At 42.8% G+C, this 144,179-nt stretch overlaps 4 protein-coding genes across 10 annotated transcripts in view; 3 read left to right on the forward strand and 1 right to left on the reverse strand.

The window, feature by feature from the left end:
* LOC134353936 (uncharacterized) overlaps nt 1-15,552 on the reverse strand; it is a 431,517-nt gene extending 415,965 nt beyond the window's left edge. For all 6 annotated transcript variants that reach the window (XM_063062506.1, XM_063062507.1, XM_063062505.1 and 3 more), the window contains exon 1: nt 15,432-15,552. In XM_063062506.1, coding sequence (XP_062918576.1) covers nt 15,432-15,447 — 16 coding nt within the window. In that variant the 5' untranslated portion in view covers nt 15,448-15,552. The remainder of the gene's footprint in view (nt 1-15,431) is intronic.
* The window catches only part of tnnt1 (troponin T type 1 (skeletal, slow)), a 43,538-nt gene extending 27,782 nt beyond the window's left edge, over nt 1-15,756 (forward strand). Inside the window, exons 9-11 of the mRNA XM_063062510.1 lie at nt 5,274-5,364; nt 6,618-6,658; nt 15,512-15,756. Of these exons, the coding sequence (XP_062918580.1) occupies nt 5,274-5,364; nt 6,618-6,658; nt 15,512-15,557 (178 nt within the window). The 3' untranslated portion in view covers nt 15,558-15,756. The remainder of the gene's footprint in view (nt 1-5,273; nt 5,365-6,617; nt 6,659-15,511) is intronic.
* An 18,401-nt stretch (nt 15,757-34,157) lies between these two features.
* On the forward strand, nt 34,158-111,489 carry LOC134353938 (protein phosphatase 1 regulatory subunit 12C-like). 2 transcript variants are annotated; one of them, XM_063062511.1, is made up of 22 exons: nt 34,158-34,487; nt 44,174-44,304; nt 55,964-56,082; nt 56,592-56,751; nt 57,746-57,890; nt 59,507-59,581; nt 62,971-63,056; nt 66,229-66,398; nt 67,149-67,252; nt 71,307-71,483; nt 77,466-77,563; nt 80,187-80,303; nt 84,012-84,102; nt 84,563-84,706; nt 85,703-85,817; nt 88,944-89,077; nt 93,389-93,435; nt 97,510-97,621; nt 99,510-99,614; nt 102,407-102,457; nt 103,430-103,480; nt 105,530-111,489. In XM_063062511.1, the coding sequence occupies exons 1-22, from the start codon at nt 34,161-34,163 to the stop codon at nt 105,614-105,616; spliced, it is 2,646 nt and encodes an 881-aa protein (XP_062918581.1). In that variant the 5' UTR covers nt 34,158-34,160; the 3' UTR covers nt 105,617-111,489. The 2 variants fall into 2 exon arrangements, with proteins under 2 accessions (XP_062918581.1, XP_062918582.1); XM_063062512.1 differs by lacking the exon at nt 80,187-80,303.
* Nucleotides 111,490-140,509: 29,020 nt separating this feature from the next.
* Nucleotides 140,510-144,179, forward strand: part of snrnp70 (small nuclear ribonucleoprotein 70 (U1)) — a 24,127-nt gene continuing 20,457 nt past the window's right edge. Inside the window, exons 1-3 of the mRNA XM_063062513.1 lie at nt 140,510-140,779; nt 142,291-142,353; nt 142,834-142,888. Of these exons, the coding sequence (XP_062918583.1) occupies nt 140,633-140,779; nt 142,291-142,353; nt 142,834-142,888 (265 nt within the window). The 5' untranslated portion in view covers nt 140,510-140,632. The remainder of the gene's footprint in view (nt 140,780-142,290; nt 142,354-142,833; nt 142,889-144,179) is intronic.

Here is a 144,179-nt window from a genome sequence, read left to right on the forward strand (position 1 = left end):
ATGTGTGAAAGTTTGTAGATACAGCAAATAATTAGACAAACTAAAAGTACGCCAATGTTATTTTTTTGGACAATTAAGTAGAGATGTGTTGTTTTGGTAATTGAAGGCACGTCTGGATGGTGTACGGTACTGGGCTCCTCACTAACCAAGACTTGGAATCATTTCAGAGCTCAGCTACAGGCATGGAAAGGTTGGGCAGATTGGGTAAGATGTGCTTGTCAGGATTTTGGGTTCGTTTGGAAATACCTATCCATTCTTGTAATCACAGGCACCATTCTTTAGCACCTCAGTTTTAGCAGTCTGTGTTGTCTCATCGCATTCACCACCCAGTCCACTGACAAGTGGGACTACCAGTACTTTATCATAAGACCATAAGACTATAAGATATAGGAGCAGAATTAGGCCATTTGGCCCATCGCGTCTTCTCCACCATTTCATCATGGCCGATCCATTTTCCCTCTTAGCCCCAATCTCCTTTCTTCTCCCCATATCGCTTCATGCCCTGACTAATCAAGAGTCTATCAACCTCTGCCTTAAATATACCCAATGACTTGGCCTCCACAGCCACCTGTGGCAACAAATTCCACAGATTCACCACTCACTAGCTAAAGAAGTTGCTCCTCACCTCTGTTCTAAAAGGATGACCCTCTATTCTGAGGCTATGTCCTCTGGTGTTAGGATCCCCCACCATAGGAAACATCCTCTCAATATCCGCTTTATTGAGGCTTTCAACATTCGATAGGTTTCATTGAGGTCATCTGAATTCCAGTGATGAAAGGCCTAGAACGATTAAATGGTCTTCCTATGACAAGCCTTTCATTCCCAGAATCATTTTCAAGAACCTCCTTTGAACCCTCTCCAATGTCAGGACATCCTTTCTTACATACGAGGCCAAAGTGAGGCTTCACCAGTGCCTTATAAAGCCTCAACATTACATCCTTGCTTTAATATTCTGGTCCTCTTAAAATGAATGCTAACATTGCATTTGCCTTCCTCACCACAGACTTGACCTGCAAATTAACCTACAGGGAATCAAGCACAAGGACTTCCAAGACCCTTTGCACCTCAGATTTTTGAATTTTCTCTCCATTTAGAAATAGTCCAAACTTTTATTTCTTTTACCAAAATGCATTACCATACATTTCCCAACATCTTATTCCATCTGCCACTTCTTTGCTAATTCTTCTACTGTCTAAGTCCTTCTGCCACTTCCTCAAAATTACCTGCCCCTCCACCTATCTTCATATCATCCACTAACTTTGCCACAAGGCCATCAATTCTGTCATCTAAGTCATTGACATATAACTTATTTTACTGCGGCATTTCAGCATCCTTCTAACAAAATGTGTGGAAGTGTAAAGTCGATATGGCTGGCATCCTTGCTGGCACTGAGTAATATCTGATCCTCTTCCAAATACACCAAGACGGTGTATCTTACAATTCTTTTTTATTTTATTTAAAGTTCAAACTTCAAAGTACCTACCAACCTGTACGTCTTTGCATTGTGCAAGGAAACTAGGGCAAGCGAAGGAAACTCACGCAGTCATGGGGAGAATGTACAGGCACTGGCAGGAAGTGAAACCTGATCTTACAGTAAAACATTGCCACTAACCACTACGCTACTGTGCAGCCCATGAAATTTGTTAATTGAAACTGCAAAGGGGTGTGGTGGAGAATTGGTAGGAGGAAAATTGATTCAGATTCAGATTTATTTATCACATGTACATTGAAACAAACAATGAAATGTGTTGTTTGTGTGAGCAAACAGTTGTGTTTCCTCTGGAGACAGGCATAGAGTCTATAGAAGTGAGGCAAAGCAGCAGTGAGGGCTTGGATCGTATACAAATTTCAGAGTTGGAGCTATCTTAAGGCAAATACATTCATTTATTATGCACTGTGTCATATGGCGTGGGTGATCACGGGCTTTCCATGACCATGACTGCTCTTGACAAATGTTTCTACAGAAGTGGTTTGCCATTGCCTTCTTCTGGACGGTGTCTTTACAAGAGGGGTGACCCCAGCCATGATCAATACTCTTCAGAGATTGTCAGTGGTCGCATAACCAGGACTTGCGATATGCACCAGCTGCTCATACGACCATCCACCGCCTGCCCTCATGGCTTCACGTGACCCTGATTGGGGAAGGAGCGTTACACCTCCCTTGTAAAGACGTACCTCCACCCCACCACCCATAAACCCCCAGGGCCTGACAAGGTGTTCCCTTAGACCCTGTGGGAGGCTTGTACAGAAATTGCAGGAACCCAAGCAGAGGTATTTAAAATATCCTTAGCCACAAGTGAGGTGTCAAAGGATTAGATTAGATTCAACTTTATTGTCATTGTGCTGAGTACAGATACAAAGCCAATGAAATGCAGTTAGCATCTAACCAGAAATGCAAAGAATAGTGTTATTTCCAAAATAACTGCAAATAAAAAGTAAGTGCTACAGCACACAAATATAAAAGTACTGAGACAGTACAGTATGGGTGCAATACTGCTTAGCGCTGTGATGTGAGGTTCAGCAGGGTCACAGCCTCAGGGAAGAAGCTCTTCCTGTGCCTGCTGGTGCGGGAGAGGAGCCTCCTGTAGCGTCTACCGGATGGGAGGAGAGTAAAAAGTCCATGGTTAGGGTGAGATGCATCCTGGATAATGCTTTTCGCCCTGCCCAGGCAGCGTTTATGGTAGACGTTCTCAATGTGGGCAATTGGGTGCTGATAATCCGCTAGGCAGTTTTCACCACACGCTGGATAAGGATTGGAGGATAACTAATGTTGCTCCTATTGTTTAAGAAAGTTTCTAAGAATAATCCTGGAAATTAAAGGCTGGTGAGCCCAATATTGGGAGTGGGTAAATTATTGTAAGGTATTCTGAGGGATAGGATACATAATTATTTCGTTAGGGATAATCAGCATGGCCTTATGTGTAGTACATCATGTCTAACCAATATTTTTCGAGGAGGTCTAATGAAAGCAAGGCAGTGAATGCTGTTACGTGGATTGTCAGCAAGGCTTTCGACTAGGTGCCGCGTAGGAGGTCAGTCAAAAAAGTTCAGTCGTTTGACATTCAGGATGAGGTAGTAAATTGGATGAGATATTGGTCTTGTGAGGGAAGCCAGAGAGTGGTAGTAATTAGTTCAAAATTCAGAGTACATTTATTCTCAAAGTACTACATACAACCTTGAGATTTGTCTCCTTACAGGCAGCCACAAAACAAAGTAACCCAGTAGAACCCACCAAAAAAAGACTGTCAAACACCCGGTGTGCAGAAAAAAAAATAATTCATCCAAACGATAAAAGTTGGCAAATAACATTCAGAACTGAGGTTCATGAAAGCGAGACCACAGCCATGAAGCTGGTCGCAGACAATCCTGGAGCCCATTAGTTCAGCACAGAGACGAGTAAACCTTGCGAGCAGTGAGCTGAACACCATCCCTCGCCTACAGCCTCAACACCCTGACCTTTTCGATCTGCTGAACATCAGGTCATTCCTTCCTCTCGAACCCGGGCCCTGCACACTTCAATACACTCTCAGGCTTGGGACCTGCTGCCTCGATTGTCCCATACCCAGCCTTTCCAATCTGGCCCAGTGCTTAAATCTGTCGAACCTCAAATTGTTATTCACTCTCAGGCCTGGGCCCTGCAACCCAACTCATCCTCACCTCAGTTCTGTCACTTTGAATAGCCTCCGTCTGCTCCAGCAATGGCCAAACATTAGCTCGTTCTTCACTCTCACCACCTCAATTCGACCTGTACACATCACGCCACAACTATCCTGCATCTTCAAGACTTCAACTCACTCTGCAAAAAATGCCAAGGCGGTTCAAAGCTCAACTCCAAAAGGGAAGTTACAGGCTATTAATTGTAGTGATCATTTCTGAGCAAGAGTGTGATCAATAAAGTAGTTGGTAGTTTTGTATACGGCCAGCAAGTCATCATTGTACGTCACCAGTGCCATCTTAAGCCTCCCTGACTGGAGGCTTGTGACTAGTGGAATGCTGCAGGGGTCAGTATGGGTCAGTTGTTGTTTGTCATCTATATCAATGATCTGGATGAGAATATAGTAAAGTGGATCGGCAAATTCATGGGTGACACCGGGATTGGGAGCATTGTGGACAGCAAGAAAACTATCAAAGCTTTCAGCGAGATCTGTATCAGATGGAAAAATGGGCTGGGGAATGGCAGATGGAATTAAACGAGGTTAAGTGTGAGGTGTTGCACTTTAGGAGGACAACCTACCAGCATGAGCGGTAGGGCACTGAGGGCAGAAGAACAGAGGGATCTGAGAATACAGGTCCCTAATTCTTTGAAAGAGACATCAGAGGAAGATAAGGTTGTAAAGAAAGTGTTTGGCACATTGGCCTTCATAAATCAAAGTATTGAGTACAGGTGTTGTGATGATATGTTGAAGTTGTATAAGACACTGGTGAGGCCTAATTTGGAGTATTGTGTGCAGTTTTGGTCACCTACCTACAGGAAAGATGTCAATAAGATTGAAAGAGTGCAGAGAAAATTCACAAGGAGGTTTCCAGGACTTGAGGATCCAAGACTTTATTCCCTGGAGCAGAGGAGATTAAGGGGACATTTGATAGAGATATACGAAATTATGAGGGTTATAGATAGGGAAAACACAGTAGGCTTTTTCTACTCTGATCATAAATTCTGCAGATGCCGGAAATCCAAAGCCACACACACAAAATGCTGGAGGCAGAAGCATTGAAGATGCTTTCGGACCCTCCTGAAAAAGAGTCTTGGCCCGAAACATCGACTGTTTATTCATTTCCACAGCTGCTGCCTGACCTGCCGAGTTCCTCTGGCGTTTTGTGTATGTTGTTTTTTCCACTGAGGTTGGGTTAGACTAGGACTAGAGGTCACGGGTTAAGAGTAAAAGATGAAATGTTTGAGGAAATCTGAGGAGTAACCTCTTCACTCAGAGAGTGGTGGAAGTGTGCAACGAGCTGCCAGTGCAAGTGCTGGATGTGGGAACAATTTCAACATTTAAGAGAAATTTGGATAGACGGATGGATGAATGGGGTATGGAGGGCTTTAATCCAGATGCAGGTCGCTGATTATTAGTTCAGCTGGGACTAGATGAGCTGAAGGGCCTTTTTCTGAACTGTAATGTTCTATGACTCTAACCAATGCGTCATATATGGGATTAGTATTAGATTATATGTAATGAACTCTGGTGGTCAGCATGGATGCAATGGGCTGAAGGACCTGTTTTGTGCTGACTGACCCTTACATCTGAATGAAAGGACTTTGTGTTCTTGTGCAGAGAGAAGGCCAAGGAGCTGTGGGAATGGATGTACCAGCTGGAGTCAGAGAAGTTTGATTTGATGGACAAACTGAAACGACAGAAGTACGAGGTATCTGTGTGTGTGTGTGGGAGGGCGGTGTGTGGGGGGAAGAGAGGGGTGAAACATTCTGGAGCAGAATGGGATACAACTACCTCTGGGAGGTGTGGTCCATGGGATAATGACTCAATTCATCCACAGGAACCAAATCCTCCCTGAAAGCTGGAGGATGGAATAATTTGCAATGGTGAGCATGAAATAAAACCACATAATCTCTAAAAAGTCATTGTCTAGAACACAGAACATTACAAGCCCTTTGGCCCACAATGTTATGCCAACTCTTTAACCTACTCTAAGATCAATCTAACCCTTCACTCCTACATAGCCCTCCATTTTCCTTTCATCCATTTAGCTGTAAGATTGTCATTTCCTCACTGGGAAATAGTCTCTGGCTACGCCTCTTATCATCTTATACACCTCTATCAGGTCACTGCTCATCCTCCGTCACTCTAAAGAGAAGAGCCCTAGCTTGCTCAGTCTCTCCGCCTAGGACATGCTCTTCAATCCAGACAGCACTCCTCTACACTCTCTCTAAAGCCTCCACATCCTTCCAAAAATGAGGCAACCAGAGCTGAACACAACACCCCAAGTGTGGTATAACCAAGGCTGCAACAGTACCTCATGGCTCTTGAATTCAATTCCCCAACTAACGAAGGCCAACACACGAGACGCATTCTTACAACCTTATCAACTTGCACGGTAACTTTGAGGAGTCTATGGACATGGACCCCAAGATCCCCCTGTTCCTCCACACTGCTAAGAATCTTGCCATTAACCCTGTACTCTGGTTTGAAATTCGAACTTCCAAAGTGAATCTATCTATCCATCTACTTAGAGATAAAATGTGGAGCAGGCCCTTCCAACCCAACAAGCTTCACCACCCAGCAACTAATCACAGGACAATTTACAATGATCAATTAACTTACTACCTGGTACATCTTTGGACTGTGGGAGGAAACCAGAGCACCCAGAGGAATCCCACATGGTTCATGGGGAGAACGTATAAACCCCTTATAGATATGATGATAGAATCGAACTCCGAACTATGGAACTTCTCAAGGTGTAATAATGCCACGCTACCCACTACACTACTGTGGGGAAGAAACACTTCACACTTTTTTGGACTGAACTCCATCCATCACTGCTCAACTCTGCACCCTATCAATGCCCCGCTCGTCCTAGAACCAGACGGAGGATAAATGAAAGGAGAACATAGGGGCTCCTTCTGACACACTCCTTTCCTGAAATGTTATTTTCTTTTGCAGATCAACGTCCTGCACAATCGTATCAACGAGCACCAGAAATTGTGAGTATCTCTGGAGAAACTTTGTTTGCTCGGTCCATCCCCCTAACCCCCATTTGTGTTCCCTCCTGATGCAAGTCGTCCTGTATGCCTCTGCTTCAGAAACTGGAGCCCCCGGAGGTAACCCACGCTGTCACGGGGGGGGAATGTACAAACACCCTACAGCCAGTGGCTGGATTTGAACCCGGGTCGCCGATGCGGTAAAGCGTTGTGCTAACCACTACACTACCATGCCGCCCTGGGAATGTGATACACAGGGATTGGTGGTGCATCTCCAGGTCTCGGCAGGGATACTCGGGAAAGCCTCCTGTAGGGGGTTGATGTTGCCTCTGGTTTTGGAAGGTCGCATTCCTACCTCTGAGCTCGAGGGGTTCAAGTTCCAAACTGGAGATTTCAGCACCAAGGCCTGGGCTCCTATGGTTCTCTGAGGGTGAGATTCTGTCAGTGGGTGCCTTCCGAATGATGTTAAACCCAGCTCACCCAGGTGGCTGCAAGAGATCCCAGGGCTCTCTATTGAAGAGCACGGTTACTCTCCCTGGGCAACCTTTTTTTTTTGCTGGATCAACACCGGATAGGCTGACCAGCTCACTACCACGTTGCCGTGTGTGGATCAGCCAGTGCATCTCCTGCTTTGCAAGAGACTAGACAAGAGTTTTAGTCACGGTCAAATGCTTTGGAGTTTACTGAATGATTTCTGTGTAACGTACTGTAAATTAGCTCAGCTTAAGCCCATCACCCCTATTGGGGAATAGGCCACCGGCAGCTGCTCACCAGATTCCTCTGTCCCGGGCCAGTCTTTCAAGTGTAGCCCATCTTCTCCTTCCTCTCCCAGGGATGAGGTCTTTAGAGCTCTTGTTGGCGTTTCTGTAGCGCTGGGTTTTTACGGGATGGGACCGCTAGCCCCATGCCCAGCCCTCCTCCTTTTGTAGTCAAAGCCGGAGCTGTGTCACATAAGTTTATTGCTTATTTCCACCCTTTCCTGAAGACGTAACACCACCTGAGACACTGATTCTGGAGCCCCTAAATGTCAGGCCAACACACAGAGTGCTGGAGGGTCTCAGCTGGAAATGGACAGCCAACGTTTCGGGTCAGGACCCTTCATCGTCTGCACCGGAAATGTTGTCTGTTCGTTTCTCTCTGTAGACATTACTCAGATTCAGATTTATTTATCATATCTACATCGAAACATAGAGTGAAACAACCGGCACACCTAAGGATAAGCTAGAGGCAGCCCGCAAGTGTCGCCGTATGCTCCAGCAGGAACATAACATATCCACAAAGCTCGGCAGAACAACACAGGACACAACAAGCAACAAAACAACAACAGCAAAACAAACCCCTTTCCTCCCTTCCACCCACACACATGGATAGTCCTCCAACTCCAGGAAGGGCCTCTAGGTCTCCACAGGGGTGCAGTGCTAGCCGGAGCGCACCGGAGTGCGTCCGGCACGTCTGTAAGAAAAAAGCCGAAATAAACAAGCTAATTAATTAGGTGACGCCCAGGGTGATTTGAGTATCTCAGAAACTGCTGATCTTCTGGGATTTTTACGCACAACAGACTCTGGAGCCGAAAACAAAAAAAAAACATCCAGCGTTCTGTGAGCCAAAGCATCTTGTTAAATCCACTCACTAGATGACTTTTTGTTTTTGGCATCATTCTTTGTAAACTCTAGAGTCTGTTGTGCGTAAAAATCCCAGGAGATCAGCAGTTTCTGAGATATTCAAATCACCCTGGGTGGCACCTAATTAATTAGCTTGTTTATTTCGGCTTTTTTCTTAAAGATGTGCCAGACGTGCTCCAGTGTGCTCCGGCTAGCACTGCACCACTGGGTCCAGTCTCCAGGCTTTGGCCATCGTTTTTGACTTCCATACTTCTGATTGACCATCAGGCTTTGATTTACAGTATTGATCCCCAGCCTAACTGACAACAGGAACCCGAACTCCAGTCTCAAACGCCAGGCCCACTGACTGACAAGTCCTTGTGCATCCTCATGCCTCCTGCTCGCACGAACATCCGATCCGGACCCCACTGACCTAGAACATTCACACAAGTCCTTTGTCACCCGTCTACATCGCTGGCCATCGACTATGGATCCGAGGCCCGGACTCTGGATGTCCTTCGTCACCTGTCAACATAGCTGCTCTTCGAACACCAAGTGCAGAGCAGGGGGCTGACCTCTGAGCCGTTCACATCCCTGTCTCTAAAACCTAACCCTCCTCTCTGTCCCCGGAACTTAAAAAAAAAACTAAATCTAAGCCGCAACGGAGTCTTGCCAGCCGGCCGGCGATGTAGTGGCATCTGCACTGGACTTCAAGGTGAGTACTCCTGGGTTCGAATCCGGCCATCTCCCTGCACGCTTTCCATCGGTGCTGGGGAGGAGCACCGAGCTAGCAACTCAGCCTCGTAAAAAAACAGACAAATGCTGAAGAAATGGCAAGGTTGCCACCCAATGTGCCACAAGGCACAGAGAAGAGCAACAACAATGGAGACTGTAGCCTGGCGCCATCTTGACTAGGCTCAACCTGCTGAGTTCCTCCACCCTCCCTGTGTCTTGCTCCAGATTCCAACATCCAGAGTCTCCTGTGTCTCCAAGTACTGTAGCCATTATTTTACCTTCACCCTCACAAAGAATGTGACTGATCTCATCGTCTGTGGAAGGCATCACACTGTGTCTGAGTTTGCTGTTGACCATCAACACCCAAAACCCAGACCCGTTGTGTCATGCATAATTGAGGGATATGATGTCCCTGCAGCTGACACAACAAGTAACCCAGGTCAAGGTGTGCCTAGCTGCACTGGATCTGTGACCAAATGAGTCATGTTTGACCATAAACAAGGGAGATATTGCCTGGCCTGCTGAGTTCCTCCAGCATTTTATGTGTGTTGTATGTGTTTAACCATCTGTCATCATCATCATTCTGTGCCGTGTCTTATGACATAGGCAATCATGCTTTTTCCATGATTGTGACTGTTCTTGTCAAATGTTTCAACACAAGTGGTTCGCCATTGTCTTCTTCTGGGCTGTGTCTTTACAAGATGGGTGACCGCCAGCCATTATCAATACTCTTCGGAGATTGTCTGCCTGGTGTCAGTGGTCACATAACCAGGACTTGTGATATGCTCATGCAACCATCCACCACCTGATCCCATGGCTTCACGTGACACTGGTCAGGGGCTAAGCAGGGGCTACACTTTGCCCAAGAGTGACCTGCAGGCTAACGGAGGGAAGGAGCGCCTTACACCTCCTTTGGTAGAGACGTATCACCACCTCACCACCCAATTAACCATATATACCCACAAGAAAATGAATCTAAGGGTTGTCTATGGTGACATATATGTACTTTGATAATAAATGCACTTTAAACTTAATGAGGGAACCAGGAATCTCCTCTCACACTCATTCGCTCCACAGTAATACCATGAAAGTAGTCTATCTGGTTGCTGAAGTAACAACATTTCAGGAAACATACCAAAACACGAATAACCAAGGGATGCCAAATGCTGATGAATTGACTGCCATTAATTTTTAACTTGTTCTGCAGTGATCCAACCTCAGGATTTGTAATCTTCTCCAATGACCCACTTTGGATTTCTCTTCTTTCCGGCCACTCTTTGAAGTTCATTGTTGTACTGTGGAAATTAGCTTCTTGCAGCATAGGCGAGGACAAACCTATATTCAGTGGCAACTTAATTAGGTACTGGAGGTTTGTAATAAAGTGGCCACTGAATATATTTTTGTGTGTTCCTGGTCTTCTGTTGCTGTAGCCCATCCACTTCAGGGTTCGACATATTGTGCATTCGGAGTTGCTCTTCCATACACCACCGTTGTAACACATGGATATGTGAGTTGCCGTCACCTTCCTGTCAGCTAGAACATGTCTGGCCATTTTTCTCTGATCTCTCTCATTAACGAGGTGTTTTTGCCCACAAAACTGCTGCTCACTCGATGTTTTTTTTTTGTTTTTCGCATCATTCTCTGTAACTTTTGAGACCGGTGTGCATGAAAATCCCAGGAGATCAGCAGTTTCTGAGAGACTCAAACCACCCCATCTGGCACCTACAATCATTCCACAGTCCAAGTCACTGAGATCACATTTCTTCCCCATTCTGATGTGTGGTCTGAACAACAACTGAACCTCTTGACCATGTCTGCATGCTTTTATGCATTGAGTTGCTGCCACATGATTGGCTGATTAGATATTTCCATTAACGCGCAGGTGTACAGGTGTACCTAATAAAGTGGCCACTAAGTGCAATTACCATAAACTTAAATTAACATAGGTCTTACATAACTTAAACATGTACAAAGTAAACAACAAAAGAAACATAGCAACTCTCACTGGTGCCCAAAGATTTGAAAGCGGAACTTAATCCAAAACTGGATTGGGATGCAAATTCAGCAAACAAATTTCTACAGTTCTATGGAGGAAGAACAGGACCCTGGTTATGAAAAAGAAGGAGGTGCATAGCAGATCTATACCTGCTATACGGGAAGGAGCAAATGCAAGAGAACATTTAAAAAGGGAATCAGGAGGGCTAAGAGAAGACATGACGTTGCTCTAGCAGACAAGGTGAAGGAGAATCCTAATGGCTTCTACAGGTATATTAAGAGCAAAAGGATTGCAAAGGACAAAATTGGTCCCCTTGAACAATGCTGTCTATGCATGGAGCCGAAAGAGGTGGGGAAGATCTTAAATGGATTTTTTGCACCTGTATTTACTCAGGAGACGGAAACAGAGTCTAGATAAGTGAGAAAAAGCAGCAGTGGGATCTTGGACTGTATACAGATTACAGAGGAGGAGATGTTTGCCGTCTTGAGGAAAATTAGGGGTGGATAAGTCCCCAGGGCTTGACAAGGTGTTTCCTCAGACCCTGTGGAGGCTAGTGCAGAAACTGCAGGGGCCCTAGCAGAGATCACCACAAGTGAGGTGCCAGAGGACTGAAGGATAGCTAATGTTGCTCGGTTGTTTCAGAAAGGGTCTAAGAATAAGCCAGGAAATTATAGGCTGGTGAGCTAGACATGATAGCGTGTATGTTATAGGAAGGTATTCTGAAGGACTTTATATATAAGTATTTGGATAGACAGAGACCGATTAGGGATAGTCAGCATGGCTTTGGTCATGTCTAACCAACCTTACAGGGTTTTTCAAGGATGTTACCAGGAAAGTGGATGAAAGGAAGGCAGTGGATGTTGTCTACATGGAGTTTAGTAAGGCTTTTTGCAAGGTTAGTCAAGAAGATTTAGTCGCTTGGCATTCAGGATGAGGTAGTAAACTGGATTAGACATTGCCCTCGTGGGGGAAGCCAGAAAATGGTAGTAGATGGTTGCTTCTCTGACTGGAGACCTTTGACTAGTGGTGTGCCGCAGGGATCGGTGCTGTGTCTATTGTTGTTTGTCATCTATATCAATGATCTGGATGATAATGCGGTAAACTGGACCAGCAAGTTTGCAGATAACACCAAGACTGGGGGCGTAATGGACAGCGGGGACAAATATTAAGTCTTGCAGCAGACAAGTGTGAGGTGTTGCACTCTGAGAGGACAAACCAGGGTAGGACCTACGCAGTGAACGATAAGGCACTGAGGAGTGTAGTAGAACAGAGAGCTCTGGGAAGACGGGTACATAGTTCCCTGAAAGTGATGTCACAGGTGGATAAGGTCATACAGAAAGCTTTTGGCTCATTGGCCTTTGTAAATAAAAGATGTTCTGTTGAATTTGTGTAAGACACTGCTGACACCTAATTTGGAGTATTGTGTGCAGTTTTGGTCACCTGCCTAAGAAAGATGTCAGTAAGATTGAAAGGGTACAGAGTAAATGTACAAGGATGTTATGGGAAAAGATTGAATAGGTTAGGACTTTATCCCCTAGAGTGTAGAAGTATGAGGGGAGATTTGAGCGAGGTATACAAAATTATGAGGGGTATAGATTGGGTAAATGTAAGCAGGTTTTTTCCACTGAGGTTCGGTGAGACCAGAACTAGAGGTCATGGGTTAAGGGTGAAAGGTGAAATGTTTAAGGGAAACATGAGGGGGAATTTCTTCACTCAGAAGGTGGTGAGATTGTAGAACGAGCTGCCTGCAGAAGTGTAGATGCAGGTTCGATTTCAACATTTTAGAGAAATTTGGATAGGTAAATGGACAAGAGGGGTATAGAGAGCTATGGTCCTGGTGCAGGTTGACGGGACTCGACAGATAAATAGATTGGAATGGGATGGATTGGCAGAAGTGCCTATTTCTGTGCTGTAGTGTTCTGTTATTCTATAACAGGGGATAAGATTCATTAAAGAGCTCTTCCAAAGAGCCAGCAGTTTCATAATGCGACAAATGATCTCAGTGCTATGGGATCACGTACTATTTGGAGGACCGCTGCTTGGGCCTCAGAGCAATTGCGGAGCAAATTTCTACGTTGTTCTCTCATCATACAGAATTGGAGTCACGGACTCCAAAGTCAGCCCATTGTGCTGTGCTGGTTCCTTGAGTCACCATTTTGTCATTGCCTCTCTGCTATAAACCAGCATCCAAAATGTACCTTCCCCAGGACTTCCCTCTTGGCCCCAGGTTTGAGAAGTCAGTAGCCGCTCACCCGATTCCCATCCAGGGTGGTGAGTAGGTGGGGATTGGAGGCTGGTGACTGGCACTTGTGAAGGGGGTTAAGGGGGAAAAGAAAGACACCAGTAAAGGGGTAAAACTCTGAGGAGCAGTTGGTGGGGTCAGTACTTTGTTCTGGGGTATTGGGTGCCTGAACAGTGTTGAACATCAGCACAGTGAGTTGGGACTGGATGCTGGAGAGGTGGTGGAAATCACCACAAAGGTTGTTCACTAAAGAGGCGAATGGGCTCCGAGAATGAAGGTGTGTAATAAACTACTTGGATCTGTGCTAGCAAGGACAAGTGTGACCTGACAATGCCAAGTGATAGGGCTTCCCAGGACAGTGAGGTCCAAGTTACTCTGCAATGTTCCAAGAGAAATCACATCACGTTGCAAGAATCGGGAAGTATCAGATTTCTGAAATGAGCTGGCAATGGAGCATACTGAGTTTCACTTAGGAAGAAATGAAGCTTAACTCAATAACACCAAAAAACTACTATGCTATTGAATTTCAAAGTAATATTGGAATTTCAAAGGCGCATGAAACGGCACCTGCCACTCTGTATTGACTTAAGCCTGATTTATACTTCTGCATTAACTGGACGCCGTAACCTACGCAAGTGGCCTACGCGCATTGTGAGCATTTATACTTGTGCATTGGTGTGTCTGCGTCTCCCTGCAATTTGCACACATCACGCATGCGCACTCACCTGCCCATGCAAGGCTTCATGGTCATGGTAGTCTTTCTCGGGGTAAACAAGAAGCGAGCGTCTTTTTTCGTAAAAGCAAAATGTGTCCTCCATAATTTTGGAGGTCTGTAAAGCTTTATGGAAAGCATTGCAGCCAGAGTTCCTTCCCTGCCCTTCAGTCACCCAATGGGAAGCTATTGCAGCGTAGGAGGAGATGCGATGCTTTCAAGCGGACCAATCACAGCTGTTGCGTTCTGCGTTGCCGCGACGTGCGGTTACATTTTGGGAGAGGTGCGTGTCGCAGCAACGCAGGCTCTCGCGTACGGTTCCGCGTCAGCTTTGCGTAGGGTTTGCGGTGACACAGTACTTACGGCGACGCGTTGACGCAGAAGTATAAATCAGGCTTTAGACGTGCAGGTCGTGGGCAGTGTTTGGTGTAGATGGCATTTGGATCACAACAGGAAGTGTGTGGCAAAGTGAAATGGAACCGGCATCAAACACACAACAGAATGGGGTGGGTAAGTCCCATGTGGTACAATTCACTGATGTCCGTGGCCTGTTTTCAATCATTAGATCCATATCATTTGTCAATCAAATGCAAATGACATAGATGACAATATAGGCCATTTCGCCCACAATGTTGTGCTGTCCTTTCAACCAACTCTAAGATCAATCTAATCCTTCCCTCCCACATAACCCTCCATTTTTCTATCATCCATGTGCCTATCTAAGAGTCTCTTAAACGTCTCCAATGTATCTGCCTCCACTGCCCCGGAAGCACCGACCACTCTCTGTGTAAAATAACTTACCGCTGACATCCCCCTCATACTTTCCTTCAATCACCTTAAAATTATGTCACCTCATATTAGCTGTTTCCATCCTGGGAAAATGTCTCTGGCTGTCCACTCTATCTGTGCCTCTTATCAAGTTGCAAACCTCTATCAAATCACCCCTCCGCTCTTCTTCATTCCAAAGAGAAAAGTCCAAGCTCATTAAAAATATGTGTGCTTTGAAAGAACAGATGGAACTAAAATCCAATCCTCTGACATCTTTGTGCTTGGACCTCACAGAGATAAAGTTATCTGCAGCTGTTAGGAAGGTGACCTGTTTTAAGGCCAGGCATGCCCCTTCTTTGATTAGCTAAATCCTGACTTGAAGGATTCAACAGTAGCTGAAAATGATCTGGAATTACTGCAATATTGTGGGTCTTACCCTTTTTAAAGGAAAAAAAAATAGTTTTGTTAACTTTGCTCAACCTACAGGGGCAGTATAATTAATTGACCTTGTTCCTCTTCCTCAGAAGTCATATGTTCCTACCTTAATCACAAGGCACCAGCTAAAAACTACCAGTTTGCCATCTCTAGATATCCATTTCAGTAAAGGGCCAGGATCAGCTCAATAGACCAAATGTCCTCCTCCTAGCCTCAATCAACACCTGCCGGCACAGGCTTGCTCCTTCCCGCCCAGTTGATAGGGGGTGAGCATAATGGTCACTTACCTGGCTCGGGCTTCATTTAGACCATTCTCTGCTCACTCTGCACCGTTCTCAGCAGATCTCTACGTGTCTCTCTTCCACAGCAAGAAGGCAGCGGGCAAGGGCAAGGTTGGAGGTCGCTGGAAATAAACGACAGGGCATATTGGAACGGCGTTCAGAGATTAGAGGGCATGAAGCGAACGACAAAGAGGTGCTTCCTGACTCTGCTCTTGAGATTTGTCTATGGCTACCTGACAGACCTGTGTGTTTCTTTTGTCTGATAAAATGGAATTTCCTCAACCTTTCCCTTTCCCTTCAAAGCTTCAATAAATAAATTACTAAATTACAATTATGTGCTTAACAGTATCTTTCTGTTTAGGATTGTCGTACTCAGGGATAATCTTGAGCTCTGGACCTCCCTCTCTAAATCTCCCCACCACTCCCTTCTCCCTTAAGGCAATCTGTACAACTAGTCACTTCTACCTCACATCTAGGAAAATGCAAGAGAGGTGAAGACAGCCAAGTTTCTTCTATCAAGTGGATCAATAAATTCCTGGTGGGCAAAGTGAGGAGAATACATTGTCCTGAAGAAGTCTGCTGTGACCTCGAGCAGCTAACTGATGAGAAGTTTCTGGTTTCTAATCCCATCTGGAGTTTTGACAGTCTAGGCAGATGTTCCAATGTAGGTACGGAGGGACTACTGCAATGTGAAAGCAATACTTTTTGGATGAAATGTCACAAGCAGCACACACAGGATGCAGGAGGAACTCAGCAGGTTACACAGTATCTATGGAGGGGAATAAACAGTCAACATTTCGAGCCGAGACCCTTTATCAGGACTGGAAAGGAAGGGGGAAGAAGGCAGAATAAGAAGGTGGGGGGACGGAGAGGAGTACAAGCTGGCAGGTGATAGGTGAGACCAGGCGAGGGGGGGAAAGCGGGTGGGTGGGAGAGCTGGGATAAGATTCAGTTAGATGCTGGAAGGTGATAAGCAGAAGACATAAAGGGCAGAAAAAGAAAATTGCTGATAGGATAGGTGGGTGAACCATGGAAGAAATGAAAGGTGTAGGGAACAAGAGGGATAGGCAGTTGAGGATAAGAGAGGGGTGAATGGGTAACCAGAATGGGGAATGGAAAAAGGGAGAAAGGGGAGGAGTGAGAAATTTCCAGAAATGAGAGAAATTGATGTTCATGCCAACGTTTTGTATGGGTTGCTCAAGATCTCCTGCATTTTAAGAACCTCTTGTGTTGGGTGAAATGTCATGTCTCAGCCTTGGTCTGCACTCTCAGGTGATTCCAGTGTATGACTCAAAGGGTAGCAGAGGCCACTCCTGTTTACCTCTCCACAATACTGAAACACGGTTACCCAGCCATTGTTACACGTGGTCTGCCACACCCCCCTTACCTCAGTGACCAACAAGTGGAGCGGTGGGTAGAGCCTCTGCCCACAGTTCCAGAGGCCTAGGCACTGTCCGTGTGGAGTTTGCAAGTTCTCCCTGTGACCATGTGAGTTTCTCCCAGGTGCTCCAGTTTCTTCTCTCTCCCCAAAGATGTGTGGGTCAATAATTATCGCCATTATAATTGACCCTAATGTGCAGGTGGGTGGTAGAAGGGAAGGGCGGATGGGAAGGTAGAAAGAATAATTTGAAGAATAAAAAGTCCATCCCGAGCCTTATAGGCTCATCAGGCCGGTGCTTATGCCAGTTTCCGTGGCGTGAAGTGACTGAGAGTACGAGACACCCTAACCCCGCTCCCGGGATAGGACGCCGGTCTATTGCGAGGTTAACCCCCAGCATTTGCTGGTACCCATTTTCAGCTGGGTGGACTGGAGCAGTGTGTGGTTAAGTGCCTTGCTCAAGGACACAACACGCTTCCTCAGCTGGGGCTCGAACATGCGACCTTCAGATCGCCAGTCCAATGCCTTAACCACTTGGCCGCGCGCCACACTAATTTAAAGAATAAGGATGAACATAACTGGGTGCTGATGTTCGGCACAGACTTTTGACCAAAGGGCCTGTTTCTGTGCTGTGCGTGTCTGTGACTCTGCGTTGTCTCATTACGTGTTAGCACAACGTTTTACAGTACCAGCAGCCTGGGTTCAATTCCCGCCTCTGTCTGCAAGGAGTTTGTACGCTCTCCCCGAGACTGCCTGGGTGTCCTTTGGATGCTCTGGTTTTCTCCCACCGTCCAAGGACATATCGGTTGATAGGTTTCAGAATCAGAATCAGGTTTAATATCACCAGCATATGTCATGAAAGTAGTGCAAAAAAAAACTTTAAAAGTAGTGTGGTCATGTTCATGGGTTCAATGTCCACTCAGAAATCGGATGGCTGAGGGGAAGAAGCTGTCATTGTAAGTGGTCTGTGATTGGGCTGGGATTAAATCAGGGGTTGCTGGGCCACACGGCTTGAAGGGCTGGAAAGGCTTATTCCGTGCAGTATGGCAATAAATTAATAAGGTACGATAGAAATCAACGTCTGTACTTGTCTGTTAATTAATTTATTTATTTATTCAGAGATACAGCACGGTAACCAGCCCTTCCAGCACAGTCATCCCACACCATCCATTTACCCCCGTGTGACCAATTAACCTACTGACCCGTACGTCTTTGGAATGTGGGAGAAAACCAGAGTGCCAGGATACCACACGGTCATGGGGAGAATGTGCAAACTCCTTACGGAGGCAGGAATTGACCCCGAGTCGCTGGTGTCATACTAACGTTGCACTAACCGCAACGCTAACCTGCTGACCCACAGCTGGAAGGCAATTAATTTTTAGGGTGATGTGGAGAAGGTCGGAATGTGTCAAATCTGGCATGTTTTAAGATCAGTCGGGAAAATAATTATCAGGATTTTGGGGAATCACTGAGGTAGTGGTACCGAGTGGCGGCTCTAAAAAGAGCTAGCAGCAGCTCGATGGACTGAGTAGACTTCTGATTCTACAGTTCTGCTCCTTTCGCCAAGTCAGAGTAAAATTTATTATCAAAGTATGCATGTGTTACCATATATATTCCTTTGAGATTTATTTCCTTGAGGGCATTTATAATATATAAATACAATAGAATTCATGAAAAACCACACATAAACAAAGACTGACAAACAACCAATGTGTAAAAGAAGACAAATTGTGCAAATAAAAAATATAAATAACACCGAGAAAATGAGTTGTAGAGTCCTTGAAAGAGGTTGTGGAATCAATTTAGAGTTGTGGTGATTGAAACATACACGCTGGTTCAGGAGCCTGTTGGTTGTAGGTCAATGTGTTCCTGAACTTGGTGGTGTGGGATCTAAGTTTCCTGAACCTTCTTCCCAATGGCTGCAGTAAAAAGAGAGCCTGGCCTGGATGGTGGGGGTCTTGATAATGGATGCTGCTTTCTTGAGGCAGTGCTAAATAGTGGGGAGGACATTACCTTTGATGGACTGGCAAATCAGGCTTCCTCTGATACCAAAGACACCAATAGTTTGCACTGTCCCTCACCTTTAATGTAAATAAGCCCATAAGACATAAGAGCAGAATTAGGCCACTTGGCCCCTCGTATCTGCTCCGCCATTCCATCATGGCTGATTTATCCCTCCCAACCCCATTCTTGCCTTTCTCTCCATAACCTTTGACAACCTGCCCGATCAAGATCCTATCAACCTCCGTTTTAAATACATTCAATAACTTGGCCTCCATGGCCGTCTGTGGCAAGGAATTCCACAGATTCACCAGCTTCTGGCTAAAGGATTTCCTCCTTGTCTTTGTTCTGTTCTGAAGTTGTGCCCTTTGGTCCTAGACTCACCCATGAAAGAAACATCCCCCCCGCCCACATCCACTCTCTCTTGGTCTTTCAATATTCAATCGGTTTCAATGAGATCCCCCCCACCCCCCAAACATTCTTCTAAACTCCAGCGAGTACAGTCATCAAACACTCCTCATACATTAACACTTACATTCCTGGAATCATTTTTGTGAACCTCCTCTGGATGCTCTCCAATGTCAGCACATCCTTTCATAGACAAGAGGCCCAAAACTACTCACAATACTCCAAGTGCGGTCTGACCAATGCCTTATAAAGCCTCAGCATCACATCCTTGTTCTTATATTTTAGTCCTCTCTAAATGAATGCTAACATTGTATTTACGTTCCTTACCACCAACTCAACCAGTAAGCTAACCTTTACGGAATCCTGCGCGAGGACTCCCAAGTCCCTTTGCACCTCTGATTTTTGAATTTTCTCCTAATTTAGAAAAATCTCTCCATTTATTCCTTCCACCAAAGTGCATGAACATACACTTTCCTACACTATCTTCCATTTGCTACTTCTTTGCCCATTCTCCTAATCTGTCTAAGTCCTTCTGTAGACTCCTGCTTCCCCAACACTACCTACTCATCTACCTATTTTTGCATTGTCTGCTATCTTGGCCACAAAGCCATCAATCTTGTCATCCAAATCGTTGACATTTAACTGAAACCTGTGGAGCAACCCTAGTTACTGGCAGCCATCCAGAGTAAACTCTCTTTCTTCCCACTCTTTGCCTTCTGCCTGTCAGCAAACCTTCTATCCATGCTAGCATCTTTCCTGTAATGTTATGGGCTCTTATCTTGTTAACCAGTCTTATTTGTACACCTTGTCAAAAGCCTTCTGAAAATACAAGTACACAACATCCACTGACACTCCTTTGTCTGTTCTGCCTGTTACTTCATCAAAGAATTCCAACAGATTTGTCAGGCAAGATTTCTCCTTAAGAAAACCATTCTGACTTTGGCCTACTTTATCACATGCCCTCAAGTAGCCCAAAATCTTATCCTTAACAATGGACTGCAACATCTTCCCAATCACAGAGTTAGGCTAACTGGCCTATAATTTCCTTTCTTCTGCCTCCCTCCCTTCTTAAAGAGTGGAGTGACATTTGCAATTTTCCAGTCACCCAGAACCATACCAGAGTCAAGAGATTCTTGAAAGATCATTACTAATGCCTCCACCATCTCACCAGCCACCTCCTTCAAAACCCTGGGGTGTAGTCCGTCTGGTCCAGGTGACTTATCTACCTTTAGACTTTTTAGCTTTCCAAGCACCTATTCCTTAGTGATATCAATTACACTCACTTCTGCCCCGACACTTCCGAATTTCTGGCATACTGCAAGCGTCTTCCACAGTAAAGACTGTTGCAAAACACTTACTAAGTTTGTCCACCACTTCTTTGTCCTCTATTACTATCTCTCCAGTGTCATTTTCCAATATCCACTTTCACCACTCTTTTACTCTTTATACAATACATCTGAAAAATCATTTGGTATCCTCTTTGATATTTTGGCTAGCTTACCTTAATATTTTATCTTTTCTTTCCTTTTATTTTTCTTTTTGAGTTGCCTTATGTTGGTTTTTAAAATCTACTGAATAAAATGCACTTTCCTACTGCTGGCTACACCCACTGTCAATACTCACTGAACGTGCACGTTCTCTTTCATTTTCATTCCCAAATCAAAGATTGTCTCCATCTCTGTTGTTTTCAAGGTTAACTTCCCAACCTTTGCACCCTACAAGAAAGAAAATATTTTTGCTAACCTCTTTTATATTATCCTTTTTTATATTATAGAACAATGTACAGATTCTGAGAAAGGAATAAATGAAACATGTTATTAAAGGAATAATTGCCCATCAAGAAGCCATTTTGATACACGGACAGATAAAGGTGACAATTTCCTACCTGAACCTGAGGGGTTTTTACACCAATATGGCAGTTTTTGTGGTCAGGATTACTGAGAGTAGTTATTACAAGATCCAGGATATTAACTGAACTTAGATTCCATGTTACTGTGATTGGATTTGAACCATTTTACTGGGTGATTTGTATCCAAGCTTCCACATTACTCTTTGGATAATTAAATCACTGCACCGCCACCATGCCATGGAAAGCCAGGGGAGGAAAAACTGTAGGAATCAACTAATTTATTTCTGGTTAGTGCAGAAAATATTGTTTGGCAGATGCAGTGGTAGGTGACCTGGAAGCAGGAAAGTTCCTTTACAGTTTTCTCAATAAACACCACATTTCCCATGTGACTGCTGCAAGTAAAAGGGTGTGGTGCAGAATTAAGTTGCATTGCATTGTATTCCAAAGAGTCATCACATGTGTAGAATAGTTCCATGTCTATCCTATGTGTAGAATAGATCCACGTCTATCCCATGTGTAGAATAGATCCATGTCTATCCCATGTGTAGAATAGATTCATGTCTATCCTATGGGTAGAATAGATCCATGTCTATCCCATGTGTAGAATAGATCTGTGTCCACCCCATGTGTAGAATAGCTCCGTGTTTATCCCATGTGTAGAATAGATCCACATTTATCCCATATGTAGAATAGATTCGTGTCTATCCTATATGTAGAATAGATCCATGTCTATCCCATGTGTAGAATAAATTCGTGTCTATCCTATGTGTAGAATAGTTCTATGTCTATCCCATGTGTAGAATATTTCCGTGTCTATCCCATGTGTAGAATAGATCATTGCCTACCCCATGTGTAGAATAGTTCATTGTCTACCCCATGTGTAGAATAGTTCATTGTCTATCCCATGTGTAGAATAGTTCCATGTCTATCCTATGTGTAGAATAGTTCCATGTCCATCCCATGTGTAGAATAGTTCCATGTCTATCCCATGTGCAGAATAGATCCATGTCTATCCTATGTGTAGAATAGATCCATGTCTATCCCATGTGTAGAATAGTTTTGTGTTTATTCCATGTGTAGAATAGTTCCATGTCTATCCTATGTATAGAATACTTCCATGTCCATCCCATGTGTAGAATAGTTCCATGTGTAGAATAGTTCCGTGTCTATTCTATGCGTAGAATACTTCCACGTCCATCCCATGTGTAGAATAGTTCCATGTTTTCCCATGTGTAGAATAGATCCATGTCCATCCCGTGTGTAGAATAGTTCCATGTCTATCCCATGTGTAGAATAGTTCATTGTCCAGTTTTTAAGGTAACAAGGTCTAATTGAGGTCTAATTTTTCCAAAGTAAATACTGGTTTCAAACACAGATTGAGGCAGCTAGACAAATGGTGTTTGTACAAATATACAACTCCAACAATTCTGAATTTGATTTGTCAGAGTATTTTTGTTTCCGTTACTGCGCCTTTCCTCCAAGAGGATTTGTCATGGTTTGGAGGTTTGCATGCATCAATGACCCGGAGGGCTACATTGGCTGGAGTCAAGGCTTTATGCTTTGGCTCTTGGTAGGGTCATCCATGCCAAACAGGTCAAAGGGTAGAGGGCAGACCAAGAGTGGACCACCAGTCCTCCAGGTTCAGCGGTTCAGCTCAGGGCTAACAATCCTGACTGGAAACATTCATGAAAAATCCTTCTACATCTGAGCGCGACAGTTTTCCTGAGTCTCCAAAGTTCAAAATAAAATCCATTATCAGAGTACATACATGTTACCACATACAACCCTAAGATTCTTTTTTCATGAAGAAGGAAGCCCTGAATAGCATCAGAGATGGAGGACCTACATTGCTGCCCTAAACACCAGCAGCCTAACGGGCAGTAGAGAGAGACTATGCCTTTATCGATGATCATGTGTTATAATTTGATGCAATGTTAGCCATACAATATACAGTAATAAATTGCCCTGTGCCATGTCCAGATGTAGGGTCTCATCCATTTCCATTTCCCTCCATAGATGCTGCCTGACTTACTGAGTTCCTCCAGTGTTTTGTGTGTTGTTCTGTGACGGGGTTGAGATTTATTGCGAAGCATAAATGTCTACAGAATGTGATGAGAGTTTGAGAACCATGTGAAACCAATATTGCGGATACTGAAATTCTGAATGTAATTTAAAGAAAGCTAGAAATCCTTCAGTAGGTCAGGCAGCATCTAAACACCTAACGAAAGGGAGCAGCAGAAAGCTTTATGGCTTCACAAGGCAGTCACCATTCAGTGAGATTGTGGCTGTTCTGATTTCAGCCTCCATTTTAGTTTCTTGTCTTCCTGTACCCCTGCCATCCATAAAAGCCAAATCTCTTGTTGACTTGACCTTGAATATATTCAATAAATATGCCTGTCCAGTTTTGGATCCCAGCAACTTATGCATCATAAGAGAAGAAATACCTTCCCATCTTCACCTTAAATGGGCGATTCCTTTTTTTGGTTTTAGATTCCTCCATAGAGGAAAACATCATTTCAACATCAATCCAGTTCAAAACTTCATGTGATTCAATAAGATCACCTTGCCCTTTTCCAAACTCTTAGAAGTCAGTCTGTGCAAACTTCCCTTCCAAACTCCTTCATCTCAAAAATCAGTGCAGTGAATTGTCCTCATCCACCCAGTGAACATAGTCAACCTCCTCTGAAGTGCCCTCAGTCCATTCAGTGACAGTAGTGAGTGCAGTGCACCTCTGAACTGTCCTCATCCACTTGGTCAACGTAGTCAACATGGTGAACCTCCTCTGGGCTGTCCTCAATTACTTGGTCAATACAGTCAACATAGTGAATTTCCTCTGAACTGTTCTCAACCAATTAGTGAGGGATATATTTAACGGAGAGATCAAAATTGCACATAGCACCCCACATGTGGTCTAACAAATGCCCTCTTGTTATGGAAATGGAAGTGAGGTTAACGTTTCAGGTTGAAGATCTTCCATCAGAATTACAGAAGGATTTAGCAATTAGTTCTACAGTGCCACCACTGAGAATGTTCTACAGTGGCAATATTACAAGTGATTGTTCACGTAAGGTGTCAATACTTTCAGGGTAAATACTGAGCTAGAAGATTTGAGGACACTGCATGACATTAATACAATGCCAGTAACCCAGGTTCAACTCCTGCCACTGTCTCTAAGGAGTTTGTACTTTCTTGCCGTGACCCCGTATATTTCCTCTGGGTGCTCCGGTTTCCTCCCACATTCCAAAGACATACAGGTTAGCCTTTATTGAACATGAATCAGTTCCCACTTTAAACACAAGAGATTTTGCAGATGCTGGACATCCAGAGCAACCTACACAAAATGCTGGAGGAACTCAGCAGGTCAGGTGGCACCTACGGAAATGAATAAACAGTCAATGTTTCAGGGTGTGTCCCCTCATCAGGACTGGAAAGGAAAGGGGAAGAAGCCAGAATAAGAAGGTGGGGGAGGGGAAAGAGTACAAGCTAGAAGGTGATAGATGAAGCCACATGGCTGGAGGAGGGATGAGATGAGGTAAGAAGCTGAGAGGTGATAGGAAGAAAATGTAAAGGGCTGGAAAAGAAGGAATCTGATAGGAGAGAAGAGTGGACCCTGGGAGAAAGGGAAGAAGGGGCACCAGGGGAGGATGATAGGCAGGTGAGAAGAAGAGGTAAATGGGGGAGGCAGACTGGGGAATTAGAAAGAGGGAAAGGGGAGGAGGAAAATTACTGGAAGTTGGAGAAATTGGGCCACCATCTTCAACTGGATCCTAGTGCCAAACACATCTTTACCTTCCCCCAGCTCACTTTGCGCAGAGATCACTCCCTCCGTGATTCCCTTGTCCATTCATCTTCCTCCTGGCACCGTATCTCTGCAAGAGGAAGAAGTGCTACACTTGTCCATTCGCCTCCTCCTTCACCTCCATTCATGGCCCCAATCAGTCCTTCCAGGTGAGGCAACACTTCACCTGCGGATCTGTTGGGGTCATCTATTGTATCCAATGCTTCCGATGCAGCCTCCTCCACATTGAAGGGACCCACCATAGACTGGGGGGAGGGTGGTCACTTCATCCACCAAAAGGAAGGTTTCCCGTGGCCAACCATTTTAGTTCAAATCTCCATTCTCACTCCGATACATCGGTCCATTGCCTCTTTTACTAGGGAGGAAGTCACCCCTAGGTTGTAGGAGGCAAGTAACTGGGTGACTGTCAGAAGAAGGAAGGGAAATTGACAGCCAATGCAGAGTACCTCTGTGGCCATTCTCCTCAATAATAACTGTACCACTTTGGATATTGTTGAAGAGGACAGCCTACCAGGAGAGAGCTACAGTGACCAGGTCTTTGGCATTGAATCTGGTGCTGTGGCATAGAAGAGGAGAGAGGTGAACAGGATTGCAGTGGTGATAGGAGACTCCATAGTCTGAGGAACAGAGATGAGATTCTGTGGGTGCTATGGAGACATCCGGATGGTGTGTTGCCTCCCAGGTGCCAAGGTCAGGGATGTCTCAGATCAGGTCCACAGCATTCTAAAGGAGGAGAACGAGATGCCAGAAGTTTTGGTACATATTGGCACCAATGATATAAGTAGGAAAGATGAGGAAGTCCTGAAGAGAGATTTTAGGGAGTTAGATGGAAAGCTGAAAAACAGGACCTACAGGGTAGTAGTGTCTGAACTACGGCCTGTGCCACGTACCAGTGAGGGTAAGAATAGAATGATTTGACAGATGAATGTGTGGTTGAGGAACTGGTGCAGAGGGCAGGGGTTCTTAGTTATGGGTCATTGGGATCTCTTCTGGGGAAGGTACAACCTGTATAAAAGGGACAGGTTACACCCGAACCCAAGTGGGACCAATATCCTTGCAGGCAGATTTGCTAGAGCTGTTCGGGAGGGTTAAAACTAATTTGGCAGGGGGATGGGAACCGAGGGTGATAGTGCTAAGGTTGAGAAAGTTGGCTCACAAAGGCAGAGTGTAGTGAGCCAGCTAGCAAGGAGAGGCTGATGATTGGACAAAATTGTAGTTGACAGGATGAAATGCAACGTAAAAGGCAGACAAGATAGAAAAGAGTGAATACAGGACTGAAGGTGTCATATTTGAATGCACACAGTATACAGAATAATGTAGCTGAACTTGTAGCAGTTACAGATTGATATATACGACATTGTAGGCATCACTGAATCGTAGCTGAAAAATTATTATAACTGGGAGCTTAACATCCAAGGACACATATTATATCAAAAGGACAGGCAGGAAGGAAGAGGGAGCAAGATTGCTGTGTTGGAAAAATGTTAAATCAAATCATTAGAGGATCAGAAGTTGTTCAATCGTTATGGATAGATCTAAGGAACTGCAAGGGTAAAAAGACCCTGATGGGAGTTACGCACAGACCCCCAAACAATAGTAAAGATAATCTATAAATTACAACAGGAGATAGAAAGTGCATCCCAAAAGGACAATGCTATAATAGACATGGAAGATTTCAATATGCAGGAAGATTGGGAAAATCATATTGGTGCTGGATCCCAAGAGAGGGAATTTCTTTCATGCCTATGAGTTGGCTGTTTAGAGCAGCTTGAGGTTGAGCCCAAGAGGGGATCAGCAATTCTGGATTGGGCATTGTGCAATGAACTGGAATTGATTAGAGAGCTTAAGGTAAAGGAACCCTTAATGGCAAGTGGTCATAATATGGTAGAATTCAACACGTAATTTGAGAAGAAGAAGCTAAAGTCAGATGTATCAGTATTACAGTGGAGTAAAGGCAATTACAGAGGCATGAGAAAGCAGCTGGCCGAAATTGATTGGAAAGGAACACTGGCAGGGGTGACAGCAGAACAGCAATGCCTGGAATTTCTGGGAACAAATCGGAAGATGCAGGGTATATATATCCCAAAGAGGAAGAAGTACTCTAACAGCAGGATGACACAACCATAGCTGACAAGAGAAGTCAAGGCCAACATCAAAGCCAAAGAGAGGGCATATAATAGAACAAAAATTAGTGGGAAATTAGAGGATTGGGAAGCTTTTAAAAACCAACAGAAGGCAACTAAAAAAGTCATAAAGGAGGAAAAGATGGAATACAAAGGTAAGCTAACCAATAATACTAAAAAGAATACCAAAAGTTTCTTCAGATATATAAAGCATAAGAGAGAGGTGAGAGTAGATATCGGATTATCGGAAAATTATACTGGTGAGATAGTAGTGGGGGACAAGGAAATAGCAGATGAATTGAATAAGTATTTTGCAACAGTCATCACTGTGGAAGACACTTGTAGTATGCCATAAGTTCAAAAGTGTCAGGGGACAGAAGTGTGTGAAGGCTCTTGGGAAACTGAAAGATCTGAAGGTAAATAAGTCACCTGGACCAGACTGTATACACCCCAGGGTTCTGAAAGAGATGGTTGAAGATATTGTGGAGGAATTAGCAATGACCTTTCAAGAATCAATTGATTCTGGCATGGATCCAGAGGACCGGAAAATTGCAAATGTCACTCCACTCTTCAAGAAGGGAGAGAGGCAGAAGAAAAGAAATGATAGGCCAGTTAGCCTGACTTTATGGTTGGGACAATGTTGGAGTCGATAGGTAAGGATGTTGTTTCAGAGTACTGGGAGGCTCATGATAAAATGGGCCGTATTCAGCATTGTTTCCTTAAGGGAAAATCTTGCTTGACAAATCTGTTGGAATTCTTTGAAGAAATAACAAGCAGGATAGTCAAAGGAGAATCGGTGGATGTTATGTACTTGGACTTTCAGAAGGCCTTTGACAAGGTGCCTCACATGTGGCTACTTAACAAATTAAAAACCCATGGTATTATATTACAGGAAAGATACTAGCATGGATAGAATACTGGCCAATTAGCAGGAGGCAAAGAGTGGGAATAAAGGAGCCACTGGTGTTCCACAGGGGGTCTGTGCAGGGATTGCTTCTTTGAATCTGTTAATTATTTGGATGATGGAATTGATGGTATTGTAGCCAAGTCTGCAGATGATATGAAGATAGGTGGAGGGGCAGGGAGTTTTGGGGAAGTGTGGAGGCTACAGAAGGTCTTTGACAGACTAGGTGAATGGGCAAAGAAATGGAAAACAGTGGCAGGAAGTGTATGGTCATGCGCTTTGGTAGAAGAAATAAAAGCACAGATATTTTCTAAAGGGAGAGAACATTCAAAAATCTGAGGTGCAAAGGGACTTGGGAGTCATCATGCAGGATTCTCTAAGAGTTAATTTGCAGGTTGAGTCAATGGTTAGGACGGCAAATGCAACATTAGCATTCATTTCAAGAGGATTAGAATATAAAGACAAGATGTAATGCTGAGGCTTTCTCAAGCACTGGTGAGGCCTTATAGAGTATTGTGAGCAGTTTTGGGCCCCTTATTTAAGGAAGGATGTGCTGACATTGGAGAGGGCTCAGAGGAGGTTCATGAAAATGATTCTGGGATTGAAAGGCTTGTCATATGAGGAGCATTTGATGGCTCTGGGTCTCTACGTACTGGAATTCAGATGAATGAGGGGCTTCCTTAACAAAACCTTTCAAACATTGAAAGTCCTTGATGGAGCGGCTGTTTCCTATGGGGATGAGTCTAAGACCAGAGGACACAGCCTCAGAATAGAGGAGCGTCCTTTTAGAATAGAGATGAGGAGTAATTTCTTCAGCAAAAGAGTGTTGAATCTGTGGAATTTGTTGTTACAGGCAGCTGTGGAGGCCAACGGTATAGTTAAAGCAGAGTTTGATAGATTCTTGAGTAGTCAAGGCATGAAAGGATACAGGGAGAAAGCAGGAGGTTGGGGCTGAGAGGGAAAACGGAACAACCACGATGAAATGGCAGAGCTAACTCAATGGGCCAAAAAGCTCCTATATCTTATGGTCTTATGAGGCCACTCTCAGAGCTGGAGGAGCAACGACTCATATTCCGTCTGGATATCCTCCAACCAAGATGGCATGAACATCAATTTCTCCACCTATCTCCTTCTAGCTTGTACTTCTTTCCTCTCCCTCCCCTTCCCCCTCCCCCCACACTCTTATTCTGGCTTCTTCCCCCTTCCTTTCCAGTCTTGAAGGTCTTTTTGTTTATAGAGTCTTGGCCCAGAACATCAACCATTTATTCATTTCCATAGATGCTGCCTGACTTATCAAGTTCATTCAGCATTTTGAGTGTATACCACTTTAAACTTGTATTTTTTTCCTTTTTATATACAATGGATTCTGGTTAATTGAGGACCAGTGCATTTTGCCTCAATTTAGTGGCTGCCCCAATTAGTTGAAGTCTTATGGAAATAGTTAAGAAATGTATAAAAAAGACAAACTACCATTTAACTTAGTGACAAATTATGTATTTAAATGAAATGCAGAATAAATTAGAACACTAGTAATGCACTACTATAAAACTGTAGTTCATAATAGTACTTGACGAAAGATTTCTATTGATTGACTGTGAATGAGGAAATCAGTGCAGACTCCTCCTGCCGATACTGGGCTGCCTTCATATAATACTTCTGATGATTGTATCCTCCAAATCTTCATTTTCATTGTAACATTCAAAATTATTGCCAATACCTTCTGGTTTAAGATGGTGCTGCTGAAGGCTGGTGACAACTTACTAGTGGTTCTCAAAGCAAGAAATACAACTAAATACTTCATTAATAACACTTTTCCTGTAAAAAAAAATTATGATAAACAATCATCGTAAACAATGAAGAGGTGAGCAAAGGTGAGGCTGACTTGAGGGTCGAGGAGTACGGATGCAAGCGAGGTCAAGGCACATTTGAGAATTGGTCAGAGCGAGGGCGAGGCATGTTTGAGATGGAGTTGGAGCAAGCGAAGCAGAGAAAGGTCGAAGTGGAGGGGTTTTGCAGCCCGTCCACTTAAACCGAGAGCAAGGTTTGATCAATATAAGCATCCAGACCGATTTGGAAAGATCAAGTGTGGACCGGAACGTGGCGGAGGAGTCCAGGCCCAGAGTGTATCGACGTGATAGGGCCTGTGTCCTAGTGTGAGGAACGACTCAGTGTCTGGACAATTTAAACACTGGGCAGGATGGATTGAAAAGGCTGGGTGTCGAGACTGGAGGTGAGGGTCGAGTCGGTTCTGCTCGCTGCTTCACAACGTCTGCTCCGCCCTTCACTGCACTGAGGCTTAGGCTGTGGGTCTGCTCCAGGCTTTCTGTCTGTGGGCTCCATGACATTTACTCTGCTACTTGCTGAACTGAAGACAAGGCTGAAGGCTCAGCAACGTTGAGTCCACCATGTGCTCATCTGAGGATAAGGCCATGGCCTGCTCCGGGCTTCATGTCTATGGACTCACTTTCATTCTGAGTGCCATTTGCTTGCTTCTGTTGTTTGCACAATTTGTTTTTTTCTCTTTCTCTAGATACTGGGTGTTGGTTAGATTTTTTCTCATGGGTTCTTTTGGGTTTCTTGTTTTGTGGCTGCTTCTCATGAGACAAATCTCAAGGTTGTACTATGTATACATACTTTAATAATAAATGTAGTTTATACTTTGAAATTCTTCATAGTTCCAAACTTGTTGAAGTTGTGAAGTCGTTTCCTTTTCACTCCCGACCGTTTCTGGCATCTCTGAGCCTGAATGCTTGAAGCCGCAGTGAGCAAAACGGTTCTGAATTGTCTTACTGCTTATTTCTCACCATTAGTGGCATAAATCGCTGCTTTTTAAACACAAATGCATGCAACTAAATCTGTTTAAAAACTGTTTGTTCTAAGCACGGTGTAGTGTTTAACAGCCACACGAGTGCATGCGACTGACACTAGTGAGAAGCTTCGACAACAGTCTCCTGTCCCAATTATGCAGCATAGTGTCCCAAATAAATGAAGGGCTCCAGACTATTTTTTCAATTAGTTTTTTATTCTTTAATGTTTTAATCTTTTTTTATGGCGGGGGGGGGGAGGGCGATGTTATTATAGCTCAGCGCATTCTGGAATTCAGTGTTCGATTCCAGAGCCATTCTGTAAGGTACGTCCTCCCTGTGGAATGTCAGGGTTGTCCCCAAGCTGTCCGGTTTCTCCCCCAAAGTCCAGACATGTTAATTGGTCATTGTAATTTGTCCCACGATTAACCAAGGTTGTGGGGTTGCTGAAGTGGCGTGGCTCGAAAGGCCACTAACTAAACAAATAAACAAGCAGGTTCCCCAATTAACCAGAATCCAATGTACTTTGCTTTCATATTTATAATAAAGCAACACTTATATTATATGGTCTTGGATGGAAGTGGAATTTCTCAAACTACTGGGCGGCAAGGGAGAACAGCAGTTACAGCACCGGCAATCACAACCGGGGTTCGATTCCCGCTGGCTGCCTGTAAGGAGTTTGTACGTTCTCCTCATGACTGTGAGAGTTTCCACATTCCAAAGACAGACGGGTTAGGGTTCGTAAGTTGTGGGCGTGCCATGTTGGCGCCAGAAGCGTGGTGATGCTTGCGGGCTGCACTCAGCACGCCTTTGGACCGTGGTGGTCGTTGACACAAACGGGTGCATTTCACTGAACGTGACAAGTAAAGAACATCTTTTCTTTACTTTGCAGTGGGGAAAGGGGTGAAATGCAGGCACTGTCATGTACTGGGTAGGTTAATTAGTCATTGTAAATTATTTGGTGATTATGCTAGGGTTAATCACAGACAGTAATAAGATAAATATATTCATGGGCACTTTTTGGTTTACAACGATGTGTGGGTAAAGACCAATGCACAAGCTTCACAAAAATGCTCAAAAGGGCGCCACGGTAGCGTAGTGGTTAGTGCGATGCTGTTACAGCTCGGGGCATTCCGGAGTTCAGAGTTCAAATCTGGCGCCATCTGTAAGGAGTCTCTCTACGTCCTCCCTGTGGAATGTGTGGGGTTTTCCCCGGGTGCTCTGATTTCTTCCCACAGTCCAAAGAGGTACCAGCTGGGTTAATTGGTCATTGTAAATTATCCCGTGATTAGGTTAGGGCTAGTCGGGTTTGTCGGGGGTTGCTGGGGTGGTGTGGCTCCACACTGTATCGTATAAATAAAATGTAAAATTTGTAATTAATTAAAATAGAATTATGTTGTTGACATGGATTGAAAACCATGAGTTACACAAAGAACCTTTGTTGCCATTTATTGTGAGGCCATAGGGAGCTTGTGCCTATACAGAGCAGTGGTGAGACCACATCTGCATACAATACTGGGCTCCTTACTTAAACAAGGATGTAAATGTGTTGCTCAGTTCGAAGGAGGGTGGATATGGATGGGGCTTTTCTCCGTGTGGAAGAATTTAGAACTAGGGGTTTCCCTCCTGTTTACAAACGAGACAATAAAGTTCATTTTGTATTACAGGCTACAGTCACATCAGCTTTGATCTGACTGACGCTGAAGAGCCAAGTGTTCAATAACTGCTCCCACGTTTGTAATTAGGAACGAATAGTGGATCTACGTCATTCATTTTAACCCATGGCCATGAGTTCCACAGTATGATTCCCTTTGGGGTTAAGACGATTATCCAGAATTCCCTTTTGATGCCTTGGTGACTCCTATAAGGAGGGTGTCAAGTTAAGGGTGACACACTCACTTAACAATGGTTTCAGCTGGCTGTTTCACTTTCCTCCCACATTCCCAGGACCAGCTGATATACTATCTACGGCTGTATGAACTCCAACACACAGGATCATAAAGCAAAAAAAGCTGCAGAGGGCTGTCCACTCAGCCAGGTAGATCATGGGCACTAACCTCCCTGCCATTAAGGACATTTTCAAAAGGTGGTGTGTCTAGAGTCACCAGCTGTCGTGACCCTTCACGTCCGACAACATACCCTCTTCTACCATACCTGAAGACACACACACCCATTTCAAGAACAACTCTTCCCCTCTCCCATCAGATATCTGAATGGTCTATGAACACTAACTCAGTATTTTGCTATTTGCACAATTTAAATGTTTTCTATATTCTTTAATAGAACTTATATCAATTTTTAACATGTATTACACTGTACTGCTGCAGCAAAACAATGAATTCCGTGATCTATCTCATTGATGAGAACCTGATTCTAATTCTACTCAGCACAGGTAAGTGGGAAAACGGAATTTTGTGGGATGTGAAGTTGTAGTCTCTAGAGAAATGAGGAAGGGGGAACAGAAGTAATGCTCTGCATACAGATACAGACCCAAAAGCCTCCTTCTGTGTCGAACGCAGTAAGCGGAAACATTTTCTCCGTATACAGTCCTTTAAAACAGCACATCTTAACCTTACTCCCATTTCGACACATCAGTCCATTACCTCCTCTACTGTGGCGATGAAGCCACACTCAGGTTGGAGGAGCAACACCTCTTCTCCATTCCGTCTGGGTAGCCTCCAACATGATGGTATCAACATCGACTTCTCAAACTTCTAGTAATTGCCCCACCCCCTTCACCATTCCCCAGTCCCATTTCGCTCTCTCACATTATCTCCTTACCCACCCATCAGCTCCCTCTTCCCTTTTTTCCATGGCCTTCTGCCCTCTCCTATCAGATCCCCCCTTCTCCAGCCCTTTATCTCTTTCACCAACTGACTTACCAGCTCTTTACTTCTCCCCTTCCCCTGTTCCACCTATCACCCACACCTTGTACTTTTTCCTCACCTTCCCCCACCTTCTTACCCTGCCTTCTCGTCTCTTTTTTCCCCAGTCCTGATGAAGGGTCTCAGCCTGAAATGTTGACAGTTACTGTTTACCATTGATGCTTCCAGGCCTTTTGAGTTCCTCCAGCATTTTGTGTGTGTTCCTTTAAAACTTTTCTTAGTTTTGAAGGCATGTCTTTGATACTCTTCAACCCAGGCTGTTCACCCTTTCCTAATAATGTTATCCTAACATATCTGGTATCAGTGTTTATTGACTTAACCTGCTATCATCAACAAATTGCCACAGGCTTTATTCCTTCAAAAGACGTAGCAAGAGCACCAATATGACTAGAGTTTAATTTACCTGTCCAAATATTTCAAGACCCAAAGCCCAGCCGCAGGTGGAGTACAACTCCAAGATCCCTCACACCCTCCAGTGCCCCACTAAACTGAACTACAGTTCCCATCAGTCCCAACCATCGCAGACTACATTTCCCAGGATGCCAAACCGGCCCACGCACCGGAACTATGTCAGCGCGTAGGGCATGCCCGCGGAAAGAGGGCGGCAGCGGTGCAAAATGTCGGAGCGGCCGGGCAGAGGGGTGGCCGCTGCCGCCGCCGTGGCCGCCAGTGAGAAGCGGAAGCTGCAGTTGCAGCGCTGGAGGGGCTCGTGTACCGACCTGGAGGCGAGCGAGCCGCGGTGGCGGGCACGGCCCGGTGCGGGGAGCAGCCCGCGGCGGGTGCGGTTTGAGGCGGCGGCTGAGTTCCTGGCGGCCTGTGCGAGCGGGGACGCGCGGGACGCGGCCGAGATGCTGCGGGGCGGGGCTGGCGTCAACTGCGCCAACGCGGACGGCATCAGCGCTCTGCACCAGGTGAGATTGCGCTTGCGCATCGTTGGCACTTCTTGCTGCGCATGCCTGGAGATCCCGGCGCCCTCCGTGTGCGCATGTGTATCATTAAATCTGTCGCGCTGTTCTCTGGGAAATGTAGTTTAAGTGACTCTGGAACTATATAATCTGCTGTTTAGATGCCTCACGCAGTTGAGGTGTTAAAGCCAGTGCCTCCCTGTTTAAAATCGGGGCTCCTTCCCGTGTCCAGAGTGAATATTTCTATCGACTTGCTGTTGGAATATTGCCTTGTGATAGGAGCTGGGTTTGGAGAAACGGCACATTGCTGGAGGTGGTTGTGAATTTCAAAGGTGCATCTGATGTGAACAGGAATCAGTTACTTCCAAAGTTGGCGTTCTTTCCACAATGTGTATCATTCCCCACCCCCCGTGCTGATGGAGCAAAAAGATTGCATTGAAAATCAAAAACTAACTCAGTGTGACACTTGCAACGTTTTAGGAACACTTCTCTCTGCCGTCAGATTTCTGAATGGAGAATGAGCCCATGTACAATACCTCTTTATTTTGCTCTGTTTCTGCACTATTTATTTAAGTTGTATATATCAGTTTATATATTTATTTCTGACCATTACGCCGCTGGCATTTAGGGCAGCAATGAAGGTCCTGCACCACTGGCGGTGTTCAGGGCTTCCTTCATCATGTCAGTATAGCTCCCTCTCGGTTTTCACTACTGGCAGTCACGTATGTTCCGGGTGGAGACTCAGGAATTGAGTCAAGTCTAGAAGGATTCTTCATTGCTGTTTCCATAACAATTTTGTTTGCCCAGCCAGGGTTGTTAGCCCTGAACCTGGAGGACCGGTGGACCACTCTTAGTCTGGCCTCTACCCTTTGACCTGTTTGGCATGGGTGACCCTACCAAGAGTCAAAGCATAAAGCCTTGACTCCAGCCAACGTAGCTCTCGTGGTCATTGAGGCACACAAACCTCCAACCCCAAGGACGAGGTTGTAGCCCTTTTGGAGGAGTTTGTAATGGATTGTGTGTCAGCACTTGTATCTGACACCATGTACTCTCACCTCAAAGGACAATATTTCTTATTGTAATTATAGTTGTTTACTATGTACTGCCACAAAACAACAAATTGTGGGGCAGTGATATGAAATCTGATTCTGAAATGCTTAGCGTCTGTGGAATGACAAACACTTCAACCTGAAACATTATTTCTGTTTCACAAGTGTAGTTTAACCCACTGTTTGTCTCAATCAATGTGTTTCTATTACACGAGACTCCGCAGATGCTGGAAACCAGAGCAACACACACACAAAAAGCTGGAGGATCTCAGCAGGTCAAGCTGCTTATATGGGGAGGAATAAACAGTCGATATTTTGAGTCCAGACCCTTCACCAGGACTGGAATGTATTTTTATTCCACATTTCCACTTTAATTTGTAGTCTGAGATACTAATTCTGTTTCTTTTCCAACAAATGCTGCCAGACCTATTTCTTATTTCCAGTATTTTCCAATGCCCAGAAACCTCCCATTTTAAATGTTTTAAGTAGATTGCATCATTGCTTTTGTTAATGTGGAAGAAGGCCAGGGTTCACTGTACAAAGACACAAGCAATCCTAGTGGTTTACGATAACTCATTGAAGGGTGTAGCATTTGTTTCGATGTGTAGTTTGTAAAGAAAAGCCAAAGATATTTAAAAATATATTGCAATTAGTGTTCTCAGCTCTCTGTGCGGTTTTAATGTTTCAGTCGTAATTCTGCAGCTGTGATCTGCTTGGCCCAACTTCAAATAAATGAGAATTGGATGTAAAAGGTGCGATTTGTAAAGTAGTTGTTAATTGACATGTTTCACTTTGAAATGTTCTCATAGGGAAGCCGTCCTTCAGCTATGTCCCTGAAATTAATATATTGATCTAATTTGATATCTCTAGAATGGTGGGTTATGCCTCTGCCCTTGTGTCTGAGACCATGTACTCGCACCTCAAAGGGAGTGCTCATTTCTCACCCTGCTTTGGCACACCTGCTGCTGAAACCATTATCCTCTTTGCCTCCAGCTGATTCCTGTCTCTATCCCTGACCCTCGCCCTGGCTTGCATCATCTTACCGGCCCATCTGCCATGTCCTTGTTGACGGTTATTGATTCCCAGACAAGAGATATCCCCAGTTTGCCTGTCTATCCTGGCCTTGCCCCTCTTAAATATATAACTTTACTGACCTTCACCCCCCCCCCCCAACAAGTATACATCCTTCTAACCTGGACTGTCAGGAGGCCATCACTTCAGCTGCCGAGCTCTGGCTTTAAACTGTCTTCGGGCACCTGCCTACAACCACTGCTGAACCGCACGGCGATATTTTGTTGAATTGTACTCCTGTGGAGAACTTTGCTGTGTTGAAATATTTATGAACACAGGTTAAATGTGTCCATATTTCTATTTATCTTCTGATTGTTCAGCTAAATAGTTTGGTTTTTGTTGTCCTGTACTAATTCTCACGAGATCAGGCGTTCCCAATCTAGGTCCACAGACCCCTTGCTTAATGGTTTGGTCCATGGCATAAAAGAGTTTGGGAACCTTGGCACTAAATCTTAGTTATCTCTCATGTCATTTCCTTTAGTTTCTGTCTGACTATGTCCTTGCGAGACAGCGGGTTTAGAGATGTTAAGGTGAGCTGTTGATGCTAATGGTTGCACATAAGTAATAGGCACTGAGGTCCTGAGGATAAGATCAGGTGCTGGATGAATGCAATATCTTTTCCTTGCAAAGGCTGACTCATCTGTGTTTTCCACAATCATTTGCATCCACTCTGTCCGGTCGAGTGTTTCTGGACGAAGCCGCTCGGTCCGGTCGAGTGTTTCTGGACGAAGCCGCTCGGTCCGGTCGAGTGTTTCTGGACGAAGCCGCTCGGTCCGGTCGAGTGTTTCTGGACGAAGCCGCTGGGTCCGGTCGAGTGCTTCTGGACAAAGCCGCTCGGTCCGGTCGAGTGCTTCTGGACGAAGCCGCTCGGTCCGGTCGAGTGTTTCTGGACGAAGCCGCTCGGTCCGGTCGAGTGTTTCTGGACGAAGCCGCTCGGTCCGGTCGAGTGTTTCTGGACGAAGCCGCTCGGTCCGGTCGAGTGTTTCTGGACGAAGCCGCTCGGTGGGGTCGAGTGTTTCTGGACGAAGCCGCTCGGTGGGGTCGAGTGTTTCTGGACGAAGCCGCTCGGTGGGGTCGAGTGTTTCTGGACGAAGCCGCTCGGTGGGGTCGAGTGTTTCTGGACAAAGCCGCTCAGTCCGGTCGAGTGTTTCTGGACGAAGCCACTCGGTCCGGTCGAGTATTTCTGGACAAAGCCACTCGGTGGGGTCGAGTGTTTCTGGACAAAGCCATTCGGTCCGGTCGAGTGTTTCTGGATGAGCCTTTCTGAATTGGATGAAGTCATAGTAAAACATTGCTTTAACCTGACATACTAAGAACACACGCCCTCCCATTTTTCTATTTAACATTTGCTTTAACATGACATACTGACAACATCACTCCCCCCTTTGGTAATCATCATTTATGGTTTCAGCTCCCAGCCTGGTCCAGTTTGAACATCCTATTTAATGTACCCCTTCGCTCAGCAGTCTCTATGCTTACGGACATGAGCCCTCAGGTCCAGAAACACTTCTGCTGTAAAGTTCTTATTTCTTATTTTCAAAACACCTGACTGGTCTTTCCCTGTCCTACATACTCTGAGATCTCCACTGCTCATCTCTTGCTCTTTCCCCATCTGAGTTGCTCCACTGTAATGCTCATGCTGTTTGGCTTCCCGGTTCCCAAACTTCGAAATTCTCTCAAAGGCCCACTTTCTGTAGATATGTATGAAATCCCGTTGGTTTCCTTGGCTGCATAAATCTAGGGAAGGCACCCTCCGGTCTGGCCAGACCGGTGAGATTGAGGTGGCTGTCCCATCCCAAACCCCGGTTTGTGTGGATGCTGTGTAATTTGCAACCTTGTTACAACTCAATGCCAAGAAACAACAGACAGCACACTACATACAATTAAAGGAATTATATTTGTGAATCTTATCTAAAGGATGAGTAAAGAAAAGAAATTAAAAACGAAAAGACCCTTGTAATTAATGTGAACCAGCTGGAGCTCAAATTACTGATCCTCAGTTGATCTTGCAGCCTGGCTCCATCAAATAACGATCTCCCCTCATCTCCCACGACCAGTTCTCTCCAGCATCTTCTCTCTTCCTCTCACGCCGAACAAAAGACCTAGCTCATGTTATCTCTAACCATAACCCATACACTGCTTCTACAGAAAGAGTGAAACCTTCCCAGGGTGTTATACGTACTGGAAGCAAAAGCAAGCCTTGCAGGCAGAACATCATAGTTCATCTACATCAACTGTTTTTTTTTGTGCTGTCCCTTTAGTTTTGTATTTGAGTCGCAGATTGACCAGAATTGGCGATCTCAGGAAGTACAGAAACATAGAAAACCTACAGCACAATACAGGCCCTTCGGCCCACAATGCTGTGCCGAACGTGTACTTACTTTAGAAATTACCTAGGGTTACCCATAGCCCTCTATTTTTCTAAGCTCCATGTACCTATCCAGGAGTCTCTTAAAAGAACCTATCGTATCCACCTCCACCACCATCGTCGGCAGCCCATTCCAGACACTCACCACTCTCTGCGTTTTAAAAAAAACCTTAGCCCTGACATCTCCTCTGTGCCTACTTACAAGCACCTTAAAACTGTACCCTCTCGTGTTAGCCATTTCAGCCCTGGGAAAAAGCCTCTGACTATCCACACCATCACTGCCTCTCATCATCTTGTATACTTCTATCAGGTCACCTCTCATCCTCCATTGCTCCAAGGAGAAAAGGCAGAGTTCACTTAACCTATTCTCATAATGCATGCTGCCCAATCCAGGCAACATCCTTGTAAATTTCCTGTGCACCCTTTCTATAGTTTCCATATCTTTCCTGGAGTGAGGTGACCAGAACTGAGCACAGTACTCCAAGTGGGGTCTGACCAAGGTCCTATATAGCTGTAATATTAGCTCTCGGCTCTTAACCTCAATCCCACAGTTGATGAAGGCCAATGCACCATATGCCTTCTTAACCACAGAGTCAACCTGCGCAGCTGCTTTGAATGTCCTATGGACTTGGACCCCACGATCCCTCTGATCCTCCACACTGCTAAGAGTCTTACCATTAATACTATATTCTGCCATCATATTTGACCTACCAAAATGAACCACCTCACACTTATCTGGATTGAACTCCATCTGCCACTTCTCAGCCCAGTTTTGCATCCTATCAATGTCCGGCTGTAACCTCTGACTATCCACAGCACCCCCGACCATTGTGTCATCAGCAAATTTACTAACCCATTCCTCCACTTCCTCATCCAGGTCATTTATAAAAATCACATATCAGATATGTAGGGTAGGGAAAGATGACAGTCAGACATTTTGAAAATGAGAGACAAGAACTTTACTGCAGAAGTGTTCCTAGACATGAGGGCTTTGTCTGCAAGCATAGAGCAAATTGGATGTTCAAACTGATGTAGACTGGCACTTGAAACCGTTAATGATAATTGTCAATTGGGAAATCTAGATTTGTCTCCTTGCGACAAATAGGATTTTGGTTGTCATTAATGATATGTTTTTTGTTTTTTCATTATGGTGGGATTTTAATTCAGATCATTAATTTATTGGTCCATATCAGAGAAATAATTCAGTAATTTAACAACTACTCCACCAAGTCATACACGAGGTTGTTAGAGTTGAGAATTATTATCTGCAAGATAGAGCAAAGTACTTCCTTCGGTAGCAGATTCAAAGAGGGCTTTGAGTATTAAATGGCCGAACAGAAATTCAGGAGCAGGTTTTTAAGCAAGTGAGTGGTGAAGTAGTTGAAAGATGAATTAAGGAACAATTTGACAACTAGCTGAGGTGTAAAACAACAGTTTAAGCTCTGGTGGTTGAAGGAGGTTGATCGTTGGGTATATTTAAAGCAGAGGTTGATAGGTTCTTGATTATTGAGGGCAGCAGAGGTTTTGAGGAGAAGGTAGGAGAATAGGGTTGAGAGTTTAAAAAAAGTACCCCGACCGAATGGTAGAGCAGACTGGATAGGTCAAATGGGCTGATTTTTGTAATGATAGCTCTTAATTCTTGCAAAGTTCAGCCCTCAGCCTTCCGTGTACAGCTGATTGAAAACTTGGGTGGAGCTTGAGGTAGTTGATGAGGTGTTGTATTGCGTGGAGGAACTCAGCCAGGAATTTGTATATAGTTTCTGTCCAGCTCGAAAAAGTGTGTGTTTCTGTGACCTGTTGCTGGAGTATGTGGGAACAACATTGGTTTGGGATGCTTTTTGGTGTCGAATGCAGTATTAAATGTGCTACCCATCAGTTACTGAAATAACTTACTCAGAGTCAAAGTTGTAAAGTAACAACTTTCCTATATACACATGTGGTACATGAAGTTCAGTGCTTGCTCATTGCTGACCATTCCAATCAATTCCATTCCCTCTGTTCTCTCCCTGTAGCCCTGAAAATTTTCATAGCTCAAGCTCCTATGGAGTTTGAAAGCCCTGGATGACTCTTAGCACCCCCTACACTGGTAGTAACCTTAAGATCATCGCAGTTTTAAAGGTCAAGAAATCCTTTTCTCACTTCTCCCCCTCCTATCTTCAACCTGCCAAAGGGCTACAGAGTACACTTCAGAAATAGGCTCTTCCACCTACCATATCTGCCGACCATTGTATTTTTAATGCCATCTGAATCAACCGAGTGCTTATCTGGACATTTTTGGAAAGGAACATGTGTCTTCAGGTCAATATAGTGGTTTTAAGAAGACTTTGGGAATGCTTGTTTTTATTAATCAAGGCATTGAGTTGAAAAGTCGAGAGTTTAGGCTGCAACTTTATAACAATTTGGTTAGGCCACATCTGGAGTATTGCATACAGTTCTGGTCACCCCACTGTAGGAAGGGTGCAGAATGCTGTCTGGTTTAGAGGGCATGTGCTATCTCGAGGGGCTAGATGAACTTGAGTTGTTTTCTCTGGGGTGCCAGAGGCTGAGGGGAGACCTGATAGAGCTTTCCAAGATTATGAGAGGCATAGATGGAATGGACAGAGAGTATCTGTTTCCCAGGGTTGAAATGTCTAATACCGGAGGGCATGCATTGAAGGTGATGAGGGGTGGGTTCAAGGGGATGAGCGGGGCAGTGTCACTTTATTTTAGAGAGAGAGCATGGTTACAGGCCCTTCCAGCCCAAAAGCCCAGCTACACCCATGTGTCCAATTAACCGACTAACCCGTATATCTTTAGAATGTGGAAGGAAACTGGAGCAGACAAAGGAAACCCACGTGGTCACAGCGAGAACATACAAACTCTTTATTGACAGCAGCGGGAATTAAACCCAGGTTGCTGGCACTGTAAGTAGCGTTACAGTGACTGCTACACTAACATGTTCTGAATCCCCTGTTCCCTAAACCATCTGGTAATGAGAAATGCTTCCCTGTGTGGCCCAGATGCACCCCCACTCTATAATCTTGCATACAAAAGGACCCAAGCCCTTTCGCCCTTTCTAAAGCTTTTGTTTCAAATTTCGCAGAACGCTAGAAGGAAATATTAAGATGGGGAGAGAAGTGACAAACTTAGGGAATATGTTCATAACTTGGGGCCCTGACAGCTTGGAAGCTGTTACTAATGAGAGATAGCAGATAATTAGGCAGGAGTGAAGTACCATGGAGGTTTTGGAGAATTCTAAAATGATGAAAGGTTTGGTAAGCGGGAGGCTGTAGAGGGATTTAAAGTGACAAAAGCCATTGCATTTTTTGGCAGCCAGGTAAAATGGTGAAACTAGCGTAAAGTGAAATTAGTATAAATTGGGAGTAATTTATGGAATAAATTATAGTCTGGAATATACCATCTGTAATAATAAAAGGAAATTTTTGTTTCCAAATACAATGTATGACATTATGAAAAAAATCAAGCATGTGAAGCTTTATTCAAAATGATTGAAGGGAGTTGTGGACTTCGTGGCAGCGTGGATTTATGAAGGAGGTCGGCTATCAGAATGCTCTAAGGGTCCATAAGTTACCTTAGTTTGAATTGGTGTCTGCTGTAGATCAGAATGCTGCAGGGTGGATGTTGCATTAGACCATAAGACAAAAGAGCAGAATTAGACCATTGAGTCTGCTCTGCCACTCCATTATGGCTCAACCCCATTCTCCTGCCTTCTCTCTGTAACCTCTGCCACTCGTACTAATCAAGGAACTATCAAACCTCTGCTTTAAATATACTCAAATGACTAGGCCTCCACGGCCATCTCTGGCAGTGAATTCCACAGATTCACTACCCTCTGACTAAAGAAATTCCTCCTTATCTCTGTTCTAAATGGATGTCCCTCTATTCCCCCCCCCCCACACTATAGGAAACATTGTCTCAATCTATGCTTTTCAATTTTCAATGAGATCACCACTCATTCTTCAAAACACCAGTGAGTACAGGCCCATAGCCACCAAATGCTCCTCTTACATTAACCCTTTCTTCCCCAGGATCATTGTCGCGAACCACCTCTGGACCCTCTCCAATGCCAACTCATCTTTTCTTAGATAAGGGAGCCAAAACTGCTCACAATGTTGCATCTGTGGTCTGACCAATGTGTTACAAAGCCTCAGCATTATATCCTTGCTTTTATATTTTAGTCCTCTTGACGTGAATGCTAACATTGCATTTGCCTTCCTCACCACCAACTCAGTCTGAAGTTAACCTTTAAGGACCCTGCACCTCTGATTTTTCCATTTTCTCCCCACTTAGAAAATAGTCTTTATTCTTTCAATCATATTCAGTCTCATCAAAGTTCAAAGTAAATTTATTGGCAAAGTTACATGTATGTCACCATATCCAACCCTGAGGTTCATTTTCTTGTTGGCTTTCAGAGTAGATACAAAGAAACACAATAGAATCAATGAAAATCTGTACATAAACAAAACTCAATGTGCAAAAGACAACAAATTGTGCAAATACAAAAAGAAACACAAAATAATAAATAATGAGAGCATGAGTTGTAAGAGTGCTTGAAACTGAGACCACAGGTTATGGAATCAGTTCAGTGTTGGAGTGAGTTATCCTCTCTGGTTCAAAAGCTTGATGGTTGAAGGGTAATAACTATTCCTGAACCTGATGGTGTGGGTCCTGAGGCCCCTGTGTTCACTACTTTTTGTAGAATTTTCCTTTCAAGCGTGTTGGTATTTCCATACCAAGCTGCGATGCAACCAGTCAGTACGCTCTCCACCGTGCACCTGTAGAAGTTTAAGATATTCTGTATCTTTGCAAACTGCAAAGAAAGTAGAGGAGCTGCCATGCCTTCTTTTTAATGGCATTTTTGTGCTAGATTCAGGACAGATCCTCTGAAATGTTAACAGCAAGGAATTTAAAGTTGCTGACCCTCTCCACCTCTGATTGGCTTGTGGACCTACGCTCTCCTCCTCCTGTTCTCAATAATCAGCTCTTTTTGGTTTTGCTGACATTGAGTGAGAGGTTCTTGCTGTGGCACCACTCAACCAGGTTTTCAATCTCCCTTCTATATGTCGATTTGTCGTCACATTTGATTCTGCCAATAAAAGTGGTGTCATCAGCAAACTTAAGTATAGCATTGGAACTGTACTTAGCCACACAGTCACAAGTATAAAGATGTATATACATTTTAACCAATGTACTTTCTTTCGCAGGCTTGCATTGATGAAAACCTGGAAATGGTAGAGTTCCTGCTGGCACAGAATGCCAACGTTGACCAGTCAGACAATGAGGGATGGACACCACTCCACGTGGCTGTATCTTGCGGTTATTCCGAAATTGTTGAGTAAGTTTTGACATCAATTCTACTAATCAGACAGGCTTTGGCGAGACCTTGACAATTTTCATTCGTATGTAATGCCTTGTGCTATAAGTAAAAGATTGCATATGTAAAATTTATACTGTAAATGCATGCTGGTATTTATGCATATTTTATTCCATATCTGTATTTTAACCTCTAACTTTATATTTTATGTAATTTATTCTCATTAAATGTTTTTTTTGTGGCACGTCTCACCAACACACCACAGTAAATTCCAAATACATGTAAATGTGTATGGCGAATAAAGTTGTTCTGTGGTCCTTCAGCAAGATTGCTGAGGTGCCTGGTTGATATGGTGGCTGTAATCCTCAATGGGGAGCCTGAGTGGGGTCTTGCCATGTTCCCTGTTGCTGGTTGATCAGTGAAGGGTTCTCAGTTTGGTGATGTATAGGTGGGTGTTTCATGAGTTCAGTCTTGTTTTTTTTCTCAATATTCCTGCTTGGTGTGAACTGTTACTATATTTGTATGAGCTGTGAAAACAGTACTTGGTGTAGTTATGGATTCAATGCTGTCATCTTGACAACGGGCTCAAAGCAGCTTTTTGTACTGAGATATTTGTTTGAAGTGCAGAAGGTTTCGGGTCTCTCACTGACAAATTAAGAGCATCATAGAAAGTTATCAACTTAATTTAAATTTCTTTTTTCTGTGAGTGTTGCTGTAATAGATTTTACATGCAAAGTAAATAATGGCAACACTATTGTTCATTGGGAAATAATTGAAAAAGTCGGGAACATTTTGGTCACTTAATCTGATGTCGCTTGGTGTCACTTTTCTCGGTTACACTCCTTAGAGTGCCTTATAGAATCATGGAAAAGTACCGCACAAAACAGGCCCTTTGGCTCATCTAGTTCAAACCTATCATCCTGTGACGCCACTTTCAATGAATTATGGACCTATATATTCAGATCCCTTTGTTCTACCATACTTCTCTGTACCTTACTGTTCACTGTGTAAGATCTGCCTTGGTTGGTGCTACCAAAGTGCAACACCTCACACTTCTGCATTAAATTCCATTTGCCTTTTTTTTTTAGCTGATGCAGATCCAGGTGCAAGCCATGCTAGACTTCTTCGCTGTCCACTCCGCTCTCAGTCTTGGTGTCATCCACAAATTTGCTGATCTAGTTAATCACTTTATCATCCAGATTGTTGATGTAGACGACAAACAACAACAGTCCCAACACCGATCCCTGCGGCACTCCACTAGTCACAGGCCTCTAATCAGAGAGGTAGCCATCTACTACCACTCTCTAGTTTCTCCCACAAAGCCAATGCCTAATCCAGTTTACTACCTTGAATGCCGAGCAATTGAACCACCTTCCATATGGGGCCTTGTCAAATGCCTTGCTGAAGTCCGTGTGGACGATATTCACTGCCATGCCTTCATCAACTTTCCTGGTAACTTCCTCGAAAAACTCTTAAGATTGGTTAGACATGACGTACCATGCATGAAGCCATGCTGACTATCTTAATCAGTCCATGTCTATTCAAATATTTATATATCCAGTCCCTCAGAATACCTTCCAATAAGTTTCCCACTACTGATGTCGGGCTCACTGGCCTATAATTTCCTGGTTTAATTTTAGAGCCTTTCTTGAACAGCAGAACAACTTTGGCTATCCTCCAATCCTCTGTCACTCAGGATGATTTAAATAGCTCTGCTAGGGCCCCTGCAATTCCTGCACTTGCCTCCCGTAGGGTCTGAGGGTAACCTTGTCAGGCCTTGGGAATTTATTGCCTCAGGACAACAAACATCTCCTCCTCTGGGTTGATGCTGCTTTGCCTCACTTCTTTAGACTTGTGCCTGTCTCCTGAGTAACGTTCCTGGAAATGCCTTATAATGTGTGTCTGCTGAACTAAAGGTGACCAGAATCAGAAACAGGTTTATTACAGAAGTTATCAATTCAAATGTAATCCAAAGATTTAAGTGAAAAATTCTGTGCTGTATTGCCATTAAGTCAAGCCATTATCTGCCCTCTCGGGTGGATGTAGAACACTCTATTTTGAAACATAGTTTGGAAATGTCCTAATTTCTGGCCAATATCCATCCCTCAATCAGATTCACTATCAGGTTTAATATCCGGGCAAATTTGTTGTTTTGCGGCGGCAGTACATTGCCATACATAATTTTTAAAACCATGAATTATAATAAGAAATATATAATAAAAAATAAATGAAGTAAGTAGTTCAAGAAGAGAGCAAAAGAGAAAAAAGTTGTGAGGTGTACATCGGTTCATTGCTGATTAATAAATCTGATGGCAGAGGGGAAAAGGCTGTTCCTAAAAATGTTGAGTGTGTGTCTTCAGGCCTCCTCGATGGTAGCAATGAGAAGAGGGCATGTCCTGAGTGAAGGTGGGGGGGAGGCTCTTTAATGATGGATACAGCCTTTTTGAGGCATCACCTTTTGAAAATGACCTGGATGCTGGGAAGGCTAGTGCCCATGACTGAGTTTGCAAGTTTACGCAGCTCTTTCTGATCCTGGACAGTGGCCCATCCATACCAGAGTGTGATGCAGCCAGTTAGAATGCTCTCCAAAGGTACATCTGTAGCAACTTGCGAGAGTCTTTGGTGATGTACCAAGTCTCCTCAAAGTCCTAATGAAATATAGCCATTGCCATGCTTACTTTATAATTGCATCAATACGTTGGGCCTTCATAAATGTTGACACCCAGGAATTTGCAACTGCTCACCCTTTCCTCTGCTGATCCCTTGATGAGGACTGGTGTGTGTTCCCTCTACTTCCTCTGTCTCAAATCCATAATCAATTCCTTGGTCTTACTGACTTGGAGTGTAAGGTTGTTGTTGCAGCAACACCGCTTAACCAGCTGATCTGTCTCACACTGTATGCCTCCTCATCATCTTATGAAATCGCAAATTTATGGATGATGTTTGAGCTGTGCCTAGCCACACAGCCATGGCTATAGAGAAAGTAGTGCAGTAGGCTGAGCACACATCTTTGAGATGTGCCAGTGTTGATGGCCAGTGAGGAGGAGATGATATTTCCCATCCCCGCTGGCTGGGCCCTGCCAATGAGGCAGTCAAGCACCCAGGTTTTGGGTATCGATTAGTATTGAGGGTATGATACTGTTGAACGCTAAGCTATAAGCAGTAAACAGCAGCCTTATGTAGGTATTGCTGTTGACCATCTGATCCAAGGCCAAGAGGATTGCCAGTGAGATTGCATCTGCTGTAGCTCTATTGTAGTGATAGGCAAATTGCATGTCCGGATTCTTGCTTAGGCAGAAGCTGACTCTGGCCATGGCCAACCTATCAAAGCACTTCTTCACAGTTGATGTGTGTGCAACTGGGCCATACTCATTGAGGCACCTCACCCTGCTCTTCTTGGCCTGCAAACCCTGACAGAGCTGACGTACATCCAATTCCATCTCAAACTTCAATCAGAATTTTATCACTCTTAAAATAGCCCTCCGTAGATCATACCTGGATTTCTTGTATAGTTCTGGATCACCAGTCTTGAATGCCACAGATCTAGCCCTCAGCAGATTATGAATCTCCTGGTTCATCTACGGCTTTTGGTTTGGGTATTTCCGGTATATTCTCGAAGGTGCACACTCTTGAAGTCAGCAAAATCTGTGGAAAATTCATTCAGATTCAAAAATAAATTCATGAATATTGTCCAGTCCACTGACTTAAAGCAGTCTTCTAAGCACACCTCTGCCTCTCTTAACCATGCGTTCTTGGTCCACATCACTGGTGCCATGGTCAAAATTCAAAAGTTCAAAGTAAATGTATTATCAAACTACATATATGTCACCATAAACAACCCTGAGATTCATTTAGTCTTTAATCTCTGCCTCTATGCTGGAAGTAGAAGTAAGGCCAAATAATCAGACTTTTCAAGGTGTGGGCGTAGGATGGTGGTATAGCAGTGGTCAAGTGTGTTGCCTCCTCTGGTTCCACGGGTGATATATTGGTGGTAGTTGTTCAGAAACTTCTTCAAGCTGGCCAGGTTGAAATCCCCCTCAGTGATCAGGAAATCATCAGGGTGTGTTGTTTTCTGATTGCTGATTACAGTGCTCATTTCCTCCAGTGCCTGCTTGACATTGGTCAGAGGTGGAATGTACACCACTACCAGGATGACTATGGAAAACTTGTCAGGTAAAGTGGACGACATTTGACCACTAAATGTTCCAGGTTGGGTGAGCAGGATTCAGACAGAACTGCCATATCTATGCACCACGAATAGTTAATCATGAAGCATACTCCAGCTCCTCTACCTTTAGGAGACTCAGCAGTCCTGTCTTTGTGGTGAATGGTGAAGCCCTCAGGCTGCAGTTCTGCATCCAAAACCGTGGGGGTGACCCATTTTTCCATGAGGCAAGGAATGCAGCAGTCTCTGATGTCCCTCAGGTACTGAATCTTGCTCATAAGTCTACAGTTTTATTTTCTCAAGACTACATTTGCCAGCAGGAGTGGGGTCTAAACACCTGCATTTCAGTCATACCTGCAGATCAGCCTGCTCTCCACGCTTTCTTTTTCTTAAAGAGAAATTGCACTTGCGATCTGAGTTCTGCTGTCCAGGGTCCACCAGTTTTAAGGATCAATAGATTTTTTTAAACATCTTAAAACGATGTTGCTTACTGAAGCACCAGTGGATGTGACTGAATTTCAGTTGTAGTAATCCTAAAAGGGAATATTTGATGATTCCCATCAGAGCTACACACAAAGAGTCGCCACTTATCGTCACCGTCTACAGGGCATATGCATCCTTTAACTTGCAAATGCAGCTTATTGTGTCATTCCTGCTGGTTTCTACATCGCAGCGTTTTGCAATGGCAGTGAAATGTATTTGGATCTACTGAGAAGAATATGAAAGACATCACAAGCTGTTGTAAACAGGTGCTTCTGAATTCAGAGTTGGAAATGCATAATTTCTTCAGTATTTTAACTTTCTAATTCTTTTTAAAGGACTGTTTTAGAGGCAGAGCCTTGTATGATTCAAGCATGTTTTCACATGCAGTAAATTCTAGTCTCAGTCTTGTCTAAACATACATTAAATGTTACATTGTGGTACTCAGTATTTCTTCTCAACAACATATAAGGCTTAACATCTATGAATTTTTGAACAATAATCTTGTAATGCTGTAAAACATGTCATAAGGAGACAGTAAAGGAATTAATAGTTTTTTTTTGCATCTTGTTCTATTACCAAACACTTGTTTTAATGGTGAATTGAACTTACCATCAGTTGATTTGTAGATTCAATGATGATCATTTAAAAAAAAACAAATGGAGGTCTGGATAGTGCAGTCTGGACACAACTGAAGGAAAGATACTGAATAGGTTGTAACCAGCCAGCAATTTAATGGAGCTTCACACATCAAAGTTGCTGGTGAACGCAGCAGGCCAAGCAGCATCTGTAGGAAGAGGTGCAGTCGACGTTTCAGGCCGAGACCCTTGGTTTGCTTGGTGTTTCTTGAAGTCTGCTGAGATTAAGAAGCAATTGCTAGATTGCCCTCGCAGCATGTAAGATGTAAAATATAGTTGGTCCTGTTCATAGTTCTCTTCCATAGTTATGGTATGTGATACTGTGTCCAGAGTTTGGAGATCATTGCTCTCGAACACTCTGTGCATTGGATGAAGGGGCAGTACGATAGCGGTTAGCACAATCACTTTACAGTGCCAGCCAGTGATTGCCGATCAAGGGTTCAATTCCTGCTGCTGTCTGTAAGGAGTTTGTACATTCTCCTCGTGACCTCGGGTTTCATCCTGGTGCTCTTGTTTTCTCTGACATTCCAATAATGTATGGGTTAGGGTTAGCAAGTTGTGGACATGCTACGTTGATGCAAGTGGATCCTCAATTTCCTCACTTTCAGTCAGTTCAGATTGGCAACAACCTCTCCTCCACGATTGCCATCAGTACAGGTGCACCAAAGAGCTGCGTGCTTAGCTCCCTGCTCTACTCACTTTACACTAAGCACAGTTCCAATGCCATATTCAAGCTTGCTGACAAACACCACTGTCGTACAATGAATCAAAAGTGGTGACGAATCAGCATAGAGGAGGGAGACTGAAAATCTGTCTGAGTGGTGCCATAACAAAAACCTCTTACTCTATATCAGAAAGACCAAGGAACTGATTATTAACTTCAGAAGGAGGAAACCAGAGGTCCATGAGCCAGTCCTCATCAAAGGATCAGAGGTGGAGAGGGTCACCAAATTTAAATTCCTCAGTGTTTCGGAGGACCTGTCCTGGGGCATAAATACAATTACAAAGTAAGCACGGCAACACCACTACTTCCTTAAGAGTTTGCTAAGTTTCAGTATGACATCTAAAACATTGACAACTTTGTAGATGTGTAGTGGAGAGTATATTGAGTGGCTGCACTCAATATATTGAGTATATTGTATATTGAGTGTCTGGTATGCCCTTGAGCGGAAAATCCTACAAAAGGTAGTGGATGTAGCCCAGTCCATCACGGGTAAAGCCCTTCCCACCATTGAGCACGTCTACATGAAGCGTTGTTGCAGGAAAGCAGCGTCCATCATCATGGACCCCCACCACCCAGGACATGTTTTCTTTTGCTGCTGCCATCAGGAAATAGGTACAGGAGCCTCAGGACTCTCACCACCAGTTTCAGAAATAGTTATTACCCCTCAAACATCAGGCTCTTGAACCAAAAGGGATAGCTTCACTTGCCCCATTATTGAGCTGTTCCCACAACCTATGGACTCACTCTCAAGGAATCTTCATTTCATATTCTTGATATTTATTACTTATTTATTTATTATTATTATCATGCTTTCTTTCTTTTTGTATTTGCACAGTTTATTGTCTTTTGCACTGGTTGAACCTCCAAGTTGGTGCGGTCTTTCATTGATTATTATGATTATTATTCTATTATGGATTTATTGAGTATGCCCGCAAGTAAATAAATATCAGTGTTGTATATGGTGAAATATATTTGCTTTGAACTTTGACACTTGTGGGCACATTCTTAGACTGTGTTGGTCGTTGATGCAAACAAAAAAACTTCACTGTATGTTTCGATGTACATGTGATAAGGCTAATCTCTTCAGGCTGTGGTCTGTGGTAAAGACTGATGTAAAAATATAAGTGACCTTGCTTTGAGTTCACAGAACATTTCACCAATAGAGAGGCTTCTAATTTAAAAAAGAAGTTTTTTTTAAAGTATAATGCCAGCCTGACCTTTATTCAACCTGAAGATCTGTATGCACCAGAAAACCTGTAAGAGGTTTGATAAGGATATGTTTGACCTTTGAAGGGGCAGGAAATAGAATATCACATCACTCGTTCTGTGGTCCAGCTTTAAGTAAAATTACCTATTATTTCAGCCAATGATTAGTACCAAGAAGACTTGCTGATAAGTTTTGGATTTCACTGTTTCAACCAGTGGCTCAGGCTCAGGGCCTATTGGAACCTGTATCAGTCCATTTGCCTCTCGGTGTTTCATTCTCTCATTCTCTGTTAAAATCACGGCATTCCCATGCCTGTTTAATCTCTAGTTGGGATCTGTCAATACTGATTAAGGGAACTTTCCTGAACCCATTTGACAAACCCTATCCCATCCAATCCTTTACAGTATGAGAGTCCCCAGTCACTATATGAAAGTAAGAATTGCCTAATTTCACAACCTTATTTTTCTTGCTATCTCTACATCCTACTGAATACTAGGTGGTTTATAATATAATCCCATTAATGTGGTCATCCCTTGTTTTATTCCACAGTTCCACCCATACAGCTTGAGTAGATGAGCCCTCCAGGCTGTCCTGTCTGAGCACTGCCATGACATTTTTCTTGGCTGGTAATGCCATCCCTAGCTTTCTATCATGCCTGAAACACCAGAACTCCAGAACACTGAGCTGCCAGTCTTGGCTGTTTAGCAACCAAGTCTCACTAATAGCTATAATGTCATAATTCCGCATGCTGATCCATGCTCCAAGCTCATCTACCTTACTACAATACTCCTGGCATTGAAACCGAGTTAACTCAGAACCTTAGTGTTACAATGCTCAACCTTTCGGTTCCTGTCTTTGTATACAGGCATAACATCTTCTTTGCCCATAACCACACCACTATCTGCCCTGGGATTCTGGCTCCCATTCCTCAGCAAGTCTAATTTAAACCCCTCTTTCCCCACTCCCCCACCCCAACCCAGAGCATCATTAGTTCCCCTCCAGTTCAGGTGCAGACTGTCCAACATGTGGAAGCTTTAGAGAGGATGCAGAGGAGATTTACCAGGATGCTGCCTGGATTTGAGAGCAGGTCTAGTGAGCGTAGGTTGAGCAACCTAGGGCTTTTCTCTTTGGAGAGGAGGATGCTGAGACATAGAAACATAGAAAATAGGTGCAAGAGTAGGCCATTCGGCCCTTCCAGCCTGCACCGCCATTCCGTATGAACATGACTGATCACCCAACTCAGAACCCTGAACCTGCCTTCTCTCCGTACCCCCGATCCCTTTAGCCACAAGGGCCATATCTAACTCCCTCATAACTCATGAGTTAAGTCAGTTTCAACGCAGGGAGTATTGTAACACTAAGGTTCTGAGTTAAGTCGGTTTCAATGCCAGGAGTATTGTAGTAAGGTAGATGAGCTTGGAGCATGGATCAGCATGTGGAATTATGACATTATAGCTATTAGTGAGATGTATAGGATTAAGTTGTACATAGACATTTGTACATTTTTTTCCAGGGTGACAATGACCAATACCAAAGTGCATCAGTGTAAGGTGAATGAATAGGGGAGATGTCAGTGGTACGTTTTTTTTTACAAAACATGGTGGGTGCAAGAGCACACTGCCGAGGGTACATTAGGACCAACTAAGAGACTTAGATATGCACATGGAGAAATGTAAGAAAAATGGAGTGTTATGGCTGTGTAGGAAGGAAGGGTTAAATTGATTGTGGAATAGGTTTACATAAGTCATCACAATTTTGTGGGCCAAAGGGCTGTACTGTGTTCTATAGACATATTTAGGCTAAACATCTGACAGCTTGAATCAACGTCAAATAGTTTGAAACATAAATGACCAATTTTCCTCTTTTCTGCGAGTGATTTTCAGCCTCTTGCCTCATTGGATTTAAATTTAAATTCCTCCTGGCATAACTTGTCATGTTTCTACTTCAAGGAAATGGGGACAAAATATGAAGAAAGGGAACTCTGCTCTTGTATTTTCTTCCCATGCCTGCCTCCTAAATTGTCCATTGTGAAAAATAACTTTCTGTTTAGTTCCTTGAATGAGCCATCCTAAATTTTAGCTTTTTGGCCATGGTATTAACTGTGACTCATTGAGTTCTACTTTAGTTAGTAATTTAAGTTAGGAGTAAACTTAAATCAAGTACATGCCTGATTGTTTCAAAGAGCAGTGCAGTTGTCTACAGTCTGCAGGTCAGAATATATTTCTCTTGAGTTTAAAAATTCTTAAAAAGTGGTTTGAAGGAGGCGTCAGATTCTGATGTTTTAATCCAAGATGCTTTCAGGAGTTACAAAAGAGACTCAAAAACTTGTTGCTTCATGATCGTTTTATTAAGTGTTGATAGGACAAAAAGAAATTGAAACAAATAGTGATGGAGGTATGAAAAGTGAAGGGAAAGTTAAATTAAGAAGCCAAGACTAAGAAGCTGACACTGATGCTATGGTCAGCTACCTTTATACTGCAGAGATGATGGAAAATTCCATTCAGATCTATAGCTAAGTGTTAACCAATGAGATAGCTCCTATTCAAATAATACAGAATACAGAAGTTTCCAGAGTTTTCCAGAATTGTACTTTGTATAACCACTGAAGGCATATTAAACTTGCATATACAGTGGGCCATCAGTTAATCAGGGCAGCCACTTCTTTGGGCCAACTCTTAAAGACCAAAAGCTAATCAAGAAAATAGCCAATTCCTTTCATTTATTTGGGATACTTTGCCACTTAATTAGAGCAGGAGGCTTGCTGAACAGTTTCTAACCAGCCTCCGTAGCAGTATTGATAGTGTTCTAAATTTCTCTGTTTTTCATTTAAATACATAATTTGTTACTCAGCTAAACAATAGTTTATCTTTTTATATATCTTTTAATTTCTGTGAAACTTTGGCTTATTGGGGTAGCCACTTAATTGGACCAAAATGTATTGGTTCCGATGTGTCCTAATTAACCAGAATCTACTGTACATATTATTAACGCTAGGAAGCATACTAGGCAGTTACATGTATATAAGTAATTATATAAAATACAAGCATATAATTAATTGTTAAACTGCAAGGAAAATAACAATTAAACAGTGTAAACTAAGAATAAAACAGTCGGATCCAACAGAGGTTGTGGGCAAATTGGCTCCTGTATTTTCTACATTATGACAGTGACTACACATTAGAGCAGTTACTTGGCGATAAAGGATGTGGGTCCAGAGATTGTGAAAGGCGCATTGAATGCAGGTCTTCTCAGAAATCCAAATTCTCACATTGAACTTTGAATTATTTTTATTCTTCCCTTTTGTACATTGCTGTCAATTCCTTCAAGTGTTTCCCAAGTTCCGGCTGTAACGTACCAGATAACCGCAGGTGAAAGGGTATCAAAGTTAGTAATTTTGATTGAACCTGATGTTCACTCTTCTCCAAGTCTTATGTTGGCGATAGGTTGTATTTATTTGTTGATACATTCTATTCTTTTTGCATAAATTCTGTATAGTAAATGTTAATTTTAGCAGACACTTCATCTTAAAATGCAGGGGTACAGATTAATCACACATTATGGAGGATGACAGAGAAGGGGTGTTAATTAGTAATGAGTAGACATTCATGTGGACTGGGCATAGTGCATGATTTATTTGTTTGAATGACCATTGACTAGTTCCATTTCCACATGCTATCCAGTCATAGAGTTAAACAGCATGCAAACAAGCCCTCATACTGACTTTTTGATCCCACTTGCCCCATATCCATTTAAGTGTTTACCTGATAAAGATTGTTATTGCACCCGCCTGCACAACGTCCTCTGGCAGCTTGTTACACATACCCACCACCCTCTGGGAGGGTGGGGGGGGCATGGAATGGGAAACTGCCCCTTGCGTTGCCTTTAAATCTTTCCCCTCCCACCTTAAACCTACTCCTTCTAGTTTTAGACTTCCTACCATGACCATCCACCTTCTGTCTGCCCCTTGTGATTTTTATCAGCCTGTGATAGGTCACCCCTCACTCTCCCTTTGCACCACGGGAAGCAGTTTTCGCACATTATACATCCTAATCGTTGTGTTGCCTAATGGCTTCCATAAAACTTAGGAGCAGAATTAGGCCACTCGGCCCATCGCGTCTATTTTGCCATTCAATTATGGCTGATTTATTATCCATTTCAGTCCAACTGTTCTGCCTTCTCCCCATAACCTTTGACACCTTTACTAATCAAAAATCTATCAACCTCTACTTTAAATGACTTTGTCCCAAAGCCACCTGTAGCAATGAATTTCATAGATTCATCACCCTCTGGCTAAAGAAATTCCTCCTCATCTTAATTCTAAAGGGGAATCCTTCTGTTCTGAGGCTGTGCCCTTTATACATATTCCAACTGGCTTAAAATCCTGATTGTCTCCTTCTCCATTATCTCTGTGTCTCAATAATGATTTATTTCCATTTGAATCTCTAATAACTTTCAATGCTTTGCAGATGTTTAATTAACCATGGTGCCAACATTGCTGCTGTGAACAGTGATGGCCAGTTGCCAATTGACCTTGCTGAGGAGGACTACATGGAGAGCTTGCTGCAGGCTGAGATTACTAAGCAAGGTACATTCACGAGTTACCGTGCTGAGAGGGCAGCATGCAAATTGCTAATACGTTTCGTGTCAGTGGCTCATCCCTGGAGTTGGGAGTTTAACAGTTCCAGGAATGTGCACTCTGAGGGTTTCTTACTGTGTGTGAGACATTGAATTAAATCTCCATCCTTATCTTGCCTTGAGCGAGGCTTTGAATTATATCCCTGTCAACCCTTTCAGGTGGCACCTAAAAGACGACCTGGGACAATTTTGGAGAGTAGAGATCCTGGCATTCAGCCAACATTGAGTTAAATCAGATTACATCAATGATCTATAGTGAAGTGCAGCATCGGTTGTCCCTGAGAAGTGGTGGTGAGCTCTCTTGGGCAGTTGTTATTTGTGCCTTGAAGATGCCCCCATGACAGTGATTCAAGACTGTAGCTCCTAGAAAATTTTGGATAGACGTTGGTGGGTAGGGAGTGTGTTGTTAAGGTACATTAAACTTCCTTGTACAGAAATTGCCTGCTCCTATTCCGGCAGGGATTGATGTGGAGTCTGCGAGACGTGAGGAGGAAGACTTGATGCTGCAGCATGCCAGGCAGTGGCTAAATAGTGGCAAGATTGAAGATGTATCTCACCCGAAAACTGGCGCTAATGCCCTCCACGTTGCTGCAGCTAAAGGCTACATCGAGGTGATGAGGTCAGTATGATTTCCTCCATTCTGTGTCTCAGATACATGTCTAGCCAGCTAATTCTGGGCATATCAATTGTATGAGTAGGAGCTGTGATCTCTGCCCCTCCCCGCTCCCACCCCCCCCCCACCCCCCTTTGGTATAGGAGGAGGCTAGACCAAATATCTTGGGGTACCAAGGGGCTTTCTTGGTATTTTTGCTGAAAGTCACATCGTGAATAGGCATAGACCGAGTGGACAGCCGGAGACTTCTTTTCCTCAGGGCGGCAATGGCTAATGCGAGGGAGTGCAATTTTAAGGTCATTGGAGGAAAGTATAGTGGGGGGATGAGTGCATGGAGTACCCCATCAGGGATGGTGGGAGGGGCAGATACATTACAGACATCTAGGAGACTCTTTAGGTGGACATATGGATGAAAAAAATAAATGAAAGTTGATGTAGGAAGGGTTAAGATTAATTTTAGAGTAGGTTGAAAGGACAGCACAACACCTTGAGCCAAAGAGCTTGTATTGTGCTAGAGTGTTCTGTATTCTATGTAATAAAAACTGCCAGTCAGATCCGGTAAAAGATTCTGCATGGTTTATATATCTCTATAATGAGATGTGAGCAATCTTTTCTGTGTATCCTGAGGGGGGGATAGTTGACATCTGGTGTCTATTTACATGACTGCTCCTGTGCTACCAATAAACAGACGAGGGGAAAAAATCTGCTAGCTTAGTTCAATATAGTGTTCCAGGTTTGTTCTCCTTTAGAGATCTTAAATGCAGATACAAGAGTTCATGTTACGAAGTGCTCTAATAAACAAGATAGGGAGATTGGAATTGGGGAAATAAAACTGACTGTTAAACATTTGAATCAGTACATCACGGTAGCCCAATGGGCTTCCTTCTCTGTTAGACATATTGACTGAAGAAAGCCGTTGTCTTTCATCACTATTCAGGGAATAGCTACTTATCAACTGTGATGATCTCCTTATTTGTTAACCGGTGAAATTGCATTGCAGGTTACTCCTTCAGGCAGGGTTCAGTATCGCTGCACGGGACAAGGATGGCTGGACCCCACTGCATGCTGCTGCACACTGGGGGATGGAGGACTCTTGCAAACTTCTCGTGGAGCATTTCTGTGACATGGAAGCATTAAATAATTCGGTACATTTTATTTACATAAATGGGATTATTTGTGTTTCTTTCAATTGTGGTTTTTACTCTCAGGATTTTGGAGCACCTAGCCAAAATATTTTAAATCAGTTCTTCTACAGAAGTAACCCATTTTACTGTTGCAATGGGGTTGAATTCAATTTAGCTACCATCCACTCACCATTAGTGCCTCACTGCTTGGAAGTACCCACCTCCATGTTATGTGGCCGCAGCATAGTTAAAGGAGCAAATCTTTCTAGCTGTCAGTTTTTAAGTTCAGAAGATTTTTACTTTGCATCTTAAAATTATCTACAAACAGCGAAGATGATATTTAATTGTGTCTTTTCTGAACTCCATTTATTGAGGAGTGCAGCCAGTACTATCAACTACTTACTATGCGAACTTGGACTACTACTCAGAGTTCATCATCAGAGATTAAGAGTAGAGGTGGCATTGTGTAATCTGCTAGTTTGACAGATTTGGAGCACATCCACCCGTTGCATTTGGTGGGTGGAGATGTTGACTGGAATAGACTAAGAGTTTATTGTGTCATTTTGTTGATGATGATTACAAACAGTGTACGATGGGCAGTTCTTCAGTGTGCCCAAGTCCATGGTGACGGATTTTAGCTTTCAGACACCATGAGCAGATCTCGGAAGGTTCCGAGGTTGCTCTCTTACTCAAAGCTCAAACATTGTGCATCAAGGAATTATGGATTCTGGTGGTGATCCAGTAACATTGTCAGTGGTCCAACTGATTCAGCACTGTGATAGGATCAGAAAGTAATTGGTTCAGTTTCTCCTCATCTGATTTGGTCATCATGGAGATTACCAACCATTATTTCATTGCTTTTCAAAGTCCTTCCTTCTTTGGAAGCATTTCTTTAGTTGGGTGTTTTAGGCTTGACCCAGATTACCCAGAAATACACTCTATCACATGCTCAATAAGCAGTATAATCGTGGCTTTGTGGGGTTTTCTGAAATTCTGCACTATCAAAGTTGCAGGATCCAGCATGCAGCCCTTGTATCCATTGAGTGTGTGCCTTCAAACATCTGGGAGAGAAGAGTTTATTGAAAACTTGAAGTTAGTCTAATCATTTTCACAATACTATATGTAAGAAATGAATCTTTGCCTGATCTGAAGATTATACTGCCAAGAAAGCAACATGCATCATCAAGGACCATCCAGACCATGCTCTCTTCTCACTGCTTCCATCAAGAAAGGAGCAGGAGCCTTGTGTCCCATACCATCAGGTTCAGGAATAGTTATTACCCTTCAACCATCAGGCTCTTAAACCAATGTGGATAACTTTACTCACCATAACACTGAACTGATTGTGGAGCACGACCTATGGACTCACTTTGAAGGACTCTACAACTCATGTTCTCAGTATTATTTATTTATTATTTGTTTCTTTTTGTATTGTAGTTTGCCAGTCATTGTGTGTAGTTTTTCATTGATTCTATTGTACTGCTTTGTTCTACTGTGAATGCACGCAAGAAAATGAATCTCAGGGTAGTATTTGGTGGCATGTATGTACTTCGATAATAAATTTACTTTAAAGTTTGAACTTTGAACTAAGCTACAAATTTGTTAATAGCGGTTAACATCAAAGTCTTTTATTGTAGGGTCAGACACCATTTGATGTTGCAGACGAAGATATTTTGGGATTACTTGAGGATCTGCAGAAGAAACAGGATGATGTAAGACATCAATTTAAATTGTATATTTGATTAATCTGTACCTGGGTGTATTCAAGTGTGCACAACATAGAACATAATACACTACAGTACTGTACAGGCCCTTCGTGATGTTGTGCTGACTTTTTAACCTGCTCTATGATCAACTTAATCTTTCCATCCTACATAGCTCTCCATTTTTCTGTCATCCATGTGTCTATCTAAGAGTTTCTTAAATATCCCTGATGTATCTGCCTCCAGAATGCCCCCCCCTCCCGCCCCCGGCAGTGTATTCTATGCTCCCACTCCACTGCTTTCCTTCAGTCATTTTAAAATTATGCCCCTTTGCATTAGCCATTTCCACATTGGGGGAAAAAGTCTGGCTGTCCATTCTATCACAAGCCACTTTACGTAAGGATATTGTCTATTATTAATATTGTGAAGAGTTACTATTAATAGCTTTTCTGAGTAACTCTTCTATCCATTTGTAATTTTTTTGGCTTGCGTGGGATCATATTCTACAGAACTTGACCAGTAGGTTACCAAATCACCTAGTTTTGTAGGTATACACTCTGTTCTTTTAATGCCCAAAGTATCTTTTAAACGAATTAAAATCTCTCTTAAATATTGTGGGCCTGTTACCGTGTTGTATCTCTAAATAAAAATAAATAAATTAGACATAAAATAATAATATTTTGAATGTACCACTTATGTTGCCCTTTATAATAACATAAAGCAAGGTTAAACCCATTCAAAATGTGTACTTGGTAATGATTGCTGTGACGACTGGTTATTATAACTGGGAATGGTAGTGGGGATAACTGGTATGGACTACCTTTTGTGTTCCCAATTGGGTGCATCTCAGATAGCCCCTGACACCAAATATAGTTCCTGGCCTTCACTATGCCCATTGGAACCATCCCTACTGACAGGCAAGGGGGCAAAGGTGGGTTACTGTGACCTTAAAAACAGTCACTTTGGGTAGATGGGGCTCATCAGCCATGGTTGGCAGCTCACCTAGGAAAAGGAAAACTCTGATCTCAAACCTCTGCTGTCTTGTGGCTATACCCACTCATGGGGAAAGTTCCGGAGGTCAACCCCAAGGAAAAATCCAAAGCTGGAGTCGCTAAGCCAGTCCCACGTTGAGTTCAACACTGACTGGCAACCTTTGCAACACCATTGATGCCAAATTGTATCAGTCACTGCCATTCCTTTGGATTCATCAGTTGTATGGAGAGGGGCAGCCTGCTAAATAGGCAATAGCTTGCTCTCCACATTGTACAGAACTGGCTTCCATATTGGTTTACATATCACATAGACAGCTGGGACACAACATCCGTGGTTGACCCTGACCAATGGAGGGCCTCGGTTATGATTGCCCAGAAATATCCTCCATCACTAATCCTTAACAAGTAGTGTGATATTGTCTGTACATTTTCTTTCTACTTCCAAAACCAAATTTCAGGAACAGAATATAATATGCAGCCTTAGCTCTTGTGCAGCAAGTGCTAGTGCCAACCCTTTTGCAGTGTTTGTCCACTTAGCCATCTGAACTGATTCTGGATTATGCACATTTATGCTTAACATGTAGTTCATTCTAGTCCACTGCTGTATTTTCTATCTAATATAGCAATCATGAATCTATTTTTTAAAATTGGTAAAAAGCAGCTTTCAATTTTAATGGTTTCAGTTTCAAAGGGGAGGTTGTCAGCATGTGTTTTGGAGAGAGAAATCTGACTGTGAAATCTTCCCATGTTCTACTGAGGCCTTTGTTTAGTTTTCAAGAAGTGTTTGAGAGAATGTCGAGCAATGTATTTGGTCGATGGAGTTATGCAAGAATGCCTCACCAATTTGGATCTCTCCGTAGCTCCAACAACTAGTTACCTGAGGTGTGTTCTGGCGCAGTCTGGATTCAACACACTTCACCCACAAATAAAATGTCACCCGCTTTTGACACTTTTTCAGGTCACAACTTCCGTTACTTACCATGAGGAAGTTATCAGGGACACGGATGAGGAAAGAGTAATATCTGAAATGTGATGAGGGGAACCATGAAGAAAGGTTGAAAGAAGGAACAGCAAAAACCACATACTGTATAACTTTAGTATAAGTGTGCAGAGACACAGCAGGCCAGCTGGAGGAAGTAGAGAACTTAAACCCTGCTTGCATTCCCTTTTCCAATAATCCTTAGACTACAGTAAATACCCCATAATGTGGTTGCTGAGGATATTGAAGGTGCCATCCTAGTAGTTTTTCTGAGCTATTGACATTTACTCATTGATACCCTATATGTTTTTATTTCACTTTCTTTCATGTTACACAATGGTATGATGAATTTTCTAGTGACCATACAACATAGGAGCAAGATTAGGCCAGTTGGCCCACAAGTCTGCTCTGCTGTTCCTTCATGGCTGATTTATTATCCCTCTCAACCACGTTCCCCTGCCTTTTTCCTGTAACCTTTGATGCTCTTACTAATCAAGAACCTATCAATCTCCACTTTAAATGTACCCAATAACTTGAACTCCACAGCTGTCTGTGGCAATGAATTCCACAGGTTCACCACCCTTTGGCTGAAGAAATTTCTCCTCGTGTCCGTTCTAAAACCATTGAATTTAGAGGGTGTAGGGAATGGAACCTGGTGAATTGTGTTTTTATTTTCGCTTGCCAAAATGATCTGAAGCATGCAGCAGTTCAGCAGCAAACGTACCTATGTTCCTGGCCCCTTGTATTTCTGACCCCTTCTAGTGAGTGCCTGATCATAAACTTGAGATTCTGAGATGCTGGAAATCTAGAGTAACTCACACAAAATGCTGGAACATCCTTAGTGTGTTACTAATGAGTGCCTGGAGTTGAAACATCAGGATTTCCAAACAAATTGGTGTGGGCTAACGGGGTTTTAATTAAATCCTCCAACAGTTCCCATTTATGAATGCGGAGTCAGTTTTAAGATTACTTGATTCTGTCTTTGTGCCAGTCTCCAGTGTCATAACAGCATTGGATCAGAACATTGTGCTTGATCTTTCGTGATATGCCAATGTTATGAGAGATTAACTATTTGAAACAAGCAGCCATTATCTAAAAAGTATCAGTACCCACTTTCAGAGGATCCTGATCCTTTGCAATTCTGATCGGGGGGGGGGGTGAGGTGGGAAGAAATCAGGTTTTGTTCATAACCTCAATTAGGTGCATTTACACTGAAATTGCATTGACACAGAGACAGGATTAGGACTCAACTGTGATGCCCACAGTAGCAGGTTGCCTGAAGTGCTACTTAGTAAGCTAATAGAGACCAGGAAACATCTGTGGACAAAACAGAATTGGCACAAGTCTGTTTCCTACAATAGACTACAAAACAATGTTGGGATTTTGACTAATCTGTGTTGGATTTGCATGTTCTTGTGTTAACACAGTTGAGGACCGAGAAGGAAGAAAAGATGAAGCGTGCCATCATCGAAACATCCACACAGCAGCAGCAACAGTCGACCAAACCCAGGAAGTAAGAAACTCCTACACAAAATGCAGTCTGATTTGAAGATGTAAACCGACAGGGCTGCAGTTTTAACATTGCTAATTTATTGCTTTATAATCTTTGTGCTTGTATTTAAAGTGCACATTTCAAAGGGAAAGGAAGATTTCGCTTGCCTTTTAATTCCAGCAAAGCACCAGTTAAAAATGACAGAATAAGCAGCATATTACTGAAAGCCAGTTTTGATTCACATTAGGGGAGAGGTAGCTTTCTTTTTAGTAATCTTAGTAAGGTCAGTCCTATGCAAAGTGCCGCAATTCATTACAGACTAGAGGGAGTATTCTTTTCCAGTACTAACCTGTACTCGTGCACCTGTCACCAACATTTTGTCATTGAGACTAACAGGATGAAGAAACAAAGTTAGTGCAACTGAACAAGTAAGTGTAGCTGGATTTATTGCAGATTAGTTATAATATCAGGCGACATGCCAGCATAGCAGTTAGCGCTGTTACATCGCAGTGCCAGTGATCACCGAGTGGGGTTTGATTACTGCCACTGTCTGAAAGTTGTACGTTCTCCCAGATCCAGTTTCCTCCTGCATTCCAAAGACTTGCAGTTTGGGTTAATGAGTTACCGATATACTATGTTGGCACCAGAAGTGTGGTGGCACTTGCGGGGTCCCTACATCGCAATCCTCATTCTGTTTTGGTGTTTGATTCAAAACACTGTGTGTTTTGATGTACGTGACAAACAAAGCTAATATCTGTATATTGCCTCATAAGGAACTCAGATGGTAAAGGTGATTAAGCAACTTATGTACAAAGACTTGTTTCCTTGTCTGTGCAGTAGAGAAAGTGCAATGGGAGATTTGCTTGGGAAATCATAAATAAGCCAAGGGTTGATCCTCTATCTGCTTCCTCCGGCCTCTCCAGTCTGATCTTAATACTGATACTCATGCAGTTGTTATCATAAACCTTCACTGCACACTCCAGAGGCTAGATCCATCAAACTAGCACCTTCAGGACGAGAGCATGAGCTGGAAAAACAAAATGAAAGGCTTATGCTAAATGGAGTCAAATATAATTTTTACATGTAGAGCGTTAAAATTCAGGACTGTTGGAGAATGAGGGGTTAGATTTAAGTTTGAGAATTAGCGTTAAGGAAGAGTATGATATACTGTATTAAAGATGTACATGTTTGTAAGCTTGCTGATATTGACAGGTAAGGTAATCATTTATCATGCAGGCATTAGGTTTATTTTCAGGCTTATTTCTTAAGTGCTGCTGGATTGGCCTATGTTAGGTGCCTTTATGCAGAAAAAAACATGGGTAAATAACGCTTTGTTAATGTTCAATTGGCCTTTGTGTGTCCAAGCCCTTTCAGTCGCCTTTTGAGTGGTATCCAGTTACAGTTCCTGGTAAACACCAGTGCTATTTACATAAAGTAGCCCTATATACTCAGCAAAGACCTACAGTATATTTTATAAAGATTAGTTTTATTTGCCAAATGTACATAGAAACACAGTGAAAAGCATTGTTTCCATCAACGGCAAACATCGTTTGAGGATGTGCTGGTGGAAGTCCGCTAATGTCACCGTTACACCATGCCCACAACTGTACGCCCCTGGAAATGTGTGAGGAAACTGGAGCACACAGCAGAGACCACGCTGTTACAGGAATACTCCTTACAAACAAGGACAAAATTGAAACAGGATGGTGCTGTAATTGTATTAGGCTAACTGCTATACTACTATGCCACTAATTTGGTTCATTATTGTAATGTTGCTACTATGTTACCGTGTCACCGGGATGATTCCTTCGTGTTAACTAACCGTGTTAGCGTGGGATCAGTCCTGGCAGGTGTGGTGAGATGTATTAGCATTGGGATCAGTCCTGACAAGTGTGGTGAGGTGTATTACCATTGGGATCAGTCCTGACAGGTGTGGTAAAATGTATTAGCATTGGGATCCGTCCTGACAGGTGTGGTCTGATGTATTAGCATTGGGATCCGTCCTGACAGGTGTGGTCAGATGTATTACCATTGGGATCAGTCCTGGCAGGTATGGTGAGGTATATTAGCATTGGGATTAGTCCTGGCAGTTGAGATGAGAACACTTGCCATGGTTTAAACCAGAATTGTGCTGATTGTCAAAGAATGGATCTGAGTTCATTAGATCAGAATCAGAGACGTGTTTCCCTGGTGCCTTTCACATCCATCTCATAATAGCCCAGTGTTTGACAGTCGATAACGTAATGTAGGAATTAAACTGATGCACAGCAAGCCTGTGCAAGCATTAGTTTGTTAATGAGAGTGAATGTGTTTGGGAAATGTCAGTTAAGCAATAAATGTTAATAAGTACTGAACTCTCCGGAATTCTACTGAGGATGCTTGACATCCACTTGAGAGAGGAGAACAACTCAATATTTATTCCCCTCATCTGAAAGCTGGTATTCTGACAGTGCATCTGTCCTTCTGTGCAGCATCAGCAGGTCATCGTGACTTGTATGAATAACCTGAGCCTGGGAATTGCTGATTTAGAGGTTAGAATGCTGCTGCCTGGTACCTATACTTAGCCCCAATGAACAGATAAATCCATTGAGTTGATTATATTTCCAATTATGTTCAGCAAAGTGTTTGATGTCAAGTTAAAAATGCAGACGTGAGGAAATCTGCAGATGCTGGAAATTTATGCAATACACACAAAAAATGCTGCTTGGCTTGCTGCGTTCACCAGCATTTTTTGTGTATGTTGCTTGATGTCAAATTACACAGTTTTATTCGCGTGATCCTTTCTTTTCGATAGGTATGTTTCCATCATGGGTTCGTAATATCAGTTGAGGAGTTTGTTTCGTGGAAGAGTCTAGAGCTAGATGGCATAGCCTCAGGATACAAGGACGTTCCTTTAGAACAGCAATGAGAAGGAATTTCTTCAGACAGAGGGTGGTGAAGCTGTGTAATTCATTGCCGGAGATGGCTGTGGAGGCAAAGTCATTGGGTATATTTAAGGCAGAGGTTGATATATTTCTTGATTAGTTAAAGGTTAAGGAAGAAGGAATGAGTGAAAGGGAAAATAAATCAGTCATGATTGAACAGCGGAGCAGACACCGCAGACCAAATGATCTAATTCTGCTCCGATATCTTGAGGTTTTATGTTTTTTTATTGGCTTTGGTCCTGCTGCTATTTCAGCTTTTGTTTTATCAGGAGCTCTGTGTGTCGGATGAGCAGTAAGGAGAAGATTTCAGTGCAGGATCTGTCAAAGGAGCGCAAAACCCTGGAGACATTGCCCCTGGATGAAAACAAGAAAGAGGAGTCCAGCAGTTCAAGTTCAGAGACAGAAGAAGCCTCGGAGTCTGACTCCGAGTGTGAAACCGGTATGTCAGGATACATTTAAATTAATAATCTATTTACAAGGATATTTTTGGGACTTGAGGACCTGAGCTACAGGGAAATGTTAAATAAGTTAGGACTTTATTCTGTGAGACGTAGGGAAATTAAAAAGAATATAGATAGGGTAAATGCAAGCAGGCTTTTTCTACTGAGATTAGGTGAGACTAGAACTAGAGTTCATGAGTTAAGGGTTAAAGGTGAAATATTTAAGGGGAACCTTGGGGAACTACTTCACCCAGAGGATGGTGAGAGTGTGGAATGAGCTGCCAGTGGAAATGGTGGATGTGGGCTCAAGTTCAACATTTAAGAGAGGTTTGATTGAGTGCATGGATGGGAGGCATATGGAGGTAAATGGGACTAGGCTGAATAATAGTTTAGCACAGACTAAATGGGCTAAAGGGCCTTTTGCTTTGCTGTAGTGCTCTGTGACTAAGTATTATATCTTGCTTTTCTTTGAATAAAGATAAAACATGGTTTAAACATTTATATAAAAGCACACTGGCTATAATGGGAAGCATGTAGATTCAACGTGTGGGTGCGGTGTGCATGTGTCAAGCATTTGCATTTTCTCTCCTTGTTCTACCGTCGGATCTAAATGAGTGTTGGATGTTGAGGGTGCCAACTAAAGTAGTATTTTATGTGGAGTGAGACTTAATCTTGAAATCAGGTTTCTTACTCTTGAAATATTCTGTCAATTCCCTTCTGTTTTCCATCCCATTTCTTTCCATTCTAAGCGAAAAGGAAGAAGCAACCTGTCCTCAATGATGCCAGTAATGTAAACGGCACTGAGAATTTACCACTCGTACCTCCTGTGACACTAGCTCCAACAACCCCAAAGGTAAGGCTACTCAGCTGGGTGGCTGATTTATAGTTCGTGGGCAGCTGATCTTGAAAGCTCAGCAAAATTATTTTCCAATCCCTCAGGAACTTTCCGTTACATCAGTTTGATGTGGTTTCCCCATGTCCCAGAGCTGTGATGGTGATTTGGAAAGAATTTGTACAGGCAATATACCAGGAATTTTTTTAAAACATAAGACACTTATAAATGACAATTTAAAAAAAATTAAAGATTGTCCACATAATTAAGAGTATGACATATCATAAAGGAATTTTAGAGGTTTGGATTTCCAGCATCTGCAGAAACTCTTGTGTTTGGAAATTAAATGTTTGGTTTGCTGTATTTTTGCGGAGAAGTTACAGTAAATATCTGTGGAATTATTTGACAAGGGATGGTTGCGTAGGGGGGTTGAGAGTCAAATAATATTCATGGCGTTAGAACCCCATGTAAAGCACACTTGGACTTCCTAACAGTGCAAGGTTTTCGAAGTATTTTCGACTGGCCCTTGAACATTAGTTTATTCCCTGAGCTGGTTGGAAGGAAGGTGTCATGTGAGAGCAGCCTGGAAACTGACAGTAAATGTGATGCTTTTTCTGGTGAAGAATAGTTGGCTATGTACCTTGCAGTCTGTACTTCAGTGATTTCAGGGAACAGGGTTGGGGCTGGGTACAAGGATTTCACTGTAAATGACAGCATCAAGAACACAGATGAGTGATGCATATTTTTTCCAGAATGGAGCTAAAAACTGCCAGAAGAATTTGGTGGATCAGGCAACATCTGTGGATGAAAATGGAAATCTGAAACTTCGAGTTAATACCTCTGTTACTCGGTGCTGCGTCTTGGCCCGAAACATCAGCCATCCCTTTCCCTCCACAGATGTTGCCCAACCTGCTGAGTTCCTCTGGAGAATACAGTGATGTATTTGTTTAACATGCTTGAGGTAGTAATTGAAACAACAAATGAGTCACTATCTTGCTTTTCCTATTGCTACAGAATCTCTTGTGTTTCGACAGGATACAAAAAGCTACCTGGTCATGTTACAGTAAATAGTCACAATTGGAAGTATACTATTTGTGTGTGTCTGTCAGTCTCATTATTAATAATAATGAATGCATGTCTCAACAAACATAACTGTCTAAAAGATTTGTATGCAAGCAGGAACATGAATTTGAAGGTGGTGGATGTTGTGATTGTAATCAAAGTCACCAGAGGGACACTGAAACTGGTGATATAGAAGTCTTCATTTATCACAATAAGCAGACATCATTCTGGAGACATTCTCAGTAGGTGCTCACAAACCCAAAAGTACGTTATATTTTTATACCCTTCAGATCAAAGGTGATTGAGCACAATTTCAGTAGTTACAATGACATCGTTCACTTCCATATTTTAGGTTGACAGTGCTTCCTTTGAATTACGCATCTACAGCAGGAGACACCTCTGAATGTTCAGCACCTTTGTCACAGAGTAATTCACACAAGTGGTCTATACGCTTCTGAAGACAGAGAGCCAGGCACCAAAAATTAATGTTGTCGGGACTGTCTCTGAGTACGCAAATAAACTATAGATTTCCTATACCTGTGACCATATTTGATATGCTAAGTAACGTCAGTCTGGTCTGCCAGCTTGAGCTCAAGTCACAATGGTGCAAATAACTTAGCCCATGTTGCAAATAACTTAGACCACGTTGCCTACTTTGATCACAAACAAGAAAAAATCTGCAGATGCTAGAAATCCGAGCAACTCACACAAAATGCTGGGTGAACTCGGAGTTTCTTAGATGCTGCCTGGCCTGCGGAGTTCCTCCAGCATTTGTCTGTGTTCCATGGTTAGATGCAGACCAATCAACACAAACCCATTGTGTCTTGACATTTGACTCATGCATATGTAAATACTATATGGTCATCATTTTCCACACTAGACCGGATAATTTTGAAAACACCGGTTTCGCGTAAAGATGATAGGTGTCCACACCAGGCGTTTTTGAAAATACCTCCGTCCACACTAAAACGGGTATTTGGGTGAATCTCCTACTGGGCATGCACAGGACACATCTACAGAAAACAAGCAAAGCAGTAACGGTATACTGTTTCCGTTTCCACGGCGGCATTGTGCTATTTCCATCGGTCAAAAACTAGAGTACCTACAACAACAGCGAAAGAAGGTTTTCAACAATGTCTTCGAGGAATACAAAGAAAACCTCCGCTGGAAAAAGCAGACCGGACTTCTTCGTTTGGACAGACGGTGAAGTCAAGCTGCTTCTACGAGTTACGGTGTTGGAGGTTGCCTTCAAGAAAACAATGAAATGCCGCGCTGCAGCCACCATCTGTTCTGGCACGCCATGACAGCGTTTTTAAAAAGCTCCGGTTACCCCGTACACACTACACCACCCAAATGGTGTTTTGAGATTTACACACTCTGGAGAGCACTTTAGAAAAGCTCCGTTTTCAGGGGAGGAAAACGCCATTTCATTGTGGATGGAGGGTCAAAACAAAGAGAAAAATCTTTGGTTATGGATTTATCCGGTCTATTGTGGACATAGCCTTAGTCTGTAGGCCTTTAACTTCAGTTTACTGCTTGCAATTTACAATGAAAACTAAAGATTAGTTCTTGTTTGAATTAATATCTGCTAAATTCACATTACTCCAGAATACTCCCTAACAGTAGATGCAAGGAGCAGGAAATGTGGGAAGTGCCAGTGTTGTTGGCAGCTCTGATCTCCAAACCAAGCTAATTAGCATCTGAATTGTAGGCAGCTGGAAAAGCATGAACAGTTTCTGTTGTTGCAGTAGGTGGCTGCAGGCTGACTCCTAGGTTGCATGAAACTAACTTAGATATGAAAGTGTTTTGCAAAGTAACACTGCCTTGCTGGCGTGGTTATTTTTAGCCCTGTAACTTAGAGTTGGCAACTGTGCTGGTTCAGAGCGTGGTTTCACACACAGCACTTGTTAAGTATTCAGTTGTCACCTTTGGTTTCCATTGTGTTGACATAGAGGAGTCCCATTGAACCTAATTTTCATTTGTAGGAAAGTGTTTGACTGCAATTGTCTGAACACAGTTTATTACCTCACTATATGAGATTTGAGTGTGCGGTCTTTATTTAACATTAATTTTGTGGAGGTGGTGTATATAGGTGTTTAACATCTTGGCCTGTACTATATTGTTCTATGTTCTATTATCGTAATTACCTACCATTGCCAAATGAAGCATTTCAGTTAACTAATTAACCAAATCTCAAACTGGAAAATGGTTATCAATAGTGAGATTATGTGTGGTGTCAATATCTACAGAAAGGAGTCTCATCATTGCCTGGTTTGGGCAGTGTGATCTCTGATCCCCACCAGTGTGGTTAATTGCAAAGTACAATTCAAAGGCAATGAAGGCATGAAAAGTGTTGGTTTACATCCTCTTAGATGAGACAGTGAATTAAAGCCTTACCTGCCCCTTCAGGTGAATGCAGAAGATCCAGCGATGCTGTTTGCCTGAGCTGGGGTGAAGTTTACAGTCTCTGATCCAGACTTATGTGAGCTTGTGTTTCAGCATTCCTGCACCACTTTCATATCCACAAGTAACATACTGATCCCTGAACATTCTCGGTCAACGGGCATTCATAATCATGTGATAGAGAATTTCAAAGATTCACAATATTCCTTGAAATATGAGTATGAAATTCCTCCTCCTTTTAAATGGCTGACTACTAATCCTTGTACGTTTTCTTCTGGCTGAGAAAATACCTCAGTGCCATACTGAGGGTCTTTTAAGAGCACATGGAACATGGAACATGGAAAAATAAAGGGCAATGCACTATGGAAATTCCAGGCAATCTCTAGAATAGGTTACATGGTTGACATAGCACTGTGGGACAAAGGCCCTGTAATGTGCTGTAAATTTCTATATTCTATATAGCTAACACAAATACAACTGTGTGGATTTCACTGCATTTGTAAGCTCCCCATATTATCATTTGTGCGTCATCTACTCTCCAAGCAGTACATTGAGAAAGTTATTAAAGATGTAGTTGAATGCTTTATGTTCTCTCCTTTGTCCTCTGCAGTATACTGATCTATCTACAAAGCCAGCTGTCAAACAAGAAGCCCCTCCTAGGTACACAGATCTTCGGAAAACAAGCAGTTACGCCACGTTACAGGATGCAGAGATCATCTCTGAAAAGACTTCGTTGACCAGTATCAAGCGCTCTGTTTCCACTCCACGGCTAGGTTCAGATAAGAAGGTTAGTTAATTTTGTGCATTAGTTCTGATTTGTGGGAACCCCTGCCCCCCTTCAGAAACGCTCTCGCTTTATGAGAATGGTCTTAGTGTGACCAGACCTATTTAGCAAGAGGATTGATTGATCGTTTACAGGTAATTGAACTGATCTCTATCCCAACATTCCATTAGTGTTATCTGAAGTATCGAAGGAAGTTCACCAACCCCAACCCTGAATGGATTTTCTTTGTAATTGTGCTTTACAGATGTGTATAAACATCTAATTGACCATGTAGCTCTGTCTTGAACTGATTGACTTGATATTAATACAGCAAAGATTTGGCTCCGCATTTCTGTAAAAGTATTCTAGAATGTGGAGAATTAAAGATGAATATTTTTCATCACTGTTTGGAAGGTGTATCCACAGGGAGCTCCACAAATCCGATATTCCTGAGATTTTGGCACAAGACATCAGATTTTCCATACTGTTGAGTATTACTATTTAGGTGTGTTTATTTCACTTTATTAGAACATGATACATAATTTTTCCAGTGATCCCACTGAGTTTAAAGGGAGTGGGAAGCTGAAGCTCAGTGAATTGAAAGGACTATAAACCTACCTACAGCCCTGACCCCAGATGATGTTAATGCTGGCCCTAGTTCACATGCAAGGCTAATAAAATGTGCCAGATGTCCACCCATTAGGATTTCTGAGCTATCAAACGTCACTGAACCGGCCGATGATTCAGGGAAACGCCCTCCCTTGATGTTTGCTGTTGTATAGAAGGGCTCGATTCCTTGAGAAACTCAAGAATTTTGATCACTAGGGACTGGAGGGTTGTCCAGGCAGCACATCTGGCCAAAACAGCTCTAATACAGTAATGTGAAAGGCACATATATATAGCTAGAATGCCTAAGCCTTTTGCACTGTACTGTAGTAAGTTTATGTATTGCATTGTACTGGTGCTGCAAAAAAAATACAAATTTCATGACATACGTAAGTGATGATGAACCTGATTCTGATATATATGGATTTTGGTGTCTCAGGGCTGGGGGGTGTTTCTGCACCTGCGCCACCACCCACCCCTGGCACTCCTTCTCTGCTACCTGTCACACATCCCTCCCACAGCACTCCACCTTCGCCATTCTCAACATCCTTTGTTTCTGTCAGATTTGCAAACACATTGTCCGCTCCATGTTGACAAATACAGTACTGTGCAAAAGTCTTAGGCACTGGATCTAGCTATGTGTGTGTCTGTACTTAACAAGGCAGTGACCCTCTTACAAATGCACTATGATGCCAGTGGTGAGCCTAGGATATGTATTCTATTGTTAGTGCTCATAACCAGCAGTGGTTCACCTGGATACCTGTCTCCATTTGACATCCCATCTGAAAGTTGGCAGCTTTGACACTGCAGCACTCCCCAAGATCTCCACTGAAATGTCAGCTGAGCTGTGGCAGCTAGAGTAATGTGGATTTGCCAATGATGTTCTGGTCAACAGCAGGAGCTTTTTTGCTTTGGAGTTGAGGAGAGATACAACATTGAAACAGGTCCTTCAGTCCACTGAGTCTGTGCTGACCATCAAACAACTATGATCCTGAATAAAGTCTTCTCGGGCTTCCAGCCAGGTACAAGTACCAATTATAACTGAAGTTTCGATGATAAACTCTGCCATCTTCATCGGGGAAAATGCCTCAGCATGTCTAGTCTGGTGGTATTTATACTCCCGTGGTCCATCCCTCCTGATTGGTTAATCCTCATCCTATTAGGTTTCCACTCTCCCACCTTGTTTACAATCAAATTCCAATGGCTTTTGGGACCGCTTGGTGAAGAAAGCCATTGAAATAAAACTAGAGGAAAAGAACTTTAACAAAGATGAAGATCTCGCTCTAAGTAAGAACTGGAATTAGATTGTAAACGAGGTGGGAGAATGGAAAACCTGATTGAGGACTATCCAATCGGGGGATGGACTACGGTGGTATAAATACCACAGACGAGACATGCCCCAGCATCTTCGCTGAAGCAGATGGCAGAGTTTGTTATCGAAAGGTCAGTTATAATCGATACTTGTATCTGGCTGGAAGCCCGAGAAGTGTTCATTCGTCATATACACCAGGAAAGCACTAGATCCTTTTTTAGCTGTGATCCAGTTTTTATTTTATTCTATTTACATTCCCATCAGCCCAAGTTCCAGCTCTCATCAACACACGAGGGACGATTTAGCAGTCAGTGAGCCTACCATCCTACTATTTTATACCTCTTGGAGATGTGGGAAGAAACCCCCATACTACAGGGAGAATATGGAAACTTGACACAACATCTGAGGTCAGGACTGAGCCTGGGTCACTCTCACAGTAACACATTGGCTCTCCCAGCTGAGTCACTATGCTGACTGCCCAATGGAAATTCTCAAAATACTTGGAGATATATGGGGATAGTTCATGTAGTATCCCACTTTTGTATGATTCAATCTGCATTGATCTTAAATGATGTGGAGCACTACAAAAGTGGGAAAGGCAGTGTTGTTTCGTGAGTGAGGGAAAATGGAGGCATGCCACTTCAAAAAGAGATTAAAAGTTAGCTTTATTTGTTACATGTACATTGAAATATACAGTACTGTGCAAAAATCTTACGCACATATGTAGAACTAGGGTGCCTAAGATTTTTGCATAATACCGTGTGTATCTCTTTTTAGAGTGGCATGCCTCCATTAGGCCCTTCCAGCCCTTCGAGTCATCTGGCCGACAATCCCCCAATTTAATCCTAGCCTATGGGACAATTTACAATCAGCAATTAACCTACCGACTGGTACCTCTTTGGACTGTGGGAGGAAACCAGAGCAGCTGGAGGAAACCCATGTGTTCACAGGCAGAACGTAAAAACTCCTTACAGACAGCGGTGGGAATTTGCACAGTATGTCTTTCCAGTTACCAAATAACGCTTAATACTACTGAGCTAATACAACGCTAAGTACTCTTATTTTTGTTTCTCAATCACCTTCCTATTTTAACCAATATACAGTACTGTGCAAAAGACTTTGCACCCTAGCTATATATGTATGTGTCTTAAGACCTTTGCACAGTACTGTACAGTAAAATGCATTATTTGTGTCAATGACCAACAATGACAGTATGAGGATGTGTTGAGACAGCCTGCAAGTGTCACCATGCCTCTTGCACCATCGTAGCATGCCCACAATTTACCCTAACATCTTTGGAATGTGGGAGCGAACCAGAGCACCCAGAGGAAATGCACACAGTCATGGGGAGAACGTCCAAGATCCTTACATACAGTGGCGGGAATTCAACCCGTCGGTTATCGCTAGTGCTGTAAAGCAATTACACAACTGTGTCGCCTGCTATGTGTCATTTGTGTTGTTATGAGACAATGGAAGATTAAGGTTGTACCTCAGGATCAGTGTGTGGGGTTATAAATGTTTGAAACTGCTGTAAAAACGATGTGAAAACCGGCTTACAATGGTAAGATTCCCAGTGCATGAGAGAGCTGTATTGTTTGAAAAGGAACCACCCACTAAACAGTCAATGTCTTTCTTTCCCCTCAGAATTGGACTGTTGGACAGTGAGTTTTGCAATCTGATTATGGCCTTGCTTTAGGTGTTGGTAAATCCGAGAGAAAGGGAGGAAGTGGGCGGGAGACTGGGCTGCAGGCCATCAGTCGATCAAGAAAGAGGAAGCAGGCTGTTCAGATAACAGACTTCAGGTTATTTCACATTCTGTAGGTGTGGCTTTGGTACTTTGGACAGACTATAACTGCATATCATGGTAATATCAAAGTGTTTGTTCGGTAGCTGAACAAACTTAAAAAAAGCTGCTGAGAGATGTGTTTATGGTGCTGTCTGACTGGTTTCCATGTGCTGAGAAATGCAGCAAAGCGTTTGAGAGAAATGTAACAAAGATAATGTTGATGGGAAAAAAATTAAGCTGAATGAAAGGGTAATCCCATTAAGAGGATATTATATTAGATGAGCAGATCTAAAAAGATCTGCTCAGAATCAGGTTTATTACCATTAACATATATGTGAAATTTGTTTTTTTTTGTGTGGTGGGTTATTCTGTTATAGATTTATTGAGTATGCCCACAAGAAAATGAATCTCAGGGTTGTATAAGGTGACTACTCAAAGATTCAAAGTACATTTATTATCAAGGTATGTATGCAGTATGCAACCCTGAGATTTGTCTTCCCACAGACAGCCATGAACAAAAAAACACCATGGAGCCCACTCAAAGAAAATATCAAACACCCAGCACTATATATAAAAAAAGAACAAATCGCCCAAATGGCAAAAATAACAAGTGAATAATGCACAGGATATTAAAGATCAAACGGCAGAGTCCTTGAAGCTGTCTAAGAATGTTCATTTCAGTTCAATTTAGCAATGTGTAGTTCGTTAACTGCAGGCTGCAGAGCCACTCTGCCCCGATCAAAATCATGCAGAATAGCAATTTCAAAAGAAGTAATCAGAAACACTTGTAGCATGAGCTGCAGAGTCCTCTGAAAAATAGTCCAATCCACAAACTGCGCTGATCAAACCTTGCCCAAGACCCAAGACTCCTGCACCACCCTCCAGCATCAGGGCAGGAGAGGGAGACCAGTCAAACACAGGCAGACAGCACTGAACACATGCTCGCCTTCCATTCTCATCCTCATTGATATCAGTCTTGCTGAACGCCTTAATCAGCGAGTAATGGGGCCAGTCATGGGTTCACGCTCCACCATTGGGCCACATATTCCATTCTCAACCACACTAAATTCCCTCTGAGATACTAAAAACACCAGGTTGCTCAGTCAGACCAAAAACACATCAAAACGTAAATTGCAGTTCCAGTCACACAAAGATTAATGTTAGAAGTATATTTAAAAGGAGTAGTTGTTTTGTGAACTTCAGCAGGACATTGTTGGCGCCATCTTGCCGTCAAAATATATGTAAATTAACTTTGAACATGAGCAGTACAGTGCAAGACACAAAATATGCTATATATTACAATAAGAAATCTATCTACATATATAAAATACATAGTGCAAAAATAGTGAGGTGGTGTACATTGGTTCATTGTCCATTCTGGAATCTGATAACCAAGGGGAAGAAGCTGTTAAACGTGTGCCTGCAGCTCCTGTACATTCCTCTCTGGTGGTAGCAATGAAGAGGACATGTCCTGAGTTGTGAGGATCCTTCATGACGGATGCTGCCTTTGCTTCCTGTGTATTTGGAACCTTCATACCAGACGGTGATGAAATCAGTCAGAGTGCTCTCCTTGGTAACCCTTGCAAATTTCTTAGGTGACATAACAAATCTGTCAAACTCCTACTGAGAAATAGCTGCTGGCTATAATCTGTTGGTGAGGTGTGAAGCACGTTTCGTGAGGAGTAAGCATCAGATGGTTCCAACACCTTGTTCTAGTGCTGTAAAACTACATGGTTTTCTGTGGAAGCTGGGGTTGCAGATTGCAGGCAGATCTGGGAGGGAGTAAGGCATCGCAAGCAAATCCCACCCTGAAGTCAGACTGTGCCACTAAAGCACAGTACAGCAGAGCACCTACTTTGTCTTTTAAAGATACCCCTGACTATTGGGGTGTTACAGCATCATAAAGTGTTTAGGTTTCCCTTGTACCTCTACAAGCATTTCTAAATGCAAAATATAATTGGTCTGTTAAAAGATCTCTTTTTGGACAACGTGGGTGGTACAGAAGCATAAGAGTTAACATAACACTGTTACAGCGATCCAGGTTCAAATTCTCAATGAGATCCTCCCCTCCCCTTCATTCTTCTAAACTCCAGCAAGTATGGTCCCAGCAGAATCATCAGACACTCCTCATGCTGGAGTCATTGTCATGAGCCTCTGCTGGACCCTCAAGTGCCAGCACAACCTTCCTTAGATAAGGGGCCCAAAACTGCTCACTGTATTTCAGCTGCAGTCTGCCTAATACCAACATCTGTTACAAAGCGTGAGTTTCAAATGATCTGACATTTTTAATTCCAATTCACAGGGCAAAGAGGTGCCAGAAACCCGACTGGCTAGAGTGCCTCCAACTCCAATTGGAAGGTCATTGAGTGTGCCCGAGACCGGCGTTGAACGCTCAGTAAGGTGAGTCGGGACCGGAACCAAATTAGTTAGTTTCCTATAATGTAATGTTCCAGATAGCTATTCAAGAAGAGGTTCTGGAGCACAACCAGGTGTAGGTTTCAATTTGGACTCTGTAAGGTGGGCAGATTTCATGGTGTTAAAGTTCTGTCATCCAGTCCTTTCAATGCTTAAGTAGGCTCTTTGGCCAATCGTAAGTCAATGTATTGAGTATTGTGCTATCATTGCTATGTGTTGTGTGTTGTGTGTGACTGAGTGTGCTGTGTTTTGCACTTTGGCCCTGTAAGAACCCTTTATTGTTTAGTTGTTTACATGTATATTGTTGAATGACAATTGAGCTTGAACTTAAATACAAAAGTTGAGATGTTATGTTGAAGTTGTATAAGATGTTAGTGAGGCCTTTGTGTGCAATTCTGGTCACCTACCTACAAGAAAGGTATCAGTAAGATTGAAAGGGCACAGAGAAAATTTACAAGCATTTTGCCAGGGCTTGAGGAGCTGAGTTATAGGGATTAGTTGAATAGATAGGACTTTATTCCCTGCAGTGAAGGAGAATGAGGGGAGATTTGATAAGAGATGTACAAAATTATTAGGGATATAAATAGGGTAAATGTAAATAGGGATCTTCCACTGAGATTGGGTGATCCTAGAACTAGAGGTTATAGGTTAAGGATGAAAATTGAAATCTTTAAGGAGAACATGAGGGGTATCTTCTTTCCTCAGAGCAAGTGTGGGATGAGCTGCCAGCAGAAATCGTGGATATGGACTTGTTTGCAACTTTTAAGAGAAGTTTGGATAGATACATGGATGGGAGGGGCATGGAAGGCTATGGTCCAGGTGCAGGTTGATGGGACTAGGCAGAACAGTTTGGTATGGACTAGAAGGGCTGAAGGGCCTGTTTCTGTGCTGTAGTGCTCTGTGACTAAGTCTTGTGTTATTGTTCATCTGCCACACGAACTTCTCTTCACTTCATTTCACTCCCATCCTATCAGCATATTCCTCTAATGTTGATCTGGCTTCCCTTTCACTGCAGTTTTAGATTTTTTTCATCTCTTTTGTTAAAATATTAAACCTCATTATCTACTGGTGCCATCTCCATCCTGCCCCTTCTCTTCTCACTCTGTTAGCATACACTTCCCCTTCTGTGCATCTCTTGTTTTTCGCTCCCAACTCTTAACCTCACCACTGTAAGCAGAGATTTTTCCTAACTTTTTAGTAAATTTAGTAAACTCTCCCTAATAACTAAATTTTAGTATTGAAGGTTGAGCGAAGAAAACACTTATCCACAGATGTGTGTTGTAGCATTCGATCTGAAAATGACCTCCATGTGATCGCCCTTCAGTCAAGTCAAAGTTCAAAGTAAATTCATTATCAAAGTGTGTTTATGTCACCCTGAGATTCATGATCTTGCAGGCATTCGCAGTAGAACAAACATACAATAGAATCAGTGAAAAACTAGACACAAAGACTGGTAAACAACCAATATGCAAAAGAAGACAAGCTGTGTAAATAAAAATCAAATGATAATAATAAAAAAATAAATAATACTAAGAACATGAGTTGTAGAGTCCTTGAAAGTGAGTCCGTAGGTTCTGGAATCAGTTCATTGTTGAGGCGAGTGAAGTTATCCTATGTTACAGGGCGTAAAGACCCAGCCTGTCTAACCCCTCGCTGTAACGTGGTCCTTCAAGTCTTGGCAGAATCCTTGTAAATCATTTGGCATTCCCTCGTGTTTTCTCCATCCTTTTCCCTTTTCACAGTGTTAAACATTCATGATTCCTAACTTTTCCAAAGCTTAGATGAAAAATCATTTACTAGAAGCATTACCTATTTCACGCTCTGCAGATGCTGCCTTGCCTGTTGGTAGATTCGAGAATGTTTCACTGCATTTATGACAAGTGCACCTATTTTCTGAAACATTTCAAAGTTCATAGTAAATTTATTAACGAAGTGCATATGTGTCACCATGTACTGTACAACCGTGAGATTCATTTTCTTGCGGGCATGCTCAATAAATCCAATAACCATAATAGAATCAATGAAAGACCGCACCAACAAGGTGGAGAACCAGTGTGCAAAAGACAACAAACTGTGCAAATACTAAAAGCAAGAAAAATAAATAAATAAGCAATAAGTATGAAGAACTTGAGATAATGAGTCCTTGAAAGTGAGTCCATAAGTTGTGGGAACATTCCAGTGATGGGGTAGGTGAAGTCGTGTGAAGTTATCCTCTCTGGTTCGAGAGCCTGATGATTGAGGGGTAATAACTGTTCCTGAATCTGGTGGTGTGAGTCTTGAGGCTCCTGTACCTTCTTCCTGGTGGCAACAGTGAGAAGAGAACATGACCTGGATGGTGGGGGTCTTTGATGATGGATGCCACTTTCCTGCAACAATAATCCGTGTGGATGTGCTCAATGTTGGGGAGGGCTTTACCCATGATGGACTGGGCCATCCAGTACTTCTTGTACGATACTCCATTCAAGGGCATTAGTGTTTCCATACTGGGCCTTGATGCAGCCAGCCAATATACTCTCCACTACACATCTGTAGAAATTTGTCAGAGTTTTAGATGTCATGCTGAATCTTCGCAAACTCCTAAGGAAGAAGTTTAATTGTTTACTTCCAGCTCTACGTACCAGCAGGGTAAAGAACCAAGCTCTCAGATTCCAAAGGATTTGCCTGTCACTCAACAAGGGGAAACCACTGTTCCAACAAGCAGTATAGACTTTAAAGAGAGGCGCAGGTAAGAATCACTATAGCACCAGTTGCCAAGAACACATGGATCAAAAATGTGAAAGCTGTTTCCCAGAAGCACCGATCAGGTAACGTGCATGGAAAGCAAGAGCATTGAGATTGGCCTTTGGAACTGAGCTATCAGGGTTTGCAACTCTTCACCAAGCACAAATCGGTGCTGTAGCTGGGTGTTTGGTAGAGAGAGGAAAAAACAAAATAACAAGGTGTATGACAGAGGAAGGGGGGACAGCTGACCAGCGGGTAGTGTCAAGGTGCAAGAGAATCGTAAAATGACTACAGAATATTCCAGTGATTGACTTCTAAAGTTATATGGACATAAGGATGAAGAGCATCTGGTGTTGGATCTGGAGGTGAGGTTGCCCAGGAAGTTCTTTAGAAGTCAAGAATGAGGCTCAAACCTTTTGGTTACAGCTATTTTATTAGAGTTTCTTAAGAAAAATAATAATCAAAACACTGCAACAGGTAACTAACTCTAACTGTAACCAACTCACTTTACTGTAAGTAAGGGAAGCAAGCAAGAACCTTGCTTCCCCCTAGAGAAAATCTCAACACTCAATTCTCTAAATCAGAGGTGGCCAACCTTTTACATTCCATGCGTCAATTTTTTCACTCACGAGTTTAGATGCGCCATACAACTCTTGTACCCCCATTCAAGTCTTGTAAAAATGTGTTAATATAGAACTCATGCGTGAAAAAATTGACGCATGGAATGTAAAAGGTTGGCCACCCCTGCCCTAAATGAAACAATTTCTCTTGGCCTGAATCTGAAATAGTCTACCTCTTGTACTCGTACTTTGACTTTTGGTCTTCAGACTGGGAAGCATCCTCTCTGTATCTACCAGGCTGAGCCCTGGGAGAATGTTGCAAGTGTCAAGATGATCTAACTCCAGAGAATTTGCAGAACTAGTTCACTCCATCTCTCCTTGTATGGCAAACTAACAATATCCTTGCCCCCACACTGATGAAACTATGGCAAATATCTTGTTTTAAATTAAGGAAATGTAAACTGTATAAAATACTGTTGATCCATTCTCACCCAGACCATGTGCAATTGCAGTTATATGTGTTGCTGAGGGTGGGTGGGGTGGGGGGGGGCGCGAGATTCATGTGAGAAAGGCAGAGCCCACTGAACTTCAGTTTTGATGAGTGAGGACAGCTCTGACTGGGATGGAGAGTTAGTGGGAAAGGTTAAGATTGTGTGTATCTGAAAAGATTTCTGTAAAACTGCACATATGAAATTGTGTTGTTCTCTAATAGCAATTCTGTGCTTTTCTTTTGTTTATAGTTATATGTTGGAGCAGTTTCCTTGGGTCAGAAAGTGTGTATGCATTGAGTGATTGTGGGTTCTAAATGTCGTACAAATTATCAGAAAATGTGGGTACTATGGTATCTGCTTGTGTAGTTAAGAAATTCTGAGCTCCTGAAGTTTCTTTATGGAAAGAGTATCCTAAAATGGACAGTTCTTTAGCATTTTATTATTGTGACAGGTTTGTCTGTGTTCAGAGATGATTGAAGTGTCAACAATGGTGCAGAAAATTATCAATACGTCATGTGGAATACTGCCTTTGTTATGGAAAGATATCCCAGAGAACAGCTATTCAATGATCTGGCTGGAATACTGGATATGGAGTAACAGAAAATGGGAGCAAGCGTGACCAGTTCAGTCTGTCCCACCATTACGTGTGATCATGGCTGACCAGCCCACTCAGGAGATGTATCGATCTTGAGGAGGGCTCAGCATCACTTTGAAATATGGAACCCAGGCACATTATTTTTGGCACAATCAGAATAAAGTTTATTGTCATTAATGTATCGTGAAATGTGTTGTTCTGCAGCAACAGTACAGGACAAGACAAAAATTGCTATAAGTTACAAAAATAAATAGTGTAAAAAAACCAAATAACAAGGTGGTGGTTCATGGGTTCAGAAATCTGATCAAAGGGAGAGGGGGCTATTTCTGAATCATGGAGAATGGGTCTTCAGGCTCCTGTACCTCCTCCCCAAAGAAGGCAGGTCCCAGATAGTGAGGGTCCTTAGTGATGGATTCTGCCTTCTTGAGGTTCAAAATAAAGGTTCAAAGGTTCATTTTATTATCAAAGTATAGAACTCTGAAATTCTTCTGATAGCCACAAACCAAGAAAGAAAAAATACTGTGGCACAATCATCAACCCCCAAATCCCCCTCCCCGACACACAAAACAAAAGAAAGAAAAATTGGGTGAAAAGCACAGAATATAAAAAAACTATAAGACTGAAAAAAATGCCTGTAGTCCAAGTCCACATCCAAAATGCAGAAAACCTGGGTAACTCTGTCCCGGCCCAGCAGCAGGCCTTTCCTCTTCATAGCAGGGCCATCTGAAAATAAAACTAGCTTTTTAGGCAGTATTTTTTAAATAATTTAATATTTGTAAATGCAATTATATATTTAAAAATTCTGTGTGGCAATTAAGAGCATGTACTCACCAAGAAAAGTGAACTGAACTTCCTTTCAAAATATGGGAAGTATCGAGGATTTAACGGAAGTTGTAGTGGTAATGGAAGATAGTGATGCAGTGGTAGACTTCATGTACATTATTCTTGTCTCTGTAGTTTAGCTGTTCCGTGCAAATGACCCTACTGCAATAACTGCAGCCTTCATGTCACGATTTAGAAGTACTATAGCACACGTGGGTTAGTGGAAGGCAAACAGAAGCGGCCTCCTGCTGCATACTGGCTGATTATTGCTGCAGTCTGTGATTTGGTGGTGGATGTGGAGCGGGGCTCAGCAGGACTCCCTGCAGGGTGTGAATGGTGAGTTGTGCATGGTGAAGCAGCGTGGTGACACACACGCACACGGAAACTCTTGCATCATCTAGCATATTTTCCCATTCATTTCTTTTACGGTTCCAATTAAATTACATATATTAATTTTTTTTATTTTCCTATTTTAGTAATTTTTCATTAAAACAGTAAACTTATTGTGGCCCATTCAGAAACTGGTGGCCCCCGGTTTCTTTGTTTTTAATTGTGGCCCCTGTGAAATCCAGCATGGTCCCTTGTGAGGCCACATGGCCCACATTGATAACTCCTGATCTAAGAATGATTATTTCTCCCTCATCGGTGATCACATTATCATTGCAACATCCTTATTCCAGGATTTCTTTTATGCATTCTTACAATGGGTGTGGGCTTTTCAGCCTGAGCCAGCATTTAATTACTCTTCACTAGTTGCCATTGAGAAGGTGGTGGTAAGCTGTCGCCTTGAACCACTGCAATCCTTGAGGTGTAAGTACAGCCACTGTGCTGTGAGCGATGGAATGTTCCAGCGATGGTAGGTGATTTATTTCCAATTCAGGATTGTGTGTGGCTTGAAGGACAACTTCTCATGAACCTCCTCTGGACAAAATGTTTCATAAAATGTAACTAAACCTTCTAGTCATTGTTAATCGAGTTGAGTTACATAGCAGATGGTTTAGTAAAATGGGGTGAGGGAGGAATTATTCTGTATACTAGCCTCCTCATGGAAGCTATTCCCAGTGAAGGTGATTTTATAAATCATTGCCTATCTTGCCAATGTAGGATGGGCCAGTGTACTTGTACATGTACAATGTTCCCTCTTTTACCTGCAGACGTTCCTTCATGACCTTGAACTGTGAAACTATTGTTTCTTTTCCTCAAGGTGTACCGATTTATTAAATCCTTCGCCTCACTTTCTGTAGATTGTATCTTACCCCTGTACGTGACGATGAATCGGAATCCCAAAGAAAGGCACGATCACGGCACGCTCGACAGTCCAGGCGTTCAACGCAGGTCGGTGTTAACTTGTCTTGATAAGATAGGTTGTTTAATTGCCTCAAATATGACCATGTATCTTTATTGCTAAGTTATAGTTGCTTGTACACAGTTACTCCATTCAGGACACCATCTTAATCCCCAATATTGCCTCATGTTTAACTGGAGAAAAAAATTAACAGATTTAGTTAAAGAAAATGTGAAACAAATGCTTTTGCACATTTTGAGTACACTGTCCAGAAGTAAATTTTGGTCTAGTTTAAGAAATGGACCATACCCTGATTTTATTTTCACTGTTTGTCCTTGTGGGTTGGGGGTAGGGGGAGTGCAAGGCATTGCTGACAGATTATTTCCCAATAAGGTACAAGCCCTTCTCCCTGAATCCCTACTCGTTGTGTTTGGAATAGATCAAATTTCGGATGACTGTATTTCAGGGAAGAAACGTTTGTTCTAGATCTCCGTATCTTTTTGTTCGCAGGGTGTTACTCTCACTGATCTTAAGGAGGCAGAGAAGACCCTCGGTATTGCCACTGAGAAGAAGCCCCAGGAGCAGCTGGAAAGGAGGGAAGAAGTGAAAGAGAACGATGGCAGGAGAGAAAGGAGTTCAGTCAGTGATGACAAGGTATGAAGAATTGAGGTGGCTCAGAGCTGGCGGGGAAGACGGAAGCAAGTGCCTCTGACACAGGGAGTCTCAAACAAGGTGCATCAGTTTAAAACTTCAGGGCAATTCCAAGGCACATTATTTAAAACAAGACCAATGGGAAACAGTTACACAAGCAAAGGAAAAACTTGATGAAAGAGTATGGAATTGAAAATTTGTGGATGAAAATTGATAGATTCTTATACCAGTGTTAAAGTATATGAAACAAAAGTGGGTATTGAGATTAAGATTCAAATCAGCCATCAACTGGTGGAACTGGTCCACTGATACCTACCAGATACTGAACTTCTGCAAGTGTGGACATGGAGAGGATGTTTCCGATAATGGGAGAGTCTAGGACCAGAGGGCACAGCCTCTGAATAAAAGGATGTCCTTTTAGAACAGAGATAAGGAATTTGTCAGCCTTTAAATTTAGTTGTAAAATTCATGGCCACAGGTGGCTGTGGAGAACAAGTTATTTGGGTATATTTAAGGTGGAGTTTGATAGGTTCTTGATTAGTCAAGGAGTCAAAAGTTATGGGGAGAAGGCAGGAGATGGGGTTGAGAGAGAATAAATCAGCCATGATGGAGTGGTAGAGCAGACAAGATGGGCTGAATGGCATTAATTCTGCTCCCTTGTCTAATGGTCTAACATACTCAGGTTTAAAGAGTAACTATCACTCCTGCACTGCACATTTGGTGGGTGCCGAGGTGAAGATCTGATTGGAAACAGCTCACGCCAACATCTGTGTGTGCTGACAACCAGTGTATTTTATAGGAATTAAAATACATTGCCGTGATTTCTGATAGATGAATCAAAATATTTTTTAAGTTCTATTGTTTAATATTGATAGATTCTTGGACCGCCAATTGCTGGTGTGCTGACAGTTCTGATTGCTTCCTGTTATCTCTAAAGAATGGCATTTATTTTTGTTCTGCTCTCAAACCAAACCAGTGTTTTCTGTGCTACCCCTACAGGATGTGGCTAGTCGACTGAGACCCCTGGCCACAGACACTGTTAACTCTGGCTCCTCACTCACTTCTGCGTATTCCAGATATTCTGTTCCTGCAGCTTCTCAGGGCTCTGATAAAGGTAAAATGAAATCAGGCTAATGTTTGTTTTACAACAGGAAATGTTCTCTTCCCAGCTTGTATGAACCACACACAGGAACAAACCACAGAGGCTTTAGTTTTCCATGTGTTTTTAGAGTGACCACCGTTGTAATCAGGTTGCAAAGATGTCACTGGGGAATTTAGTTTGTAATGTAATGTAACTCCCAATGAATTGCTGTCGTGGAGAAAGTTTCCACTGTGTGACAGACAACCCATCTGTGCTATGAGTAAAGAACACAGAACATTACAGTACAATACAGGCCCTTCGGCCCACAAAGTTGTGCCGACCTTTTAACCTACTCCAAGGTCAATCTGCCCCTTCTCTCCTGAGTAGCCATCCATTTTTCTTTCATCCACTTGCTTTTCGAAGTCTGCTAAATATCCAGCCTCTGCCACCACCTTTGGTTGTGTATCCTCTCGCACCACTCACTGTGTAAAAAAAATTTTTTTTAAAACCTACCTCTGACATTTCCACCCCTCCCCCATACTTTTCTCCACTCACTTTAAAAATATATCCTCTCGTATTAGCCACTTACATCCTGGGAAATAGACCCTGGCTGCCCACTCAATCTCTGCCTCCTGGCATCGTGTACACATCTATCAAGTTATCTCTTATTCTCTGCTCCAAACCAAAAATCCCTACTCAACCAAGAAGTTAGATATTTGGCAGAGTAATGGTGATACTGAGCGCAGTATTAAAATGCACCCCAATATATCCCTTGAGTGGAAGGCGTGCAGTCCTAACTTGGGGTAGTCATTCTGATGGAGAGGTGCAAAAGTCAGTGTGTCCAGTAGGCAGACAAGTTAGTGAATGTCAAGGGGGTTCAAGCTAAAGTGCATCTATTTGAACACAAGGAGTATCACTTAGTAAAGTAAATAACTCGGAGCTTTAACACGGGTACGTGATGTTGTTGCCATCACTGGGACATAACTGATGAATGGACAAGACTGACAACTCTATCTTAGTGTATAGAATTTCACTTGAGACGGGAGTGTGGGAGAAAGTAAAAGCGGAAGAGGTAATGCACTGTTAGGCAAAAATTGCATTGCTACATTATTTAGGGGTGACACAGTAGCGTAGCAGTTAGCTTAACGCTTTACAGCACCAGCAATCTGGATTCATTCCCTGCTGTTATCTGTAAGGCGTTTGAACATTCTCCCTGTGACCGTGTGGGTTTCCTCCCACATTCTAAAGATATACGGGTTAGGGTTCGTAAGTTGTGAACATGCTGTGTTGGCGTCAGAAGTGTGGTGACAATCGTGGGCTGACCCCAGAGCATCCTCAGACTGTTGGTCAGTGATAGGAATGACACATTTCACTGTATGCTTCGATGTACATGTGACAAATAAAGCTAATCCTCTTTCTACTGAGGGAGGATATCCCTGAAGGGTCTCAGTTGAGACCAGATGGGTAGGGATCAGAATTTGCTGTTATGTTGCTGAGAGTGTAATTAGAAACTCCCATGAGCCAGCAGGTGTTAGAGGAACAGGTGTGTAGCCAGATACCAGACATGTACAATACAAAGTTATCATACTGGAGGATTTCATTTTCAAAAATATTAGTGTGAAAGGCTCAGTTGGGGGGGGTGGGGTTGAGGTGCCGAGGAGACTTTTTTTGGCACAGCTTGTAGATAGAAGAAAGGGGGAAGGAGTATTATTGAATGTTGGGGAATGTAGATCATGTAGAGGGAGTGTCAGTGAGGGAACTTTTTGGACATAGTGACAAAAATTCCATATATTTTTAAGTGGTTATGGAAAAGGGTAAGGATGGACCAGCAAGGACTTGAATTTGGAGAAGCCTAATAATAATAATAATAATAACCTAATAATAACCCTAAGCAGGGTGGCAAGGTGGATATATGTCTACCGAAGGAGGTGTCTGCCACTCCTTCCCTCCGCTAGCCTGCAGATCACCCTTGGGCAAGGTATAGCACTGTCTTATTCCACCCCCCACCCCCGATCAGAGTCACATGAAACCATGAGAGCAGATGGTGGTTGGTCATGTGAGCAGCTGGTGAATATCACAAGTCCTGGTTATGTGACTTCTGACACCAGGCAATCTCTGAAGAGTATTGATAATGACTGAAGTCACCCATCTTGTAAAGACACTGCCCAGAAGGAGGCAATGGCAAGCCACTTCTGTAGAAAATTCTGCCATGGACAATCATGGTGTGGGACCATGATCACTTATGTCATACAATACAGCATATAACAATGAAGATCTTAATCTAAAGGAGGTCTGGCAAAGATAGCTTACGGGTGTATCTACTCGCAGCAGATGACATTTGTACAGTAGCAAAACACTTAACAAGGCAATAACTTTTGTAAATTCTTCTCATTGTTTCCCATTGTGTAGATGTCGACTTACTGCAAGTAGATAGAAGTTATTTCTCTCTTTTAAATAGGGAAGGAGGTTATGCTCCAGCATTCAAATTTTGCACATATTTCAACTGTGTGTAGTTCTGGTCACCAAGCAATAGGAAGCATATAACAACACCAGAGAGGGTGTGGAGGAGATTTGCTGGGATATTGTTTGGGAAGCAGATTCCATTTATGAGGAGAGAGAGGAGAGGCTGGGTTCATTTCCCAAAATGGAGCCAAGGAGGTAGTCAGGAACATAAGACATGTAAAATTGAGGACTATAGATCAGGTAAACGGCACAGAACTTCTCCCCACATTGGAGGAAGATGAGACTGGAGGGCATAAAATTAAGCTAAGGAGTAAGAAATTTAGAAGGAACTATTTTCATCCTGAGAGTGGCCCATACCTGGAGTGCGCTGCATGAGGGAGTGATGAGGCGCTGACAGTGTTTTAAGTAGGGCCAAGGCGAGCATTTCAATCGCCTTGGCATAGAAGGCTATTGACCGAGTGCTGATCAATATAAGAGGAGACCAATCAACCCAGAGGTCTCCCTGGATCTGGTGGACCAAATGGCCTGTTTCCAAAATGGCTTTATGACTGATATTTATTTTCACTGATTTCTTTGGTTCCTCATATACCATTTAGGAGCAACACTATAACAATTCTGCAAATAACTAGTTTCTCTTGAAGCTTTTATTTATTTTGAGAGGGGTTACACCACGTAGACAGTTTCTTTCTCTTCCAGGCGAGGAGTCGGAAAGCAGCAAAAGGGAAGGAGGGGATGGCGACAATAACAGTCGGAATCGGATATCTGTGCGAGATCGGCGGAAAGCCAGGAAAGAACGCCGGTTCACTGGCAAAACAGATTCCACAGAAGAGGTGAGTACCAGGGAGGAGTAACTCTAAAGGGCTAATCAGAGAGCGCGCTGAATTACGGAGCATGCTTAGCTGGGCAACACTGGCTTGGGAGACCAAGTTTGCTGTGTACAGTGGTTGGAAGCTACTTCCAAAATATTTGCTTTCTACTTACCTGTAATTCTTGATTCTGAATTGTTGTGGGTACATAAATTATAACCCTCTGTGCAGTGGAAGAAACCAGAAGAGGTTGTTGTTCCCAGGGCTAGTAGGTTTATAGAAACTGTTTCTAAGCAATTAATCTGTTCAACCATTCTAGTTGCCCCCGCGCTTCTTTCTATTACTCCCCGTCACTGCATACTTTAAACCAACTTTTTATAATTTTGTTTACTTTGTATATACATGCTGATTTTATCCCACATCCATCCTTTAACCTCCAACTTTCTTTTTTTGTATAATTGTTTATTCTTAATAATTTTTGAATATTATTTATTTCATATCGCACCCTGACCAACACATGACAGCAAATCCCTAAAACACATAGATGTATATGGCAAATAAAATTGATCCTTGATCCTTTAAAAATGTAGAAGTTCAGCACTTGTTTATCTTGCCTGTATGTTGTATATTCATTTAACCTGTTCTCTGATGGTAAATCCTAACTTCACTGTTCTCTCCCCACTTCGAAGCTGAAAGCTTGGTTGGATTAATGTCCTTGCACTTGATGGACCCTGGCAGTCTGTGGCTGTTTGATCCATACAAGTCAGCAGTTAGATCACATGTACACGGGGAAGTTTCAGCACATCTTCCATGTTAATATGCTGGCTGTCTGTGTTGCCTAATGGGATTTAATAGCAAAGGCAGCCGTTAAACAGGAGTGTATCAATTGTTTAATGCATTTGCCTCCTTAGTAACAATGGTTGCACATCAGCTCCATGTTATTTCAATTTGATACCCATGGTGTTCCCGTGTACCTTGCACGGCAGGAAATCCACATGTCAACATGCATGATTGGGAACAAGAGGAGACCAATCAACCCTCAGTCCTGCTCCTCCATTGATAGTGACTGATCTGCATTAGTGTTTGCCCATGATAACCTTTCTTCCCCCTGCCTATTAAGTATTTCACATCTGTGCCTTAGAAGTATTCAGTCCATTTCCACTACCCTTTCAGGAAGAAAGATCCAAAGACTCAAAGCAGTTTGGCACAGACTGGATGGGCTGAAGGCCCTGCTTCTGCTTCTGACTCTGACTTTCTCCGGTTTTAAATGGGCGACTCTTTTTAAGCGGTCACACTTAATTTCAGATTAAAAGATAGCGGAGTACAGCATGGGAACAGGCCTTTTGGCCCACAGTGTTCCATCGAGCCAATTAAATTAGTAATCAAATGCCTAACCAAACATGATGTCCATATCCTTCCTTTTTCCTCACATTCATGTGCTTAACTATGAACACCTCTATCAGATCTGCCTTCACCACCAACCCAGGCATTGCACTGCAGGCACCCACCACTCTCTGCATTTTAAAAGAAAATCTTGCACGTTTCTGATGAACTTATCCCTTCTCACCTTAAACGCATGCCCACTCTTCCACAAGTCTCCTCACTCATCTAGGTTCCAGCAGGAAACAAGCGTAGTCTATACAAACTAGGGTATTATGTAAGAAAACCTTCTCTGAAGTATCTCCAATGCATTACCATTCTTCCTTGACAAAAGAGACCAGCGGTGGTACTCCAGGTGTGATCTCACTGAGTGATTCTGTAACCAAAGCATTAATGCCCTACTAGTCTGTTCATTTCCTCTAGCAATAACCAGTGACACCCTGTTATCTTTCCTAATTATGTTCTGCACTTGGATGCTGGTCTGTAGCAAATCATTTGCTAGCACAACACAGTCTAGCATTTGTTTGTGTTTTTTTTGTATTGTACCACAATGAAAAGTTTTGCATTGCCCACATTGGTCTCCTCTTGCCAGTTATCTGTCCACCAACTCATCTACCTCCTGCTTGCATCTTCCCAGATTGCTTTTTGACTCGGTGTCAACAGTAACAGCAATCATGCACAGCTGAAGTGCTATCATCCCATCAATTCTATAAACTGGTAAAGATATAGGCCAACTAGGGAAAGACCCTTTTGTAGAATCTTAGTCACACAGCACAGACACTAGCCTTTCAGCCCTCTGCTCCATGCAACTAAGATGCCCATCTTAGCTTGTCCTATTTGGCTGCCCATGGCAAATATCCTTGGACCTTACCTGCCCAACTGTCTTTTAAATGTTAATTATATGTGCATCAACCACTTCCTCAGGCAGATCATTCCATACCACCCTCTGTGTATTGTTTTAAAAAGGGTTTCTGTTCAAGTTTCTATCAAATCTTTCCCCTCGTTCTAGATTCCCCAACCCTGGAAGTACACACAGGACATTAGCATAGTGGCTAGTTGTGCCAACTAGTGATTGGGGTTCAATTCCCGCCGCTGTCTGTAAGGCATTTGTACATTCACCCTGTGACTGCATGGGTTTCCTCCCGCATTCCAAAGATTTGCGGGTTGGGATTAGGAAGTTGTTGTCATGCTGTGTTGGTGGCAAAAGTGTGGCGACATTTGCAGACTGCTCCCGGCACATCCTTGGACTGTGTTGATTGTTGATGCAAATGACACATTTTACTGTATGTTTCAATGTATATGTGACAAATCAAGCTAATCTTGTATAAAATCTATGCCCCTCATGATATTATGCAAATATATAAGATCACCCTTCAGTCTCCTGCTTTAAGGGGGGGGGAGGGGAAGTACCTGTAAATGTATGTGTGTATATATATAAAAAACCTCCCTACCAGCTAGGCAATCTTATACCCACCTCCTAGAACATCAGCTCTTATTTGCACCAGTGTCCTTTGTTTTAGCACCTTGCTCAGCAGCAGTTCTTTGGTGATTGCAATCGTCTCCAGTTCCTGCAAACATAGATCTATTTTATGTTGGCCCGTGACGACTTGTCTAGTTGCAGAGACAGTGGTAAGTTGTGGTATTGAAATGCAAGGAAATGGCCCGTCCTACAGATATCTTACTGTCTCTTGCTTCTACCTTTTATCTAATTGCAAGAGTAACACATACAAAATGCTAGAGGACCTCAGTGGGTCGGGCAGCATCTATGGGAAGGAACAAATGCTCTCACTTCCCACCTTCTCACTTCATTCTCCCCTCACCTGGCTTCACCTATCACCTTCTAGCTTGTACTCCTTCCCCTCCACCCATTTTATTCTGACTTCTTCGCTCAACTCGAAAATATGTCTATTTATTCCCCTCCATAGATGCTGCCTGACTTGCTGAGTTCTTCCAGGATTTTGTATGTGTTACTCTGGGTTTCCACCATCTGCAGAATCTCTCAATTGCAAGATTAGTCTTGGTCACCTATTGTGTCACCTGTTGGCTTTAATTTAAAGAATCACTTCACCACCAAAAAAAAGATTGTCATTTAATTCTGCCCACAAAACCTGTCTGGTTACTAGAGCAAGTTTCTGTTGTGATGGTTCCTGTCCATGCCTTTAGTTTAAGGAGTGTTTGTTTCTGTCATTCTCAGTGCATGAATGTCACTAGATTTTTCACAAAACTTTGGTGTCAGTTCAAGGCAGAGCTACTTTCAAAGGTTCACAGTTTCATTTTATTCAATGTACACAACTCTGAAATTCTTCAATTCTCTGGGTAGCCATGAAACCAAGAAAGAAAAAAAAAGCTGCCGATCATCAACCCCCAAATCCCTCCTCCCCATTAAAAAAACAATAAACAGAAACGGAACAGGCATATCAACCCCCAAATCCCTTCTCCCACACAGAAAACACACAAAATGTATCAGGCACATCGACCCCCAAATTCCTCTTCTCGCAGAAAAAAAAAGAACAAAAGTGATCAGGAACCTCCTGGGCCAGATTCCTGAAATTTCATGATCCAACATGTCCAAATCATTGGAAGCCATGATATCTGCGTGAATATTTTGTTCCTCGGCAATGACACCACTTGCCCTGACTTGTTCTCATAGAGTAGATGGGAGGGCTGCCTTGTATGGTTGGGGCTGAAGTTAGAACTGAGAAGGTTTGGTTTTAACCCAATCCCCAGACTATTGAAAGTTAATTTCCTGTTGTTATACATGTCTACTGCTTTCTGAGAGTGTTGCTTGTAAGGCCTTTGCTCTATTAAACAATATATTATTTAAAATGAGCAAAGAAGGGTTTCCCTGTGCTAAGAGAGCACAATATTATCGTCACTCATTGTGTAGAAACACAAGAGAGCAGACTGTTGGGTTTGTCTATTTAATACGATGTTTTCTGTGTTGCTGTGTTTCAGGAAGACAGCACAGAGCAGATGAACAGTGTGGATACTTCAGCAGACAGGCAAGACTATTTAACTCATTGACAGAACAAATTTAAATGATTCGCACAGCCTAATAGATTTTATCTGTGCTGCACAACAAATTAAACAATCTGTTCCAATTAAATGCTTAAAGGTGATCAGTTCCCCTGATTTCCAGCTTCAGTCATGTCTGTTTACCCCCTGGTCCTGTAGCAACAAACAACTGTTTGTCCTGTCCTCCATTGTGCCTCCTCTTTGGAACTCTCTCTAGTTGCCCTAACTATTCTTTGATAGTAATTTCCCCAGCTTGTTGCAAAGGTTGAACCTGTACAGATCAGATCCTGTATGTTTTCCTCACTGATCTAAGTGTACAGTTCGTTCAGATTTCATGGCAGTGGTAAAGGTGTGGTTTAAACAGCTTTATGCTCTTTATTTATTTTGACCATAAGACCATAACACATAGGAGCAGAATTAGGCCATTTGATTGATTTCATTATGGTTGATCCATTTCTCCCTCAATCCCATTCTCATGCCTTCTCCCTGTAACCTTTCACACTATCACCAATCAAAAACCTATGAACCTTTGCCCTAAGTACACCCAATGACCTGGCCTCCACAGCCACCTGTGGCAATAAATTCTACAGATTTGCCACCCTCTGGCTAAAGAAATCCCTCCTCATCTCCATTCTAAATGGACATCCCTTTATTCTGGGGCTGTGCTCTCTTGCCCTAGACTCGTCCACTATAGAAAACATCCTCTCCACATTTATTCTATCCAGGCCTTTTAACATTCAATGGGTTTCAATGAGATCTCTTCCCCCCCCCCCCCAGTATTCTTCTAAATTCCAGCAAGTAAAGGCTATCATAAATAGCTCCTCATACGATAAGCCTTTCATTCGTGGAATCATTCTTGTAAACCTCCTCTGAGCCCTCTCCAATGTCAGCACATTGGAGAGGTACCGTTCACAGTACTCCCCAAGTGAGGCCTCACCAGTACCTTATGAAGCTGTAGCATTTCATCCTTGCTTTTATATTCTAGTACTCTCAAAATGAATGCTAACATTGCATCTGCCTTCCTCACCACCGACTCAACCTGCAAATTAACTACGAGGACTCCCAAGTCCCTGGATTTTTGAATTTTCTCCCCATTTAGAAAATATGCTTTTATTCCTTCTCCCAAAGTGCATAACCATACATTTCCCGACACTGTATTCCATTTCTTTTAGAGATACGGTGCCGAATAGTCCCTTCCATCCAACGAGCCACACCGCCCAGAAACCCATCTATTTAACCCTAGCCCAACTGAACTCCGAACTCCGATGACCCGAGCTGTAACAGCATCACACTAATCACGATGCTACCTATACAGTCCCGTGCTGTACTAGGATTAAGAAAATCTAAATAATGCTGGAGATTGGGATAAAATAAAGCTTGAATTTATAGAGCTGAATTCTTCGCACATGTTGGTCAGAATTCATCCCAGGGAATTTACATTGTGAGTCATGCATATGAGCCCAACTGGAGCATGGCGAGTATTTCTGGATACTATCCTCTACAAGTGATGTCCTTTACATGTGATGGAAGGGGCAAAAAAGAATCGCTGAAATGGGCACTGCTTGAACATCTTCACTCAGAGGGTGGTGCAAGAGTGGGATGAGCTGCCAGCTGAAGTGGTGGATGCCGGTTCAATTGTATTGTTTTTAAGACAAGTTTGGATAGGTATGTGAATGGGAGGGATACGGAGGGCTAATATCCAGGTGCAGATCGATGGGCTAGGAAGAAAAACAGGTTGTCACAGACTAAATGGCCTGTTACTGTGCTGTAGTGCTCCATGATTATACAATTGACGAGAGTCTCATGTTACTGCACCTTGGAGAGATATGAGTTAGAGTTTCTGACAGAGAATTGGATACATGCCAAGAGGGGAATCTTTCAAGGCAGCGATGAAAGGGAGCAAGTGGTTCTGAAGAACCACAGGTTGTCCATATGCGTTATCATTCCATTATCTCCACTCTTTTCTGTTTCTTTAATTTGTTCGATCCAATTTGCAATAATGACATAAGCACATGGAGATTCTGCAGATGCTGTAAATCTTGAGCAACACACGCAAGGTACTGCCAGGTTGAGGCTACTCTCAGGTTGGAGGAGCAACACCTCATCTGGCTAGCCTCTAACCTGAAGGCATAAACATTGATTTCTCTAACTTCTGGCAATTTCTCCCCCCTCCCCCTTCTCTTTTTTACCATTCCCCATTCTTCCCCCCCCCCACCTGCCCATTGCCTCACTCTAATGCCCCTTCTGCTTCCCATGGTCCACTTTCCTCTCCTATCAGATTCCTCCTTCTTCAGTGCTTTCCGTTTTTACCTATCACCTCCCAGCTTCTTACTTCATCCCTCACCCTTCACCTTCCCCCTCACCTGGTCTCACATCACCTGCCAACTTTTATTCCTTCCCCACCCACCCACCTTCTTATCCTGGGTTCTTCCATCTTCCTTCCGAATCCTGATGAAGAGTCTCAGCCCGAAACGTCGACTTTTTATTTCTCTCCATAGATGCTGCCTGACCTGCTGAGTTCCTCCAGCATTTTGTGTGTGTTACACAATAATAACATGGCTTTGATTGAACGGTTCCTGTTCATAAGGTATCTGCAGAAACTCATCCAGCGGGGTCCTGTGCTTCATGATTAAACCTTAAAACAAAAAGAGAAGCCAGGTACCACAATGTCAAATGTCTTTACCTGCAAGCCCTCATTTCTTACCTACAAGACTCTGAAATGGGCTATATCTTACATTGCCATTCTAACATTGTCTGGCCAAATTATGAGACAGAAATGAGAAATATTTTAAATAAATGTGTTGCTCAGAAAGTAATGGATGCCCGGAATGTGCTGCCTGATATGGTGGTAGAGGCAAATACTTTATAGAGACTTTAAAAAGACTTTTGGATGGGCACATAGATGTAAGGAAGATGGTGGGATATGCACATGGTGTAGGTAGGAGAGATTAATGTTTGGATGTTTTTGATTTGGTTTTTTGCTGGTTCGGTGCAACATTGTTGGCCGAATGGCCTGTTCCTATGCTGTCCTCTTGTATGTTCTACTGTCTTCAAATTGTTGTGAATACCAGGACGACTAGGGCTTCCTAGACTCTGAATTTCTGGTGGTCATGTGGATTGAAGGATAGGACGGTGAGATACAGGTACACTTGAGTGAGGACTAAGTTTGAAGGGCTAAGTAACCTATTGTTCCTATGATTATGCAGGTTTTGCCACAGTTGAGAAAATCTGGGTAGCGCAATAACATAGCAGATAGTGTGATGCTTTACAGTGCCAGCTGTAAAATCAGGGTTCAGTTCCTGCTGCTGTTGTAAGGAATTTGTATATATTCTCCCCTTGACCACATGGCTTTCCTCCCACATTCCAAAGACTTATGGATTAGGGTTGGTAATTTGTAAGCATGCTTCCTCAAATGACACATTCCACTGTATGTTTCATGTACATGTGACACATAAAGCGAATCTTTATTCAGCATCTGACAAGGGAAAATCCAACAAAGGTCTAACTTCTCATTGTCTTTTTGCTGGAAATCTAACATATAGCTATGTGAGGACATCTATAATGACCTCCTATAACTAACCAAACTACCAAGAATAAGTCACTGTTCATGCATGATTTACAACCATTTAGATATGTGTTTGAAAGCACCTGATGCCTTCAAAATTGTACTTCATTTGGAAAACAACCTAACAGTAATCTGACAAAAAATTACAAAGTGTGGTCTAAGCTAGCTGGGCAGTCATATTGCGTTTCCATTCTGTCATGGAATGGTAACTGCTCCAAAATCAACTTCAGCAGCTTTTCTGTGACAGAGAGAACATTCTACAACAGCTGAGTTGCATTGAAATCAACTTGCAGATCCTTTCCCATTCCCATTCATGGCTGAAGTTCTAGCCTAGAACAACGGGACTTGAATTTTGGTTCAATTCTGTGTTTATCTGTTTTTTTCTGATGTTCTAAGTCTTAGATATATGTTTGATCCTGCTATAAATAGTAGGTTAGAGCTTATTTCTGGTGGCGACCGATGAAAACTAAAGTAATCTCCTCTTGGTTGGTGACAGATCTAGTTCAAGTCCGGCCGACCAAATAAGTGATTGGACTCGGGACAGAATTGGAACTTCCACTCATCGCAGTGCAGGCGTAGTGACAGACAGTAATGGTGACTTCAGGAAGGTAATAATGGGCGAAGGGTTTAGATCATTGTTACTGTCTGTGTGTGAATGTGTTATATTGAGCATTTCAGTCTGGGTGAACATTGATTGTACAGTTGCCAAAGATGATTAGCGCAATCACAATCTGAACAGGTAACTTTAATCAAAGTATGTACAATATATGTTACCATAAACTACTTTCTTGCAGACATTTACAGGAAAATAAAAGATTACAATAGACTTTATAAAAAATTATACATAAAGAATTTCAATTTTTAAATACAATTAAGAGAAGATAGTTGAAGCACTGTAAGACATTGATGCTGGTTGCAGTCCTGCACAACGTTCACATAGAATGAAGTTCACAGAATTTGATCATAAACACTGGAGACTGGTGTTTACTTTAGAACTGCCTCAGTGTTGGTCACAAGAAATGCACGGCCAAGAAGGTTCAACAAATGGTGATACGAAGAAGAGCAAGATCACTGTAAAATAAATCGTGTTGACATCGGGGAAGCAGAGTTTCTCATTTGGGCACAGATGGACATCTATACAAGCTCTAATCATGGGACCAAGTGGCTTCACTGCAGACTGCTGAAACCCAGTTCAAACCATGGTGACTGTGTCCAATGGGATTCAAACTAAGCTAACCACTTACTTTAAAAACAATGCAATCAACCCAAGAATAATTAGATTAGATTATGAGGACACTTAGTCCTCGTTTATTGTCATTTAGAAATGCATGCATTAAAAAAATGATACAACATTCCTCCAGAATAATATCACAAGAAAACACAGGATAAACCAAGACTAAAACTGACAAAACCACATAATTATAACATATAGTTATGTAAAAGTGATTATGGTTAAAGGGTTGGTTTAACTCTGTTGAAAGTCTCTGCCCAGTGGGTCAGAAGATCAAAGGTTCAAGCCCACTATTCAAGATGCAAGTGTACATCCTTAGCTGGTCCACCATTGCAGTTATGAGAGAGATTGATCTCTCTTTTAGCACATCATTAGGTAGATGTTAATGATCTCATGACATGCTGGAGAAACTCAGCAGATCAGGCAGCAACTATGGAGAGGAATAAACAATTGACTTTTTGGGCCGAGACCCTTCATCTGGGCTGGAAAGGTAGGGGACAGAAGCCAGAGGGTGGGGAAGGAGTACAAGCTGATGGGTGAGACCAGGTGAGGGTGAACGAAGTGAGAAGCTGGGAGTGACAGGTGGAAAAGGTAAAGGACAAATCTGATAGGAGATGACAGTGGACCATAGAAGAAAGGAAAGGAGGAAGGGAACCTGAGAGAGGTGAGGAGCAGGTGAGAGGGCAACCAAAATAGGGAATGGAAAAAGAGAATGGGAAGGGAGAAAAATTAATGGAAGTTAGGTCGTTTGACTGTGTTTCAAGATTCAAAGTACATTTATTATCAAAGTATGTATCCTTAGAGGCAGCTACAAAACAAGAAGCCCAAAAGAGCCCACTTAAAAAAAAACAATAGCACGCAATGCACAGAGAGGGAAACGAATACACAAGTCCTGCAAACAATAAAAGCAAGCAACAGTATTCAGAAGGAAAGTAAGTCTATAGACACGAAGCCTGGAGCAGGCCTACAGCCTCGGCCTCAGTTCATCACACAGCGGAGCAAAGCATCGTAGAGCTCACAGACACAAAGCCCAGTGCAGGAGATTTACAGGAGTGCTTCTTCATTTCAAAATGGTCGGTTTCAGAAAAAAGTGGTCGATGTTTAGGAGTTTCTGAGTTACAGTGGCTATTGCATTTACTTTTGCATTAGCACATTGAAAGTTGGTGTATTTTGTGAGGGGCTTTGAGATATTCCTTTGAAGTAATGTGGAGATAATGTGCTGTGTGAGTTCTTTGCATGCCCACAAGGTCTTTTGTTCCATTCAGATGTATGAGATGGTCTTGGCAGAGAATGTGAAACTCAAGGAGCAGTTACGAGATGCACAGCATTACCTCTCACAGGCTAATCATGAGTTGGAGAGGGTAATGAAGGTAAGAAACTAAGTCTGCTCTTAACTGGGTTGAACGTTGATTTGTTTGCAAGCCTTGCAGCTGTTACTGTCATTGTCCCTGAATCTGGTGCACACGTTATTAACTGCCTGTTTTCTGTTCTTTGATCATAAACCTTAACACATTATAACAACTTTAATGGCCAACAGAATAAAACACTTCATAGGTGATGAGTGTTCACTTTCGATCTGCCTCAGGTTTTTGCACAAGAGGGGGCCATTCAAGCCTTTGCAAACTTTTTACAAGAGCAACTCTCTCATTCCATCCCTGGCTCCTTCCTTTCAGGCTTGCAACGGTTTCCTGTTAAAGGCTGCACAGCACATCTGCAGGCGCCACTTTCTGGGTTCCAACCACACGTGGCTTATTAATTCCCTTCCCCTTTACACAATAGACAATAGGTGCAGGAGTAGGCCATTCAGCCCTTCGAGCCAGCACCGCCATTCACTGTGATCATGGCTGATCATCCACAATCAGTATCCAGTTCCTGCCTTATCCCCATAACCTTTGATTCCGCTATCTTTAAGAGCTCTATCCATCTCTTTCTTGAAAGCATCCAGAGACTTGGCCTCCACAGCCTTCTGGGGCATAGCATTCCATACATCCACCACTCTCTGGGTGAAAACTCCCTGTGACCTCTAATTCTCAACTTCTCCACTGACATGAAGAGCTTCCCATGATGTGCTCTATCCAAACGCCACGTCATTTTGTGTATTTCTATTGGTTCTCCCCCTCAGCCACTGTAAAGAAAACAGAGCCCCTCTGATCAGTCCTTGCAACTGTCATCTGTCATCCCTGGAACTGTTGACTTAAATCCTTTCTAGACTTTAATGCCTTCACATCCTCCTTGTTATAGGCAACCAGAATTGAATTCAATGCTCCAGCTGACACTAGGCTGGTGTATTTCCTGAGGTTTTGTCTGACTTCCCTTTTAAACTCCGTCAGTATTTTGGTTCCTTGAGGTGTTCTTCTGTTTCGTGGATATCTGCAAAGAGTAAGAATTTCAGGCCATATACCGTATACATTCTCTGAACTTTGAACCATTGGTAAAGCTCAAAATGCATGTGTCCAATTAATATGTGTCTTATTAACAAAGTTGTGGAGACAACTCAGCACATCACAGAAACCAACCAGCCCTCCATGGACCCACTACTTCTCGCTGCCCAGACAAAGCGGTCAGTGTAATCAACGACTCCACCCACCCCGGACATCCTCCGTTCTCCCCCTTCCCATTGGTAGTGGATACAGCAGCCCAAAAGCATGCACCACCAGGCTCACGAACAGCTTCAGTCCCACTGTTATAAGACTATTGAACAGTCCCCTAGTACAGTAAGATTGACCGTTGTCCTTGCAATCTACTTAACAACTTTGCTCCTTATTGTCTGTCTGCACTGCACTTTCTCCCTAACTGTAACACTCTGCTCTGCGTTATGTTGTTGTTTTCCCTTGTATTACCTTGTACTTGTATAATGACATGATCTGTATGGATAGCATGTTCCTAAGTTCTTCCACAGTATCTCAGTACTTGTGAAATAATATCCAATTTAGTTTAACCACCTTTATCATTTTATCACTTTCAACAACTTGTGCACCCTTGTTCCCAGAGCCTCCTGCTCCTGCAGTCCCTTTGGAACAATATCTTTCATTTCCTCTCCACATTCCTTTTAGCAAAGTGTGCCACCTCGCATTTCTCCACATTATCTTTCACAGTGTGTTTGCCCGTTCTGCCAGCCTGTTTATATCCTCTCACAGTTTACTACCATGCCTTTTGCAGTAACGATAACTAGCCCAGTAATCAGCCTGACCTCCTCATGCTTCACTGCATTCCTAGTCGGTGGCTGGGATCTTGAATTGCCTTGAGCAGATACTGCAGCAGGCGTTTACTGTCACTATAATGTTGACTTTTGTTTACCATCTCTGTATTCCGTAATCTCACTAGACTTGATAGAGGTGTACAAGATGATGAGAGGCACAGATCAAGTAAACGGCCAGAGACTTTGTACTTGGGCAGACATAGCTAATAAGAGGGGGAATAATTTTAATGTGATTGGAAGGAAGTAAAGGGAGGGTGCCAGAAGTAGGTTTTGTTACACAGAGGTGGGTGCATGGAACATACTGCCAGTGGCGGTAGTAGAGGCAGATACGTTAGGGGTATTTAACAGGCACTTAAATAAACACATGGATGAAGGAAAAACAGAGAGTTACACGGAAAAGGTTTGGATTGATCTTTGAGTAGGATAAAAGGTCAGCACATTGTGTGCTGAAAAGCCTAAACTATTCTATGTTCTCGGCACTTGGCTTCTTAAAAGGTTGCAAGACAGGATGAGAGTTGTTGTTGAGTGCAGTATTGGGAGTACAGCATTGAAGGACTTGCTGTCCTTCATGAGACATTGCTTGGGTTCACAGTCCTCAGTACCTGTGGGAGACTCTAATCCTCAGTGAGATGCCAGTCTGCAGTGAGACACTAGTCCACTGTCCACAATGCATACAGTGAGACGCTAGTCCACAGTCCGCAGTGAGACACCAGTCCACTGTGCTGTTGCACCTTTTGATAAACAGTGTTACCTCAACACTGATATCTTAACATCCCACAGCAAACCCCTCTGTGACATGGTCTACCACTGCTACTTATGGAACTTCATGCCAAACAGTCAGTGATTGTGCTGCCATTGTAATAATGGGTGTATTAAATGACTCGCTGTACATTTTGAGATGTGATGAGTTGTATACAACACTTTGTTATTTTTAACTGGTGCTTACGTTTTACCCACTTTCAGAGACAGGAGCATCGTGGAGATCAGCCTGCACAATTAGAGCTGGAGAGATTCGTAAGTTCACAATCTCAACTTTTCCTGGTTTTGGGGTGGCAGTTTGTCTTTTCAACAAAATTAGAACTAAACTGTCCTTGAAAGCGTGGACACTAACATCAAGTTGCCTATAATGCAATTCCAGAAAGTGTTCGCTCCTTCAAATAAAATATCTCCAAAGTGAGCATATAGACTCAATGCCCATCTCCTCCCTCTGATTCCCCTCCTCCTTCCCTTTCTCTGATGGTCCTCTGTCCTCTCCTATCAGATTCCTTCTTCTACAACCTTTTAGCTCTTCCACATCACCTCCCAACTTCTCACTTGATCCTCCTTCCCTGTCCACCCACTTTCCCCGTCCACCCACTTTCCCCCTCACTTGGTCTCACCTATCACCTGCCCGCTTGTACTCCTTACCCTCCCCCCCCCACCCCCACCCAACTATTTATTCTTCTTTTGTTTCCAGTCCTGATGAAGGATCTCGGCCTGAAACCTTTCATTCCTCTCCATATTGCTCTGGATTTCCAGAATCTCGTGCTTATCAGTGCATTTTAGTTGTTACTTTGGATGGTGATCGTTGTGTATGGTGGGCATGTGAACAGTGATTACTATTTCTCCTTCATTGGTAAAACTTCCATCGATGTTCTCCTTCAGATCATTGGCTGAATGCTAGTAAATGAGATTTGGTTGGATTCGTTTGGTTAGTATGGGCAAGATAGGCTGAGGGGCCTGGTTGATGCTGTATAGTTCCTTGTACTTGGTTGCATTTTTGGAAGATTTTGGGTGTTGAATGAAATATGGCAGAAAGAAATGCAATGATGCTCTTCAGAAGAGCGAATACCTGCCTAGTACTTCAAATGACCAACCTCTGTGTGATCTTATTCTATAAAGAGTCGGGATTCGGATGATAATTTACATTACAACTGTCATTTTTTTTTTATATATGGTTTGCCAGTGAGGATAATATTGATGAGTACCTGTCTCTTTATAAACCAGGAACGAAGGGCATTTGAAAGAAAGACAGCTGAACTGGAAGAGAGGCTACAGGTAATTGAGAAATTTGAAGACAACATCATCGCCATCATGGTTGTTGTGGGTGTACGTTACAGAAAGTTCTCAGTAATACTCTGTTAACAAAGTCCCTCGGTGCTGAAGGTATTGCGGAGTGAAGAATAAATTCCAACCTTGCCAGTGACTTCTGTATCACATGAATGCAGTATTTTAGAAAGTAAATTTGAAGTCAGTTGGTAAGTTGTCACCCTTTTGCCTCTTCAATTGAGGCAGCAGGTAATTGGTAAGGTTGCACTAGGGGCACTGTGTCCAGTTTTGGTCACCACTTTAGAGGGAAAATGTGACTAAAATAGAAAAATTGTAGGAAAGATTTATTATTTAGAGATACAGCATTGTAACAGACACTTCCGGCCCAGTGAGACCACGTGCCCAGTTGTACCCATGTGACCTTTCAACCTAAAAACACTGCTACCTTTGGATACATCCTTCTATTCTGAGGCTGTGCCCTCTGGTCCCAGACTCCCGCACTATAGTCTTTGGAATGTGGGAGGACACCGGAGAACCCAGAGGAAACCCACAGGGAAAACGTACAAACTCCTTGCAGACAGCGGCGAAATTTAAACCTGATAGCTGGTGCTGTAATTGCTTTCCACTAACCACTCCACTGCCATGCTGCTCCACACCGGGATGGGGAGAGGGGTGCTGTGTTACAAGGAGACTAGGAATTTACTCCCTGGAATGTAGGAGATCGAGGAGGTATATAGGATCATGAGGGGCATAGGCAGGGTTAGAGCACATAGCCTTTTTCCCTGCGAGGGGGTTGCTAAAAACAGGAGGGCAGAGGTTTAAGGTCAGTGACAAGAGAATTAAAAGGACTTTGGGGGCAGATTTTTCATACAAAGGGTGGTGCGTATTTAGCTGCTAGGTATAGTGAAGAAGAGAAAATCTGCAGATGCTAGAAATCCAATGAACACACACAACATGCTGGAGGAACTCAGCAGGCCAGGCAGCATCTGTGGAAAAAAGTACACCTTATCTCCTTGCCTGCTCATCGCCTCCCTCTGGTGCTCCTCCCCCCTTTTCTTTCTTCCATGGCCTCTGTCCTCTCCTATTAGATTTCCCATTCTCCAGCCCTGTATCTCTTTCACCAATCAACTTCCCAGCTCTTTACTTCACCCCTTCCCCTCCCAGTTTCACCTATCACCTTGTGTTCCTCCCCTCCCCCCACCTTGATTGTTTTTCTCCAGTCCTGCTGAAGGGTCTCAGCCTGAAACGTTGACTGTACTCTTTTCCACAGATGCTGCCTGACCTGTTGAGTTCCTGCAGCATTTTGGAGGTGTTGCCCAGTATAGTAGCTGAGGTGGCACATTCACAACATTTAAAAGTCATCTAGCTAAGTACGTGTATAAGAGAGGTTTGGAGGGAGATGGCCAAGTGTGGGTAGATGGGATTAGCTCACGGGGCAACACAGTTTGCATGGGTGAGATGGTCCGAAGGGCCTGTTTCCCTGCTCTGCGTCTCTGACTCTGAAGCCATCGTCAGATCTGCTGGTCCAAGCCGCTCTAACCTTACACCACAAACACCCAGTCAAATTTCACGTGGCCAGTGAAAGAAGCGGTGACTAAAAATAGATTTTCTGCCTATTTGCAAATCATCTCCTTCATGTGTATTGGCAGTTCTTTCTGCATGCACTATTGTTTCAAACATTTCTGTAAGTGGTTTGTTTGCTCCTTCTAGGCCATCTCTGAGCTCCTTGCATTCCAGTCTTCTGGAAATGTAACCATGGTTGTACAGTAGGAACCATAGTGGCCATTTATGTATATAGCAAGATTCAAGATTCAAATATACTTATCACATGTACATGGAAACATATAGTAAAATATGTCAAAATGGAGGGCTATGTGGAAGGGAAGGGCTGGATTGATCTTTGAGTGGATTAAAAGGTCGGCACTACATCGTGGGCCAAAGGGCCTGTGCTGTGCTGTAATGTTCTGCGTTTTATCTCCATCCATTACGTTTGAAGAAGTACTGAGTGCCAACTTGTATGATACTTAACTCCTTTTCCTTCCTCCCCTCTACTCATAGATTTTAACAGATTTAAGAGCCGACAATCAGAGACTTAAGGATGAGAACGCAGCGCTGATCCGCGTCATCAGCAGACTATCAAAGTAGTGAAAGCGTCACTGTCCCAATGGACCAGCCTGTGGGAGAGCAGATGCCAGCACTGTTACTGTGGAGCTGACCTGAGGTCTGGGTCAAAGGGGAATATTTTCAATGCCAATAATCATTCCTTGGCAAATCAAAATTACTGTTGTTGGGGGGAATGATGGCAGAGGCAGGAGAGAGAAAAGCTAGACCAGGCGAATCGCCCAGATGGTTCAGTTAGACAACACTGACCAGTGTACATTAAATCAAATCAACGTGCCGACCCCTCTGTCCTAAATCCTGTTACTTAACTTTCACACCTAATTAGTGTGACATTTCTTCATTGGATCTGCATTTGCCTGGAAGATATATTTATGGTTTTGTAAATGGAAGTAGTACTTCCTATACCCATGTGTCTGTGTGTGCTGGTCAGTTGGACACGTGCGTTGCTATCTCTTGTCCTTTCACTGTGACCATTTGGAGATCACCACTGGCCCTTTCTCCTTGCACTCCACGAATATTTCTCGCAATCTTAAAAATGTTATTCTTCCTTCCATAAACATTCCTAAGTTGCAATTCTAATAACAATCACTGTACAGAATGTAAAAGATTTTGAGTGCCTGTATGCAGATTTTTTTTAAAGATATCATTGCAGTATTAAAACTGAGAAATTAATGTGAATGTTAATAATTTCAATTTGAACTGGGGATAATTTTTCCAATCTGAGCTTGAATGGGTCAGAATTGAACTAAATTTCAAGCCTCATTGTTTCGGATATACAGTAGTCTTTCCAGTGACATTAGCTGAGAAAATATGAATTGATTTTGTTCAAATCTCTTTGCCCTCCTCTTTGAAGAGGTCAGGCGGTTCCGTACTTTTGTATCACTGTAGTGCTGTGTCTCTGTCTTCTGTGTGAAGTTACAGCCTTGCAGCAATTAGCCGTCTGTAGACCCTGTGGACACCGTGCACCATTTATCTGCAGCTTGAAGATTTTGTTTCCTAATGGCGTCTGTGGCAGAGCGAGTTGTACTGCAGTTCTGCTCTAAACCCAAGGCATTTTTCTTTTCACCCGAATACTTTGGAAACCAGACCTCAGTATTGATGGTTTTCAATGTCCCTAACTTGCCCAGAAACATTATGTGATAGTAGTGGGGGTTACATAACCATGGAAGTGTATTTTTCCAGGCAGACAAAGCCAGCGGGCAGGATACTGAGCATTTCTTTGTTACAACATTAGCTCTGCATACTGATGGCTAAAATGTGAGGTTTACAAACCTTACTGCAAAGGAGAACACCTTGGTTTGTCAATCAGGATGATAATCTGCTGGTTATACCTTACGGGGGAAGTTGTGACAACTAATGACTTTCTGGAACAGGTTGTGACCAAGCACTTGGAAGCTAAGTTACATCCCATATGTGCCTGTGATGCTGGGGGAAGATACTGGGAAGCAATCATGAACACAAACTTGTCCTGTTAGCGATACATTTCCAAAACAAAAAAAATACTATAGATGCTGGACTCTGATGTAAAATCAGAAAATAATGGGAGTGCCTGTGTGGAGGAGAGAATTTATATTATTGGTCTTGATTCTGAGATCCATCATGAAAGTGAATGCTGCCTTTCAGCATTATTCTTTAAAAGATTTAAGTCTGCAAATACCGAATTGTCTTCTGATTTTGTATTTAATTTCTACCCAAATTGTGAATTCAGAGCAACAAAAACTAGGGTCAGTTTCTCTGGAATTAGGTATAATGGACATTAAGATGTCTTCCCCCTCGAGATTCTGTTTTCCATTGTGCTCTGTTTGGGTCCTGCATCTTAATATTCCCAACCAGCATGTCTTATCTTTCAGTTTGTTATTACAGTTAACAAGTTTTTAATTTATTCCTCGGCTATTTGTCGAATGGTTTTTACTGTCAAATTTCTGGAAGGAAAACTGTTTGCTACGGTAGTTTGTTTAAGCTTTTCACACCTCTGAAGCTACTCTCTCGTATGTGGGTCACTTACTCAGACAGTCTGCCCAGGTGTTTGGCTATTGTGCATGCTTGTCGGGCATTAAGTGGCTACCTGGCCCATTCTACTGACCAGTCAGACTGTAATGAGTTTCATATCCATTCTCTCCCACCCCATGAGAGAGGTCTGAGAGCTCTCTACACTGCCTAGTGCAATCAGCTAACCCAGTTCAGACCAGGCACTGGGATATTTTCATCAGTAGATACCACAAAGCAGTTCCAAAGGCTGGAACAGAATTGTGCAAGTTATACTTTTCAATTTATGGACACAGTTCAATGCTATAATTTTGTTAACTTGAATCATTGCTTCCCAACCTGAAAGTAAACAGTGCCTGCTATGCTTGTGATAACGATCACTGCATCGTAAGAAGTGGAGCTTCTAGTTGTTAGATAATTGATTGGCAGCAAATGTAAGTGTGGGCTGCAGGTAGTGAGGGAGGGGGTATGTGGGTGGGTCTTTTCTAATAAGGTGATTATTATGTGCACTCAAAAATCATTGTAAAGTTGGTGGTTTTAATGTGAAGTTTATATTACGGTTAGTGACTCGCTTCAGAGTGAGCAGGTGCCTTTGTCCTTGAGCACGGTTTCCTTTTCCTGTAAATTTTCTTTGTTCAGTAAGATGAAAGGTTGGGGTGTAAATTGCAGGAGGTGGATTGTACAGGGCCCGGAGCTGCACAGTGTAAACGTCCTGCTATGGAACTGCACCCAGCTCGTCATCACATCATCTTTTCCAGTGTTGTTGCACTGTGAGACAGGCCAAGTTGGCCAACGTGTTGTAGGTCTGTTCCTGAACTTCTTTCCTGTCGGATGTAGCTATTCATTCTGTGGGTGGAGAATAATTGTACCCTAAACATAAGTGGACTCACTGGGCCATCTAGTGGAGAAGCTGTCATGTACACCCATTTATCAAATGCTGCACTCACCCAGCACCACCTCTTGCATCTTGTCTTTTCCTTCATCATAATGGTCTCTTTTTAAAATTCTTCCATTTTCCTAACAGTGCAGCCACAGCCTAACCTGTGGGCTGCTCCTTTCACCTGTTGGAATTGTTTGTGAACTTAACTGGATCTTCTCACTGGAGAATGCCCAACCCCACACACCAGCAGCATTTACTTTCAGAACCCAACCAAGTGCACAGTTTTCAAATGTTTACTCTTCAGATACTTCAGGCCCCTTATGAGACACTGCTTCTCCTGCATATCAGCATCTTTTAGTTTCTAAAGAAGTATCCTCTTAGTACTCGGACAACCAGAGATGATGACTTTAGTTCGCCTTCCTGTTGCTTGTTTTGCTTGAAGGGTCTTTGGGTACAAATGCTTTGTGGTCTTTTCTCTAATGACACTTCGGAGGGTCTCATAATCACAGCAGTTAGAGCGTTGCAGTGTGGAAAGAAACCCTTGTGGGGGCTCTCTTGGTCTGATATTTCACAGAATGAAGTTTCAAGGTTTTTAATTGTTTGAGCACTTTTGGGTATTTCTCTTCTCACCCCCCCCCCCCCACGCTCCATTAGCTAAATGTGTTTAGTTTCTCTTTCTTAATACTTTGAAAGGATGCATGTTTCCAGCTACCTTCTCCGGATCTCTTCACACTGAAGGTATGGGTGGGTTACTGTGAGTATTTGCTTTTCTCTGAGTACTATACATTAGCTAGTACCACCAGGGAATGATCCTGAGATACAGCAAGAACCATAACAAAGTTTGCAAAAGCTGTTGAAATGATGTCAGGATAAATGTTTGTATGTGTTGTTAAAGCATAACTGCTCAAATGAACTGCAGATACTGACCAGCTACAATTCTTTCAGACTGCTGTATATTCACTTACACCATGTGAAATTTCAAAAGGCTTCAGATCATTCGAGGTTCCACCTACAAATTAATTGCCAGAAACTATACATACTGTAGATACCTATGTGACTGATGAAGCTTCTTCTGTTGCCAGAGCTTTCTCCCCCTCAGAATATAGCTCCACCAGGTTTAAAATAACTGTTCAAAAAAATACTGTACTAAACTGTGTGAAAAACCTGGACTTTTTGATGTAATATCATTTATTTTCAAAAAACGATCCTAGTGACACAAATGGTAGAAATACTGTTAAACCACTTCTCTTGAACTATGGCAATAAACTTCTGTGGAACTGTAAACTTGGTCCCAGGGGAATTTATATTAGCCATCCCAGTATCTTGAGTATGTAATGTGACGAAATAAAGTCCCCTTTGGGATTGAAGGTTAGGAGAACCACCCACAGTACTTGTGAATGTGACTGGGATTGGCACACCCAGTGCCATTGTGTTTGGGTATTCCCAAGAACAATCACAAAATCCCCTAATAGTCGGCCCAGTCTCAAACTAATCATTCCAGGTCATTGGCTTGAGTTTTCCCGCTGCACATCTCAAAGGGATTCAGTGATGCTCTTTGTGTGGAGAACATTTTGAGGTGATCTAGCGGACGTCGTCTCAGCGAAGTTCCATTGCCAATTGAGCCAGTGACAAAGACCTGTGTTGATGGGATTGGGGAGGGTTGGCATCAAGTGTCACTGAAAGGATTGTGGCTTCATTGAATCTGAAGTAGTGCCTTGGCATTATGCTGCAACTTGGTTAATAGTGAAGAACTTGTGTCAATTTTTATATATATATTTCAATCTAAAATGTGAAGTGTATTGTGAGTTGGCATGTATGCCACTAAAAGTCTTAATTATTGTCAATGGCTAGGTTTATCAGTTACAAAACAAATTATTCTAAATGTCCCCTCTCCTGCCAGAATTTGAAACAGATTTTTTTTTAAGACTCTCATAACATCCATGGGATGCTGTATGGTGTTTAAATACTGTGCCATGAATGGTTATATGAATATATGTATATGGAATTTAAAAAAAACAGAATATGCATTTTTGCAAATGTGCAATATACAGAATTCTACAAAGTATTTGTTACAGCAGCAAAGCTGCATTGTTTTAAGCACAGAAAATGCTGTTGATGCCTTGTGTAACTTATGTGTAATTAAAAGGCAGCATTAACGTTTATTAAACCATAAATTGCATTTTAAATTTGTATATATGATTTTACTTGGATCCCTTTTTCCATGAGTAAGCAATATATGTACGGTAGTTATATATTTTTTTGACTGCAGGTTCTTAAGGAACACGGCTGGAAGATTATCTTATTTTTGTTTTTGCTTAGCCTGATGCCATATTACTCATCATTGTCTAGTCAATACCGCAAGGAGATAGGAGGAGGCACTCGGACCCTCAACATTCAGTGTGGTCGTGGCTCATTGATACTGCCCTCAACTCTGGTAGTTCTCACGGCCCTCGGTTCCTCAACCTGGAGGCCAAGTCATCAGGTATATTTAAAGCTGAGGTTTATTCATCATCATTATATGACATGGGCGATAATGGTCTCCATGACCATGATTGCTTTTGGCAAATTTTTCTACAGAAATTGGTTGCCATTGCCTTCTTCTGGTCAGTGTCTTTACAAGACGGGTGATCCCAGTCATTATCAATACTCTTCAGAGGTTGTCTGCCTGGCATCAGTGGTCACATAATCAGCTGCTCATTCAACCACCAACCCCCTGCTCCCATGGCTTCATGTGACCCTGATCGGGGGACTTAGCAGATGCTACACCTTGCCCAAGGGTGGTCTGCAGGCTGGCAGGAAGAATGAGTGTCTTACACCTCCTTTGGTACAGACGTATCACCACCCAGAGGTTTATTAGGTTTTTGGTTGGGGTATAAAGGGTTATGGGGTTGAGAGGGATAATAAACCAACTATGATTGAAGGGCAGAATGGGTTTGATGGGCCAAATGGCCTAATTCTGCTCCTATGTCTTACAGTCTTTTGAATTGTATCTATGGCCACCTTAAATTAATGTGGTAGCCTGGTCACCACCACTCCCAGGGGACGAGAATGCCAAAGCTGCACCACCCTCTGAGAGAAGACATTTTTACACATGTCGCCGACCAGCCCCACATCCTTTAGTTATGTTTCCTTGTTGATGACTCTTCCACTAGGGAGAACATCTGAACATCTACCCTGACAACCACCACGATGTTTATGTTTGAATAAGACTTTTCTAAACTTCACGGAGCACAGATTAATCTGTCCACCCTCCACCTCTTCCCAGGAATTGCTTCTGGTGAATCTCCTTTAAACTGCCACCCTTATTCTGTATCCTTTTCGGGTAAGAGTTAATATATGAGGGGCGTTTGATGGCTCTGGGCCTGTAATCACTGGAGTTTAGAAGAATGAAGGTGGGGGGGATCTCATTGAAACCTATTTAAAGGTTCAGGTGACAGAGGTTCCAGAGAAAAAGCAGAAGAATAGGGTTTTGAAGGAAAGTAAATCAATTATTGAATGGCAGAGCAGACTTAATGGGATGAATGGCCTAATTCTACTATGTCTTATTGGGCCAAAACATTGCAAATTATTCCAGGTGGTGGTCTCACTAATGGCCTGTACAACTGGAATAAGACCCACCTATTGTTAAAGTCCAACTCCTTTTCCCCCTTAACCATTCATTGGACCAGCCTGGTAGCTCTGTGATTCAGATACTAGAAAACCTCTATCCCTCTGAGCTTCACTCACTCATAGTCCCTCCCCATTTACACACTGATTTCCCCTTACCAAAGTGCATGAAATCATCTCGGGCACTTGTATGTGACACCTTATCAAAGATCTTTTGGACATAGGAGCAGAATTAGACCATCTGGCCCATCAAGTCCGCCATTCAATCAGCCAATGCGCTAACCATGCCAGTAACTTCCCTGTAATGCCATGGGCTCTTAATTTGGTAAGCAGCTTGTGTATGACACCTTGTCAAAGGCTTTCTGAAAGTCCAAATATACAACAACCATTACATCCCCATTACATCATTCCTACTTGTAATCTCCTCAAAGAATTCCAACAGGTTTGTCAGGCAAAATTTTCCCTTAAGAAAACCATGCTGACTTTGTCCTATCTTGTCCCGTGTCACCAAGTACTCCATAACCTCTTTCTTAACAATTGACTCCAACATCTTGCCCACCACTGAGGTCAGAGTAACTGGTCTATAATTTCCATTCTGCTGCCTCCCTCCCTCCTTTCTTAAAGAGTGGAGTAACATTTGCAATTTTCCAGTCCTCCAGAACCATGTCAGAATCCAATGATTTATAAAAAAGATCATTACTAATGCCTCCATGATCTCTACCAGTACCTCTTTTAGAACCCTAGGGTGCAGTTCATCTGGTCTGGGTGACTTGTGTACCTCTAGGTCTTCCAGTTTTTTGAGCACTTTCTCGCTTGTAATTGTAACTGTACTCACTTCTCTTCCCTCACACCCTTCAACACCTGGCACACTGCCACCATTATCCACCATTGTCCCTCTACCAAAAAAGACCAAGGTAACATGCCTGAACGACGCGTCCTGTCGCATTCACCTCAATGAAGAGCAAATGCTTTGAGAGGCTGGTCAAGGACTACATCTGCAGCATGCTACCACCCAAACTGGACCCCCTACAATTCACTTACCGATCAACAGACGCAATAGCCACTGCTCTGCATACTGTCCTTACACATGTGGAGAAGAAGGATGTTCTTGGACTACAGTTCAGCATTCAACACCATAATTCCCATCCAGCTGGACAGGAAGCTCAGAGACCTCAGCCTTGACCCTGCCTTGTGCAGCTGGATCCTGGACTTCCAGTCAGATCGCTGGCAGGTGGAAAGAGTGCGCTCCCTCACCTCCACCCCTTTGACTCTCAACACAGGAGCTCCTCAGGTCTGTGTACTAAGTCCCCTCCTTTACTCCCTGTATACCCATGACTCTGTTGTCAGCCACAGCTCTAATCTGCGAATTAAATTTGCCGACGACACTGATTGGCCTAATCTCAAACAATACCGAGGTGGCCTACTGGGAAGAAGTCATCCCTGTGACGGTGTCAAGAAAACAACCTCTCCCTCGATGTCGCAAAAACAAAAGCGCTGGTTGTGGATTATAGGAGGAATGGAGATGACTAACCCCAATTGACATCAATGGATCTGGGGTTGAGAAGGTAAACAGCTTTAAGTTCCTCGGTGTCCACATTACCGAGGACCTCACGTGGTCTGTACATTAGCTGTGTGGTGAAAAAGGCACAAAAGCGCCTCTTTCACCTCAGACGGTTGAGGAAGTTTGCTATGGGCCCACAAATCCTACAGGGACACAATTGAGAGCATCCTGACTGGCTGCATCACTGCCTGGTATGGGAACTGTACTTTCCTCAATTGCAGGGTTCCGTAGAGAATGGTGCGGACAGCCCAGTGCATCTGTGGTTATGAACTTCCCATGATTCAGGACATCTACAAAGACAGGTGTGAAAAAAAGGGCTCGAAGAGTCACTGGGGACCCAAGTCACCCCAAACATGGTCTATTCCAGATACCATCTGGGAAGCGGTACCGCAGCATAAAAGCCAGGACCATCCAGCTTCAGGGCAGCTTCTTCCAACAGGCCATCAGACTGATTCACTCGCGCTGATTTGAGTGTATTTCTATATTACATTGATTGTCCTATTTATCATAAATTATTATAAATTACTATGATTGCACATTGCACATTTAGATGGAGATGTAACGTAAAGATTTTTACTCATGTATGTGAAGGATGTAAGAAATAAAAGCAATTCAATTCAATTGTGTCTCCCACAGCGAAGACTGACGCAAAATACTGTACTCATTTAGTTCATCTGCCATCTCCTTGTCCCCTATTATTATATCTGCAACCTCATTTCCTAGCAGTTCTATATCCACTCTCATCTCTCTTCTTTGATATTTGAAAAAGCTTTTACTATCCGTTTTGATATTGTTTGCTGGCTTGTTTTCATATTTCATCTTTTCCCTCCCCAATGATTCTTTTAGTTGCTTTCTGTGGGTTTTTAAAGCTTCCTACTAATCTTTGCTTTATTGTATGCCCTCTTTTGCTTTTACATTAGCTTTGACTTCCCTTGTCAGCTACGTTTGTACTATTTAAATACATTACATCTACAGTCTTAAAGGATTTGAACAAATTTCCCAAACGTAATTTGCCTTTCATTAAACATGTTGACTGGATTTGATTATACTGTATCAGCAAACGATAAGTTGTTCCTTCTTTGATCACTGCCTTGAGCATCTTGCCAGCAATGAATTAACTGACTTGTAGTTCCCTGCCTTCAGCTTACCCCCATTTCAACAAAGGTGTCATATTGCCTGACTTCCAGTCCTCTAACACTGCCACCATCACCCTCCAAACCACACCCCCCCCCCCGCCACAACACTTAATGAGTTTTTTTTTCCAGCCAACCTCTGCATTCTGAAACTTTAAGGCTTTGGAGAGGGTGCAGAAGAGGTTTACCAGGATACTGCCTGGATTAGAGGCATGAACGATAAAAAGGGGCCGGACAAGCTTGAGTTGTTTCCTCTGGAGCAGCAGGTGCCGAGGGGAGATCTGATAGAGGCTTATAAACTTATGAGAGGCATAGATAGTGTCCTGTAGACGGTATCTTTTCCCAGGGTTGAAATGTCTAATACCAGAGGGGGTATGCATTTAAGGTGAGAGGAGATATGTGCAGGGTAGGTTTTTTTAATGCAGAGTGGTGGGTGCCTGAATGCAATGATAGGGGTGGTGATGGAGCCAGGTACGATATGAAGAGGCTCTTGGTCAGGCACATCACTGTGCAGGAAATGGAAGGATAGACACTGTGTGGGCAGGAGGGATTAGTTGAGCATTTGAATTAATTGGTTTGGGACAACATTTTGGGCTGGAGGGCCCATTCCTGTGCAGTACTCTTCAAGGCTGCATGAATCTGTGGCCGAAGTGCTGGTGCAGGAAGTAGGGCTTTAGGCTTTCTTCTAGGACAGGATGGGTTGTGCCTGAACTGGAGGAGACCAATATCCTTGCAGGGAGGTTTGCTGGTGCTGCCCAGGAGGATTTCAGTTAGTGAGGTAAAGGGTGGGATGCAGGATGCGGCTCGTATGGAACAGGCAAGTCCAGTGAGGAGCAGAGATGGGAGGGAGGATATGGCCAGTGTGTCCGACTGCATTTACTTCAATGCAAGGAGCCTCACGGGTCATTTGGATGAGCTGAGATTATGGATTGCTGCAGTCATGGAAAAGTGGTTGAAGGAAGTTCTGGGGTAGAGAAGGTTCAGGTGTGGTAGGGGGGTGCAGACGTGTTGTGAAACTGATTGGAGAGGATATTCTGGAGGGATCAGACAATGACAAGATAGATTGGGATAAAAACAGCATTGTCACCTTACTGGAGTTTAAGATTGAAATCTTTTTCAGGTTAGCTTTCTTCGTCGCGTACATCGAAACGTGGAACCATACAGTGAAATGTATCATTTGCATCAAATGCCAACAGTCTGCAAGTGCCACCATGCTTCCGGCGGCATCATAGTAACCCGAACCTGTACGTCTTTGGACTGTGGGAGGAAATTCCAAAGGGATACCCAGAGGAAATCCACATGGTCACGGGGAGAATGTACAAACTTTGCAGGTGGTGCTATTAAATGTTACGGTAACTGCTACGCTATTATGCCACCTGTAGGCCTCTCCATAGTCAGTGGGAATTAGAAGAACAAATATGTTGGAGGATCACACTAGGATGTAAAACAATAATGCTGCAGTGGTGTGGATTTTTACTCACCCGGTACTGACTGAGACTGCCTTAGTGCCAGGGGCTTTAAGGATGAATTTATAAAATAAATTGAAAAACATTTTGTAGAAATTGAAGAAACTGTCCTTGCCCATTATCATCCTCAAGGTCCTTTGGGAACAGGGACTATAGTTCGGTAAGCTTCACAGTAGTCATGGAAAATTATTAGGTTGGTCTTCAAATTGGGTGAGAGAGAAGAAAATTAAAAGAGATCTCAGAGTAAGGTTTTCGACATGGGCTGGTGAATATCTGTAGCTACCAAGGGACCTGGAAGCAGGTATGATGACAATGTATAAGTATTTGGCTGATCTGCTCCAAGCTTCATCCCTTCAGTTCTTAATCCCCATTGCCATCAGAGGTGAGAGAGGGTTGTAAGTTAGTGCCTTGTATGGAAAGTGACATCACGTCAGTACTTGTGCAGAAAGATCAGATTTTGAATTCACAGAACGCGGAACAGTATAGCAGAGTACAGGCCCTTTGGCCCATGGTGTTAGGCTAACCTTTTAACCTACTCCAAGATCGATCTAACCCTTCCCTCCCACATAGCCCTCCATTTTTCTTTCATCCATATGCCTATCCAGAAGTCTCTTAAGTGCCCCTAATGTATCTGTCACTACCGCTATCCACTGTTGAGGCAAACCCCTAATCAACAAGCTCCAAAATCTGGGCCTCTGCAACTGGATCCTTGACTTCCTCATTGGGAGCTCACAGTCAGCGCAGATCAGAAATAACATCTCCTCCTTGCTGATAATCAACACTGGGACACCTCACCTCAAAGATGCAAGTTTAGCCCACTACTCTACTTTCTCTACAGCCACAACTGTGCGGCTAGGCAGGGCTTAAATGCCATCTATAAATTTGACAATGACACAAGTAAATTTCAGATGGTGATGATGAAGCGTACAGGAGTGAGACAGATCACCTGGCTGAGTGGTGTTGCAACAACAGCCTTCCACTCAGTGCCAGTAAGACCAAGGAATTGACTCTGCATTTCAGCAAGGGGAAGTCGGGGGAACACACACACCCTCATCGAGGGATCAGCAGCGGAACGAGTGAGCAATTTCAAGTTTCTAGATGTCATCATCTCTGAAGATCTATCGTGGGCCCAACATATCAGTGCAATTAACAAAGAAAGTGCAAGAGTGGCTATACTACACTAGGAGTTTGGTGAGACTTGGTATAACACCAAGAACTCTTGCAAATTTCTCCAGATATACCGTGGAGAGCGTTCTAACTGGTTGCATCACCATCCAGAATGGAGGAGCCACTGCACAGGATCAGAAAAAGCTGAAGAAAGCTGCAAACTCAGCCAAGGTCCATTACGGGCACTAGTCTCCCCAGCACTGAAGACATTCTCAAAAGGCGGTGCCTCAAAAAGGTTGCATCCATCATTAAAGACCCCTACAGGCTGTGTTCCCAGGGCTAGTAGCTTTATACTTGAGCTGTGTATTTGCAGTTAATCTGATCAACCATTTTACATGCTGCCTTCTCATTTAGGAGGAAGTATAGGAGCCTGAAAACATAAATTCAGTGTTTTAGGAACAGTTTTAAACCCCCACCATCAGATTTCTGAATAGACAATGAACCCATGTACACTAGCTCGGTATCTTTCTGCTCTTTTTGCACTACTTATTTAATTTTTTAATGTGTTTCTTATTGAAAGGTATAGTTTTTCAGCAAGGGGAAGTCGGGGGAACACACACACACACACACACACACACACACACACACACACACACACACACACACACACACACACACACACCCCCTCATCGAGGGATCAGCAGCGGAACGAGTGAGCAATTTCAAGTATATATATTTCAAGTGTATATATGTGTGCGTGTATATATATATATATATATATATATATATATATATATATATATATATAGATCTGTGTATATATGTATGTATATTAATATACATGTATGTACATATATGTATGTACAAACCCCATTTCCAGAAAAGTTGGGATATTTTCCAAAATGCAATAAAAACAAAAATCTGTGATATGTTAATTCACGTGAACCTTTATTTAACTGCCAAAAGTACAAAGAAAAGATTTTCAATAGTTTTACTGACCAACTTAATTGTATTTTGTAAATATACACAAATTTAGAATTTGATGGCTGCAACACACTCAACAGAAGTTGGGACAGAGGCATGTTTACCATTGTGCTACATCACCTTTCCTTTTAATAACAGTTTTTAATCATATTGGAACTGAGGATACTAATTGTAGTAGATTTGCAATTGGAAATTTTGTCCATTCTTGCTTGATATAAAACTTCAGATGCTCAACAGTCCGTGGTCTCTGTTGTTTGATTCTCCTCTTCATGATGCGCCATACATTTTCAATAGGAGATAGATCTGGACTGGCAGCAGGCCAGTCAAGCACATGCACTCTGTGTCTACAAAGCCATACTGTTATAGCCCATGCAGAACGTGGTCCGGCATTGTCCTCCTGAAATAAGCATGGTCATCCCGGGAAGAGATGTCGCCTTGATGGCAACATATGTCTCTCTAAAATCCTAATATACGCCTCAGAGTCAATGGTACCTTCACATACATGCGACTCACCCATGCCGTGGGCACTAATGCATCCCTATACCATCACAGATGCTGGCTTTTGCACCTTTCACTGAAAACAATCTGGATGGTCGTTTTCATCTTTGGCACAGAGAACTCGACGCCCGTTTTTTCCAAAAACTAGCTGAAATGTGGACTCATCTGACCACAGCACACAGTTCCACAGTCTTTCAGTCCATCTGAGATGAGCTCGGGCCCAGAGAACTTGCCGGCGTTTCTGCATAGGGTTGATGTATGGCTTCCTCCTTGCGTAATACAGTTTCAAGTTGCATTTCTGGATGCAGCGATGGACTGTGTTGAGTGACAATGGTTTTCCGAAGTACTCCCGAGCCCAGGTGGCTATAATTGTCACAGTAGCATGACGGTTTCTTAGGCAGTGCCGCCTGAGGGCTCGAAGATCACGCGCATTCAACAGTGGTTTCCGACCTTGCCCTTTACGCACTGAGATGTCTCTGAATTCTCTGAATCTTTTCACAATATTATGTACTGTAGATGTTGAAAGACCTAAATTCTCTGCAATCTTGCATTGAGAAATGTTCCTTTTGAACTGACTAACAATTCTCTGACGAACTTTGGCACAAAGGGGTCAGCCACGACCCATCCCTGCTTGCAAAGACTGAGCCTTTGATGGATGCTAGTTTTATACCCAGTCATGATACCTCACCTGCTACCAATTAGCCTGCTTAATGTGGAGTCTTCCAAACCGATATTACTTGAATATTCTGTGCACTTTTCAATCTTATTTTAACTCTGTCCCAACTTTTGTTGTGTGTTGCAGCCATCAAATTCTAAATTTGCATATATTTACAAAATACAATTAAGTTGGTCAGTAAAACTATTGAAAATCTTTTCTTTGTACTTTCGTCAGTTAAATAAAGGTTCACGTGAATTAACATATCACAGATTTTTGTTTTTATTGCATTTTGGAAAATATCCCAACTTTTCTGGAGATGGGGTTTGTGTATTAAATAGTTAAAAGAAAAATTGTGCAAAAACAGAAGTAATAAAAAAAGAGATGTAGTGTTCATGGGTTCAATGTCCGTTTAGGAATTGTATGGCAGAGGAGAAGAAGCTGTTTCTGAATCGCCGTGTGTGTGCCTTCAAGCTTCTGTATCTCCTTCCTGATGGTAGCAGTGAGAAGAGGGTGATGGGGATCCTTAATAATGGATGCTGCCTTTCTGACGGCCTGGTCCGTGAAGATATCTTGGCTACTACAGAGGCTAGTGCTCGTGATGGAGATGACGAAGTTCACAATTTACTGTAGCTTCTTTTTATCCTGTGCAGTAGCGCCCCCACCCGCTTACCAGGCGGTGTTGCAGCCTGCCAGAATGCTCTCCATGCTGCACCTGTAGAAATTTTCAGGTTTTTTTTGTTATTATGTATTGCATTGTACTGCCGCTGTAAAAAAAAATCACAAGATATGTCAGTGATATTAAACTTGATTCTAATTCCTGCACAGTGCTGAGTCCTGCCATTAATCCTGTATTCTGCCTTCAAGTTCGATCTTCCGAAGTGAGCTGCTTCATACTTTTTTCGAATTGAACTCCATCTTAAACTTCTCAGTCCAGTTCTGCATTCTTTAATCCATTTTGTATTGATTCTGTGGTCTCTTGTTACTTCAAGAGTTCTAATATTAATTGTGGAATCTTACAACACAGAAATGGCCCCTTTCACCCCCTCATCAATGCCTCTCGTGCCACGATAATCCTGATCTCTCACATTCAGCCAGCGTTTCTCTGCACCTCACAACCAGTGCTCCACCGATCTTCTATCCTCCAGCTAAACACAAAGGGTCTCGGGGCTGCCCCCCCCCCACCAAGGGCAGAGGGTTCTCACTGTTGCCTCGTTGTCCTTAGATTCAGTTCTGATGAATGAATGGTGATCTGAAACATTACGTCTGCTTCTCTTTCCCCTGTTGAGAGTTTCCTGCAGCTTCTGTTTACGTAGCTGGTCATAAGACTAGAAGACAGAGGTCATTCAGCCCATCGAGTCTGCTTCACCATTCAATCATGGCTGATTTATTTTCACTCTCAACCCAATTCTCCTGCCTTCTACCTGTAGCCATTGACACCCTGACTAATCAAGAACCTCATTATCCTACTTCTCATTTGCTGAAGCCTAACACAATCCAGAATGTAACTAATTAGTTATAACGGGCTTTGGGATGTCCTGAGGTTGTGAAAGGAACCAGATAAGACCATACGACATAGGAACCGAATTAGACCTTTGTCCCATCATATCTGCTCTGCCATTTCATCATGGCCGCTTTAATATCCCTCTCAACCCTATTCTCCTATCTTATAACTTTTAACATCATGTCTAATCAAAAATCTATCAACTTCCACTTTAAATATACTTAACGACTTGGCCTCCACATTCATCTGTGACAATGAATTCCACAGATTCCTCCTCAACTCCATTCTAAATGCCCTAATCTGAGGCTGGGCCCTCGAGTCCTAGACTCACCCACTATAGAAAACATCCTCCCCACATCAACTCTATACAAACCTTTCAATATTTGATAGGTTTCAATGAGATATCATCTCATTTTTCTGAACTCCAGCAAGTACAGGTGCAGAGCTATCAAATGTTTCTCTTATGTTAACCCTTTCATTATCAGAATCATTCTTGTGCACCTCCTCTGGACTCTCTCTAATACCAGCACATATCTTCTTAGATAAGAGGCCCAATACTGTTTCCGAGTGCAATCTGACCAATGTCTTATAAAACCTCAGCATTACATCCTTGCTCTTATATTCTAGTCCTCTCAAAATGAATGCTGTCAGTTCATTTGCTTTCCTTACTACAGGCTCAACCTGCAGGTTAATCTTCAGGGAATCCTGCACAAGAACTCCCAGGTCACTTTGTGTTGTTTATTTAATATTTCAGTATTTTTGAGTAATTTTGTATGTATATTCTTTGTTGTTTAAATAATTCATTATGGACTATATGTAAATGTTCATGGTGACAATGGCATATGTCACCACATGGCCACGTCATACGTTTGCGCTTTGCTTCAAGGGAAAATGAAGTTAGACTGGTATTCCCGGCTCCCTTGTTTTCCTTTCAGTTAGTTTAATGTTTTGAACATACAGTGGTGATGAGGAAGTCTTAAACAAACCTGAGACAACTACTTTCCTGTTGATGCCCAGTGAGACAGCAGAGTTTTTTTTAAAAAAGCACAGCGAGATACAGTCAACTTTTTTAAAAAAAACAGCTTGCCACATGCCTTTTCAGAAGGGAGAGAGAGAAGATGGTCAAGTTTAGAAAAAAGGTAAAAAAAAAACGGACCAATTCACAGGTTCATAAAAAGTGAGTACTGGCTGATGATAATCATAAATAGAATAAAGGTGAGCAGAAATAGATGGCTACGTTGGAAAGATAGATGAGTTTGATTGTACAAGATAACTGGATATTGTATATGGAGCCAACTGAGCAGTATTTTAAGACAAATGTAACAGTCGGTGAGAACCAAGTGACAGTTTTGTTGATTGCATTGGGTTTAAAGGCATGCAGTTTGATTTGAGGATTGACTGCTCCAAACAAACCACCCGAAAAGAGTTTTGCTGGCGGTAATGCAGGAACATTTAGAATTGAAACCATCGTTGAATGCAGAACCCTTTAGGTTCCATAAGCAGAATGGAAAGGAATGGGAGTCCATTGCAGCATACATGGCTGAATTGAAGTAATTGTTTGAACATTGTCAATTCAGTGATGGGCTTAAAGGCACTGAGAGTTCCTTTTGTTTGTGGAATCTTACAAAAAAGCTTTCAAATACAGCTCCTAACAGAAGCAAAACTTACATTTAAAAGAGCAGTTAAAATAGCTGTATCAATGGAAACAACAGACAGAGATGCAATTGCATTGTAATCAGGAATGAAAGAGTGTGACCAAAATTGCAATGTCAAAACAGAAACTGGCCTGGCAGAACAAATTGTATTACTATTGTGACAGGTGTTCGCATATGCCAGAACAACGCAGGTTTAAAGATGAAACTTGCAGAAAATGCAACAAGGCAGGATGCGTATGAAGAGCATGTCAGGCAGACGGAAGTAAATGGACTGCAATAACTGAGGCGTGCACATATCCAATGAAGAATTTATACTAGAGGAAAGATAACTTCTGTGCAAATGACTTTTGCAACAGTGAAATACAACAACCAACAAGCTACATTGGGCTTGTAGGTGGTAGAAACAAGAAGGCCAGCATTGTGAGGACATGAGTGGCTGAGACAAACACAACTTCATTGGAGATCCATACACCATTTGCATGCCACATCCCCATGAAACAGAGTCAACTGAAAGTGAATTACGGAGGGTACTGGATGATGCCACAGCAGTGTTCAAGGATGGCATTGGAAAACTCAAACATATCAAGGGTAAAATAGTATCAAATGAAAATGCCTCGCCCAAGTTTCACAAAACCTGATAGTTTCCTTACATCATCTGTGATAAAGTAGCCAGTGAACTAAATGGCATGGAGGCTGAAGGAATGTTTCCAAAGTTGAGTGGAGCCCATGGACAATGCCAGTGGTCCCAGCAGCCAAGAAGAATGGGACTGTCAGGACCTGTGGTTATTTTAAGGTCACATCAACCCAGTACTGAAAGTAAATAAATACCTTCTCCCCAGGATAGAGGATCTCTTTGCAAACCTGTCTGGAGATAAGCACTTCGGCAAAGTGGACTTAGCTGAGGCCTACCTACAGATGGAGATTGAAGAAGAGTCCAAAATGTTTCTCACCATAAACACTCACAGAGGGCTTTATTGCTATAATAGGTTTATTTTTGGAGTGGCATCTGCACCCGCACTCTGGCGGAAAACCAGCAGAGATGATCCACAGGGAAACCAGGTGAGACCCCACACTGTCTCTACCTGGATGAACACTCTTGATAGGGGTTTGTTTTGTGTGGGAATGGGAGCTGTTTTACCATCCAAGCTGAGAGCTAAAGCATTGGGGGAGATGCATGACAATCATCGAGGTGCTGGCTCGAAGTTTTGTCTGGTGGCCTGAGATAGATCAGCAGGTCAAACAACTTGCCATGAACTGTTTGGGAGGCCAACACATCCAGAAGATGCTGAGCGATGCGTCTCGATCCATGGGAATGGCCTGGATTGCCCTGTATTTGGATGGACCATTCATGGCACTGTATTGTTTTGTAAGTCCAAAACACGGAGCTATGAATAATGTGTCTAACTTCATTTTTACTTTAAGCAAGGCCGCACCTATATAATGTGGTGACGTGATGACATGTGCCATTTACATATAATCCATAAAGAATCATTTAAACAAAGAATGCTTAATGAAACAAAATATTTACAATATTACTGAAATATTAGGTAAACAAAACTCCTCCCTGCAACTCAAATCAAATATTTAATATATTACCTTCTAGTTATATATACATTATACATTATAGCCATCCACAGTCCTGGGCATGACTCTAAACTGCAACCAGTGATGAGGCTCTGATTGAGGACTTTCAGAGCTTTGGGAAAAGTGGAGTTACCCCTTAGTCATTCATGTCTCCCAGGGCCGCTCTGACCCGGAACGGTGGCACCTGCAAGGGTTCCTGCTCAGGATACAGGCGAAGGCCAACGGCAGATCCAGCAGGTTCAGTAACTGAACTTAATGACGGGGAAGGCAGATGAGCTAGGACATCAAATGTCAATGGCTATAGAATAGGCAGATGAACATTTGGAAAGAGAAATGGCAATTTCTTTAAACAACAGGAATTCTGCAGATGCTGGAAATTCAAGCAACATACATCAAAGTTGCTGGTGAACACAGCAGGCCAGGCAGCATCTATAGGAAGAGGTGCAGTCGACGTTTCAGGCCGAGACCCTTCGTCAGGACTAACTGAAGGAGGAGTGAGTAAGGGATTTGAAAGTTGGAGGGGGAGGGGGAGATCCAAAATGATAGGAGAAGACAGGAGGGGGAGGGATAGAGCCGAGAGCTGGACAGGTGATAGGCAAAAGGGGATACGAGAGGATCATGGGACTGGAGGTCCGGGAAGAAAGACGGGGGGGGGTGACCCAGAGGCCCAGAGGATGGGCAAGAGGTATATTCAGAGGGACAGAGGGAGAAAAAGGAGAGTGAGAGAAAGAATGTGTGCATAAAAATGAGTAACAGATGGGGTACGAGGGGGAGGTGGGGCCTTAGTGGAAGTTAGAGAAGTCGATGTTCATGCCATCAGGTTGGAGGCTACCCAGACGGAATATAAGGTGTTGTTCCTCCAACCTGAGTGTGGCTTCATCTCCACAGTAGAGGAGGCCGTGGACAGACATGTCAGAATGGGAATGGGATGTGGAATTAAAATGTGTGGCCACTGGGAGATCCTGCTTTCTCTGGCGGACAGAGCGTAGATGTTCAGCAAAGCGGTCTCCCAGTCTGCGTCGGGTCTCACCAATATATAAAAGGCCACATCGGGAGCACCGGACGCAGTATATCACCCCAGTCGACTCACAGGTGAAGTGATGCCTCACCTGGAAGGACTGTTTGGGGCCCTGAATGGTGGTAAGGGAGGAAGTGTAAGGGCATGTGTAGCACTTGTTCCGCTTACATGGATAAGTGCCAGGAGGGAGATCAGTGGGGAGGGATGGGGGGGACGAATGGACGAGGGAGTTGTGTAGGGAGCGATCCCTGCGGAACGCGGAGAGAGGTGGGGAGGGAAAGATGTGCTTAGTGGTGGGATCCCATTGGAGGTGGCGGAAGTTACGGAGAATAATATGTTGGACCCGGAGGCTGGTGGTCCTCACCTACCACCCCACCAGCCTCCGGGTCCAACATATTATTCTCCGTAACTTCCGCCACCTCCAACGGGATCCCACCACTAAGCACATCTTTCCCTCCCCCACTCTCTCTGCATTCCGCAGGGATCGCTCCCTACACAACTCCCTTGTCCATTCGTCCCCCCCATCCCTCCCCACTGATCTCCCTCCTGGCACTTATCCGTGTAAGCGGAACAAGTGCTACACATGCCCTTACACTTCCTCCCTTACCACCATTCAGGGCCCCAAACAGTCCTTCCAGGTGAGGCATCACCTCACCTGTGAGTCGACTGGGGTGATATACTGCGTCCGGTGCTCCCGATGTGGCCTTTTATATATTGGTGAGACCCGACGCAGACTGGGAGACCGCTTTGCTGAACATCTACGCTCTGTCCGCCAGAGAAAGCAGGATCTCCCAGTGGCCACACATTTTAATTCCACATCCCATTCCCATTCTGACATGTCTGTCCACGGCCTCCTCTACTGTGGAGATGAAGCCACACTCAGGTTGGAGGAACAACACCTTATATTCCGTCTGGGTAGCCTCCAACCTGATGGCATGAACATCGACTTCTCTAACTTCCGCTAAGGCCCCACCTCCCCCTTGTACCCCATCTGTTACTCATTTTTATGCACACATTCTTTCTCTCACTCTCCTTTTTCTCCCTCTGTCCCTCTGAATATACCTCTTGCCCATCCTCTGGGTCACCCCCCCCCCCTTGTCTTTCTTCCCGGACCTCCTGTCCCATGATCCTCTCGTATCCCCTTTTGCCTATCACCTGTCCAGCTCTCGGCTCTATCCCTCCCCCTCCTGTCTTCTTCTATCATTTTGGATCTCCCCCTCCCCCTCCAACTTTCAAATCCCTTACTCACTCTTCCTTCAGTTAGTCCTGACGAAGGGTCTCAGCCTGAAACGTCGACTGCACCTCTTCCTATAGATGCTGCTTGGCCTGCTGCGTTCACCAGCAACTTTGATGTATGTTGGCAATTTCTTTAGTTCGCCCAATGGTAGGCAATAGCAAACCACCGTTGCTATTTGCTAAGAAAACCATGGTCAAACTCACAAAATGTATCACACAACAACAGCGTCAAGAGGATCTTCAAGACAATTCTGAAGATGCTTCACTCTGTAGGGTTGATTCTGGTCAGCAGGGAATCCCCGACCGTCATCAAGCTACTGCTCATAAAATTCATGTAACTCAAAAGAAAATTATTGCCACTTGGAATGTAAGAACCCTATATCAAGCAGGAGGATTGGACAATGGGATAAATGAAATGGAAAGACTAAAGATTAACATCATGGGAATTAGCAAAGTTCATTGGAAAGGTGCTGGAACATGTCAGATTAGAAATAAAACACTGTTTTTTTCTTGTGGAATATCCCATACTGATGGAGTAGGAATTCTTATGGATGAAAACATGGCAAAAAGTGTTTTAGGACATTGGGCAATATCAGAAAGAGTGCTCCTTGTTAGATTCAGAGGACAACCATTTGATTTAGCAATTATACAGGTATATGCACCAACAACAGATGGAACAAATGAAGATATAGATAAATTCTATGAAGAGCTTGAACAAGCAAAGAATGGATGCAAATCTCAAGATATTGTTATTGTCATGGGAGATCTAAATGCTAAAGTAGGACAAGGTACTGATGGAAATACCATAGGAAAATTTGGACTAGGGGAAAGAAATGAAAGAGGTGAGAAATGGGTAGAATGGTGCAAGGTGAATAATCAGGTCATTATGAATACCTACTTTAAAAACCATCCAAGACGCTTGTGGACCTGGAAAAGTCCAGGTGATAACACTAGAAATCAAATTGACTTTATTACAATAAACCAAAGATTTAGAAACTCAGTGACTCAATGCAAAATATATCCAGGTGCAGACTGTAATAGTGACCATAACCCATGTTGTGGTATGTCATGTAAAAGTAAAATTTAAAAAGCTAAAGAAGCAAAAACCTGAACAATCCCTTGACTGCTTGCAATTAATTAAAGAAGAAAACTTAAGACAAACATTTACAATTGAAGTAAGGAATAGATTTCAAAGTCTAGAAATAGAATCTGTTGAAGATGATAGCAATCATGTAGAAATGAAATTTAACTCTCTTAAGGATGCCTTGGTAGAATCAGCAAAGTCAGTGATTCCTAAAAAAGAAAAAAGCACAAAGAATAAACGGATGACAGATGAAATCAAAAATCTAATGAAAGAAACGAGACGGAAGAAAGCAAATCCTATAGAATATAAGTCCTTAGATAAAAAAGTTAAAAGCTTATGTCAAAAAGCCAAAGAAGAATGGTTAAACCAGGAATGTGAGCAAATAGAAAGAATCCCTATTACTGATCCAAAAAGGTTACATCAACAAATCAAAATTATCTCTGGTAAAAAGCTCTTCTGTTCTTCAGGTGGATGTTTGAAAGCAAAGGACGGTACCATTATCATGGAAAAAGATGAGATTATGAACAGATGGACTGAGTATATTCAGGAATTGTTTGAAGACGAATGAGGCAAAAAACCAGAAACTGAAAAAAACATCGAAGGTCCAAGTATTTTAAAACCTGAAGTTCGTAATGCAATAAATAAGATAAAGAATGGAAAGGCAGCAGATCCTGATGAATTAGTAATAGAACAAATTATTGCCCTTGAAGATTATGGAATTGAAAAACTTACTGATTGAATCAATGACATTTATGAGACTGGAATAATACCAGAAGAGTTGAAAAAATCAGTGTTTATCACTCTTCCTAAGAAACCTGGAGCAATAGAATGTGAATTACATAGGACCATAAGTTTAATGAGTCATATCACCAAGATACTTCTAAGAATTTTGATGACAAGAGCTAAAAGTAAGATACAAACTGAAATAGGCAAAGAACAATGTGGTTTTGTGAAAGACAAAGATACAAGAAATGCAATATTGATGTTAAGGATACTATCAGAACAAGCTATTTAAGTGCAAAAAGATTTCTTTGTTTGTTTTATCGACTACACAAAAGCATTTTATAAAGTGAAGCACAATAAGTTATTTGAAATATTACAGAAAATTCTAAATCTAGATTCGAAAGACCTCCGCCTAATCAGAAATCTGTACTGGGAACAAACTGCTGCTGTAAAAATAGTTGGAGAAGTGAGTCAGTTTACGAAAATCAAGACAGGCGTTAGACAAAGGTGTGTTTTCTCCCCTGATTTATTTAATGTGTACAGTGAAACAATACTACAAAAAATAAGAGACATCTTGGGAATCAAAGTTGGCAGTGAAAACATCAATAATTTCAGATATGCAGATGACACTGTGTTAATTGCAGGTATGGAGGAAGAACTACAAAACTTAATTGATATAATTGTTGAAGAAAGTGCAAAAATGGGTCTATCTATCAATTGCAAAAAGACAGAATGTATGGTGATATCCAAAAAGAAGGAGAATCCTATCTGCAGGCTGAAAATAAACGGGGAAGACATAAAACAAGTACAGAACTTTTGCTACTTAGGAAGCTGGGTGACATCAGATGGCAGGTGCGACTTGGACATCAAAAGAAGAATAGGGATGGCAAAAGACACCTTTACGAGAATGAAGAGTATACTGACCAATACTAAACTAGGCATGACAACCCGCCTCAGAGTACAGAAATGTTTCGTTTATCCAGTTAGTCATAGTCATGGTCATAGTCATACTTTATTGATCCCGGGAGAAATTGGTTTTCGTTACAGTTGCACCATAAATAATAAATAGTAATAGAACCATAAATAGTTAAATAGTAATATGTAAATTATGCCAGTAAATTATGAGGTAAGTCCAGGACCAGCCTATAGGCTCAGGCTCAGAATGTTGGACAATATCTAGTAACCTGAGGAAACGAATTGTAGCAGCAGAGATGTGGTTTTTGATGAGGATGCAAAGAATATCATGGACGAAACAAATATCTAATGAGGATGTCATGAACAGAGCAAACACAAAAAGAGAAATAATGTATGAGATCATGAAAAGGCAACGTAACTTCATTGGACATGTGATTAGGAAAGAGGAGTTAAAATGCACAGTAATTATGGGAAAGATTGAAGGGAAGAAAGCAAGAGGAAGACAAAGACAAATGATGATGGAGACAGCAGCCAGAGAATTGGAAATGAATACCAATGAATTGACCCACTTGACCCGAAACAGGAGTGTGTGGGCCACAGCAGTCAAAGCTCAAACCGGACATGGCACCTGATGATGGTGATAGCCATCCACAGTGTAGTAAATTTTAAATTGTCCCATTCATATTGAAATATTTAATCACTGTGGAGGATTTCTTACTCTTATGGGTTACCATCTTTCTTGATGATTGCTGGGGGTGGTCACTCTGCTAGGCAAGCGAGACTTGTAGCTGTGAAACAATCTCAGTTTCTGGGGCCACCTCGGGGGTGGTTGTAGGAATTGACTGCAGGAAATGGCTCTGACAGCCCTGGACACATTTCTTCTGCAAGTTTTGGTATTCTGAACAGTGCATGGCAAGCTACACAGGACAATGTGGATCATAATGTGTGAGTACAGTGTCTGACGTCACCAGTTCCTTTACCTTCTGAGAAACCACTTCACACTGCTTTGCCTAATGCCATTTCTTCCCAATCCGTAGCAATGAGCTCAAGAGTGGAACACAGTAGCCAGGAGCAGTGGCAACCTGTTATATGTAATTGACAAATCCTGAAAAGGATTGCTGCTGTGACATGTCTCTTGGCCTTGGGGCATCCACCATCACCTGAATTTTCTCAGCACACCTGTGTGATCCATGTGCATTGATGGTGTGACCATATTAAGTGGCGCTTGGTGTAAAGAATTCATACTTGTATCGTGTTCTGAGCCCATAATCTTCTAATCTTTTTAACACAGTCTTGAGATTTTGGAGAAGTTCCTTGTCATCCTTACCGGTAACATTGATGTTATCCCGGTAACACTGAGTGCCTGGGCAGCTTTGCAGCACCTGGTCTATAACTTTCTGCCAGAGTGCAGGTGCAGATGCTGCTCCAAAAATAAGCCTATTATAGCGATAAAGCCCTTCATGAGTTTTTATGGTGAAAAACACTTCAGACTCTTCCATCTGTAAGATGGTCTCAGCTAAGCCCACTTCACTGAAGCGTTTCCCTCCAGAAAGATTTGCAAAGATATCCTCTATCCTGGGCAGAGGGTATTGATCTCCTTTCAGTACTGGGTTGATTGTGACCTTAAAGTTACCACAGATCCTGACAGACCAATCCTTCTCGGCTGCCGGGTCCACTGGCATTGCTCATTGGCTGCACTCAACCTTGGAAAGAGTTCCTTCACCCTCTGTGCAATCCAGCTCACTGGCTACTTTATCACGGATGGTATAAGGAACTGGATGGACTTTGTAAAACATTAGTGTGGTATTTTCATTTAACACTATTTTACCCTTGATATTTTTGAGTTTTCCAGTGCCATCCTGTGGCATCATCCAGTTTTTTTTTGTGTGCCATACTCTGCCTGAGCCTTGGCGACCACTTTTTCAAGTGGTTGTCTTGGAGGAAAGATCTGTGAGTGGTCCCCCACGTCCTTCTCACAGCACAGTTTTTTTTTACGAGGTTGAGTTGCGAGCTCAACACTCAATCCGGCACGGATGGAAAGCGTGCCCAGGAGCGGCCCGACTGGATTCCAACTCGGGAACCTTCGCTCTGGAGTCCGGCGCTGATGTCACTGTGCCACCAGCCGATACATCATCCAGTACCTTTCTTAATTCACTTTCAGTTGACTCTTTTGAAGGTGACGTGGCATGGAAATGGTGGATGGATCTCCAATGAAGTTATATTTGTCTCGGCCACTCACGTTCTCACAATGCTGGCCCTCCTGTTTTTACCACATACAAGCCCAATGTGGCTTGTTGATCGCTGTATTTCACTGTTATGAATGTCATTCCCACAGGAGTTATCTTTTCTCCAGTATAGGTTCTTAGCTGGATATCTACAGGCTCCAGTTCAGTATCTTCAAAATGCCATTCAAACTCATTTTGTGGAATGACTGAAACAGCTGATCTAGTGTCCAATTCCATTTTAATTAATTTACCATTCACTTCTGGTGATACCATCGTGCTTGTCTCTAGTTAATGTTCAAGTTACAAATTTCAACACAATTTGTTCAGCCAGGCAGGTTTCTGTTTCGATGTTGCAATTTTGTTCACACTCACTTTCATTCCTGCCTGCAACCCACATGGTGCCTGCTGTTTCCATTGACACAGCAATTTCCACTGCTCTTTTAAATGTAAGTTGTGTTTCAGTATGGAGCTGTTTCTGAATGTTTTCCTGTAAAATTCCTCAAACTAATTGATCTCTCAGTGCATCATTAAGCCCATCACTGGACAATGCTCAGACAATCTCTTCAAATCAGACACACACGCTGAAATGGACTCCCCTTCCTTTTGATTTTACTTATGAAACCTAATGTGCTCGGCAATCAACTGTAGCTTCAGATCTAAGTGTTCCTGCATTACTTTTGCAATATCAATGACTCATTTCAGCCGGTTTGGTTGGAGCAGTCAAACCTCTAAGCAAACTGTATGCCTTTAAACCCAAATCACTGAACAAAATTGGCACTTGTTTCTCATTGTCTACTTCATTAGCTTCAATATACAGATTAATTCACTCTGTATGCAGCAGCCAGTTATCTCTTGTGCAATCGAACACATCTGTCTTTCTAATCTAGCCAGCTATTTCTGCTCTTTTATTATTTATGATTATTATCACCAGGTACTCACTGTTTATGAACCCATGAATTTGTCCATTTTCTGCTTTTTTTAGAACTTGAATCGCTCCTCCTCTTGTGAAGAAAGCTGTGCTTTTTTAAAATTCAAACCGCTGCTGCACTTTTTTTTAACTCGCATGTCTCACTGCACTTCATCAGGTAGATAGCAGCCTGAAGTTTGTTTAAAAACACAGAGCCTGGAAAAATGTGTCTAACTTTGTTTTTACTTTAAGTGAGGTGCGTGCATATATAACATGGTGGCGCAATGCCGTATGCCATTCACGTACTCTTATATAAAACCCATAATGAATTATTTAAACAAAGAATGCTTTATCAAGCAATACATTTACAATATTACTCAATGTTACTGAAGTATTAAATACACAGCAGGCACAAATGTCTTGGTAGTAGTGCAAAGAGCTACAAAGTGCCAGAAGTGTTCCCAATAGCCTCACTACAGCCTCACACAGTTCACACGTCAAGAAGCCTCTTCTCAAGGACTGGTGGTCCAGAACACTTAGTCAGTGACAATGGACAACAGTATTTTGTGGAACAGTTTCAGTCATTCCTGAAAATTAATGGTATAAGACATATTACATCTGCACCATACCACCATCCCAATGGCTTGGGAGAGATTTTTGTCCAGAGTCTAGAGAACGCACTGCAAACAATGTCCGTAGAACACAGTACATTAACACTGAATCAGAAGCTCACCAATCTTCTCCTTGCATATGGCAATACAGCGCACTCCACAGCCGACAACTCACCAGCTACGCTGTTCCTGGGTTGTCCCTTGGATCTTCTCAAGCCCAATCTCAGAAGGAGCATGCAAGTCAAACAACTGAGGGCTCCTCAACCAAGGAGGTTTGATGTTTCACTCCTGGGCAAGCTGTACTGGTGAGGGGCTACAGAGGAGATCAGAAGTAGGTACTTGGAAAGATTACGGACAGAACTGGACCATCCTACACAGTGGAGATTACATCTGATGTCATCTGGAGATGACACATTGGTCAGTTGAAGAGAGCAGAATCTATTGAGGAGGAGAAGGGAGGAGAAGATGGCGGCACGACACAGCGCGCACTGCCGTTCTGAATGATATCGTATGTGTAACTAGGGGCTGTGCACAATTCAGATTTGATGGAGACAGCCGTGAGGAGCGCGGAGGAACATCTGGAGCAACTACTGAAATGCCCGCTTCGCTGTCACCACTACTGTGCGATCGAGAATCTCCGGAGACGAAGGCCCCAAATCCTGGGCTTTGCCTATGGCCTGTTGCCAGGGCCAGGGTCGAAGCACTCGGCAGAGACGGTGCTTGGTGTCGAATAGGTGGTTGGAGGCTCGGAGTTTTTCAGATGGACTCAGAGTCGGACTGTGGTCGGATGCTTCCAGGATGCTGCACCAGCAAGTTGGCGGCGCTGGAGGTTCACCATCTGCGTGAAATGATGGGATTTTTGAGAAACTTTGAGACTTTTACTGTGCCATGGTCTGTTCTTATCAAATTACAGTATTGCTTTGCACTGTTGTAACTATATGTTATAATTACGTGGTTTTTGTTAGTTTTTAAGTCGCTTTGTCATGTGTTTTTCGTGATATCATTCTGGAAAAACATTTTATCATTTCTTAATGCATGCATTACCAAATAACAATAAAAGGGGACTGCATGTCCTCATAATCATAAATCATATTGTTAGAGAAGAAAGGTGTCGAGACCTGTCAGAAATATTTCCCGTAGTCCCAGAGTCAACTGCCACAACCACCGTGGAGGAGGCCTCAGACCTGAGATTGTTTCACAGACGCAGGTCTCATCTGCCAAACAAAGTGATTCCCCTTATGTATAAATGATGACTAGAGAGCAATACATTACATAAATTACATTATGTTACAATATATTACATCCTGAATGTGACCAAAACCAGGGAGATGGTGATTGATTTTAGGAGGAGGAGGACTGTGATGAGTCCTGTATACATTCTGGAAGAAGAAGTTGTGGTGGTGGAGGAGTACAGATATTTGGGTGTCAGCTCGACAACAGACTTGACTGGAAAACCAACAACCAAGGCATCAGGGGAGCAGCATCGGTGCTGGTGGTGCAAAAAGGCTAAATAAACTCATCAAGGAGGATGGATCCGTCCTTGGCTACAACCCGGACTCTTTTGAGATCGTGGTGGAGAGGAGGTTACTCAAACTGTTATCCGTTATCGACAATCTGGCACATCCTTTCCATGACCTACTGAATAATCAGCGGAGCACCCTTTGGAACAGAGTCATTCAGCTCTGCCGTCACAAGGATCATTACAGAAAATCTTTCCTACCAAATGCAATAAAAATATACAACAGTTCATCCTGTGTGACGGAACACACATCATAGTACAATAGTCTCTGTTTTATTATTTTGTACATTATTATTGCACATTGCTAAATTATTATTGTGTATATTATAATTCTGTACTTTATTATTAGTTAAGTTTGCACACTGCTAAGTGTGTTTGTAGATGTTGCTGCAGTAATGAAAGAATTTCCCACTTGGGATCAATAAAGTACTTTATTATTATTATATTTTGTGTTGAGATGCATTCTGTATTAAGATGGAGTTTCTAGCTAAGCAGAGAGTAGTGTATTTAATATCTCAATAATGTTTGAGTGATATTGTAAATATATTGATTGATCAAGCATTGTGTGCTTTCATTGTTCATTACAGGTTATATGTCGTGGCTATCCCTCGAGGTTGAGGATGATGGTCTTTGTTCTGAAGAAGTGGCCCACAGAGCGAAGATGCCTGTGTGTGTATTTGTTTAACATGTACTTGATGTTGCACTCCAAGAAGCACACAATACTTCACAAATCAACCAACTAATTCCAATGGCGTGGAAACCACGATGATTGAAGCTGATGGATTTGTTGCAACCTTCATCCACCTTCACAGCCGTTGAGTTCAAAGTAACTTTGTCCACCTGTTCCACCGTTGAGGTCCCGGTTGGATTGTTCGTTGTCATGGACCTCACCCTCGACCTTACCGCCATGGGTGACCCTACCAGGAGCATAGCACCAGATGGCATCGCTCTCAGATCACAAGACCACACAAGCTTCTCCACCACAACAAGGTCACAATCCACGGAGAAGACAGGTTATATGTAAAAGTATGTGAATGGCATACGTCATTACGTCACCATGTCACATGCACATGCCTCACTAAAGCAAAACAAATTGGACACGTTATCCCCAACTCCCCTTTTTTTTCTTTCAATTAGTTTCTGAAGTTACGAAACATCGAAACATAGAAACATAGAAAATAGGTGTAGGAGTAGGCCATTCAGCCCTTCGAGCCTGCACTGCCATTTATTATGATCATGGCTGATCATCCAACTCAGAACCCTGCCCCAGCCTTCCCTCCATACCCCCTGACCCCCATAGCCACAAGGGCCATATCTAACTCCCTCTTAAATATAGCCAATGAACTGGCCTCAACTGTTTCCTGTGGCAGAGAATTCCACAGATTCACCACTCTCTGTGTGAAGAAGTTTTTCCTAATCTCGGTCCTAAAAGGCTTCCCCTTTATCCTCAAACTGTGGCCCCTCGTTCTGGACTTCCCCAACATCGGGAACAATCTTCCTGCATCTAGCCTGTCCAATCCCTTTAGGATTTTATACATTTCAATCAGATCCCCCCTCAATCTTCTAAATTCCAATGAGTACAAGCCCAGTTCATCCAGTCTTTCTTCATATGAAAGTCCTGCCATCCCAGGAATCAATCTGATGAACCATGTCTCTAAAGGCTCTAGCAAATGTCTACAGCTATACCATGGGGAGCATTTTGACTGGTTGCATTACCGTCTGGTATGGAGATGCCAATGCACGGGATCAGAAGGTTGATGACCAGCTCCATGTTGGGCACTAGCCTCCCCACCATTGAGGACAACTTCAAAAAGGTGTTGCTCAAAAAGACAACATCCATCTTAAAGGACCCTTGCCATTCAGGGCATGTCCTTTTCTTATTAGTAACATCAGGGAGAAGGTACAGGAGCCTGAAGGCACACACTTAACATTTTAGCTTTTTCTCCTCCACGATCAGATTTGTGAACATTGCACGAACACAACTTCATTGTTCTTTTTATTTTGCATTCCTTACTTTGTAGTTTGGAGTAACTACGTGCCTTTGCACCAAACAGGTGCCACAGAACAACACAATTCATGTCATATAAACCGGTGATAATTAACCTGATTCCAATTCTCCTCTGAAACTCGTTGGAAAGGTAGAGAAAACTGGAGTGGGTTGCAAAACTAAAGCTGTAAAATCCTCGGCCAGGTTAAAAACAGAAAATGCTGGAGATGTTCAGTAGATCAGGTGACATCTGTGAAGGATCCAGATCAAGTTTATTTGTGAAATACATTTACAACCATGTACTCGGAATTTGCTGTGCTGGTTAGGAACAGCATGCTACAAAAACAACTGAAAAAATTGTAAAGAATTATATAAAGTTAGAAGTATGGGGTATGAAATAATAAGTGCATAAATACTAGCATGTATTTACAATGTAAACAGCTTTGTACAAAGTGGTTTTAAGTGTTTAGAGTGCAGTGATGGAGTAATAGATAGAGGGGGTAGGGAGGGCTAATTAGAATTGGCGATCGGTTAACTACCCGAGGATCAGAGGTGGAGAGGGTCAGTAACTTTAAATTCCTGGGTGTCACTGTCTCATAGGACTTGTCCTGGACCCATCCTAGAAATATTATGATACATCTCCCTACTGTGATAGGTGTAACAATGGAGAAGCTTCATTTATTCATATGTTTTGGACGTGCCCAAGTCTTGGAAAATATTGTAAGGAAGTATTCCAAACTTTTTCTGTACTCTTTAAAGTAAATTTTAAGCCTAATCCTTTGACTGCCCTATTTGGTATTGTTGGAAGGAAAGATATCATTTTGAAGACATCTGGTCTGCACATTCTGGCTTTCATCTCTCTTATGGCCAGGAGGGCGCTTTTGTTTGAATGGAAGGATGCTGTTCCGCCTAATCATGCTCAGTGGTTACGAGATGTTGTGGCATGCTAAATTTAGAAAAGATTTGTTGTTCAATTTCTGAATCTAACCAAGATTTTCAAAATTTGTGGGGGCCGTTTCTAAATTAGTTTCATAATCTTTGACTTCTTGTTAAAGTACAGAAGTTGGTTAATAGTATATTTTATTATCTGATAAGTTTTCTTTTCTTTTTTTTCCCAAACAGCTTTGACTTTGGTAGTGGGTGTAGATTGTTTTTTAATAAAATTGTTTATATTTTAATATATGAATTAATCTAATCTATATGAATATAGAGTAAGGAGTTTGTTAATGTGATTCAATATACTGTATCTAGTATTATTATATTTTTTCTTTTGTTTTATAATATGTATTCTCTTGGTCTCGATATTCTTCTATTGGAAAAAGAAAGAAAGAATGCAATTATCAGCCTATATATAAAAAAATTAAGGAAGATAAAAAATTAAGGAAGATATATTATTGTGAAGAAAGCACGACAGCACCTCTACTTCTTCGGGAGTCTGCAGAGATCCGGCATGTCATCAGAAACCTTGCCAAATTTCTATCGGTGTGTGTGGAAAGTGTGCTGACTGGCTGCATTATGGCCTGATACGGGAACACCAATGCCTTTGAGTGGGAAATCCTACAAAAGGTAATGCATTCAGCCCAGTACATCACAGGTAAAACCCTCCCCACCACTGAGCACATCTTCATGAAACATTGCTGTGTAAAAGCAACATCTATCACTGCTGCCAGCGGGTAGAAGGTACAGGTGCCTCAGGACCCGCACTACCAGGTTCAAGAACAACCACTACCCCTCAACCATCTGACTGTTGAACAAAAAGGGTAACTACACTCACTTAAAGACACTTTCATCTTGTTAGTTCATGCTCATTATTTATTGCTATTTATTTATTAACTGCATTTGCACAGTTTGTTTACAGTTTACAGTTCCTGATGTTTACAGTTTACAGATCCTGTTTACAGTTACTGTTCTATAGATTTGCTAAGTATGCCCGCAGAAAAAGAATCTCAGGGTTGTGTGTGATGACATGTATGTACGCTGATAATAAATTTACTTTGAACTTTGGAAGGAAACTTTTAGGATGGTCTGAAGTTTTTTGTTTTAATTACCCAAAAGCACCCTCTAGAAGGGAGCTTTTGGAAAAGGCGGTTTGCAGGGCAGGCAGTGTCTGCAATAAATTTTCTTGCTCATTTCTTTGTCCTGGACCCAGACAAGTCCTGCAGTGATGGTAGACTGCAGCCAATGACCTTTTCTCCTGCCTGGACAGTTTGCTTGAGTTTGTGTATGTTGTGAGAGGATGCTGTACCAAACCATACAGTAATGGCTGATGTGAGGAGATTCGCCATGATGGCAGTGTAGAATTGCACCAGTCTCCCTTTCAGGGACTCAACAATATAAATATTTATTATTTGAATTGAATTGGATTGACTTTATTTCTTATGTCTTTCACATGCATGAGGAGTAAAAATCTTCACGTTAAGTCTCCGTCTAAATGTGCAATTTATAGTCATTTGTAGTAAATAGTATGTAGAACAGGACAGTCAAAATAGCATAGAAATACAATTGTGCCAGAGTGTTAATCAGTCTGATGGCCTGGTGGAAGAAGCTGTCCCGGAGCCTGTTGGTCCTGGCTTTAATGCTGTAGTACCGTTTCCTGGATGGTAGTTGTTGGAACAGTTTGTGGTTGAGGTGACTCGAATCCCCAATGATCCTTCGGGCCCTTTTTACACACCCGTCACTGTAAATGTCCTGAGTAGTGGGAAGTTCACAACTACAGATGTGCTGGGCTGTCCACACCACTGTCTGCAGAGCTCCGCGATTAAGGGAAGTACAGTTCCCATACCAGGCAGTGATGCAGCCAGTCAGGATGCCCTCAGTTGTGCCCCCATAGAAAGTTCTTAGGATTTAGGGGCCCATACCAAACTTCTTCAACTGTCTGAGGTGAAAGAGGCACTGTTGTGTGTTTTTCACCACACAGCTAGTATGTACAGACCACGTGAGATCCTCAGTGATTATTTGTTTTATTTTTGTATTTGCACAATTTGTCATCTTTTGCACATTGGTTTCTTGTCTTTGTCATTGATTCTGTTGTGTTCCTTTGTATCAACTGTGAATGCCCACAAGAAAATGACATATCTCACGGTGACGTATGCTTTTGTGCTTAGGTGCGGCACAAACGGTGCGGTAGCATAGTGGTTAACACATTGCTTGCCAGCAAACCAGACTTAATTGCTGCCGCAGTCTCTAAGGAGTTTCCTAATCTGTTCAGCTTCAGAATGTGAGGGGAAACTGGAGCACCCGGAGGAAACCGACCTGGTCACAGAGGAAATTTAATAAGCGCCTTACGGACAGTGTTGTGGGAATTGAACCTAAGTAGCTGGTGGTATAATAGCCCTGACCCGCAAAGCAAGATTTCACTGAGACGCGGTACACGGGTCAATAATAACCAATTCCACCATCTAAAAGTGTGCGAGTTGTTCTCAGGTTGTGGCCAATGATTGATTTATTTGATTTGTGGGCCCTGCTTTTTGCAACTTGGCTGCTAATTACGCCTATACACTACTGTCGATTGGATTGACCTGCAGGACGCTTTTTTAAAATGAAAAATGTCTCTTTAATTCCAAAACCACGTTGTGGACTTTCCCTTTAATGACTGGAGCTGAAACAAAGGAACAGGTGACGGCCTGTCAATCAATACTGCAGACCAATTAACAACCAGGGCGCGATCCGCTAGTAATGGACACGGAAAACAGCCAATCATAGTACTACGTATGCAACGTTGTACGATTGGTATGCACTTTATCCAATCGTCAAGCAAGGGAGCACGGCTTTCCTACTGTAACCAATCAACTGTGGGGAAAGGCGGGCTTTCCGGTTGATCACGCGCGCCATACTGGAGAGGTTGATTTTCAAAGCGAAAGGGGTTGTACCCTTCCGCATCCCAGGAGGAAAAATATAGTTCCCAACTAATTAAGGGAAATTAAGCGAAGAAAAGTCTTTGACTGAAAGTCGTGCTATATATACACACACTGGCAGTAAATCTAGATTTAATGCAGTGTCTATAAAAAGAGAAGGTCAGTGGCTGAAGATTGTTGCTGAGGCGCAGTGATATGGCGGCTGCGTGCGGTGTAGCGGAGCGCCGCCATTTTGTTTCCCCGAGGTCAGGCAGTGGTCGGGGTGGCGGATTATAGTAGTTAGCTGTGATTACCTGGGCCCTGATTAGCGGCGGGGTTACCGGCCCCGGTGTGTGAGGCACCATGACCCAGTTCCTGCCGCCGAACCTGCTGGCGCTGTTCGCGCCGCGGGACCCGGTGCCCTACCTGCCGCCGCTCGAGAAGCTGCCGCACGAGAAGCAGCACAGCCAGCCGTACTCGGGCATTGCGCGGTTCGTCCGCCACTTCGAGGTAGGGAAACTGAGGGGAGGGGGCCACGGGGATGGGAATGTGGAGCCGGGGTGGGGGTGCGAAGGAGGGGGATGGATGGGGACATGGGGGGAGGGGAGAACGGAATAGGGGTTGGGGCAATAGGAGGATGAGTGCTGGGGAGAGGGTAGGGAGTGGGAGGGGACAATGGGGAGGAATAGAATTGGGGAAGGGGCGATGGGAGGAGGGGTTGGGTATAGTGAAAGGTGTGGTTTGGGAGAGGGTGAGGTGGGCCTCGGGGTAGTGGATGGGGGTGGGGACATTGAGGTGTCATGGTGAGAGCAAGGGAAATGGAATGTAGGGAATAGGGGGTGGGGTGGTTATGGGTGGGTGCATTGGGCTTGGGGGGAATCATGGGGTTTTGAATGCTGGTGTATTGGGTGAGGTTGAACCTGGGAGAAGGGGTGCCTGTGAGGGTGGGAATTGTGATAGACGAAGGAGGGCATCATGAGAGGGAGAAGCATGTCTGAGACTACTTCTGTGGTGGCGGAGGGGGTACCATTAGAAGAGTGGGGCTAGAGGGTTGGGGCCAGGATGGGGTGTTGTAGCAACACACATCAAAGTTGCTGGTGAACGCAGCAGGCCAGGCAGCATCTGTAGGAAGAGGTGCAGTCGATGCTGCCTGGCCTGCTGTGTTCACCAGCAACTTTGATGTGTGATGCTTGAATTTCCAGCATCTACAGAATTCCTGTTGTTTGGGGTGTTGTAGGCTGCTCATGGTGGAACTGGCTCTGGATTGCCCATTAGGTATGGGTAGAATCTGGTAGATTCACTTTGGGCTTGGTAAGCATACTGAGATGGTGAAATGGCATTTGGTAAGGTTATGAATTAGACATAAGCAGGTTGCACAGAAATACAGAAAAGTGAATGGGTAAAAGTTGAGAGATGGAGTATAGCGTCATAGGAAGTCATTCCTTCCTGTGGCCATCAAAATTTACAACTCCTCCCTTGGAGGGTCAGACACCCTGAGCCAATAGGCTGGTCCTGGACTTATTTCCATCTGGCAATAATTTACATATTATTTAATTATTTATGTTTTATATTGCTATATTTATACTCTATTCTTGCTTGGTGTAACTGTAACGAAACCCAGTTTCCCTCGGGGTCAATAAAGTATGGCTATAACTATTATGGCAGGAAGAATTTTAAAAAGCTCTGAATAATGAGTGATTACATATGTAAGGTGTATTAGAATCTTGGTCCTGTGTGTAAATGCTGGGTATTGTGCTCTTGGGGCAGTATCAATCTCCATGTTTAATCCAGGGCATTGCTACTTTGGAAGCCATTTGTTTGTTTATTAGCCATGTCTACCCGGAATAGGTGGGTTGTGAGGCTTTTGAACTGTTCCTCAAAAGTGGATCAGAGGCAGACGGTCACAATTGGGACAAAATGGAGTGTTTTGACGTTGCAAAGCAGGCTCCTGAGCTATGTGGACAACTGCTTTTAATTGGCCGGTTGATATGGGTGTAATCTGCTCATTTTCCATCCTGTAGGACCCCAGAGATGCCCCACCTCCAACCAGAGCTGAAACGCGTGAGGAACGCATGGAAAGGAAGGTAAGTTTGTGTTCATCCTAATTGAAGATTGAATGCAGTGGCAGTGAATGGACTGTCAGTGACCTTCAACAACGCCACCTTCAAAAATGCCTTGGTTGTAGTTATTTTGGTTGCCACTCTTATTTCATCTTGTTTATTTTCCAGTGATACTAGCTCGTGATGCCACAGACTTCAACATTTGTTCAAGTAGCCCTTTGCATAGCCGCCTTAGAGACTTGTTTCACGTAGCATCATCGTTACTGAGCCATTACAAGTAGATTGGCAATAGTTTCAGTCATTGCTAGAAAATTTTTATGGCCATTTTATACTTCTGGAGATAAACCTGAACAAACTTCCACATAATTGAGTAGTCTCAGTTTAAAAGAATATGATGAACACTTACTGATTCCTAAAAGTGCTTTTAAGTACTTGAGTTAAATTTCCTGCGTGTTATGATTAATATGACATTTCGTATCTTTTATGGCTATTTTCCTTCTGCAGAGACGTGAGAAGATTGAGAGAAGACAACAGGAAGTTGAAAATGAGCTTAAGATGTGTAAGTATATTGAGTGTCGAACTAAAAAAGGCAATCTGAGTAATACAGTATGCAGTAAACCCATGGTGCCTTTTACTGACAAAATTGATCTTGCCCTTGACGTGTTGGCGCTCTTCAGAGGTTTGGTTTTCATGCTGCATGGTGCATTAATTTTATTCCACTCTTATCAATTTGATTTGTGGATGGTTGTATTGAAGTGAAAAAATGTCTTTGAATAGACAATCCCATTGTTTTGCAAATAAAATTTTAACAGTACGCTCAGACCCCGCGTAGCAATGATTCATTACAGCACAGATATTCAATTCTTTATTGAAGTTTTCTTAAATAACAAAAATTCATTCTAAGCAACACTTAAAACTTCTTGAGCAGCCACCAATACAGTAAACATTCAATAAATGAATGAGAGCGCTTTACATACGATCTGAGCCATTCACAGTGGATTGCATATTAGTTCATACTCTGCCTCCCCCGCATGTGTAAATGTTCTTGCTCCCTCGCCAGTTTATTCTGTTTTTTTCAACCATAATGTCTGGAAGATGGCCTGCAACCTCCAGTAAGGTTCCAGAGACACCAGAGGTGTTAAGGAAAAGTATTAACATGGATGTGAGACTCCTAGGATTTCAGGCAGAACCGGTTATCCAAATCATTGTTGAACTGGCCAGTGAAGCGGGATTAGAGGATGTTAAGGATAACGATGTTGGAGTTACTCCATTCTCATAGTGAGAGCCTTAATAATGAAGAGCTTCGAGAATTGGCAGATCGTAAACACAAAATAATCTGCGGATGCTGGGGTCAAAGCAACACTCACAAAACGCTGGAGGAGCTCAGCAGGTCGGGCAGCATCAGTGGAAATGATGAGTCGATGTTTCGGGCTGGAACCCTTGTGAGTGAGAATTGGCAGAGCAGTGCATTCTGGGTAAATCTGAGGACATGGATGGAGAAGGGGAAGCACCAGCAAGAAACCAAACCACAAAATTCCTCAGCACTGGAATCACCATGATCACACAAATCACGGAGCAGTTAGTTCATCAATAATGACCCTGACTAAGAGCAGAGCAATAAGGCAAAGAGAGCTGTTCTCAACATGATTTCCTGCTACCAAGAACTGTTTCGTGAGAGGAAATTTAAGAAAAGGCAGTCAAATCTCGATTCCTACTAACAAAGTTAGAGAGGATCCACAACCTGGTCCCTCTAAGATGTAACCACCACCTGCTTCCCTCAGCTGCTGCAGTGATGTGTTGCTGCTCCTCTGATGTACAGATTGGGCCTATTTGTGTGTTTGTCACTCCAC

Source organism: Mobula hypostoma, chromosome 11 (assembly GCF_963921235.1).
Source record: "Mobula hypostoma chromosome 11, sMobHyp1.1, whole genome shotgun sequence".
Lineage (NCBI taxonomy): Eukaryota > Metazoa > Chordata > Chondrichthyes > Myliobatiformes > Myliobatidae > Mobula > Mobula hypostoma.

Excerpts from the sequence above, each read along its gene's own strand:
- LOC134353938 (XM_063062511.1), top strand. The coding sequence starts at position 34,161 with ATGCCCGCGGAAAGAGGGCGGCAGCGGTGCAAAATGTCGGAGCGGCCG. Across the intron at positions 59,582-62,970 it reads TGCAGAAGAAACAGGATGAT|TTGAGGACCGAGAAGGAAGA; the intron begins GTAAGACATCAA and ends GTGTTAACACAG. Across the intron at positions 93,436-97,509 it reads GTGGATACTTCAGCAGACAG|ATCTAGTTCAAGTCCGGCCG; the intron begins GCAAGACTATTT and ends GGTTGGTGACAG.